Raw genomic sequence first — 132233 nt, forward strand, 5'->3', positions numbered from 1 at the left:
AAATCTTTTGGGGGCTGGAGAAATGGCTCAGTGGTCAAGAATAGGTACTGCCGGGCGGTGGTGGCGCACACCTTTAATCCCAACACTTGGGAGGCAGAGCCAGGTAGATCTCTGTGAGTTCGAGACCAGCCTAGTCTACAGAGTGAGATCCAGGACAGTTACCAAAACTACAAAGAGAAACCCTGTCTCCAAAAAAAAAAACAAAACAAAACGAACAACAACAAAAAAGAATAGGTACTGTCCTACCAAAGGACCTGAGTTCAGTTCCCGGCAACCACATGAGTGGCTCACAAGTACCTATAACTCTAGCTCCAGAGGATCTGACACCCTTTTCTTGACTCCCCAGGCACGTTCATTTAAACATGGACACACCACACACACACACACACACACACACATATATATAATATATATATATATATATATATATATATATATATATATATATATATATATAATAAGTATTTTTAAAAATGAAATATGGCTGAACATGGTGATATATGTCTTTAATCCCAGCACTCAGGAGGCAGAGGCAGGTGGATCTCTGAGTTCAAGGCCAGCCTGGTCTACAGATCAAGTACCATAACAGTCAGGGCTACACAGAGAAAACCTGTCTCAAAAACAAAAACAAAATAACAAAGGAAGGAAGGATGGAAGGAAGAAAAAGGAAAGAAGTGTGGTGTGTGGTATGAAGGTGCATGCCTGTAACATCTGGACTAGGTGTTTTTAGGTTCTTAGGCCTTTTTTTTGAGACAGGGTTTCTTTATGTAACAGCTCTGGCTGTCCTAGAGCTTGCTTTATAGACCAGGCTGGCCTTGAACTCACAAAGATACACCTGTCTCTGCCTCCTGAATGCTGGTATTAAAGGTGTGTGCCACCACCGCCCAGATCCAACCTCCTCTTAACTGTTTTTCAAAGAGATCTGGTGCCCTCTTCTGGCTTCCAAGGGCACCGCATGAAAGTAGTACATATACATAGACTCTGTGTCTGTGTCTGTGTCTGTGTCTGTGTCTGTGTCTGTGTCTGTGTCTGTGTCTGTCTCTCTCTCTCTCTCTCTCTCTCTCTCTCTCTCTCTCTCTCACACACACACACACACACACACACACACACACACTTAAAAAAAGAAACAAAAAAAATCAAGTTGTCCTGGCATAGTGGTGTGAGACAAGAGGATCCCAAGCTGGAGGCCAGTCTATATAGTTGACACAATGTCTTAAAGACAGAAAATCCTACCCTCCAACCCCTCACTCGAAGCTCTTACTCCAGAGGTAACAGTTAGGGACCTGGATACTTTCTAGTGTTTGTCTTTTGAGAAAGGATATTGTGTACCCCAGGCTGGCCTCAGAGTCCTGGCTGGTCTTGAACAGGTTATCATGCTGCCCTTACTGCTGGGATTAATGGCAAGGCCACCACACTCAGCTTCTTGCCATTCTTGAGCTCAGAAACCTCAAATCCTTGCTGGATATTCCATTCCTACCATCTTCCTTCCAAGGAGAACACTGAGGTGGATTGTCCTTTGGGAGTAAGACACAATAGAGAAGTTATCAATGCCATGGACCAATAGCAGGGGCTCTAAGGAGAGCTCAGGTGCACTATACAGAGTGGGGGAGTCCCTTCTCATAGGTCTCAGAGGTGTACCTAGTTGAGGTGTACCCATTGTATAGGTCAGGGTACATGTCGCCACTGGTAGCCCTGGCAACCCAGTCTGTGAACTTCCTTGGGGAGGTGAGAATGGTACCAGTCAGACTCTTGGAATCAGGGCACCTGGTGAGTCAGTTTATAGACTCACAGACAGGCTCTCCAGCAGGGATCCCAGAACCAACCATGAGGATAGAGACAGAGAGTGCTGTAGATAGGCACAGCCGGAGCACTGTATGGTCTGGGATTTTAATGATTCAGTCTCCCAAATCAGGCATAGTGATGTGAGCCTGTAATCCCAGCACTCGGGAAGCTGAGGCAGGAGGATCATGAGTTTAAGGTCAGCTTGGACTGCATACTAAGACGTTGTCTAACACATGAAACAAACGGGCTGGTGAGATGGCTCGGTGGATAAAAGTGCATGCCACTTAGCAGGATGACTTAAATTCAATCCTCGGAACCACAAAAAGCTGGATGCAGTAGCTAGGGTATGTAATCCCAGCACTCCAGCAGAAAGATGGGAGGCGGAGACAGGGGAATCACTGACAAGCTCCCAGCCAGCAGCCTACAAAACACAGCACCACAGCAGAAACATGAGAGACTCTGTCTCAGCAAGAATGAGAGAATGGACTCCAGAAAAGTTGTGTTCCAACCTCTAAACAAGCACCACAATATGCCCACACTTTCAATCCTGAACACATGTGCACAAATAAAATAATTTACAAATACACAAGGAGGTAAATTCTACCTTCTACATTGCATATAAGAACCCTAGTAGAGGGGCTGGAGAAATAGCTCAGAGGTTAAGAGCACTGGCTGCTCTTCCAGAGGTCCTGAGTTCAATCCCAGCAACCACATGGTGCTGTGGATATCACTCTATATAAATAAACACTGATGGCCAGTGACCAGGCAGGAAGTATAGGCGGGACAAAGAGAGAGGAGAATTGGGGAAACAGGAAGAAGGAGGAGAGACACTGCAGCCACCGCCAGGAGAAGAGCATGTAGAGACGCCGGTAAGCCACCAGCCACGTGGCAAGCTATAGATTTATAAAAATGGGTTAATTTAAGATAAAAGAACAGTTAGCAAGAAGCCTGCCACGGCCATACAGTTTATAAGTGATATAAGCGTCTGAGTGATTATTTTATAAGTGGATTGTGGGACTGCGGGGCTTGGGGAACCTGGAGAGAAGCCCTCCAGCAACAAATGGCGCCCAACGGCTCGAGTTTCCACCTTAAACCTGAGAATATTTAATAACCAATTCTAAACAGAGCCAAAACCAGGTTCCTGCTTCTTGTCTCATACGGGCAACTAGATGCGGCAAAACGCAAGTTTGGACACTGACGGGTTCCTGGCGGGTGCGTTTGACCCGCAGTATGGCGGAAATGAGGCGTCTGCCAGTGGCACATTAAGCTGTGTGGTAGATTTAGTCTTTACTAGTATTTAAAAAAAAAGAGGTTTCTGGGCTACACGCTGCTTTGATAAAAGCTTAGACCCACTATTTCTGAGACTTGATGACTCCCAGAGCTGGCAGAAAACGTACCACTGCCATGTTGGGAAGCTGAAGTGGGCGGAGCCAGCAGCCACAGCGCTGTTTCAGGCTTACAATGGTACAGTTTAAAGCAATAGGCTCAAGGTTCAAGGTAATATAAAACACAAGCCACATAAAGATGGCTACCACACAGAGAATCTGGATTATGTTCTCTTTGATATTCATAACTAAAGAAAAACATTTAATTACAAAAGCTGTTGAGTTATGCCAAAATGTATATTTTAAAGGTACCTTGACTTCAAAATTTGGATATAAGGATATGTTACTTTGGAAAAGAGGTTCTGCTTTTGTTTCCACAGAAAGCCAGAGGCTGTGGACTTGTTCCAGATTAAGATACATCAGGTTTCACCAGCCAAGACCCCCTGAAAGGACTCCGATGACACCATGGCCCAGATGATCCAACATCCAGATCGGTTTCAAGGCAACTGGTTCACACAATACAGCCTCACGGACTACCCCATAGGTCTAAAATTTTCTTTGCGTCCCCATAAGATACAGCGCCCCCCTCCAGCAGGAAGTAGTAAGAGATGCTACGCCCAAATTCCCAAATATACCAAGCTGGCTTTAGAGGTGGAATTGGCTCACTCCCCTCTAAACCCAGACATATTGCTTTAAAAAAAAAATGGTTAAGGGATTCTTATGTCCCAAATCACAAGAGCCCTCTGGTGTGGGACAGAGAAAAACCAATATTTTTATTTAAAACAGGTTGATTATAAATGTGATCTCTTTCTAAAAAAGAAAAGGGGATATGATATATAGGAGGATATGGAGATGATAAGATAAAAGGGTAGATTAATGAACCTACTTTTAAAGAATAACTTGTTTAAAATGTTTTACATTGGTATAGATTTTAGTTTATGTTTAAAATGTTTTACATTGGTATAAATTTTGGTTCATTGATACAAACTTGAAGTTAATTTTGTTATACTCTCTCTATATATGTATATATTTCTATTCTTGTTTGAGGTGTTGTGTTTATATAACTCATTTAAAATTGTAATGGATAATTAAAAAATAGATTAATAATTAGTCATCTATGATAATCATATCTGTAGCCATGTTAGTTAAGTCTTCTAGGTATACATAGATATATTTCAGATAGATAGGTAATCTTCAAACACTTCATAGACCTGGAGAATATGGCATTTAAATAACTTAGAATTCTGTTGATGTGAGACACAATTGCTCCTGGCTGCACCAATTTGATCCCGAGAGAATGTTGGGCTTCTAAGACATTTCCATTTGGAAGTTTGTCTTTTTGGCACAAAATGGCCTACTGGGCAAAGAACTGCCCTTGCCTTGATGGCTGACAGTACAAATGCAATGCTGTCCTTTCTGGACAAGCGGGACACAAGAAAAGCGACCACTGTACTCTGCCAAGACAGGGTAAGATGGTCTCTTAAAATTCCTGCTTCTAAAAATGGTCTGTCAGATACTCTAGGCCTGTAGCCAATTTGAATGCACCAACAATGCTGAAAAACATTAGGTGACTGTCCAGGCTGCCAGCTGTCTTGGTCTACTTTTACAAGATTCCCGAAAGTTGCTTGCATCCATCTACCATTTCTCAGGTACCATTATGTTCCTTCTCAGGTCTTTGATGTGGTTGAAGACTAGATAGTCGTAATTTCCTCAGTTATGATAAAAGATAAGTTAGATATAAAACCTTAAACTCACAAATATAAGATAGATAGGACATCTTCTTTAATATTGTAACTATAATTCTTGCTCGGTAATTGTTTTGTTATATGTAATTTTACCATGTTAAAGTTAAATCCTTCCTTTTTAAAAAAAGAAGAAAGGGAAGTGCTGTGGATATCACTCTATATAAATAAACACTGATGGCCAGTGACCAGGCAGGAAGTATAGGTGGGACAAAGAGAGAGGAGAATTGGGGAAACAGGAAGAAGGAGGAGAGACACTGCAGCCACCGCCAGGAGAAGAGCATGTAGAGACGCCGGTAAGCCACCAGCCACGTGGCAAGCTATAGATTTATAAAAATGGGTTAATTTAAGATAAAAGAACAGTTAGCAAGAAGCCTGCCATGGCCATACAGTTTATAAGTGATATAAGCGTCTGAGTGATTATTTTATAAGTGGATTGTGGGACTGCGGGGCTTGGGGAACCTGGAGAGAAGCCCTCCAGCAACAACATGGTGGCTCACAACCATCTATAATGAGATCTGGTGCCCTCTTCTGGCATGCAGGCATACCTACAGGCAGAATACTGTATACATTAAAAAGAAAAGAAAAAAAAGAACCCTAGGAGAAACAAACATAAAAATACAAAAAACAACAACAACAACAACAACAACCAAGAACCTCAGGAGAGAGCAACAAGATGGCTCACAGGTAAAGGCACTTGCTGTCAAGCCTGACATCCTGAGTTCAATTCCTGGAACCCACATAAAAGGAGAGAACTAACTCCTGAAAATTGTCAATAAATAAATAAATGTAAAACAAAACATAAAGCAAAACAAACTCCAAACCCCAAGAATGCCAGTTGATATGTAACAGATAAGAAGTTTAAGGACTTTATTAGCCGGGCGGTGGTGGTGCACACCTTTAATCCCAGCACTCGGGAGGCAGAGGCAGGCAGATCTCTGTGAGTTTGAGGGCAGCCTGGTCTACAGAGTGAGATCCAGGACAGCTAGGGCTATATACTGAGATTTGATCTCAAAATTTTTTTAAGCACGAGGTGATTTCCTAGGCTGGGGAGATGGCTCAGTAGACAGCAAACTTGTCACACAAGCATAAGACCATAGTTGGGATAACAAGAATTGACAGAAAGCCAGATGTGACAGCACAAATGGTAATCCAAAAGCATCTACAGAAAAATAAGAGGCAGAGATGGGGGCGGGAGCAGGGTGACAGGAGACTCCCCAGAAGCTTGCAGGCCAGCTAGCCTGGCTTATGTAGTGGTGAGCAAGAGACCCTGGCACAGAGCACAGAGAAGGAACTGACACCCAAGATTGTCCTCTGACCACCACACCCATGCTGTGGCACAAAGCTGTGCTCACACACCAGCACACACAGACAGACACACACACATGCACATTTGAAAACAATCTTTTTTAAAGATTTATTCATTTCTATTTTACATGGTCTGGTGTTTTGTCAGCACGTATGTCTGTGTGAGAGTTTCCGATCCCCCTGGAACTGGATTTACAGACAGTTGTGAGCTGTCATGTGGGTGCCGGGAACTGAACCCAGTCCCTCTGGACCAGTACTCTTAACCGCTGAGCCATCTCTCTCCAGCCCCAGAGGGAAAAAATTCCCCACAGAACTCAGTAAAAAATGCTCAGATGTTTCCAACAAGCTGACTCCGGTTGCTCTTCTATGATTATGCCTTACTTCGTCTTTGTGGTGCTGAGGTTGAACAGAGTGCCCTCCTGCTAAGCCACACTGCCACTGAGCTACTTGTTCTTAGCCTTGCACAGTCACCATTGCAGAAAAGACTGGGCAAGTGAAGCAAGACCCCTGATAGTAACAGACTTTATAAGCGGCTGATAAATATTCAAAGTTAGACTTGGCCAGCTGATGGTGGCGCATGTCTTTAACCCCAGCACTTGGGAGGCAGAGGCAAGCAGATCTCTGTGAGTTCAAGGCCAGCCAGGGCTACACAGAGAAACCCTGTCTTGAAAAAAGAAAGAAAGAAAGAAAGAAAAAAAGAAAGAAAGAAAGGAAGGAAGGAAGGAAGGAAGGAAGGAAGGAAGGAAGGTTGGGTGAGTGCAGGGTCACTATTAGACCTGCACAGAATGCAAATTCCCCGAGATTCAATTTAGGATGTCAAGGGGAATTTGGTGAGGGAACTGGTGTCGATTTTCCTCTAACTCTTTCATTTCTTTCTCTCTCTCTCCTCTCTTTCCTCCTCCCTAATCTGGCTACTGTGACTCTATGTCCAGTTTAATTTTATTTGATGTCCCAAATGTTCCTTGCACTTGCAAGATGCCCGAAGGCTGAGGTAACCACTATGTGCCTAGACAATCTCTAGGGGACAATGTCACCTGCTTTTCCACATCAGGAACTTCACGTTCTGCTTTGGTCCAGGCAGTTCCCAGTGGTATCACTTCATTACATTTTCACTGAATCTCCAACGGGTTGCTAACACTGTATTATTATCTGATAGGAAAACAAACAACTGCCTGATGAATGGATAAATTAGTGAGGACATGAATGCCTCCCCCTTTACAAAGGTTAACGATTACTGTTTGGTATTGATCTCCTACTTCATTGAACCCTTTATTGGTATATTTTGATAATCTAAAACCTACATCCACTTCCTAGTTTGCTGATAGATCTTCTGTTTTAATTTTTGGTTTTTGAGAGAGGGTCTCATGCTGTCCAGGCTGGCTTAGGAACTCTTTATGTAGCTGAGAATGACTTTGAACTTCTGATATTCTTGTCTCCGCCTCAAAAATGCTGGGGTTACTGGCCTGTCCACCACGCCTACTTCTATCAGACCCAGGGCTTCACGAATGCCAGGCAAACACACTAAACTGTGCCACACTCCCAGCCCCTGCTGATGGGTTTTTATAACTTATTTAATCCCGAGGATGATTTGACTTATTCAGTTCAATGGATACTTATTAGATACTTGTCAGACTATAAGAGAAACACTCAGGATAACTCACTCTCATAACTTCATGAACCTTAAATTTCATAGGGGAAAAGTATGAAAATGGTAAATCAGCAAATAAAAAGTAGAATTACTATAAAAGAAACAGAATCATGATGGGGAAACATAGAGCAAATCTCAATTTTCAAAAATTATTTTATTAGAGCTTTTGTGTGTGTGTGTGTGTATGTGTGTGTATGTGTGTGTGTGTGTGTGTGTGTGTGTTCATGCATGTGCAGGTGTACATGTGCCTTGGCGTATGTGCAGAGGTCAGAAGGCAACTTTTGGGAGTCAGTTCCCTTCTTCTGCCAGAGGCTCCTGGGATCTAACACAGGTGTTCAGGCTTGCACAGGCTTGCACTTTTACCCATCTCTGTTGGGGAATGTTATTTTAAGGTGTGTTACTTTTGCTTATTTTGCATTTGTTTAACTCTGTGAAGCCGTGTACTGTGCCTGTCTAAAACACCTGATGGACTAATAAAGAACCGAAAGGCCAATAGCAAGGCAGGAGAAAGGATAGGCAGAGCTGGCAGGCAGAGAGAATAAATAGAGGAGAAAACTGGAGGGAGGAGATTGAGAAGGGGAAGACATCAGGGCCAGGCACCCAGCTACACAACCAGCAAGTCATGGAGTAAGAGTAAGACTTGTGGACTGGAGAGATGGCTCAGAGGTTAAGAGCACTGCTTGCTCTTCCAGAGGTCCTGAGTTCAATTCCCAGCAACCACATGGTGGCTCACAACCATCTGTAATGAGATCTGGTGCCCTCTTCTGGCCTGTGGGGATATGTACAGACAGAACAATGTATACATAATAAATAAATAAATCTTAAAAAAAAAAAAAAGAGTAAGACTTACAGAAGAGACGAGACGGGAAAAGCCTAGAGGCAAAAGGTAAACTAATGATAATTTAAGATAAGGAAAGCTGGCTAGAAACTAAGCCAAGCTAAGGCCAGACATTCATAAGTAATAATAAGCCTCTGTAAGTGAATTTATTTGGGAGCTGGGTGGTGGGTCCCCCAAAAGACCAAAAACCCCTAACAACACATCTCAGTTGCTGGAGTTTCATGCTGAGGGAACCTTTAGAAGAGATTGAGATGACATTTAATCCCAGTAGAGGCAGGCAGGCAGACTCTGTGAGTTCGAGGCCAGCCTGGTCTATCCAGGGCTACATAGTAAAATCCTGTCTAAAGACATAAATAAATAATACCAGGTAAGCCGACAGCTAAAAGAAAGGTAAGAGAGCAGTTTAGGAAGAGGACAAAATATGTAACAAGGCAGAAAAGACTGGGATGTCTGACATTTAGGTTGGTTGGTTTTTCTTTGTTCCAAATACGGTAACAGAGAAACAGAGAACATCCTCGCACAGAGCTTGTGGAATTGTTTTCCCGGGCTGAGTCCTCACCACTGATTCTTTGCAGCTCCTTCTCTAGGGTCTGGAGATGTTTCTTCTTCCTGCTCTAGATAGCTTGTTTTTCAGAAGCACTCACTTTTTTTGCTACTCCACCTCACCCCCCAAAGGACCTGCAAGATAGCTCAGCAGACGAAGACATTTGCCACAGAGCCGGATGACCTCAGCTTGCTCTCTGGAACCCACAGACTGAAAGGAGAGAACCAACTCCTGCAATGTCTTCTCTGGCCTTCACATGTGTGCATTCACACACATATACACACAAAAGAAGTGTGTGTGTTTTTTTAATTTAATGTAATAAATCAGGCTGAGGTGGGCAGTGTGAGCACACGCCTTTAATCCCAGTATTCAGGAGACAGAGGCAGGTGGATGGTTTGAGGCCAGCCTGGACTACAGGGTGAGTTTCAGGACAGCCAGGGTTACCCATAAAGAAAAAAAAAAACACAAAAAGGTTTTTATATAAGAGATCTAAATAGATGGCTCAAAGGATAAGAATGTTTGCTCCCCAAGCACGGACCTTAGTTCAGATCAAATCCCTCCAGTCCCATAAAAAGATATGAGGTGCTGAACAAAGTACTCCATTCCCAAATTCCCTTTGTGTCTTAACTCTTTCTCCTCCCCACTCTCTCTGTTTTTCAAGACAGGCTTTCTCTGTGTAGCCCTGGCTGTCCTGGAACTCACTCTGTAGAGCTGGCCTCCAACTCAGAGATCTGCCTCTGCCTCTGCCTCTGCCTCCTCTGCCCCCTCTGCCTCCTGCCTCTGCCTCTCTGCCTCTCTGCCTCTCTGCCTCTCTGCCTCTCTGCCTCTCTGCCTCTGCCTCTGCCTCTCTGCCTCTGCCTCTGCCTCTGCCTCTCTGCCTCTGCCTCTGCCTCTGCCTCTGCCTCTGCCTCTGCCTCTGCCTCTCTGCCTCTGCCTCTGCCTCTGCCTCTCTGCCTCTGCCTCTGCCTCCTCGGCCCCCTCTGCCTCCTGCCTCTGCCTCCTGCCTCCTGCCTCTGCCTCTGCCTCTCTGCCTCTGCCTCTCTGCCTCTGCCTCTCTGCCTCTGCCTCTCTGCCTCTGCCTCTCTGTCTCTGCCTCTACCTCTCTGCCTCTGCCTCTCTGCCTCTGCTTCTGCCTCTCTGTCTCTGCCTCTGCCTCTCTGCCTCTGCCTCTCTGCCTCTGCCTCTGCCTCCTCGGCCCCCTCTGCCTCCTGCCTCTGCCTCCTGCCTCCTGCCTCTGCCTCTGCCTCTCTGCCTCTGCCTCTGCCTCTCTGCCTCTGCCTCTACCTCTCTGCCTCTGCCTCTCTGCCTCTGCTTCTGCCTCTCTGTCTCTGCCTCTGCCTCTCTGCCTCTGCCTCTGCCTCTGTGTGTTGCGGTTAAGCATGCGCCATCATGACCCAGCTGACTGGTTCTCGTGTGTACACACAACCTATACACTGGTTCACTGAGCACTGGCTGAGTATCTGTTTTGTACCAGCCCTTGTACTGGGTGCTAGAGTCAGAGATGTTCAAGAAGTTCCCTGTATCCTCATGGAACTCAGTCTCATGTAATACCCACAGAGCAAAATCATCTGGGGGTATTTGCAATAATGAGATTCCTGGCTTCACGCTTGGTGTACTGAATCTTCAGGGATGGAATCTAAGTTCCATTTCTTTGTTGTTGTTTTGTCTGTTTGTCCTCTGTCTGTGCTAAAACTAGAGATAACCAGACAACCAGAGTCAGACAAATGGAATTTCAACGCTAAGAAAATGTGTTAAGTGCTGGAGAGATGGCTCAGCGGTTAAGAGCACTGACTGCTCTTCCAGAGGTCCTGAGTTCAATTCCCAGCAACCACAAGGTGGCTCACAACCATCTCCAGTGGGATCTGATGCCCTCTTCTGGTATAAAGGTGTACATGCAGATCGAGCACTCATAAACATAAAACAAATGTTTAAAAAACTTAAAAAAAAGAAAAAGAAAAAGCGTTAATAATATATGTACAATATATTATAAAAATAACTCCCCTTTTACAGCGGAAAGTAGTCGTATAGAGGTAGTCATAACTGGACAAACTGTAGCCCTCCTGGCATGTAAAGCATTCAAAAAGTAATACTGTGCAAAGGCTTGTGGAGGGCCGAGTATTCCAAAGGACACTAAGTTGTTTGTGGATGTTTTGTTGCCTGAGGCCGCGTGGAGGATCGGGAAAGACGGAAAGTTGAGATTATGAAGTAGTCGTTCGCCCAGATTTAATGGCAACTAAACGCTCACGCAGTTAACTACACACGGCTTTGTGGGTGCCACAGTGCGCAGGTGCACCCAGGCCTTGGTTTTACGCATGCGCATTATTTAACTCTGAAGCCAGAGGCGGAAGATGGAGAGCGGAGTGTTTCTTCTCCCCTCAGAACGTTCAGTGCTAGAACTCAGAGACTGTGGCTGTGTCCATTTTTGGAGCGCAAGCGTGTGTCTCACTCCAAACTTCTTTTCCTTCTGGGCCGCTCTAAGAAGTTGGCTGCCAGTACCTAATATGGCGAAGGCCCCGCCTCCGCGCGCTGGCTCCCGGCGCTCGGCTCGGGGGGGGGGGGGGGGGCACGAAAGGGCGGGAGTTTGGGGGGCGGGGCCTGGCTGCCCGACTGAGGCCGCCCCGGGCCTGGCCTGCCGGGTGCTGTGTAGCTTCTGCGGTTGCTGAGGAGCACTTCAGGAATCCCGGGACCCGGCGCTGGTGAGGTGGGTCTAGGGCAGGCGGGAGGTGCCGAGTGTAACGGTCCGAGGCCCAGAGCCCGCGCGCCCGCGGGGATCTCGCCATTTCCCAGGAGGAGCTCCGGGCCCGGAGAGGGGCTGGCACTCGTCCTAGGGGGTCCCGGCCTGCCCGCCTGCGCTCCCTGCTGCAGCCACCGCTCCGGAGAACTTCACACCAGGGTGGCCCACAGCCGGAGCCAGGGCTGGCCCGCTAAGACGCTGCGCTCCCTGCAGATCTCACTTCGTGCCCCCTCACCCGCGCCCCGAGCTTTGCAGCTCCCTGTGCCCCCGCGGATCTATCCCTTAAAAGTCCGGTCCCAGACCGCTGCTCCATCCTCAGATTTCTCATTCTTCAGGACCCAACTCAAAGATCACTCTTTCACTTGTTCAAGATCTTTCTTAGAGACCTGCTCCAGGCTCAGCTAATCTCGATTCTTGGTTTTTGAGATCTTTGCCCAAGTCAGTGTTCTTCCCCTCGTTCATGTTCTGGGCTTGTACATTTGAAGTCATGTCTTTTTTTTCAACTCTATGTCCCATGATGATAGCAGTAAATAATAAAGTTACTGAATAGTTTCAAGATGACATCTCTACTAAATGCATTACCTGCAGAGGCCCCTTGATGCACGCAGCGATCTATGATGTGGGTTCCATATGTCCACCTTTTATGCCTGAAGAAATAAGCGCTCATAAATCAAGTTCTACGATGACTAGAATCTGCCCCATGTATATGATTGATGACTTAACCAGCTTGTCTTTGCATTACTGTTTATCTTAGCCTGTAAGATATGGTGGCCAGGGGTACAATTCAAATTTTGCTAAAAGGGCTTTTTTTAATTTTTATTTTATTTTTTGTAATGGGAATTGAACCCAGGGTCTTATTCATACTAGTCAGTGTTCTACCGCTGAACTAATCCCAAGCCCTCTTTTTACTTTTTTATTTGGGGACAAGGTCTTACCAATTAATTTACCAAGGCTAGATTTGAACTTGGTGTCCACTTGTCTTGGCCTCCCAAGAAACTGAGATTTCAGGTCTTGTGTGTCCAGGCCAGACCTTGAGAAGGCTTATAAAGGAGAATTGATGTTACCAAATTCATAGTAAGCATAACAAAAATCAAGGCCAGATCTGGGTTGTCCTATGGGTACACCTGCTCCTCGTGTTCTTCCAGGGACAGTCGACCTGGTTTTGCTCCTTTTACCTCAGAAAGCTTCAGGCCTGGATGCCATTATGTCATACCCCATTAGGAAATGCTCCGCAGGGCTGTGGTTTCACAGTTTCTGACTTTGACAGCTAATGAAATGAGCATAGAATTTGGCATCAGATTCGAATTTGGTTTCTACTTTGCCACGAACTAGTTGTGTGTGTGATGGGGGAGTTGTGCCATGGAGTACACATGGAGGCCAGAAGACCACTTGGTGGAGTTGGTGCTTCCTTCCACCTTCCTGTGGGACACACTCGAAGCATCCGGCCGCTTCTTACCTGCTAAGCCATGCTCCCTTTCCCCTTCCACTTAAAAAAAATTGTTTTTAATTATGGGAGGGGGGCAGGCACACATGCATGCAGGGGTCAGAGGCTTAGAGCCGGAGCTGGAGTTAGAAGCAGCTGTTAGCAGCCTAGAGTGGGTGATGAGAACTGATTTGGATTCTCCGCAAGAGCAATGTGGGCTCCTAACAGGAGAGCTACCTCTTTCACACGGCTGTATTTCGTGTTGTTTTGCTTAGTTTTGTTGTTGTTGCTTTTAGACAAGGTCTCTCTGGGTAGCCCTGGCTGTCTTGGAACTCACTCTGTAGACCAGGATCCACCTGCTTCTGCCTCCCAAGTGCTGGGATTAAAGACACGGGCCACGATGTCCAGCTTACACTAACATTTTTTGAATACTAGTTTTCCTTTGTTCTTGCTTTTTTTTTTTTCCTGCCTTAGGATTTTGTTATTTTTATTTTACATGTACGAGTGCTTTGCCTACATGTATGTATGTGCACCATCTGTGTGCCAGGTGCCAGCAGAGTCAGAAGAGACCCTACAACCTGCTGGAACTGGACTTACAGATGGTTGTGAATCACTCTCATGAAAACAAAACCCGGCTCTTCAGCAAGAACAAGTGTTCCTAACCATGGGGCCCCGAGTCTTAGTTTTCTTGATTTCATTGTAAATTGAGGACAGTAATTTTTTGTTGTTGTTTTGGTTTTTCGAGACAGGGTTTCTCTGTGTAGCTTGGGAGCCTGTCCTGGAACTCACTCTGTAGCCCAGGCTGGCCTCGAACTCACAGAGATCCGCCTACCTCTGTTTCCTGAGTGCTGGAATTAAAGGCGTGCGCCACCACTGCTCAGCTGTTTTTGTTTGTTTGTTTGTTTGTTTGTTTGTTTGTTTGTTTGAAGACAAGGTTTCTCTGTGTCACAGCTCTGGCTGTCCTGGAACTCATTTTGTAGACCAGGCTGGTCTTGAACTCACAGAGATTCTCCTGCCTCTCCCCCTGAGTGCTGGGATAAAAGGCATGAGCCACCATGCCAGCTGAGACAGTAATCCCAATACCCCAATACCCCAAAGGTTTGTGTGTGTGTGTGTGTGTGTGTGTGTGTGTGTGTGTGTGTGTGTGTGTTTGATAATGAAGGTTGCAGCTGATTATTGTAAGGGTGAAGCACTGTGCACACTTTTGCCTTATGAATGGTTATGGAACTGCCAACATTTTATAAAGCTATTGGTGTGCATAGGGATCATGTTACTTAATGGTATATATCAGCCAGTCAGATTTAAATGGGCTCTTCATATATACCAGGTCTATTTTAGGAGCTTGAATACAACATTTAATAAAGTGATGTTAGCTGGGGTGGTGGTGCACATTTGTGATCTAAATACTTGGAAGGCAGAAACTGGATTCACAAGTTCTAGACCAGCCTAAGCCACCGAAGCAAGACACCATCTCAGACAAACATAAAACAGTATTTTTGTACTGGTGGGATTTACAGTTTGGTAAGTCGTTACACATAATAATTAGAGGCAGATAGAAATGCCAGTGCATATGTCTAGAGTGATGGTACTTTACATGGTACAACTTACTAAAAACGTGACATTTGATCAGAAACCTGGTTAGAGCAAATCATGTGGCCCACAAATGAGTGTGGTTCTTGCTGTGTTCCAGCACACATGGGGATGGCTGGCTATGTGGCTAGGGGAGCGGCAAAGGGGAGATGAAATAGGATTCATTCATTTGCCTAAGATGGGTCAATTAAGACTCTGTGGGCGATTACAAAGATTTGCTTTAGCTGTAGTTGGCTGTTATCTAGGATGTGGGGGTTTGTGTTTTGAGACAGAGTCTCTGTATGTAGCCCAGGCTGCCTTTGAACTTACTACGTTGTCCATGGAAGACTCTAACTTGTAGCAATCCTCCTGCTTCAGCCTCACAAGTGCCGGAATTTTAGGCATGTCCCACCATGCCTGGCTATTTATGTTTTATTTGTTTGTTTGTTTGTTGTGTGTGTGTGTGTGTGTGTGCGCGCGCGCGCACACTGCAGTTCACGGGTGGAGGTTAGGGGACAGCTTTGATGAGGCAATTCTTTCCTTCCACTCTGGGTTCTGAGGACTGAACTCAGGCCATCAGGATGGCAGCAAGTACTTTTACTCCCTGAGCTACCTCAACAGCCCTGTTCTTGTTTTAAAAGGACTAACTGTTCTGTTAAGAAAAAAGAAAACAGAATTCAGGAAGTACCACTGGCACCTAGGAAGCTTCGGCCATACTCCAGCTACGTTACTGTACAAGGAACGCTCCCAAGTTTACTTTTAAACAGCAGTTGTTTATTGTCTCACACCCTGGTGGATCAGACATTTGGAGCAGATTAGCTGGTGTTTCTGGCTTAAGAGGCTCAGGCAAGGCCAACAGTGATCTGAAGGTTTCCACCGGGCGCTGGAAGATCTGCTTCCAAGAGGCCTCACTCACAGGCTGTTGGCAGAGTCCCAATGCTTTCTCCTGGGCCTCCGCACAGGTACTTGTGTGTCCTCGGGACAGAGCAGGTATTTCTCCAGAGACGTTGTGCAGAGAGAGTAAGCAAGCAACAAGCCCAAGAACCTTCTGTGACCTTGTCTCAGAAGACATTTCTACTTCAACATTTTTAAAAGATTTATTTTATTATGCGTATGGATGTTTTGCCTGCATGTATGTATGTGTGTATGTATGTATGTATGTATGTATGTATGTGCACTACATGTATATTCTCAGAGGTCAGAGCCCCTGGAACTGGAGTTACAGATGGTTGTGAGCCACCATCTGGGGGCTGAGAACTGAATGCTGGTCCTCTGCAAGAGCATCAAGTGCTCTTAACTGCCGAGCCAACTGTCTGGAGCTAGTCATTTCTACTTTATTCCATACGACACTCAAAGAGAAAGTTTGGTTTCCCTTTTTTACTTTTAGACAGGATTTCATGCAACCAGGCTAACCTTGAATTCACTGAGTAACTGAAAATGACTTTTTTTTTTTTTTGAAGATGTATTTATTATGTATGCAGTGTTGCATGTATTTGCCTGCACTCCAGAAGAGGGCACCAGATCTCATTATGGATGATTGTGAGCCACCATGTGGTTGCTGGGAATTGAACTCATGACCTCTGGAAGAGCAGCCATTGCTCTTAACCTCTGAGCCATCTCTCCAGCCCTGAAAATGACTTTTAAACACCGGATCCTTCTGCCTTGATCTCCTAAGTGCCCAAGCTGTAGGCCTGTGACCATGACCAACTTAGGCTCTCTTTAATTTTTGGTGGTGGTAGTGGTGGTAATGATCGTAGTTTGGTGAGATTTTTTGTTTTCTTTTTTTTGTTCATGTTTTATGTGTGTGGTGTATGTGCAAATGTGTATCTGTGTTCACTTGTGGGGGCAAAGATTAATGTTGGGTGCCTCCCTTGATCTCTTTCCACCTGATACGTTGAGTCAGGGTCTTGCACTTGAACTCAGAACTCTCCAATTTGGCTGGTGGAGCTATTTGTGTGTGTTACTTAGGAAATAAGTGTAGAGAGATTCAAAGCTGAACCCTGGGGCCCTCAGTCTTTACATGTTGCAGAGGCAGAAGACCTTGGGTCACTGCCTTGTTGGTTAGTAGGTAGCCTGGTTGTTTAGAAGAGCCAGAAAAGCATATTTACATGTGTATTATTCTTTCAATCGTGAATGTTGGTATCTGTTTTTGAATTCTTGAAATGTTTATGGAACGGCAGCACACACCTATAATCACAACACTTGGGAGGTAGAGGCAGGAGACTTGGGAGTTTGAAGTCATCCTTAGCTACATACAAGTTCCAGGCCTGCCTGGGCTATGTGAAACTTTACCTAAAGAAAGAAGAAAAAAAAAAAGAAAGAACCTGCAGGCCACTAATTTATTACCTCAGGACTAAGGTTGTGAGGTCTGCCAGGAGCAGGGCCCACACAGGTCTCTTTAGTATGTATTACTGACAGTTTACTAACGACCAAAATGAATTAGACAGCTCTTGCCTTTGAGGCACTCAGCATTGGTAGCAAAGACAGACAAATGCTGATGATAAAATTTAACGTAGATAGCCGGATGGTAGTGGTGCAAGCCCTTAAGCCTAGCTCTTGGGAGGCAGAGACAGGTGGATCTCAATGTTCAAGGCCAGCCTGGTCTACAAAGGACAGCCAGGGCTACTCAGAGAAACCCCAGAGGGTGGGGGGAAGAAAGGTAATGTAGATGTTAGAACACATATCTTTGAATATAGGTGAATGTATATGTGAGCGAAAGACTGCGAGTGTGCGCAGGCGCACATATGCACACGTATAGCTGTAACGATTTGAAGTCTTGAAGGCTTCAGCTGGGTGGGCAGGATAGCAGGTAGACTGAATCATGATATGGATCGTATTTTGGTGCATGGAAAAGGTTTGAGGTTCTAGAAACTTCTGCTTGTGCACATGCCAGACTGTATTTAATGGTTGTGTCATTGCCTCTGCCAAGCTGACCGCACCTTCGTGATTCCTTCCACAGGTTGCTGAGTCATGTCCCAGGCAGAGGGGTGCATGGCACAGCAGAGGTTCTTAGTTTAGTGCAGACTCCCAAAGGCACGCCAAGAAGCAGGAGCCCTGTGGCGATGCTCATCATAGCTCCTTTTTGAGGTTAGGGTCCATTCTGGTCTTTTCAAAGCTCTGAAGAGGGGACTGGAGAGATGGTCATTGGTTAAGAGCACTTACTGTTCTTGCAGAGGACACAGGTTCAGTTCCCAGCACCCACATGGTAGCTCACAACCATCTGTAATTCCAGTTCCTGAGTATTTGATGTTCTTTTGGGACTTTTCAGGCACCAGGCACACACATGATGCATATGCGTGCATTCTAGCAAAAACACACACATAAAAATAAACATTAAAAAAGAAAGTTCTGAGGAGTCCTGTAATAAAGGAACCGATTTACTTCATTCAGCCAGATTCACGCCACTTAATAAATGTTTGCTGAGTAAATTTGAGAAACCTAGCCTTTTGAATGGTGTTGTATGTTTTGGTCCCTAGCTCAAGAGGAGGTCTAAGACACAGAGATCAATGGGTAGACACGCTGCTGCAAGCAACCTCTAGCCACATAGGAACTGTGGATTTGTTCTCTGATGCTCCCATGGAGACAGGAAGCCCTGGGTTGAACATGAAGCCCCAGTCTTTGCAGCTAGTGCTGGAGGAACAGGTGTTGGCATTGCAGCAGCAGATGGCGGAGAACCAGGCTGCCTCTTGGCGGAAGCTGAAGAACTCCCAAGAGGCCCAGAAGAGGCAAGCAACCCTTGTGAGGAAGCTGCAGGCGAAGGTGAGGCGGATGCCCCTCTGGGGAAGGGAAAAAGAAACCCCACCCCTGGTTGAGTGCTAGAGCAGGATAAGGGCTGGGGGAGGGAGAGACCATGGAGGGGAATGGACCAAACATCCTGGTGAGGCTGGCCCACATAGTCCACTTTCAACCATAGCCTCTCCTCCGATGGTCACAACTGCTCCTCGAAGTATGGATTATGTTCCCTCCACATATGACATTCACAATAGTTAAATTAGTTGTCTAGGTTTGTTCTCTTAGTCTAGAACAGTGGTTCTCAACCTTCCTAATGCTGCAACCCTTTAATACAGTTCCTCATGCTGTGGTGATCCCCGACCATAAAGTTATTTTCGTTGCTACTTCACAACTGTAATTTTGCTACTGTTATGAATCATAATGTAAATATTTGTGTTTTCTGATGGTCTTAGGCAACCTCTGTGAAAGAGTTATTCAACCCTCCCAAGGGGTCTCAACATACAGGATGAGAACTAAGCCCAAACCCAATACACAGGGGATATAGAAAAATGTGTGAGTGCGTGTGCGTGCGTGTGTGTGTGTGTGTGTGTGTGTGTGTGTCTGTGTGTGTCTGTGTGTGTGTGTGTCTGTGTGTGTCTGTGTGTGTGTGTGTGTCTGTGTGTGTGTCTGTGTGTGTGTGTATTCGGATGCATGTAAACTGTGAGTATGAATAGGGAGACCAAAGGTCAATGTTGAGTATCCTCTTCTACCACTCTCCACCCTATTTTTTAAGTTTTATCTTGTGTATTGTGTGTACATGTCTGTGTAAGTGTGTACCATGTGTGTTGGTGCCCTCAGAGGGCAGCTGGAGTTACAGACAGTTGTGAGCCTTGCTGGGTGCTGAGTCCTAGGAACCAAATTTGGGTCCTCCTTTTAAGCACCGATCTCTGTCTTCAGTCTCCACCACATTGATTTTTTGTTTGTTTGTTTTGTGTGTGTGTGTGTTTTGAGATAGGGTCTCCTTTTGTTTGCCACCGTATGTATGCCTCAGGTGAAGTAGCAGTGAGCTTTGGGGATGCTCCTGTCTGCCTCCTGTCTGTCTGTCTGTAGGAGTGCTGGACTGCAGGCACACACTACCTGTCTGCCGTCCTTGAGTTCTGGGGTCTGGATTTGGGTCCCAATGCTTGCACATTCCTATGGAGCCGCTCTTAGGATGCTGTAGCCTTACTTCCCCATCAGCACCGCTTCCCATGTTCACAGCAGATTTCCCCAGATCCCTGGAGCCTTTGGTTGTGTTGTTTAGGCAAGCGGAGCTATGCTCAGGGCCTGCTCTCTTTGCTTTAGGTTTTACAGTACCGGAGCTGGTGCCAAGAGCTGGAGAAGCGCTTAGAAGCCACCGGAGTACGTGAGGTTGAGTTCTGGACTTCCCTGAGCCCTTCAAATATACTTGCTTGGCTTTATATGTCGTCAAGGAAGGCTGGGCTTATACAGGCTGTTCAGTAGGAGCTCCTCTGTCTTCAGCTCCAAAGAGCTACCAGTAAGGTCTTCTAGAGATCCTTGACCTGAGGGATTGCACCCCATGGTTTTCCGTTTATAAATGCAGTTTCTGGGCACTTGGAGTAGTAGAATGGGCATGTGGAATTGGAGGGGAAATTCATTTCTCGTCCAGCAGGTGTCAGTGTTTATACGTCAGGAAGATGTGCAGCTCTGCATGCCCCCGAGCGTGGCTGCAGTAGAGAGCTGTATTTGTTGCCTGGGTAGGGCGGGCTTTGAAAGACCCTTTTGTCTTTCTTTGTTCCAGCTCCCTTAGGCACCTCCTCCTTCCCTCAGAGAAGTTCTCAGAGGGAAGAAGCAGAAAGTGTTGAGCACCTTCTGTGCAGACCAGGGTACCACTAGGCATTGGTACTCTACGTCTCTTACTTTGCATACTCTCTGAGGAGACGGCTGAGGAGACGGCAGCCACCTTCGTTTTGTGGTCTAGAGATGATGGGTGACTTCCTCAAGTCCCAGATTAGTGTGATAGAAGCCAGGGCCCTACTGAAAGATGTGGCCTGCATTGCCCAGGTTCGGTGCCGTTTCCCCTAAACTAAATGCCATCTTTTGGGAGAGGTGATTGGTTCACTTTTGGAGAAAGGGTTTCCTTTCACGACAGTGACCGAGAAAAGAAGCAAATTGCTCCCAAGAGAAAGAATAAAAAAGAAAGTGGGCTGCTGTCAAAGGAGGCATCAGGGAATTGTCCTGGGTGCTGTTTTTGTGCAGTGTTCTAAGGCCTGTCTCTGTCTCCTAAGGGACTGGTCCCTCAGCGGTGGGAAAGTGTAGAAGAGCCAAACCTGGAACAGCTGCTGATCCGGCTGGAGGAGGAGCAGCAGAGGTGATGGACCCCAGCTTTCTGACCTGAGTGGTCGGGAAGAGGGCGGATGGGAAACTTCTGTTCCAAGAGTGAACATGTGGGGAGAGTGCTGGGCATGTGGGTAACGGAAGGCAGGCAGAAAGCAAAAAGAGGGAGGGAAGGAGAGGACCAAGCCGACTCCAGTCCTCCGATTCCTGCTCACTGTCTTACTCCCAGGAGGTCCGAGGGTGGGAGGGAGCAGACCTTTATTTTGCACTTGCTCTTACCGATTCCCAGTACAGGTGTGAGAGCCTAGTGGAGGTGAACACGGAGCTTCGTTTGCACATGGAGAAAGCTGATGTGGTGAATAAAGCCCTTCAGGAAGATGTGGAAAAATTGACAGTGGACTGGAGTCGGGCCCGGGACGAGTTAATGAGGAAGGAGAGCCAGTGGCGGATGGAGCAGGAGGTATGAAGAACAGGAGTGGAGTGTGCACTCTGGGTGCTGTTCTGGGCAGTGCTGGAAAGGGTTAACTTTTGGACCAGGGTGGAAACTGATCTGTCATTGTTCCTGCCTCTGATTAGCCCCGCCCAGGCTGACAGCTGTGCCCTGTTTCAGCTTTTTCTTGGTGTTGCCTAGTCTAGCCTTTGCTGGCAGGTGGTGTACCGCTCAACTCCTGCCCAAGTGACTAGCCTTGGTTTCAAATGGATCTGAAAATGTGCTGTTTGCCTTTGTCTGGAGGTCCGCATAGCTAGATGCCAAGAAGGTAGCTGTTGGATTAAATGGAGGAGAAAACATAGTTATGGGCCCTGGAAGATTTCCAGTCACAGCTATAGACAGCAGATGTTTCCTGAACCTCTGCATGGTGCTGGGTCTGAGTGATGGGCATGTATAGATCACCCAATTGTCCCGTCTACGGTAATAACTCTCATTTGCCAAGCAGCCACTGCATGTGGTTTTCAGATCTGGCCAAGTGGAAGGCGACTTTTATGCCAGGGCCCTTTGGCCTCTTGAACCTCACTGCCAGCTTCATTAAACCCTTCAGTATAACCTGAATGTAGACACCCATTTGTAAGCTCTCTGCTGGGAAGTCTTTCCTCCTTCACCCTCACCCAGCAGCCATGGGGAACGAGGACTCTTGTGTTGCTGCAAGGCCCCCTGCCCTCCCTCAGGTGTGACTTGGCTTTCTGAATACAGTTCTTCAAGGGCTATTTGAAAGGCGAACACGGCCGTCTTCTCAGTCTGTGGCGTGAGGTGGTGACCTTCCGACGTCACTTCCTGAAAATGAAGTCTGCTACTGACAGGTCAGTATGGGCATGAGAAGAGAGGTTCACTCCTGCTGGTCTGGAGAAGAGGAACTGCAGAGAGTGGCTGGGAGGGAGATTTCCTGGATACAGTTCTTCTCAGGCCTGCCTCCTAGGCTTCCTGGCCTTATGGCCAAGCTCTCGTCCTTGGTTCCTCAGAGTCTCCATCTTCCTTCCTGAACGCAGAGACCTGACAGAGCTGAAGGCCGAGCACGCCAGGCTCTCGGGGTCCCTGCTGACATGTTGTCTGCGCCTGACCGTGAGAGCACAGTCTCGTGAGTCCACTGCATCTGGGAGAGCGGAGGAGAGTGAGCCGGCCCAGCTGCTGCTGCTGGTGGCTAAGACGCAGGCGCTGGAGAAGGAAGCCCACGAAAAGAGCCAGGAATTAATACAGCTGAGGAGTCAGGGGGATCTGGAGAAGGCCGAGCTCCAGGACCGGTGAGGTGACCCTCGGTCCCAGGAAGAACTTACTGAGAGAAAGCTGACTCCCCTAGAAAGTTGTGGGTGGGCAGAAAAGATGTCAAAAACACCCCCACCTTCCCTAAGAGGGGAAGGAAACGTGACCTCTGAGTCCAGTTAGGAACCCAAGGTCTCAGGTGGGGTCTGTCACTGCCCCTCTGGCTCCTTGCAACTCAGACTCTTTCCCGATAGTTTGTGTAGCTAGCTGGTCTCTGTCAGCAGCAGTCTCCTCCCAGCCATACTCTTCCCCACTTTTGTCTTTGTGTGCTGGCCTTAGCCTGGAATGCCTCCCTCCTTCCCTCTGCCTTCCCCTTTAAGGTGGAGTTCACATGTCCCCTCTTCTATGACTTATCTCACTTCAGTAGCTTATAGTCCTGAGTTATTGACCTGCACGTTACAGCACTAATCTTGCTGTATCTCTTTAATTACTCTGTTTCTCTGTATCCCTCCCTCCTGGTGGTGGTGGTGGGGGAGGCTTATTTGTTTTTGCTGTGCTGGGGATTGAATTCAGGACCTTACATATGCTAGTCAAACATTCTGCCATTGAGCTATACCCCACCTTGGCTGTTTTCACTTCTGGATTATAATAAGATGGGATTTTTAAAATAATAAGAAGGGAAGACATGGGCAGAGTACCACTGACTATCAAGGCGAAGTCTGTGTGTCATGCTAGGGTTCTGTCCCTCCCTATTGGTGGTATACATAAGTTTTCCTTTTGCGTTTGGAAACATGAAGAACAAAGATCATATCTTAGTAAGTTTGTGTTTATTGTTTTGTGCTGTATCTCTCATATAACAGATAATTATTTGTTGAATGATACAATATTTAAATAAAAGACAATACAGTGATCTAGGTCCCCAGAGGTGATTCATAATAACATTATTAAGGCTTAACATTTTCTTTTAGCCGGGTGTGATAGTCATCACTTTTTTTTTTTCCCCAAGACAGTGTTTCTCTGTGTAGTCCTGGCTGTCCTGGAACTCACTCTGTAGACCAGGCTGGCCTTGAACTTAGAGATCTGCCTGCTTCTGCCTCCCCACTGCTTGGGATTAAAGGCCAACACTGCCTGACTTGTGGTTGTCACTTTTAATCCCAGCTCTTTGGAGTTAGAAGCAGGCTTGAACTCTGTGAGTTCAAGGTCATCCTGGTCTACACAGCAAGTTCTAGACCAGGCAAGACTATGTAGTAAGAGCTGGCCTCAAAAATGAATAAATAAGTGAGTGAATGAATAAATAAATAAATAAATAAATAAATAAATAAATAAATAAATAAAGACTCCTAGGTAACATTAATTTAAGAAATACTTGTTAGTCAGGTGTCATGGCTCATGCCTATGATCCTAGTACTCAGGAGGCTGAGGCAGAGGATTTCTAGTTCAAGGTCATCCTGGACTACATAGAGAATTTAAGGCAAGACTGGCCACATACTCAGATGCTGCCCCTAAATAACGAAAGAGGAAAGAAAGCCATGCTTGTAATACTACTCACGAAGCTCCGGGATGTGCTGTTAAATGATAGAGCTGTTGGGCATTTTGCTGGACATCGTTAGCTGTATTGTCTCCCAAGTCATCTGTCCTTTTTCCCTATCAGAGTCAAAACTTTGGGCTGGAGGGACCTTGGCACTGTCCCTGTGGTGGCAATTCTGATGTTCTTATTGGCTTCAGGGTGCTTGACTTCACAATCAAGCGAGGCCTGGAAGGGCCTGGGCCAGGGCTTTCCTCCAGCTCTCGGGCCCACAAACCCGCGTTCCGGTCTTGAGATGTGGTAAATCCTGCATGTGTCTGAGTGGCTTTGGCTTTCCCCTCCAGATCAAGACGATAGACTCACATGTTATTCAGGGAGTGCGAAGGACTGGGCATACCCAAGGGATTCTGGGAGCTGCAGTGGGGTGTCCATGTGGGGGCTGAGGTGTGCTGTTGTGTGGCTCTGTCCATGTCCTCGGGCTATCCAGGAGACAGTGCTGTGCTTTTTTCCTTAGAGTGACAGAGCTCTCTGCTTTGCTGACCCAGTCTCAGAAGCAAAATGAAGACTATGAAAAGATGGTAAAGGCCCTAAGGGAAACAGTGGAGATCCTGGTATGTGACCCTCTGTGTTGCAGAGGAACCCGGAGTGGGTTAACAGGTTCCTTGTGCGTGGACAAGTAGTGAATGGAACCAGTTAAATGGTCCTTGATGAAATCCTCCAAAGCTGAATCTGAAAATTAGTTAACTCGTTCATTTACCTGGTCAATAAAATAATAATAATAACTGTCCACTACCCTGACTGAACTCCTGGGGACATTACAATGACATATATGAGATGTGGCCTTGTCTGAGAGGGAGAGACTTGTCATAGTGACTTTGAGGCCAGTGGGGCGGGATTGAGCAAGGTGTTGGGAAGGTTCTGGGGAGACAGCTGAGGAGTACAACAGTGCTTAGTCTGGAGAAGAAAGGATGTGAGGAGGACAGGCTGGCTGCCCTCACATCTCCGAAAGTAGAGTTGATGGGGAAAAGCGAGTTGGCTGGTTTAATGTCTTCCAGGGTAGAGCCGTTCGCAGTGGTTGAAGTTCTAGATGAGGTAGTGGGTTTTGACTCAAGCTGGAGCTATCACTTGAACAGTGTGTGTCTTATGCAAGAGTCCAGCTGTGCTCACTGACTTAAACATCTGTCAGGGATGTCACAGAAGTGACTCTCCAAGATGGGATGGCAGAATCCCTGGCTTGATTCTGTTTCTTTTCATCTCCACACATTTTCGGTCATTGACTTGTGGTAACTGCTGAACCCCTATCCACAAGTGTACCCTACTCTCATCTAGGTTGGAGTCCACTAGAAAGCAGACTTGTGCCCCTCTAATTCCCTTTTGTCAGGAATTTGCCAATGCAGACATCCACAGGGCTCAAGTGACTTAAAATGAGCGATGTTGGATTGCAAAGAGTTCTGGTTTTCCAAGGCTGCCGTAGTTTTCACTGCTGATAGAACGGGGCAGTCATTTCGGCTTTTAATCATCTATTCTGAGCCTTTTGTTGCCATGTTACATTGTTCCAGACTCCTTGGGACGGGATGGTTGACAGAGTAGAATATGTCTTTGATTGATTTGGGGACAGGAACGCTGAATTCTCTTTGGAGAGTTTGGTGCTTAGGCCCTGTTCTGTCCCTTACCAGGAGACAAACCACGCAGAGTTAATGGAACAGGAGGCATCTCTGAGCAGGACTGCCCAAGAGGAGAAGTTGTCCTTGCAGCATGTGCTCAAGGACATAACCCAGGCACTGGTGAGCTCCCGTCCTGTAACGACAGGGCCCCTCCTCTCCGGGTCCTCTCAGGGCCTTGATTTCTAGGCTGAGGTTGGCCTGAGGGTCATGTAAGGATAGGTTCTCTCGGCGCACGTGAAGATCGGCACCCCAGAGTGTAGGTAAGCCTCACGTCCTGGCACTGGGGCGGGCAGCCGCCCTGTCATGTTGCTTGCTGAGGTTCTTAGGCCATAGGCTGAATTCCGTCTTTGTCACTGCAGTGGCATTTTCTTCCCCTTTCCCCTCACTTAACTGCCCCAGAGAGAGTTCTAGCCTCATTGCTGACTATACTTGGGTGACCAAACATGAGGAGTTGAGGGGACCAGGCTTGTCTTGCTCTCAGGTTGCCTTCCCTGTCCCTGCCCTAGGGGTAGGACCTGTGAAGGATTCCTTCAGGTTCTTCACCCTGAGTGCAAGTCTCTCGGTGACACGGGGTTGCATTTCAGGCCTCAGTGGAAGAAGAGGACTCTGGGACCCAAAGCTCAGACCGCGAGAGCTCATTGCATTTGGACTGTAGTGGCTTCTCCCCGTTTGATCCCCAGGACCCAGACAAGGCTCTTACCCTGGTGCGTTCAGTGCTGACTCGGAGACAGCAGGCTGTGCAGGTGAGACGCCCCGGAGCTGCTCCTCAGCCCCAGGGATGGGCACCCCCAGGCACGTCTCTAGGCTGGAGTATCCCTTCAGCTAGCCAGTCAGGATGTGTTCAGTTGCACATGAATTTCTCTGTTTGCCCAGCGGTGCTTGCGGCTTACAGGCGTGTATATCCTCCACACCAATTGCATGTATGTGTCTTTGAGTGTCGCTAAGTAGAGTCCTGGCAGAGTGTAAATGTTCCCCAACTCCAAGCGGCCCTGACTGTCCCTTCTGCCACTACGTCTGAAGATGGCTTCAAGACTCTAGAGCTATAGACCCCAATAACCCCTGATTCTTGGACATCTCCCTTGGCCACATTTCGGCTCTCAGCTTGCCTTGAAGCCGTTGCTTTGGCTTTGGCTTCTTGCTCTGCACATCATTCTGTGGCTCTCCTTCCACAGGACCTCAGGCAGCAGCTCTCGGGCTGCCAGGAGGCCATGAGCTCCTTGCAGCAGCGGCATGATCAGTGGGAGGAGGAGGGCAGAGCCCTGAGGGAACGGCTGCACACGCTCACGGGGGAGCGGGACGCTCTGGCCGGGCAGACGGCCGACCTTCAGGGAGCGGTGGACTCTCTCAGCAAGTGAGTGGACAGGCTGCTTGCCCTCACCTTCCATGTCTGGTTTTGGTTTTGGTTTTTTAAAGGAAAGCAAAGCCTTCAACCATTTGTTTTGCTCTGTATCTTGTTTTACTTATGGGTCTGTAGTGCTGGGGATCAAACCCAGAACCTTAGGCTTGTTAGGAAAGCACTCTTAGGACTGAGCTACAGTCTCAGTTCTCCAGTGTCTGGTTTTAGTCCTCAGTTAGCCACTTACCCATCACTGTCCTGTAGTTGATTGACTCTTCCTGTTGTCCGGGATCCATGGATGCTCAAGGCTGCTTTGGTTTTATTCTATTTCCTGTGGGAAAATCCTTTGGGTTGGGGTCTTTTTTTTTTTTTTTTTTTTTTTTGGTTTTTTCGAGACAGGGTTTCTCTGTGTAGCTTTGCGCCTTTCCTGGAACTCACTTGGTAGCCCAGGCTGGCCTCGAACTCACAGAGATCCGCCTGGCTCTGCCTCCTGAGTGCTGGGATTAAAGGCGTGCGCCACCACCGCCCGGCCGGGTTGGGGTCTTTAAGGTCATATAATAAATGGTTTTCTGCTTGGAAAACAGTTATTTATACACACACACACACACACACACACACACACACACACACACACGTGTATATATACACACATATATGAGATGTTGAAAAGAAGCCAGCTTCTCTGGCCTTCTGCTCCACACGGTCTTGTTCCACCAGGGTCTCTGGTCCCCAGGTCAGTTCACCTCGGATCTGTGTTTCAGGGAGCGCGAGCTGCTGCAGCAGGCCCGGGGAGAGCTGCAGCAGCGGCTGGAAGTGCTGGAGCAGGAAGCGTGGCGACTGCGAAGAGTGAACGTGGAGCTGCAGCTGCAGGGGGACTCGGCTCAGGGGGCGAAGCAGGAGCAGCAGGAGGAGCTGCACATGGCCGTCCGTGAGAGGGAGCGGCTGTAAGTGCGACCAGGCCTCTCCTCCCCAGGGCCCAGCCTTCCTTCAGCTCCACACCACCCCCACCCCGTTCCTCTCTTCAGCAGTAGAATGCCTAAAGCCTGCAGTGGTTCACGTTAGCTTTCTGCTGCTTCCTTTGTAGAAGGATGAGTTCAGAAGACTCATCTAGACACTGTTGAGTCCCTATAGGGACATGGGGGGGACTGTGAGGGCTACAACAATGAGCAAGGTACTGACCATGATCTCCAGGAGCTTGAAATCCAATGAGACAAGCAAACAACTGGACACGAAGCCAGAAGAAATATGGCTTCACTAGAGCTCAAGCTTGGTGTTTTGGAAGCACATGAGCAACAGTTAACTATTGAGAACCAGGGGCAACTCTAAGGAGGAGGGGTAGACTTTGAGTGGGGCCTTGACCTAGTTTAACTTGTAGAAAGAAGGACCCAGGGGACAGAATAGCAAAGAAAAGGAAGTAGGAGTTTTGAGGCATGTTCAGAGTTAGCTGGCTGTGAGGAGATAAGGCCGCTGGGACGTGATAGGGAATGGACTGGTCAGGAAGGGAATCCAGGTCAGTGCCCCCAAGCTAACCTGTAAATTCCACCAGGTAATGCTGCCGAAAGGAACTGTAGAGCAGGACAAAGGCTGGTGCAGATCTTGGCTTTGCCACCAGAATGGATTAGTCTCTTGGCAAAACGGAGATGTTATTTGAAGAGTTATTGGAAAGATGGAGCAGTGCTTCATAAAATCCTAGCATAGGGCTGTCAGGATGGCTCAATGTGAGTTCAGTCCCCTGACTCCCATGGTTGTTCTCTGACTTCCATGTGTACTGTGGTTCCCTCCCCACACACAAATAAGTGCAATTCACTTTTTGTTTGTTTGAGACGGGGTCTCTCTCTGTAGTCCTGGCTGGCCAGGTGCTCACTTGTTAATGCCCGCAGAGCCCTGGCAGCATTATTCCCTTGGTATAGCCCCTCCTCTGTGCCTTATTCCTTGTGCCTAGTAAACAGTGGAAGCTTGAGGAAGCTTGAAGGTCTGCCAGAGGGTAGAGCCATGCCCATGTCCTGCACTGAGAGCACAGCAGACAGTCCACACAGATCCGTGTGTATTTAAAACGTAATCTGTCTGACTCGATAATATAGTTAGACAAGTCAAAAGCCAAAGCTGTTGAAAAAGATACCGGGGTAGACTGGCTCACACCTCTAATCTTAACACTTGGGAGACTGAGGCAAGAAGGTTGCTGTGAGTTCAAAGCCAGCTTGGGCTGCAAGCAAGACCCTGGCACAACAAACAAAACAAACAGGGGAAACCACCTACTTAAAAAGACGCACACAGGGAAGTGTCGCCCATCTTTGCTCGCTCCGTCCGTCCTTCCTTCCTTCTGTTGGTAACCATTTCAGTTATTCCGTGTTTACTTTTGCAGTCCACTTCATGCAGAGTCTCTGCTTTCTCCCATGTTTTTTGCATGAAAGGCAGTACACTAACATGCTGCTGATGCACCTTGCTTTTTCACTTGCTCTTAGAGAGCTTTCCTTATTAGTTTTTAGTAACTAATTCCACATTTTTAAAATAGAAAAAATAATTAGATTCCTGTCCCAAACACTTCCCCTAGCTCCCTCTCCTTCCCTTCTTAGTCAGGAGACGCTGGCGAGCCTGGAAGCCAAACAGTCAGAATCACGAAGTGAGCTGATCACTCTTCGGGAAGCCCTGGAGTCAAGTCGCCTAGAAGGGGAGTTACTGAGGCAAGAGCAAGTGGAAGTGACAGCAGCCTTGGCCAGGGTATGTGGCCTTCTCACTTGGAAGTTGTCTTCCCAGGAAAGGGGCTTGGTGGCTCATTCCTCACCCTTCAGACTTCAAATCTTCCTATCTTTCTCTTCAGTCGCTAGTCTGCTCTGGCTCCTCTCCCTCCCAACATGCCCTCCACATTGGGATTCAATGAGTTTTCTAAAGTATAAATCTGGTTGTTAGTCTCTTCAAGTCGCCCCATGGGGGCTGGAGGTGGCTCAGCAGTTGAAAGAGTGCACACTGCTCTTGCAGAGGACCTGAGTTCACTTTCCAGCACCCACATCAGGTGCTAACAACTGCCTGTAACACTAGGAGAATCTGACGTCCTCTTCTGAACTTCATGGGCGTGGCACTCATATTTGTACTTTTATTCATTCATAAGAAAAGAGACACAGACACATATATACACATGATTTAAAAATATACGTCTTTAAAAAGAAAATTCAATGCCTTCTCAACTCTGGTACCTCATTCCACACCCTTTGCCATCTGCTTCAAACTCTCCCCTTCCCAAGCTCACCCACACTCCAGCTATCCTCCCTCCTCTGATCTTGCCACAGGCATCGCTGTATTCTTGGGTCATCTTCTTCATGACTAATACACTATATACACTTTTCTTTCGTCTTGACTCCCAAGAACCATCTCCCTGTCACTGTTCCACTGTCCCAGGCATTTTCTCTCCCAAATTGAATTGATGCCTTCTTTGAGTTTTCATTTGTACTCAGTTTCTATACTGTCATTGACAATCATCGTTTGCACATCTTTCTGTGTTTCTATTCTGTGAGCACCTTCTCATGAATGAATGAATAAAACCTTGTTTAGAATGGAAAGGAAGAGATGAAATGATATTTTACAAAAAAAAAAAAAAAAAAAAAGCAGGTATTGGGAGTGTGTACGGTTTACTGTCCATGAAAACTCAAAGCAGGAAACTAACCCTTTTGTTTTTAGGCAGAACAATCCATTGCAGAGTTGTCAGCTTCTGAGAACAGCCTGAAGGCCGAGGTAGCCGATCTTAGAGCTGCAGCTGTCAAGCTTGGGGCCTTAAACGAGGCTTTGGCTTTAGATAAAGTTGGGCTGAACCAGCAGCTCCTCCAGGTGAGCGAAGAGTTGATTCTCAGGAGGGGCTGGGCCTTATCTGAGGATTAGCCATTAGCGGACAAAGCTGATGCCTGAGTAGGGGGAGAGTCCTCAGTGGACTGGGCAAAGGCAGGTCAGCTCCCAAGTGTAGCTGAAGTGAGCAAGAGGGACATTGACTGTGCAGAGAGCCAAGGGATGGACTTACGCACTGTAGACCCCCTTCTCTGGACCTCCAGCAGAACCTTTGAGCTGTGGATAAATTATCAGGACTAGGGAAGGGTCTATGTCCCTGGAAGCAAGGCTAAGTGTTTAATCCTTACTGGGTGAGGCAGATCTATTGAATGGCCCAAGTGCCCCCCAAAATCACCTCTGTTGGTTAAAAATCTAACCTGTCGTTTTAGTGGGGAAAACTGCTTGCTTCCCGTTCCCCTGAGACCCAGAAATGTCATTATTGGGTGTTTTGTTTGGTTTGTTTTTGAGACAGTGTTTCATGCTACCAAGGCTGTACTCCTCCATCACTTCCCAAGTGCTGGGATCACAGGCTTGCACCACCACCTGGTATTATTCTGAATCCTCTGAAAGCGAGATTTTTGCCTTTTTTTATCTCTATCCCAGCATCAGGCCCGTCTAGAATATAAACACCCGATCAAATGAATGGGTCTCCCCAGCTCTTCAAAGCACTCCCATGTTCAGCTGTAGGGTGGGCTCCGGGGACACCCTCAGAAGCACAGGGAGCCACCCTTTGCCTTTGATGCCCTGCGCTCCCTTCTTTCTGGCCAGTAGTTGGAGCAGGAGAACCAGTCTGTGTGCAGCCGAGTGGAGGCGGCCGAGCACTTGAGAAGTGCTCTGCAGGCGGACCTGGAAGAGGCAGAGAGGCGCAGGGAAGCCCTGTGGGAGAAGAAAACTCAGCTGCAGACTCAGCTGCAGAAGGCAGAGGAGACGGGGGCTGAGCTCCAGGCAGAACTGCAGAGTGTCCGAGAAGAAAAGGAAGAACTTAAAGAGAAACTAAGTGAGGTGAGAGACAGCTCCCCTCCTGTCACAGTGTGATCCACGCTCCTGTAAGCAGAGGACTAGAATGCCAAGGTCCTACTTCGGAGTGACTCAGTGTGAGGGAGGTGTCTTCCCATTGCTTTAAGGAATTTCTGTCAAAGTCTGTCACTGACTCCCCCCGCCCCACTCCTACAGGATTTCCTCTGTATTCTCTGCTAGTTCATGCTTAGTTCAAACATCTACAGTTCTTATGCTATTCTTATTTGTTTGATATCCTTAAAGGCCAGCCTATGTCGTTTACTTACTTATTTTGGTCTTTTGAAACAGAGTCTTAACTCTGTGGCCCTGGCTGGCCGGAATTCACTATATAGACTTTAAATTTGAGTGTCCCACCTGCCTCTGCCTCCTGAGTGCTGAGATTATTAGATACCATGTCCAGCTAAGGCCATGTCTATCTGTCTTTCTGTTTGTTTGTTTGTTTGTATTTGAGACGGTCTGTCTGTATTGTGGCTGTTTTGTGACTCACAGTTTGAGGGGACATGTCCCATCATAGTGGGAAAGCATGGCAGCAGATGTCTATGTGGTGGCCAGGTTTGTGGCAGTGGCTTGCCTGCATCTTAGCTACCAGGAGGCAGAGAAAGGGGAATTAAGTGTTCTGCAGGGCCTTCTCCTGTTGCCCTTTTAATTGATTCTGAGACTCCAGTCCATGGGATGGTGCCATCCATCTTCAGATGGTTTTCCTCCTCCACTAACATCCTCAGAGGCACACGCCGAGGTGTGTCTCCTAGGTGATTCTAAAGCACCAAGCTCACAATGAAGGGTCCATGCTTTCCCTAACAAACCTCTCATTGCCCTAATACTTGAACAGAATCCATTCTTAGAGTCCCTTCTCAGGCGTTAGTCACCTTCTTGGTGTATATGTGGGTCCTGCTATCTGAAGCACAGAGTCTCTCACCCATAGGAGAGCATCCTTTCTGACCTGGGGCCTCCTGATTGATCAAATAAATAAATAAATGCCAGTTATTCCTGAGTCAGCAGTGTTCAGTGCTGGTTCCAGAGTCTCCGAAGCCCCTTGGCCCCTGGCTTGCTGACAGCCGCCCTGGGATCCTGCCTCACTCTGTATCCCATCCGTTTCTTTTCCTCAGGCACATCACCAGCAAGCGGCAGCTACAGCTGAGCTGGAGCAGCTGCGTCAGGATGCAGAGCGACAGGAAGAGACGCTTGCTAGAGCAGTCCTGGAGAAGGAGGCCCTCATACGGGAGAGGGCAGCTCTCGGGGTGCGCCTGCAGGCTGTGGAGCGGGACCGACAGGACCTCACTGAACAAGTCCTGGGGCTCAGGTAGGCTCCACATTTAGCTCAGCCAAGCACAGAGAGCTTTGCAAGGCTAAGCTAAGCTCCCTGTTCTACATGCAAGAATTCTAAATGAGCTGCAGACATGCAGTTGCCCCATAACTTCTCTGTGTAGCCTGTACTTCCCCAGTCCCTCTTAGAAAGGGTAAGGGGCTTGATGGAGTAGAAAGAACTCTTGCTGATTCCTAAACCTCAGGTCAGCCAAGGAACAGCTGGAGAGCAATCTCTTTGAGGCCCAACAGCAAAATTCTGTGATAGAGGTCACCAAGGGGCAGCTGGAGATCCAGATTCAAACTGTCACTCAAGCCAAGGAAGTAATTCAAGGTGAGAGCCCGCAGGAGGGGGCATGCTGCATTTCACATGATGTTAACAGCCAAGAGGGCAATGGGAAGCTTTCCTCAGCCAGACTCGGGGCCTCTGAGTGGAAGTTGCTCATGGGGTGGGGGGCAGGGAGACTATTATTAGGTAAAAGGATGGGGCAGAGGCTCAGAGATGTGCTCGTCTGGCATCCAGGGGAAGTGAAGTGTCTGAAACTGGAACTGGATGCTGAGAGGAGCCGGGCAGAGCAGGAGAGGGATGCAGTAGCCAGGCAGCTAGCCCGCACCGAGCAAGACGGGCACGCAGCTCTGGAGCGACAGAAGGTGGCCCACGAGGAGGAGGTGAACAGGCTCCAAGAGAAATGGGTAGGTGGCGGGTGTGGTTGGGGACTAGGAGAGGCAGTGAGTCTCTTCAGTGAGTCTGCCACCTGCTGCCCCTGATCCAGTTTTTTCTGCTTAGAAGGGTGAAATTTGATCGCCAGGATATAAAATCCAGTTTAATAATCCTCAATCCCAGAATGCCTGTCTCTGTTTCAACTTCAGCCTCTGTTTTCTGAGGCAGGGTACCTCCTTGTGGCCTAGCAGGCCTCAGACTTGAACAGCGTCTAGCTATTAAATAAGGTAGCATATGAAAAAATACCAAGACTAGTTCTTGGTGTAGTGTGAACACTGTAAGCTCTTGATGTCTGTATGTGTGTGTGTGTGTGTGTGTGTGTGTGTGTGTGTGTGTGTGTTTGCTACTTGGTCTATATAAAGACATAAGCGTGGACCCTGGGAGCAGCCATGGCAGAGTACAATTGTAATCCCAGCATTCAGGAAGCAGGAGGCTTGTGAGTTCAAAGCTACTTGTGTTACAAAGAGATACCCTTTTTCAAAATACAAAGAGACTTCCAGAAGTGATGGTGCATGCCAGTAGGCCTGCATGGATGCCACACGGGCTCTTTGTACATCTGGTTTCCTTCCATCACAGTAGGACGGACTTTCTGTATTGCTAATGCCGATCTGTCTTCTAGTGACTTTCTGTTTGTCCATCTGAGCAGAGGACCGTTGTCAGCAGGAGGCAGGGTTGGCTGACTCAGTTCAACCATGATGTGGCTTTAAAAATAACAGTTGTAACTTATATGGGGGTTAGAAAGCACATTTGCATGTTTTTTTGTTTGTTTGGTTCGTTTGTTTTGTTTTTGAAACAGGGTCTCTCTTTGTAGACCAAGCTGTCTTGGAGCTCACTGTATAGACCAGACTGGCCTCAAACTCCTAAGGATCTACCTGCTTCTGCCTCCCAGCTGCTGGGATTAAAGGCATGCACCACCATGCCCAGGTTATACATCTTTTTAATTTTTTTATTTTATGTATTTAGTTAGGTTTTTTTTTTAATGGGTTTCTCTGTGTAACAACCCTTGGCTATCTCCTAGAACTCACTTTGTAGACCAGGCTGGCCTCAAACTCACAGAGGTCCACCTGATGCTGCCTTCCGAGTGCTGAGATTAAAGGTGTGGGCCACCACTGTCTGGCCTATATATCATTAAAAAAAAAAAATCTCACTTGACTCTTAAGTTTTAGTGAGACAGATAAGGCAGGGATTGTTAAGCCTCCCATCAGAAATGATCACCAGGCCGAGAGCAGTGCCCAAGTCACAGTGAGGCAGCGGGGAGATTCAAACTCCAGACCAGCTCTCCTGCCTCTTCTGCTCATCCACTGGTTCTAACAGCGTGGTTTCCTTCACATGGTCAGGAGAAAGAGCGCTCCTTGCTTCAGCAGGAGCTGGATAAGACCCTGGAGACCCTAGAAAGGGAGAGAACGGAGCTGGAAGCCAGGCTGAGAGAGCAAGAGACAGAAACTAAAGCCATCCGCGCACAGAGGGATGAGGAGCGAGCCGAGGCCGACAGCACCCTGTACCGCGTAAGCAGCTTGGAGTACCAGAACCTCGCCATCTTTGAGTGCCCAGTCTTACCGCTTCCCCATTCCACTGCAGGGCTCGAGCGGGGCTTCCTGAAGAGAGGGTAGCTACCACGTTGCTGCTCGGGAGTGGGCTAATATGCAGTTAGCGGCGAGGAGGCAGTATGTCATACTTCCTGAGGGAGGGCTAGCACTTACCACATCCTGTCAGCTTGCAAACCAGTGGCAATCTTTGCACTTCCTGGTTCTAAGTTAATGGTCTTAGACTTTCCTTTGCTCTCAGCCTTCATCCTTGAGGAAGAACTTGGAGCAGGTGTGATATGCTTATGGCCTCCCCGGTGAACATGATACTCCAGAGCCATGAAGCCCTTCCTGCCTTTCCACAGATGCAACTAGAAACAGAGAAGGAGAGAGTGTCCCTCCTCGAGACGCTGTTGCAGACCCAGAAGGAGTTGGCAGATGCCAGTCAGCAGCTGGAAAGGCTAAGGCAGGACATGAAGATTCAGAAGTTACAGGAGCAGGTATGGAGGGTGTTCCTGGGTCTGATCCTTCTGCCTTCTCCTAAATGCAGGGATTGCAGGTGTGGACCACAACACCCAGTTTTATGTATTGTTAAGGATTGAACCTCAGGGATCCCAATCACCTGCTCCCAAATAACTGATACAGAGGCTTAATATAAATTATAAATGCTTGTCCAATAGCTCAGGCTGGCTATTACCTAACTCTTACATTTAAAGTAACCCATATTTCTTATCCATGCTTTGCCACCTGGCTCATGGCTTGTTATCTCATTTTCTACATGTCCTGCTTCCTCAGTGGCTGGCTGGTGACTCCCTGACTCTGCCCTTCTTGTTCCCAGCCTCCTCTGTGTCTGGCTGTCCTGCCTATACTTCCTGTCTAGCTACTAGCCAGTCAGCTTTTTATTAACAATGAAAACAATACATATTTACAGTGTACAGAAGTATTATTCCACAGCACATGAATGCTAGGAGGCAGTTTTTAATTGTTTTATTTATTTATTCTGTGTGTGTGTGTGTGTGTGTGTACATGCATATGCACATGGCATGACATGCATATGGAATTCAACTTGTGGGAGTTGGTTCTTTCCTTCCACCATGTAGGATCCTGGAATTGACCTCAGGTTATTGCACTTGGCAGCAGCACCTTTACCCACCAAGGGTAGTTTTTGAAGGACACATGCGTAGGATTTCACTGTCATAGGGACCTGTAATGGACAGAGAGAGGCTTGGGAAATTCAAGGACAAAAAGAGGTGCATGGCTCTAGTGTGATAAACTCAGGGGAGAGGATGAAAGGAGACCTTTTTAGTCATCATAGGAGCTTGGGTTTTGTTTTGAGGCCAATGGAAAACTGGAGAATGGCATTTTAAGAGCAGGGGGAACACATAATTTTTTTAAATATTTATTTTTGTTATATGTATGAGTGTTTTGCCTGCATATATGTATATATGCCATGTGCATGCCTGGTACCTGCAGAGGCCAGAAGAGGATGTCAGATCACCTGGAACTGGAGTTACAGACAGTTACGAGCCACCATGTGGGTGCTGGGAATTGAACCTGGGTATTCTGTAAGAGCCAAGTTCTCTGAACCACTGACCATTTCTCCAGCCCCCGTGATACATCATTTTATATATTTCTATATACATATTTAAATATTTACTCTTTTATTATCATCTTTTTGTGGTTCTGGAGATCAAACCTGGAGATTTGTACATGTTAGGCAAATGTTCAACTACTAAATTACAATACCAGCCTAGAATATCTTTTTGAGGCTTTATTATATAGCTTCCACCTGCCTCTGCTTCCCTAGTGCTGGCATTAAATGCATATCTAGGATATCTTTTAATGTAATGCTTGACCAAGTGGGAGTATGTGTGTGTGTGTGTGTGTGTGTGTGTGTGCAATCAAGTGGAAGTAGAGGTATGTTCAGGAGGCTGTTAGCGGGTCTGAGTAAGAGTCAGTCACAAACTCTCGGCCTGTCCACAGGGTTGGCTGAGCCATGCAGTAGTGTGGAAGGAGGAGGAATAGGCTGTAAGAATAGAGCAGGGGAAATGATATGCATTGCCAGTTCCTGGTTCAGCTTTGTCAACTCAGTAGAAACAAAACACAGTATTTATACAGCACAGCGTTCAGGAGCGAGTACCCGTGGAAGCTTTTCTGCACTCACTGACCCTTTCTCTTCTGTAGGAGACGACTGGCATGCTGCAGAACCAGCTTCGGGGAGCACAGCAAGAGCTGAAGGAGGCAGCCCAGCAGCACAGGGAGGAGCTTGCTGCCTTCCAGAAGGACAGGGTAGATCTGCAGAAGCAGGTCCGTCCTTTTACCTGCCCCATAGCCCTTCCCAGCACAGCTGACCCCTCCTACTCCCTTCTGCAGGTGTCTGCATTTATGTAGCATTTATAAGGCTATGGAGACACACAGACTGAAGAGTTTGGGAGAAGGGAATGATTAAGAACAGGGTATGATAGCCAGGCAGTGGTGGTGGTGGCGGCGGCGGCGGCGGCGGCGGCGCACGCCTTTAATTCCAGGACTTGGGAGGCAGAGGCAGGCGGATCTCTGTGAGTTCGAGGCCAGCCTGGTCTACAGCCAGGACTGTTATATAGAAAAACCCTGTCTCAGAAAACCAAAAAAAGAAAAATGGAAAAAAAAAAAGGAACAGGGTCTGAAGCTGGGTGTTGGTGGTGCATGCCGTTGATCCCAGCACTCAGAAGGCAGAGGCAGGCAGATCTCTGAGTTTGAGGACAGAGCAAATGCCAGGAAAGCCAGACTATAAAGAGAAACTGTGTCTTTAAAAAAACAAAAAACAAAAAAAGAAAAAGAATGGTGTGTGTATGTGTGCGTGTAGTGTGCAGTTTGATAGTTCAGAACCATCTTCCTCAAATTGTCTGCTGACCTGCACAAGCATGTCATGGCGTGTGTTTGAGTGTGAACATATACAATAAGTGTAAAAAAGAAAACAAAACTAGTGTAGGGATGAGTGAGACCTCATAACTGTGGAGACAGACCACTGACTAGTATGGCTTCCAGGAGCCTGACGGCCTAGACTAGAAGCATGCTCCCACTTGGCTCGTGGGCTTTGTCGTCTCAGCCTCATGCTCTTAACCTTCCAGGTGGAGGACTTGAAGTCGCAGCTGGTAACCCAGGATGACTCCCACAGGCTGGTGAAACTAGAGATTCAGGAGAAGGTGAAAGAAGCTCAGGAATGTAGCCGGATCCAGAAGGAACTGGAGAAAGAGAAAGCCAGGTAAGCTAGACAGCCAGAGGGTGACTTGTCTTCAGCGTAGTCACAGTGCCTTGACTATTCTGTGCAAGGTTACCTCACCATGTCTCACTCAGGTACACATGTAGCCATCTGGAGTGGACTTGGCCTCTGCTTCAGATCTTATACTTGTTTCGTTTAGTAAGTATTTAGAGAAGACCATTTATGTACCATTGTCTTATGACAATATGGTCCCTGCCTCAATAGAATTATATTCTGTGGGGAATGTTTTAATCAATAAATTTTTAAACAGGTTATTACATATGGAGTGGAGGAAAGAGACAAGGTGCTGAGAGAGAGAGAGAGAAAACTGCTTTAGAAAGATGTAGGGAAAATCTTTCCCAGGAAGTTGTGTTTAAACTGAATGCTAAGCCAGATGTAGTGGCTCACACCTTTACTCCCAGCACTCAGGAGGCAGAGGCAGGTGGCTCTCTGAGGCTGGCCAGGTCTACAAAGTGAATTCCAGGACAGCCAGGGCTACACAGAGAAACCCTATCTTAAAAAAAAAAAAAAAAAAAGATTAAAAATAAATAAATAAACGGAATACTAGGGCTGGCGAGATGCTTCAGCTGGTAAGCATGCTTGCTCCCAAGCCTGCCGACCTGAGTTCAATCTTCAGGAGCCACATGATGGAAGGAGAGGACCCACCCACTCCTGAAGGTTGTCCTCTGACCTCCACATGCCCCTCTACACACACAGTAAATAAATAAACAAACAGAAGGCTGAAAGATGAAACGGGGCCACCCGTGCAAGCGACGAGAGTTCTGTTCAGTCAGAGGAGAAGCCCTGAGGCGAATGAAAGCATGCTGTGTTTGGCGAGGCCAGATGGTGGTAAAGCTCGCGTTTACTGAAGTCCATAGCAAGGAGCTTGTGGGTTACATTCAGCAGGAAACTAAGGAAATCCACATAATCAGATTGCTGGTGAGTTAGAAGGGATAGTAATGGCCTGGAACATGGATGGCACGAGCCCATTCACAATGGGGAGCAGCATCCACTCCGTGCCCTAGGGGTCTGAGAAGGGATGAATCTTTCTGATGGTGACAACTGAGTGCTAAAGACAAGTCAGGAGGCTGGTGTAGGTATCCAAACAAGAGCGACTGCGCCATGGTAAGGAGTAGGGAAAGGAGGAAGAGAGGAGCTTAAGAGAGTCATATAGTCAGAGATTGGATGTGGGTAGGATGAAGGGGACTGAAATGCTCATGGCTTCCATGCTGTGACACCATAGATGAAAGGTCACTCACAGAGCCAGGGGACAGTGGGTGGGGAATGGGGCCTCAGAGGGATGGCAAGTTTGGGTCTAGTGAATTTGAAATACGTGAATATCTATGTGTGGACTTTATCAGAGAAGAATACATTTGAGCTGAAATGAGTCCTCATATGTATGAAGCTCCTAGGAGTCCTTACTGGTATAGTTTTTACTGACTCTAGTCACCATTATGGTTTGTTTTAACAAGCAGTGCTATGATTAGAACAGTCGTTAGAGCATGCTCTCGCCCCCTGAGAGAATGACCCACCTCTCCACCCTCTGTTTCAGCCTGGCACTGTCGCTAGTGGAAAAGGAAGGAAGACTCCTTGTTCTGCAAGAAGCTGACTCTGTCCGACAGCAGGAGCTGAATTCCCTGCGCCAGGACATACAGGAGGCCCAGGAGGGGCAGAGAGAGCTCGGTCTGCAGGTACCCACTATGCCTGAGCCTGGCTTTCTGGTGAGGATGCTCTTAGATGGGCTGGGTGGATTGTTTCTGTCCTAAGACAGGACAGAAACAGGAGGGGAAAAGCAGGGCTGGGCAGGCCAGGTGGTCACCTGACCCAGAGATGAGCGATGTCCCCTGTGGGGAGCCTGACATCCCGAACAGAGTGTTCAGAGTGCCCCTGTGGGCCTGATTCATGCAGAAGCTCTTGCAAATGTGTTTTTTTCCTGGCTGGCAAAATACAGCAGGGGAACTTGGAGGGCATCAACAGATACCTGACCTGCAAGGACTTCCATCCTCAGCTCGCTCGCCGAGACCTGGTCCTGAGCCTGGAGGGAAGATGGAGTTGGGAAGGAGAGAGAAGGGCTTGGGCAGTCTGACTAGCTCCATGTCGAGGTTTCAGGGCAGAGTTCTAACGGCAGCAGGGGCTGGCCTATCTGTCTGCCTGGGAACGAGACCAGGACCTGTATCGTAGCCTGGGTCCTTGTGTCAGGTGTTGGTCACCCCCAGTAGTCAGAGCTACTCATTTCAGGGCCCTGCTGCCTGCTGCAGAGCTGAGCCTGCCCGACTTCTCCCCATCTGGGTCAGGAGCGGGAGGATTGAGGAGAGGGTACCACTTGCTCATGGAGTCTCCTTCCTCCTGGCAGGTGGAACTACTGAGGCAGGAGGTGAAGGAAAAGGAGGCTGACTTTGTAGCCCGGGAAGCGCAGCTGCTGGAGGAACTGGAGGCCTCACGGATCACAGAGCAGCAGCTGCGAGCTTCTTTGTGGACCCAGGAGGCCAAGGCAACCCAACTGCAGCTGCAGCTGCGCAGCACTGAGAGCCAGCTGGAGGCACTGGCTGCAGAACCGCAGCCAGAGACCCAGGCCCAGGCCCAGCTGGCTAGCCTCTGCTCTGTCCTGCAGCAGGCCCTGGGGTCTGCGTGGGAGAGCCGGCCTGAGCTGAGGGGCGGGGGCGACTCTGCTCCTTCCCTGTGGGGCCCTGAGCCAGGTGAGGAAGCCAGATGAGAGCTAAGTCTTGTGGGCCAAAGCCCGGGAAAAGGGAAGCGAATGTAGTTCCTCTTGTAAAATAGCATCAAGGTTAAGGCATGGATGCTGCAGCTGATCCCAGGTGACCTGAACAGATCGTGGTTCAGGCTAGCCACCTGACTTCTCTGAACATGGTTTTTCTTGACTATAAAATGGAAGTGTTAAAAGTCCCGTCTTAGACTTTTTCTGGGATTGTAGACATAGGCCAAATGGGCGGTGCCTGCCTATAACCCTAGCACTCAGGGCACTTGTAGAAATTAAGTTCCTCCAGCCTGAGCTACATAGTGAGTTGCTAGGCATGATAGTACCTGCTTGGGGTGGGGGTTGGGACAGGAGGATTAAGGGTGCAGAGTCATCCTCAAGTACATAGTAAATTCCAGGCCAGCTTGGGCTTCATATATCCTATCTTTTAAAAAACAAACAAACAAAAAAAAAGGTAAAAAAAATTTTACGGCCAGGCGGTGATTGCGCACGCCTTTAATCCCAGCACTCGGGAGGCAGAGGCAAGCGGATCTTTGTGAGTTCAAGGCCAGCCTAGTCTAGAGAGCAAGATCTAGGAAAGGTGCAAAGCTACACAGAGAAACCCTGTCTCGGAAAACCAAAAAAAAAAAAAAAAAAGAATTTACTGCTTGCACTTGAAAGCATAACAGCCAGCATTATCTAATGCAGCAGTTCTCAACCTGTGGTGAACCCTTTGAGGGTTGAATAACCTTTTCACTGGAGTCGAGTATCAGATATCCTGCACATCAGATATTTACATCACAATTCATAACAGCACTAAATTGCAGTTATGAACTAGCAACGAAATAATTGTATGGTTGGGGTTTCCACAAGATGAGGAACTGTATTAAAGGGCCACAGCCTTAGGAAGGTTGAGAACCACTGCTCTAATGGAAGATATACGAATGAACCACCGAGAAGGGATTCTTCGGAGAGAGGGAGCCAGCAGGAAGGCCAAGGCCCTGTCTGGGGAGAGATGACGGCTGCTTATTGTGGCAGCCAGGTGAGAAGAATTTTCCTCTTTTCTTCAGATCAGAATGGAGCTAGGAGACTCTTTAAGAAAGGGCCCCTCCTGACTGCGCTGTCAACTGAGGCTGTAGCATTGGCTCTCCAGAAGCTTCATCAAGACCTGTGGAAGGCTCAGCAGGCCCAGGTATGTTCTCTGCCCTCCTCCTTCCTCCTCCTTCCTCCCGAGCCGCTCAAACAGACGTGTAACATGGAGGAAGAAGGGTCAAAGGATCCTCATCCTGATCCCTGCCCCTGTCATTTCTCCTGTGAGCTTACTGCCCTGCAAACATGGCTGACGCATTTGGAGTTCCTGAGCCTTGTGTTCACTCGAAAAGCAGGGCAGATGATGCTTCTCCTTCCCCTGCCACCCTGCCGTCACACACCACTCTACACCCCCACTGCTGTGAGCAGGAGTCTTGAGGGAGCCCTGGGAACTGTAAGCCCTTCAGCACAACACATGGGTTTTGTTGAATATCATTTCTCATCCAAGAATTTAGTCTTAGCGCCAAATCCTCTGAGGGAAGTCAGGTAAGCTGGGGAGCATTGAAATTTGAAGTCACTGTTTACAAGAACATCCTAGGCCTGAGACTGAGCTAACTCCACCTCACTGTGAACCTGCTAGGCAGTGCTGAGAGCTGCCAGTGTGCCGGCCACTCAGAGGTGGTGATACAAAGACATAAGACCCAGCCTGCCGTCAGAGCCCTCCAGGGTGCCCCAGCCACTCTGAGCTGGTGATACAAAGACATGAGACCCAGCCTGCTGTCAGAAGCCCTCCAGGGTGGAGCTGACAGAAGGGCCACCTCCGACACAGCTAGAGCACGGTTGGGCCTGGAAGGAACGCCATGGGGAATAGGTGGCTCTTCTGAACTCTGAAGGAGGCTCTTGGGAGAGAAGGAGTGTGGCCTGGAATAGGACACTGAGCCGTTATTCCAAAAGAAATAATCCAGGTGCAGTGGCACATGCCTGTGGTCCCAGCACTCAGGAGGCTGAGGCAGGAGGATTGAGAATTTGAGACTAGCCTGAGTTGTATATTGAGTCCTTGTCCTCCACCCCACAAAGAAATAAAAATAAAAGATTTATTTTATATATAAAAGATTTGGGCAGATACCAGGTATGGGGCCTCAAATGTCTGTAATCCCAGCACTTGGGAGGTGGAGGCAGGAGGATGAGTAGGAGTTCAAGACTAGCCTACATTTTGTAGCCACTAAGATCAGCCTGGGCTGCATGAGACTGTCTGAAATAACAACAAAAACATAGGCCAGAGGGTGCCCCTCAGGTTCCCCTCCCTGCAGGGAACTAAATACATAAGAGTTTAGAGCAGTGGTTCTCAACTGTGGGTTGCAACCCTTTGGTTGTCAAATGACCTTTTCACAGGGGTTGCATATCATATTTACATCTCATAACAATAGCAAAATTACAGTTATGAAGTAGCAACAAAAATAATTGTCTGGTCGGGGTCACCGCAGCATGAGGAACTGTATTCAAGGATCGCAGTGTTAGGAGGGTTGAGAGCTGGTTTAGAGAGTAGGGTCTTGATGGCAGGGCCTGCGGAGTGTGGGCAGAGTGTGGGCTCCAGAGAGCACGAGCTCAACCCCGCCCTTCCTTTCCTAGGATGACCTAAGGGACCAGATCCAGAGGCTGACACAGCAGCTGACTGATTCCGAGGCCCAGAAGAGCCAGGTCCGCTCCGAGATGCAGGACTTGGAGAAACAGCTCTCCCAGAGCCAGGATGGTGAGATGCTAGGGGAGCAGGCTGAGAGGAGGCAAGAGCAGGTGGGGACAGGAACGGGGAGACTAGCTAAGGCACCTGTGAGGGCGGATGAGCCTCTTCAACCCTTGTTCACTTTGCTTGGCTTTTGTGGGCCATCCTGGAAGAAGGAGTTAGGAGGAACCAGTTTGGAAACTGATAGAAGTTGTTGTCTGGGCTGCTGTTAGTCTCTGCAGGGAGTTGTTTTTGTTTGTTTTTGCTTTTTAATTGTTAAAATTGCATTTACTCTGTGTGTGTGTGTGTGTGTGTGTGTGTGTGTGTGAGAGAGAGAGAGAGAGAGAGAGAGAGAGAGAGAGAGAGAGAGAGAGAGAGAGAGAGAGACATGTGTATGCCGTGGCACACATAGAGGTCAGAGGGCAATTTGTGGAAATCAGTTCTCATCCTCTATCAATAGGTTCCCCACGGATCCAACTTAGGCAGTCAGGTGTGATAGTGAGAGCCATCTCACCAGCCCATGCAGATTTTTTTTTTTCAAGCATGAAATCCTGGTGACCCTGGGCCAGAACTATCAGAACAGAAAATTGTGTTTCTTTCATCATTTATCCGTGTTACTTATTTTTATCATTTCCCACTATACCCTCAAAATTAGCCTTTGAGGACAAAAGGATTACAAACTTCCTGTGAGAAGGCCAGGAAGGGGAATCGGGAAGAACATACTGTCTGTTCCTCTGCCAAGGGCTTGGAGGGGTGGGCACCACTTGCAGAGGAAAGGCGCCTCGAGACTGTGCCCTTTTGAAGTTCTATTGCAGAAGGAAGGAGGTGAGCCTTTTTCCCTGAGGACCATGCGAACAGCTGCCTCTGGGGTGTCTTCAGACTTGAGGGCCTCCAGGAACCTCCTACAAACTCATAGAATTTGGGGCTAGAAGGGGCCCTGCTGTCTTGTCTGGAGAACTCATCTGAGGAGCCCTGGGAGGTCAGGACGAGGAGTGCAGGATGGTTAGCAGCTGTCCCGGGGCTCGCAGCACACAGGTGTGAGGCTGGAAGCAGCTGCTGGCAGGCAGGGATGGCACAGGACACCGGGTGTCATTTTCTCCTCCTTGGCCTTGTTCCCCTTGGGTTCTGATCCCCGTCCTCCATCTGCCTCTACACCCCTGTGTTCTCCCACCTGCGACCATGCACCTGACTCCGACATCTCTGCTCTTTTCAAAGAGAAATCCCAGTGGGAAGGGAAACAGAACGCCCTGGAGTCTGAGCTGAGGGACTTGCACGAGACTGTGGCATCCTTACAGAGTCGCCTGCGGCAGGCCGAGCTGCAGAAAATGGAAGCTCAGGTAAAGGGCCGGTCTGGGGAAGAGTGCCTCAGGAGTTGTGTTTAGAGTTCAAGGTTCTGCCTCTCAGACCCACTGTGGCCTGTGCTCATATGCCTGGCTTCCTTCAGCAAGTCTCAGAGTCCCATGACTCTTCCCGCCTTCCCATTAGTAAGGTCATGGTGAACCTTCACCTAATTACTTTTCTGAATTAAGATTCCTTGATCTGCAAGATCGGGGTCTAGAATGCCTGCCTCTTTGCTCCAGGCTGTCTTCCCTGGACACAGAGGAGCTCTAGAAGGTTGTAGGGACACTCTTGTATAGAATCAGCTTAAGTGGAATATATCACTCTTCGGTCCTTCTTAAGGCCTGGTCACTGATGGTGCCACAAAAGAAGAGGCCAGTGTTAGAGTGACAGCATCAAGAAAATAATCTTGGCCAGGTGGTGGTGGTGCACGCCTTTATCCCAGCACAGAGGCAGGCACAAAGGCAGGCAGCTCTCTGAGTTCAAGGCCAGCCTGGTCTACAAAGTAAGTTCCAGGACAGCCAGGGCTATACTAAGAAACCCTATCTCAAAAGACCAAAATAAAAAGGAAATAATCTTGTCTTAAAGCATTTTGCCTCTTGCTTCCAGAATGAGCAAGAGTTGCTGCAGGCATCCAAGGAGAAGCTGACAGCCCAGGTTGAACATCTGCAAACATGTGTTGCAGAAGCCCAGGCTCAGGCAAGTGCGGCCGGTGTCCTGGAAGAAGATCTGCGAACGGCACGCTCAGCACTGAAACTGAAGAACGAGGAGGTGGAGAGTGAGCGGGAGAGAGCCCAGGCTTTGCAAGAGCAGGGCGAGCTAAAGGTGGCCCAGGGGAAAGCTTTGCAGGAGAATCTAGCCCTGCTGGCCCAGACCCTGTCTAACAGAGAGCGGGAGGTGGAGACGCTGCAGGCTGAGATCCGGGACCTGGAGAAGCAGCGGGAAATGCAGAAGGCGGCTCTGGAGCTGCTCTCCCTGGACCTGAAGCAGCGGAGCCAAGAGGTAGACCTGCAACAAGAACAGATTCAGGAGCTGGAGAAGTGCAGGTCGGTCTTAGAGCACCTGCCCATGGCCGTCCAGGAGCGGGAGCAGAAGCTGAGTGTGCAGCGGGACCAGATCAGAGAACTGGAGAAAGATCGAGAGACCCAGAGGAGTGTCCTGGAACATCAGCTCCTGGAACTGGAGAAGAAGGCTCAAGTGATTGAATCCCAGAGGGGGCAGATTCAGGATCTGAAGAAGCAGCTGGTGACACTCGAGTGCCTGGCCCTGGAACTGGAGGAAAGCCATCACAAAGTGGAGGGCCAGCAGCAGCTGATTGCGGAGCTGGAGGGCCAGAGGGAGATGCAGAGGGTAGCTCTGACCCACCTCACACTGGACCTGGAAGAGAGGAGCCAGGAGCTGCAGGCACAGAGCGACAAGCTCCAGGAGCTGGAGAGCCACGGCAGCCATCTGGCGAGAGAGCTGCAGGAGAGGGACCAGGAGGTGAAGGCCCAGCGCCAGCAGCTGAAGGAACTGCAGAAGCAGAAGGAGCAGCTGGCTCAGGACCTGGAGAGGAAGGACCAGGAGCTGATGCTGCAGAAGGAGAGGATTCAGGTTCTGGAAGATCAGAGGACGCTGCAGACCAAGATCTTAGAGGAGGACCTGGAACAGATCAAGCATTCCTTGAGGGAACGCGGCCAGGAGCTGGCCTCTCAGCGGCAGCTGATGCACGAGCGGCCAGACGACGGGAAGAGCCCTAGTAAAGCCCAGCGTGGGAGCCTGGAGCACTTGAAGCTGATCCTGCGGGATAAGGAGAAGGAGGTAGAATGCCAGCAGGAGCGCATCCAGGAACTTCAGGAGCACACGGGCCAGCTGGAACAGCAGCTCCAAGGCCTGCACAGGAAGGTGGGTGAGACTAGCCTGCTCCTGAGCCATCGAGAGCAGGAGCTAGCCACCCTGCAGCGGCACCTCCAGGAAGCCGAGGAACAAGGAGAGCTGAAAGAGCAGGCGCTTCAGGGTCAGCTGGAGGAGGCCCAGAGAGCTCTGGCCCAGAGGGACCAAGAACTGGAGGCCCTTCAGCAAGAACAGCAGCAGACCCGGGGCCAGGAGGAAAGCATGAAGCAAACGACAAGTGCTCTGCAGGCCGCTCTGGAGCAGGCCCACGTGACGCTGCAGGAGCGTCAGGGGGAGCTGGAGGAGCACAAGGAACAGGTGCAGAGGCTCCAGGAAGAGCTGGCAGCGGAGGGGCGGCAGGTACGGGCCCTGGAGGAGGTGCTGGGAGACCTAAGGGCCGAGTCTCGGGAGCACGAGAAGGCCGTGCTGGCCCTTCACCAGCGGTGTGCTGAACAGGCCCAGGAGCACGAGGCCGAAGCCAGGGCCCTGCAGGACAGCCGGGTGCAGGCCCAGGCCAAACTTACAGAACAAGAACAAGAGCTGGCCGCCCTGCGGGCAGAGAATCAGTATTCCCGCCATCAGGAGGACGCTGCGTGGGCCCAGGCCGAGGCTCTGCAGCAGGCCCTGAGCAAGGCCCAGGCTGCCCTGCAGGACAAAGAGCAGAGTCTCCTTGAGCAAGCTGAACTGAGCTGCACGCTGGAGGCCAGCACTACCACCTTGCAGGCTACCCTGGACACCTGCCAGGCACGTGCCCAGCAGCTGGAGGAGGCCCTGAGGCTGCGAGAAGGTGAGATCCAGGCCCAGGCTCTCCAACACCAGGAGGTTATGCAGCAGCTCCAGCAGGCCCTTTCCCAGAAGGAGGAAGAGCTGAGGCAGCAGGAAGAGCAGGGGCAGCTGCTGGAAAAGGCGCTGGCCCAGCGGAGTCAAGACAGTGGGATCCAAGAGAAGCAAAGTCTGGAGCGAGAGAGAGGAGAGGAGGCGGGGGGCCTTGTGGAGAGCCTAAGGGAGCTACAGCTGGCTCTAGCCCGAAAGGAAGAAGAGATTTTGATGCTGAGGGAGGCCCAGCAAAGGCAGAGTCTGGAGGCCTCTTCCCCAAACCACAGAGGCTTCCCAGTGGAGAAGCCAACTCCACCACTGCCCCCGGTGCAGCAGGAGCTGGAGCGGCTGCAGAACGCCCTGAGGCAGACGGAGGCCAGGGAGATCGAATGGAGGGAGAAGGCTCAGGACTTGGCACTGTCCCTGGCCCAGAGCAAGGCCAGCCTCAGCAGTCTGCAGGAGATAGCCATGATCCTGCAAGCCTCTGTCCTAGAGAGGGAGTCGGAACAGCAAAGGCTACAGGTGAGTCACTGCGTGGAGAGGAAGGCCATGGGACAGGGTTCATCAGCTGAGCTAAGTAAGGGCTGCCTGCCTGTGGTACCTCAGAGAGAGAGCGTGGAGGTGGTGAGCCCCTCCGTACCTCAGAGAGAGAGCGTGGAGGTGGTGAGCCCCTCCGTACCTCAGAGCCAGCAGAACAAATGAGCAACCATAGTCATTGGAGTCCATGTCTGATAAAGGAAGTCAGTGTGCTCTGAGCACGCTGCTGGGACACCCAAGCTCCCCAAGGCTGGGTGCCGAATGGCTTCTTGGTAAAACCCGCTGTTTAAGGTGAAGTTGGAAGGGGCGGGTAGGGAACTAGCCAGGCACAGCGCAGGTGCGGCTTTCTTGGGGAAAGGCAGAAGAGACGCGAGGGAGGAACACAGGGAGGACCCATGAGGTTCCAGTCACCGGAAGTAGAGGGTGTTGGTGAGAGACGAGAGGGCAGCGGGAGCTGTGGCATCCGGGGCTCCTGAGGACTGGGTCACTAGTGGGGCGTGGGGGAGGAGTTAGGAACAGTTCAGAGTAGCTGCTCAGGACGGAGCAGACTCGGGCCATGGAGATGGAGCGGACAGGAGACGGACAGAAGTCCCGGGAGAGGCGGGGACTCGGGTAGCAAGTGTGAGCAGAGCAGAGAAAGGACAACGGCAGCATCTTCTGCCCACGAAGATGGAGAAAAGCAGGGTTGAGGAAGGTGAACTCGGCTTGGAAGTCGAGCAGGCACCCGGGGGACACACGAGGGGATGGGACGTCCCAGCAGGCAGCTCAGTGAAGCGCGAGACAGTGTGGAGCTCAGGGCTGTGGTAGGAAGAAAGTGGTTGATTAAAGACAGTGGTTCTCAGCCGGGAGGTGGTGGCGCACACCTTTAATCTCAGCACTCGGGAGGCAGAGGCAGGCGGATCTCTGTGAGTTCGAGGCCAGCCTGGGCTACCAAGTGAGTTCCAGGAAAGGCGCAAAGCTACACAGAGAAACCCTGTCTTGAAAAACCGGGAAAAAAAAAAAAAAAGTGGTTCTCAGCCTGTGGGTCGAGACCCCCTGAGGTCAACCAGCCCTTTTGCAGGGGTTGCCTAAGACCATCAGGAATATCAGATATCACAATTCATAACAGTAACATAATTACAGTTTTGAAGCTGCAACAAAAATAAATTTAAGGTTGGGGGTCACCACAACATGAAGAACTGCATTAAAAGATTGAGGACCACCGGTACTAGGACTTCAGGGTGTAACATTTAACTGGAGGTCAAGCTCTGTGCCTCAGTTGTCTCCATGCCCAGCGTGGAGCCCGAGACCCGTCTGTAGTGGTGTGTGCTCCACCCATGACCTTGGGCTACAGGGCCCAAAAGAGGCAGTGCTTCTTGCGTTGTACAGACCTCTTAAAGGAGAGGGAGAGGGTCAGAGCCCCTTCTCCCTGCTTCCTGCTTCCTGCTTCCGGGTGTGATTGAACTGCGGGGTGGATGGGCTCCCGGTCAGATCAGAGGATGATGTCAGCTGTCTACTCCATTCTGTATTCGGGAGTGTATTTCCTCGAGTTATATCCTAATGAATCCCTGCTACCTACCCGTTAAATAGACTCACGTGGATTGATCTTTACACTCGTCCGTCCGCAAGGCTAGCAGGAGAGTGAGCTGGGGGAGAGCTGCTTCCCTGCTCCCATAGACAGACAGCTCTGTCTCCGACAAACTTAATCCGCCTTTCTAAGGAAACTGACTCTGTCACTCAGACACACGACTCCTGGGGCCTCCTCGCCTTCTGGGAAGTCACAAGGCTCTGCCCTGGTGCAAGGGTAGTGTGTGAAGAGGGAATTACGCTGACCAGTGGGACTGGGCTTCTGGATTTCAGATAGGTTCTGTAATTTACTGGCTGTTTGACTGGCCGAGATTTCACTTTTCAAGCCTGTGTTTCTTTCTTTCTTTTTTTTTTCCTTTTCTTTCTTTTTTGTTTAGTTTTGGTGTGTTGGTTGGTTGGTTGGTTGGTTGGTTGGTTTCTGAGACAAAGTTTCTCTGTATAACAGCCCTGACTATCCTGGAACTCACTCTGTAGCCCAGGCTGGCCTCAAACTCACAGAGATCCGCCTGGCTCTGCCTCCTGAGTGCTGGGGTTAAAGGCGTGCGCCACCACCGCCTGGCATCAAGCCTGCCTTTCTAATGGATGCGCAGGGAACGGTGGCTTCAGTGAGGCTGTGTGTAGCAGGTGACTTTGGACATGTTTTAATTTGAGGGGTATGTGTGTGCTATGGCACATGTGTAGAGGTCAGAGGCCAGCTTGCAAGAGTTGGTTCTCTCTTTTCACAGAGTGGGTTCCCAGGATTGAACCCCAGTCATCAGGCTTAGAAGAAGACAGGCATCTTCACCCACTAAGTTATCTTACTGCCTTGGAACTCATCCTATTTCCCGGACTGTCCTGCAGCATAGCAAAAGGGAGGCATGAATCTGGGCACGAGGACACTTCCTAGCCATGCTCTCAGGTTAGAGTGCTCTGTCGATAACGTAACAAGACAGAGGCACTCTGCCTACTCCCCACCCAGGTGCTACAGAAGCATCTTGTAGAGGCAGCTCTCTGTGGTGGTCCTGCTTTTGTCGTTGTTGTTGTTGTTGGGTTGTTTCGTTTTGTTTTTCGAGACAGGGTCTCTCTATGTAGCCCTGGCTGTCCTGGAACTCACTCTGTAGACCAGGCTGACCTTGAACTCACAGAGATCCACCTGCCTCTGCTTTCTGAGTGCTGGGACTAAAGGCGTGAGCCACCGTCACCTGGCTGTTGTTGTTAATGTGTATGTGCATGTCTGTATGAGTGCGTGCCGTGTGTGTGTGTATGTGTGTGTGTGTGTGTGTGTGTGTGTGTGTGTGTGTGTATGTGTATGTGTGTGTCTGTATGAGTGTGTGCCGTGTGTGTGTGTGTGTGTGTGTGTTTCTGTATGAGTGTATGCCGTGTGTGTGTGTGTGTGTGTGTCTGTATGAGTGTGTGCCATGTGTGTGTGTGTGTGTCTGTATGAGTGTGTGCCGTGTGTGTGTGTCTGTATGAGTGCATGCCGTGTGTGTGTGTGCGTGTGCGTGTGTGCGTGCGCGCGCGCCTGTGGAGGCCAGAAGAGGGTGTTGGATTCCCTGGAGCTGGAGCTAGAGGCAGTTGTGAGCCATGCCATGTGGGTGCTGGGAACCAAATTTGGGTCCTCTGGGAAAACAGCAAGGTCTCTTTACCACTTACATTTTATATACTTTAAACATTTTTACATTCCAGGTTCCATTGTTCTCATTTTTTTTCACTGCCCTCAAAGAAGGAACTGATATTGTGTCCATTTTAAAATTAAAAAAGGGCAGTCAGATTTCAGCTAATCCAAAGTCAGACAGACACCTAGTTGGAGTAGTTAGCTCTGACCATCTAAGTAGGGCTCAGGGTTAGACCATTTGGCTCTCCCTTTCCCTGTGCCCTGACACACACACACACACATACATACACACCCCACACCCCTTACACCAAACACCAACACCACACACATACTCACACACACTCCCAGATCCATCTCCCTTCTTGAACACAGTTTGTTTATGAAGAGGGTGGAGGATGGGACAACTTTGGACATGAGCTTAACGTAGTGTGATTTTTGTCCCTTGCTCTGTATCCTAGGAGGAGTTGGTGCTCAGCAGACAGGCTCTAGAGGAGCAGCAGTCACATGACCCACACTCAGCCAGCAGAGCAGACCAAGGGCCCAAAGCTGGACAAGACAGGCAGCCTGGAGAGGTGAGCTGGGCGGGGCCTAGGTGGAGCCTTGTCAACACTGTTCCCCTCCTTTGGGAATGGGTCTCTGAACCCAAACTGACAGATTGGTCCCTTTGCCCTCCAGCTCTCCTCCCTGTCTGTTGGGCTGCCCAGATGAGCATCACGGGTCTCCCCTGCAGGTAGCTGTGGCCGAGCCTAGTCCTGGGGTGGAGGAGAAGGAGCAGTGGACACAAAGGCTTGAACGTCTGCAGGAAGCCGTGGCGCAGCTGGAATTTGACCGCAGCAAGCTGCAGCACCACAACGCGCAGCTGCGGACTGCCTTAGAGCAGGTCAGGAACGTGTGCTTCCCCTCCCGGGCCCAGGGCTTCCTGTGCCTGTTTCTGAAACAATTTTAGTAAATCGGTAGCCATGCGTGGTCTGTGGGTGCCTGCTCGTCATGCTAGGGAGCAGAGTCGTTGTGATGGGGTGGGAATAGCTCACAACAACCCACAGAGCTAGCCTCTGCTCCCACGGCTGAGAGTTGGCCTGCCTCCTCTGTACCAGGAGCTCTTCTTTGTACCTGACCATCTGCCCTCCCCAGCCCAGGAGTCTGACTTCCCACGGCTTCTAGCTCTCCACACTCACCCCTGCACATGTGCTGGCTCCAGATCAACACGTGGTTTCTCACTTGCATATTGGCAGGTGGAGCGGGAACGGAGGAGGCTGAAGAGGGATTCCATGCGCGCATCCCGAGCAGGATCTCTGGAGACGAGAGAAGCTATGGCTTCGTCCCCCATGCAGCAGGTTTGCCTGTTTCTCTCACCTGCCTTTCTTCTGCCTCTGTGGAAACTCAGCCCCCTGTAGTACATATCCCAGGCCACTCTTAGATGTAGAGACAGCCGCTCCATTTCTCTGGAGAGCCTCTCCTGGCTTGATTCCACCCTTAGTCTGTCCTTGCCTTAGGAGCAGGTCCAACATCATCGGGTAAGTGCAGTCAGGGATAGGGTTCCGATCCACCCACTCCCAGACCAGTGCCTCGGGTCCCCTGGGTCACCCAGAGTCCCTGGCGTCCAGGGGCTCTATCATGCTTACTAGCTCTTGACACGCCCAGAAGTTTGACCACAGCTTTGCATTTAAGTGCCCCTTAGTTCTGAGTTTACAAAGTTAGAGTTCTGATTGTCCTGGCACAGAATCCTGTTCTCAGGGAAGGGGTTTGCCCTTCAAAACCATCACCACCTTAGGTTAGTTATGCCTGTCCCATGGTTGGAGGAACTGCTTCCGGTCCTGAACATCTCCAGCTTCACCCCACTTCCTTGAATGTTTCCCAAGGGCAAACACTTAACCTTTCTTCCCCTTTAGCCCAAGACTCCCACAAAACAGATCCATGGAGAACCCTTATGTTAAATACAGTTCCTCATAGAAGGTGCTGCCCATGGTGCTGCCGTGGGCCTGTTGGCCTCCTCTTGGCCTGGAGCCAAGCCCCATCTCGCTTCAGTTTGAGTTCGAGTACTCCTAGCCCTTAAGATGTGGGACGAGGAGTTCAGCGCTGCCTGCTCCACAGGTGGACCCCTGCAGCCTCGCTGGCCTTGGAGCAGAGGCAGAGGTGGGATGCTGTGGAGCTCCAGAGCAGGACAGCCCATTCTAACAGGGCCCATGTTTGTTTTCCTTAGGATGGGAGAGGAGGTCAGAAAGGCTCCTCGGATAGCATGCATGTGCTTGAGCTTCAGAGAGAGGTATGTTCTGGAAGGATCCATTTCCCATCCCTCCTTTCCCTCCCTGTACTCAGGCAACAAGCTTTAGTGTCTGTGCACTTCCAGCAGGAGAAGGAAAGTAGCTTTGGCACCCAGAGAATTTTGATCTCCATAGGAGACACGTGGTGCTCCAGTCCCAACTCCACCTGCAGTGTGGTACCAAGTCCAGGCCAACCTCCAGATCCACACTTAGAAAGGGAGCGGAGACGCAGAGTGGTCTAGGGCAGAGGGTGGCAAGAAGCACTGACTGGCCTGGCCCTCGGCTGGAGGCAGGCAGGACTGTGGACAGCACTAGGCAGAGGGACTCAGACATGCCAGGCCAGCACCACACTCAGGAAACTACTCGGATGCCTCCTGCCCCGGGTCTCACCTAAAGGTCCCCCACTCCTCTCTTTCTCCTCCTCCCCCCACCCCCACCCCACCTGAGAGGACTGAAAAGTACAGATGTGATTTCTGAGCCTCTCAGAATCAGTAGTTACTGTCAGCAGGCTGACTCCAGCTGGACTGGGCTCTGCTTTGTGGTCTGTGAAAGTTCTACGAAGCCCCCTGACTCAATCTGAGGCAAGAGAGGCCTTGGGACCTGCTCTTTCCTGGGGTGCCCCTTAGAGCTGCCCTCAAGGCCTCTTCTCACCCTAGTCCTGAACAGTCCTGAGACTCCGGGCACTTCATCTTCTCTGCCCATCTGAGGAATGGGAAGTTTGGTTGGTCATTCCCAGCCTTGGCTGCACCTTAGAACGACCCGGGGAGGAGATCTGAAAAACCACTGACCCCTGGGCCTCGCACCATTCCAGTTAAGTCGGAATGCTTCCTGCCGAAAGGTCTGATGGGACGTTTACCTGATCAAAATGTTCTGTCTTGGCTGGATTATGGTTATGCCTAGGCATATCCATTATCAAAATTAAAACTGGGCATTTGATCAAATGTAAATTTTCCTGCAGTAAGTTAATGAGGGGCTAGAGAGATGCTCAGCCGCTAAGAGCACTTGTGTTCCTGCAGAGGACCCAGGTTCGGGTCCCAGCACCGACATGGTGGCTCACAACCATCTACAACTCCAGTTTCAGGGGATCTGACGCCCTTTTCTGACCTCTGTGGGCACCAGACACACATGGTGCACAGACACACATACAGACCAAACAGTCATACCTCTGTGGGCACCAGACACACATGGTGCACATACACACATACAGACCAAACAGTCATACCTCTGTGGGCACCAGACACACATGGTGCACATACACACATACAGACCAAACAGTCATACCTCTGTGGGCACCAGACACACATGGTGCACACACACACATACAGGCCAAACAGTCATACCCATTTTTTAAGTAACTCTTAAAAATTAAAAAAATGAAGTCGTTGAGTTTTATTGATGCTCGTAGCTCTCGTGAGTCACCTGTTGTCCTAGTCTCATTGATAAAATACTTGAGAAGGGCAGTGTACAGGAAAAGGGGTTACTGTAGCTCACAATTCCAGGTAACAAACAGTCTGTCAGAGCAGGGAAGTCAAGGCTGCCGGAATTTAAAGCAGCTAGTCACGTCATAGTCCGCAGCTGAGAGTGAACGCATGCCTGCTTAGCTCACTCCACCCAGGACCCCAAGCCAAGGAACGGTACCATCGACTTGAGCTGGGTCTTCCCACATTGTTTATGTAGACATGCCCGCAGGCCAACCTGGTGTACATAGTCCCGTCCCCCCCCCCGTCCCCCCCCCGAGAGTCTTCTCAGGTGCTGGATTGTGTTGACAGTTAGGCCAACCATCCTAACTGTGGAGCCAGCGTTGAGAATCGCTGGATTTGGAGTCCACGGGACCCTCTCCCAACCCTAGAGCCTGATTCTGAGATTCGTATTTGTAGCAGTTGATTCCAGTGTGGAACACAAGCCACGAGAACCCAGAGCAGAAGGGCCAGATCAGCTTCTGAGCCTCCAACTGCCATCCTCCTTGGTTTTCCTGTCCTCCAGGTAGCCCTGCTGCGATCCCAGCTGGCGCTGGAGCGAAAGCAGAGAGAGGACTACATCGCGCAGTCGGCGCAGACCAGCCGGGAGCTCGCGGGCCTGCGGCACAGTCTCTCCCACTCCCTCCTCACAGTGGCCCAGGCCCCCGAGGCCACTGTTCTGGAGGCCGAGACCCGAAAGCTGGATGAGTCCCTGAGTCAGAGTCTGACATCCCCAGGGCCAGCCCTGCTACATCCCAGTCTGGACACTGCTCACACGACCCCCAGGTAGCAGCTGTAGCCTGGGCAGAACACAGCCAGCCAGGTGGCGCACATCAGATGACTGCAGAGGGGATCACCGCTCCCCCAACGCTACAAGTTTGCCAAAGGCAAGATTAGCTCTGTTACCCGACTAGGAGGACCAGGTCAGCTGATAGTCCCAGGAAAAGAAGGGGAGCCCTCCAGGCCGGAGAGGGTCGCAGCTCACACGGGAATGAGGCAAATCGCATTTGCTTGCTGACCTCCTGTTACCCAGGAAGTGCCTTGTCCTGCCTGCGGGGCATCGTTGTCTTTCTGCCTGTCGAAGCAACCACTGTCCACACTGAGCCTGAAGGCCTGGCTGGCCGCAGCGGCATCTGGTACTCTGTCTTGGGCAGGAGCATCCAGTGCAGGGAGTGTCAGCTGCCTTCTTGGCTTCACCGTCCCCCACCTTCCCCTTTACAATAAACCCCAGGTCTTTGTATTAGCCCTCGGCTGCTGTCTCCACTTCCGTAGATGGGCCGCAGGAGGACATCGAGGGGGTTGGGAAGATTCACTGATTCCCGTATGGCAGCATGAACGTACCGCATGGCATGCTGTCTTAACGGGAAGGTCACGTGAGAAAATCCTGGTCCAGCCTGAAGTGTGAAGTGAAGAACCATGTAACAAGTCTGGTGAGGTGCTTGGCAAGCCTGACAACCTGAGTTCTGTGCCCCGTCCCACAGATTGGGGGATAAGTTGTCCTCTGACCTCCACACATCCATGACATACATATGCACATGCATGTAAACAGAACAAGGACCAAGTAATACATTAACGATTTAGAGGCAGCTCTGTGTATGAACACAAGTACTGTAGAGGTTCCAAGGGAGCAAGGGAGTCACCCACGGACCCTTGAGGCATGGAGGAGTTAGTTGAGAATCCTGCTGAACAGTCTGTCTGTGGCAAAGGGTGGGACCAAGGCTGGAGGCTGGATTACAGCAGGCCTCGAGCTCTGACCCAGACAGTAAGCAGCCACCAAGTTTCTTTACCTAAATCAAGCTCTTTGACTTTTGGCTAAAGTCACAGTCGTGATTCCAGAAGTCCATGTGGCTTTGCTCCCCATCACACACCATTGTCTGCCTGAACACCCTCACGTGTCCCTCCCTGGGCACATCAGCTGGAAGTGATGACAGCCAACCATGTGTCAGGCCAGTCAGCATAGCCTGGCCAAACCTGCCCCTTACAGAAAGGGCCGGGGGGGGGGGTATGGACTAGAACGCACAGGCCCAAGACCATTGTTGGTGACTCCCTCAAAGCCTGAGAGGAGCAGTGCCCCCTCCTCTTTTCTCTGAGCGTTGGGGATAGAACACAACACGTGAGGTTACTGGGTGGTGTGTGTTCTCCCAGCAAGCCACGTCACCGGCCCTCAAGGCAGTTTTCTTGTTCTCCGTGCTCTGTGCTTGAGCTGAGCGTGCAGTGCACGTGAGCTGAGCATGCTGTGCACGTGAGCTGAGTGTGCAGTGCACGTGAGCTGAGCATGCTGTGCATGTGAGCTGAGCTTGAAGTGAGCTGAGCGTGCAGTGCACATGAGCTGAGCGTGCAGTGCAGTGAGCTGAGCGTGCTGTGCACGTGAGCTGAGCGTGCTGTGCACGTGAGCTGAGCGTGCAGTGCAGTGAGCGTGCTGTACACGTGAGCTGAGCGTGCTGTGCACGTGAGCTGAGCGTGCAGTGCAGTGAGCGTGCTGTACACGTGAGCTGAGCGTGCAGTGCAGTGAGCTGAGCGTGCAGTGCAGTGAGCTGAGCGTGCAGTGCAGTGAGCTGAGCGTGCAGTGCACGTGAGCTGAGCGTGTTGTGCAGTGCTCTCACACTTTCTGTTTTTGACAGTTAAGTCCTTCATATATGGTGCCTGTCCGCACACACACACATTTTTGTATGTGTTGTATCCCAGTTTCACCTTTTAGTATGTGCATACTTTTCTAGTTCCTGGTACTGAAGAGTCCCCTCTGAAAACAATGACACTAACTTGAGTTTGATCGTGTTACTCAGGAAATACGGTGAACCAATGCATTTTATTGGGGTTACTTATGGGAATATGGGCAAGGGCTAGTTACAGGAGTAGAAATGACCCAAAGACAGCGGCATCACCGAAAGCCCACCCCATGGGTGACACTCACAAATGCTGGACACTTGTTGCTCACTGCATAATTGCAGGCAGCTCCACAGGTTGGAGAGTCTTCCAGACAGTTCCATTGATCTCTGCCTCCTTCCAGACAGCTGGCTTTGTCTGGGAGTGACTCTCACTGATACATACTTAGAGAGTGAAGGGTCTAGTGAATCTGCTCCATTTCTGGGACTTTCGGAAGCTTTTGACTTGTTTACATGGGGAGCTTCCTGTAGGATGGAATTTTTGCCTCCCCTTAGAGCAGCTCCTGTGTCTTAAGGTGCTTTCCTCCAAAATGGAAGGGTTTTGTCTTATAGGAAAATGCTACACAACACTGGGCGAGGCAGTGCACACCTGTAATGCCAGTCCTCAGGAGACTGAGACCAGAACATCATGAGTTCAAGGTCAGCCTGGGCTACATTGTAAAATTCTGCCCAAGAACAGACAGATCTCTGAGTTAGAGGCCAGCCTGGTCTACAGAGCAAGTTCAAGGATAGCCAGGGCTATACATAGTGAAAGATAGCTGGATGGATAGATAGATGGATAGATGGATAGATGGATAGACAGACAGACAGACAGACAGACAGACAGACAGACAGACAGACAAACAGGTGATGACAGGCAGGCAGGCATTGTCCCTAGGATCTGGCCTTTCCTCTCCAGATACTGTGCTTACAGAGAAGAGAGCCAGACCAAGATTTTATTCAGTACCAGACTGATCTTATACCATTTTCTTTAGATCTTCATCTATGAATGTCTTCACAGTTATGTGGCTGTTGTGTCCTAAAATTCTCCAGCATTCATGCCTCAGCAGTTGTCACTTGTGAATGGTAGCTTTGACTGTCCATCTTAGCTGACAAGCAACTTCCGTTTCTGCTTCTCTAGTCCATGCAGACAGGTCCGTCTGGGGGCCTTTGGTCTGGTTATCGCAATAGGACTGTTTTGCTGTTCTGATCCAAATCCAGAGAGTGTGGCCTGGCATATGAGAGGGCCATGCATGTCAGCAGGCTGCATCCTGTCCTTTAGTCCTGGTTCCCTTTCATCTAGTGACAGGCTGTTTCTGGAGCCTGGAGAGAACAGAGCTTCCCCTCTCTAGGGAAGACAGACTGAACACAGCGTGATAAACACTCTCCCAGACTTACCCTGGGCCCCAAAAAGCATCAACTAGCTGGTCCCTGATCTGCATGGGAAGGGGATTCCAGACAGGGAAGGGAAGGGCTGTGAAAAGGCAGAGGGCAGCTACAGTTCTGGGAAACTGCGCATGGCCTGGAGAAGTAGCTCAGTGGTTAAGGACGTTTGTTGCCCTTGCAGAGGACCTGTGTTTGGTTCTCAGCACCCACACGGTGGCTCAGAGCCATCCATAACTCCATTTCCAAGGAATCCAACTCCTTCTGACCTCTGAGGGCACCAGGCATGAACATGGTGTGCATACACACATGCAGTCAGCATACTCTTACATATAAAATAACTTTTTAAGAAGTTAAAGTGCAGAAGAGGAAACAGGAAGGCAGGCTGGAGTGAGTGTATACACACACAGAACTTCGGCCTCCATGCTGAAGATACCAGGTTCCTGCTGCCCGTGCAGACCAGACCGTGAATTCCAGTATTGGCAGTTGTCCAGCTAGTTGCCCATGTTAGGTTGTCCCTGGGCAAGCCTGTGTCCCTCCCCACAGCACATCAGAGCCACATCCTCCTTACCGCATCTTAACTATCTCGTGCCTCTAGGGAAATCAGACTGTCTTCCAAAATCTACAGTTGAGAAAGAATTGGAGATGGTGAAATTCTAGAAAGCTCCAGAGACCTAAGACAATCCTCAGATGCAATCCCCAGCAAGGCAGCAGAGACTCCCCAGCATTCCCCCCATCTTCTCAAGGAGAACTCCCTGTACCTCCACACTGAGGTCTTGCACATCTCCATTACCTTGTCATTCGGGGTACTAGATCAGCAAGCTCCAGGAACCACTGCTGCCTCCAGGAGCCCTGGTGACTGGCATTCCTGGGACAGATGAAGGGTCCTGTGGTTTGGCTCCTCATATCTGCCTCAGCCCTGTGGATGGTGTCCTGACTCATCCTGGGAACAATGGCAGAGACTAACAGAACCTGGGGCAAGCCTGACCCGGGCCCTACCACCTTCTTAGTGCCTACCCGAAAGCCACGTACAATTGGTTGGTGTTGCTGAGGCCAGAGTTCCGCAGCATGACACAGGGCACACAAGGGACATCAAAGTGGTACAGGAGGGGCCTGGAAATCACTTCTAGTAGCTTCTTCCACACTTTTCCAAGCTCGCTTACTGAGCTCATGCCCTGGTGACAGCAGAAAGAGAAGTTGGGGTTCTGGCACCAGCCCTCAGTTCTGGGGGTCCAGGATTGAAGAGGGGAGACGCACACAGCAGCCAGGAGAAGAGGTTTGGGCCAGAGGATGGGGGAGGAGCTGGGCCCCGGGGGAAATCGAAGGGCTCAGGGCCCCGCTGACCACTGACCAGCCACCAGAGCGCCTTTGTCCTCCTCAAGTACCCCATGCTCTTCTCATAACACGCTTCAAACCAGTTCCATCCTCCAGCTGTGCAGTGGCAGGTGGAGCAGTTGGGGGTCCGTGAAGGGCAGCCATGCTCCCCAAATTTGAAGCACAGCCAGTTAGAGTGCTGTGGTACCATGTATGTCCATTCCTGCTGGGGTGCTGACTCATGTGTCCAATCCAGGTAGGGAGCCATCAGCCACAAGACGAGCCCCCAAAAGACCCAGCAGTTCTCCATGTCTGGCCCAGACAGTGGCTCATGTGGCAGGCAGCAGACTGGCTTCTCTACCTGAAAGGACATGGGGCTGAGGCCATGGACAGCACTAGCATCCCTTCATGCTGGTCTCCACAGTTCCCCGGCCTTCCTTCCAGCTTCAATTTCCCCTCCTGTCCACTTTCTCACCCCCAGGGAGAGTTCTGACTGGGCCTAGAAGAAGCTAGAACGGACAGAGAGAGCATAAGTGCCCCCTGCAGAAGGAAAGACGGGCTGCCGGGGCCACCCCAGTTACCCCAGGGCATCACAAAGTCCACATTGTGACCACCATCCTTTAGCCTGCCTGGGGAGAGTCTCCAGCCTCTTTCTCTAATGCTGGGAAGTAAGAGCCCAGGGGCACACACTGTCCTCAGCTCTCTTTCCACTCCGACGTCTGAGACCTCTCACCGGAACAAGCCTGAGGTAAACTTGTGGTGTCCCCTAGAAGCCAAGCCTTGCAAGGCTGTTCTGTCAGTAAACGACTCACCTTCCCCCACTGCTATGGTTTTGGTGTGATCCTCCAAAATTCTTACTCTCTCCTTTAATTTTTTTTAAAAATCAACTCACAAAGTATTAGATATCATTATGGCATTTTATTTCATTTTTTCTAGATTTATATTATGACACCCCTGTAGCCCCTACTAATACACACATACACACATAATTTATACACATACTATGGTATCAAAAACTCTTCCCTAACAAAGGAAGCAACAGCAGAAATGTTTTAACTTGTTTTACACTCATTTATTGAGTGTGTATGTGCTTGGGGGAGGGGGATACATTCCATGGTGCATGTGTGTGGTGATCACAGGACAGCCTGCAGGAACCGTTCTCTCCCTGAACTGTGTGAGTTCTAGGAATTGCCAGACTTAGTGACAAACATAACTACCCACTGAGTCACCTCCCTAGTCCCACAGAACATTTTCATCTGCCCAGAATAGCTAGTACTATTAATGCAAAAGAAAAGCAAGAAACCCCAACAACTCTCCTTTCGAAATCAATATGCTAAACTTGGCTCCCATTATAATGTAGTTATATTTCACACTAGTAAACAAGACCCAGCTTTGATACATATGTGTAAATACATATAAAAAACAAACCAGTGTACTTCATCTTTTAGACAAGAATGCTAAATTCGGCTCTCCTCATTAAAATCCAATTGCAGCCTGGCATGTTGGTCTAGCCTTTAATCCCAGCACTTGAGAGGCAGCAACAGGCAGATCTCTGTGAGTTTGAGAGCAGTCTGGTCTACACATGGAGTTCCAGGCCAGCCAGGACTACACTGTCTCAAAAAATTGTAATAGCTGGCTCAGTGTGTAAAAGCACTTCCCACACAAGCCTGAGCAGGGTCCTGAGCTCAGTCCTTCAGCTTAAAGAAAGGAAAATTGTCTTAAACCACAGTCTGCAGCTTGCTCACATCCATCTCCAGGGAGTTTCTGGCAGCCAGTCACTGTCATTCTGGTTCTGTGGCTTGTGGATCAGCTGCCAGGCCCCAGTAGGGAGCTCCTCCCACAAAGGTTTATGTGTATGTGCACCATGTGCATGCAGTACCCACAAAGGCCAGGAGGTGGTGATGGATTTCCTGGAACTGGAGGTACTGATGGTTGAGGGCCACCATGTGGGTTCAGGAAACTTATCCCCAGATCCTCTGAAAAAGCAGCCATGCTCTTAACTACCAGGTCAACTCTCAAGCCTCTGCACCCATCTTTTTTTAATGCAGGTTCTTAGGATCAAACTCAAGTCAGACAGTTTTTGTATTCCATTTTTCCTGGAGTGAGACCTGAAAATTTACATACTGATCCCTATATATAGTCATTTAGTTTGGCTCTGTTTTGCCTCTGGCAACCTCATGGACTCATGCATATGTCTTTGCTACCTGGTACATCTTTTGTTTTGAGATGGGTTCTCACAGCCCAGGCTGACCTTGAACTGCCTTGAAATCCTGATCCAACCTCCTTCCTCTGCCTTCTAAGTGCTGGGATTACAAGCATTACCATGACTGGCCTTTGTTTCAGTTTTTTTGTATGTTTTGTTTTAAAAACTAGGTCTCCTTACATAGCCCAGGTTGACCTCAGACTCACAGTTCTCCTGACTCAACCACTGCAAATGGCCTGGTAAACTTTAACATACAAAACAAACCCCTATACCTAATAGTTCGGCGATCAGCTTTGGTCAAAGGTGCTCAGGGGTACTACAGACTCGTAACTGTCAAAGTGCCAAGAATAAATGACCGTTGAATACCCAGCCATAAGTGGGACAGCCATATTACACCCTCCAAGGCTCAGGGAACATTTCGGAAGATGGGGTGGAGAGAATGTAAGATCTACAGGAAGAAGGGAGAGCAGCGTGGAATTCTGAATTCCGGGCATGACATGTAGTTGCACTCTTGATCTCATGACAGCTCAGATTATCTACACAAAATCTCTGAAAGATTGGGCCAGTCAACACCTGAGGATTTATATGCAGATAATGGTTGGTGGGGGAAGCAGAGAGATTTTTGTAAGCGGTGGATCACATGATCACACAAAGACATGAAAGAAGGAAAATGAAGGGGATTATGGGAAAGGAAGAAGGCTAAATGAGGGTACTGTGTGTGTGTATAAGAGAAAAAGAGAAAGAGAGAGAGAGAGAAATACATTCTATATATGTATGAAGATATAATGCAACCCATTTTTGTGGATAATCAATAAAAATATTTAAGAGCTAGTGTGGCAGTACATGCCTTTAACCCTAGCTCCTGGGAGGAAAAGGCAAGCAGATCTCTATGTAGCTAGGGCTACATAGTGAGAACCTGTCTAAGATAAAAATAATACAAAATAAACTTTGCTTGGTAGTGGTGGTGCACACCTTTAATCCCAGTACTCTAGAGGCAGAGGCAGGTGGATCTTCGAGTTCGAGGCCAGCCTGGGCTATAAAGTGAGTTCCGGGGCAGCCAAGGCTACACAGAAAAACCCTGTCTCAAGAAAGAAAAAAAAAAAAAAAAAAAAACTTTGAAAAAATCTTTAGGTGGAAGGCAAACCACTCAACAGCATAAAATGGAATTCCTAAAGTGAGATTTATGACCTGAAGGAGGAATTCTAAATCAAAACCTCTAAGCTTGGGGCTGGAGAAAGAGCTCAGTGTGGTTGCTGCCCTCTCAGAGGACCCTGGTTCAGTTCCCAGCACACACATTGGGTGGCTCACAACTGCCCATAAGTCTACTTGTAGGAGATCCAACGCCCTCTGCTATCACTTGGTGCACATAAACACATGCAGATACATATACACATAAAAATAAATAAATCTTCAAAACAAAAGCCTCCCATGAGATCCCATGAGGCTGAGGCAGGTGCCGTCCAGGAGTTCTGGGCCAGCCTGGACAGCACAAAGAGACCCTGTCTCAAACTAAAACTCAGGAGCATTTCGTTTTAGTCATCACAGCTGGATTAAGCCAGAGCTGCTTTTCTACAGCCAATGGGTTACAAGAGGAAGAGAAGAAGGGCATGCTTAATCTCCACACTACAGCCTAGGCCTCGAGGGGTGGAGCATGAGCTGCCCACGTCCTGTACAGTGATTTGGGTCAATCCAGAAAGCGCTGCGAGTAACACTAGGAAGCTGTTAAGAACCCAGGGTACTTTGAGGTCCAGTAGAACTGGGTTCCATTATTGATCAGTTTGCGCTTGAGAAAAATGGAAGCTAACTCCCACTTTTTTATTTTATTTTTTATTTTATATGCATTGTTTTGCCATGGGTGTTGGGTTCTCTGGAACTGGAGTCACAGACAGCTCTGAGCTGCCATGTGGTTGCTGGGAGTAGAACCCCGGTCCTCTGGGAGAGCAGTCAGTGAGCCATCTCTCCAGGACCCCTAACTCCCACTTTAAAAAAAAAATAATTAAAATTATATTTACTTATTTGTGTGGCCACGGGAGTGCCACAGCATTCGTGTGGAGGTCAGGGGACTTTTTGCAGTGATCAGTTCTCTCTTTCCACCATGTGGGCCCTGGGGATCGAACTCAGGTGATCAGGATTGGTAGCAAGCGCCTTCACCTGCTGAGCCAACTCGCCAGTTGGTTAATACCCACTTCTCAGGGCGGATTGGAAACACCTTGGAGCCACTTTTGGACTTTCTGATGCGGTCAGCGGGAACCAATTATCTGCACTTGGAACCAAGTCTAACTGATGCTGCAGCAGCTACAGCGGGGACACGTCGGAAGCGCTGTCCTATAAGGTCCGAAGGTCCGGGGAGACGCGCTTACTACAGGTGCAGCCACTCAAGCGCCGTCCTCTCTGTTCCGGGCCCCGCCCACCTTGGGGCGCCGCCCAATCCTCGCCGGGGAGCGTGACAACGCCCACAGGTCAGACAGCCTGTAACAAGGCAGGTAAGGGGTGGAGCCCGCATACGCACTGCTGCGCCTGCGCAAAACAGCGAGGGGCGTGGCCCAGACGCCAGGACGGAAGCGGGAGGCTGGAGGGGCGGGCCGGCTGGTGTACCCTTTCCGGCCGGTCCCCATGGAGGCGCTGGGGAAGCTGAAGCAGTTCGATGCCTATCCCAAGACTCTAGAGGACTTCCGGGTCAAGACCTGCGGGGGCGCCACGGGTAGGTCCCGGAGCGGGCGGGGCTGTTGGGAGGGAGCTGCCCCCGCGTTTGTCTCGGGCTCCGGGACTCTCCCTGGCCTGCTAGAGGCTGAGTGGTGGGACGCAGGCCATTCCAAATCTCGCTCTCGCCCTGCAGTGACCATAGTCAGTGGCCTTCTCATGCTCCTGCTGTTCCTGTCCGAGTTGCAGTATTATCTCACCACCGAGGTAAGGGGCGTGGCCTGGGACGTGGGCGGGGCTTAGCGTTCTAAGGCTAGGACCCTTAAAGCGGGGTTGGGGGTCAGGGCCAAATCTGACTGAGGTAGTGTCGCCCCAGGTGCATCCTGAGCTCTACGTGGACAAGTCTCGGGGAGATAAACTGAAGATCAACATCGATGTTCTTTTCCCACACATGCCCTGTGCCTGTGAGTACCTGATTGTGGGTGGAAGTTGGCGTCCTGGGTGTGCTGGATGGGCTTCCAGATTTACACCTCTGGCCTTAGATCCCCGAATGGATGCCAGGTTATCTTCATTCCCCTAGTCCAGTTCTTCCATGAGATACACCTTTCCTACCAAAGCCCAGATCTCCAGGTCCCTGGAGTCATAGCACCTCTCTCTTTCCAGATCTGAGCATCGATGCCATGGATGTGGCAGGGGAGCAGCAGCTGGATGTGGAGCACAACCTGTTCAAGAAACGGCTAGACAAGGATGGCATCCCCGTGAGCTCAGAGGCTGAACGTCATGGTAACCGAGGGAGGGGGCAGGTCTCCGGTCCTAGAGCTGGACATACTCACATTGCCTTCCGGAAGTGGACTGTTGCGGGCCGAGCGACGTTAGTCAGAAGTCAGCAGGCTTGCCTAGGGTTCTCCAGTCATGAGAGTCAAGAGTCGGTTGAATGCATGCGTCTCGCGTGGGCACATTGAGTGGAATCCCTTAGGGGCTGGAGAGATGGCTCCCCGGTTAAGAGCAGAGCACTTTACTGTTAATCATACTCTCAGGCCTGCGCAGGGGTCTTCCCTAGATAAAAGCTTGTCGTGCCTTTGCTTTCCCAACACACTGGCTAAAGTCCTTTCCCTCTTTGCCGTACCAGTGGCCTGAGGTTAGGAGTTTAAGTTCTCAAGTAGAGTGGCCTGGGTTCAGGTCCAGTGCTGTCTTGCCGTCTCTGATCACCAACTATAAAGTAGTGGTAAACAGTAGTACGCCCGCCTTACGTGAGATAAAGGACCAGATGGGGACAGACGGTTTCCACCTTACGACGTTCTGACTTTGTGAGGGTGTGAGATACCATACAACCTTTCTGCTCTCCTCTCTCAGTAGAGGATTCCGTGAGTTATTCGAGATAACCAGTACTCTATTAGGAACTAGTCTCTGTGCCAGGTGGTTTTGCCCAGCTGTGAGCTGTGCATGGATTCTGAGCATGTCTAAGGCGGGCTAGTTAAGCTGTGGTGTTGAGTATCTTAGATGTATTAAATGCACTTTTTTCAGGATATGTTAGCTTATCACCTGTAACCCCGTCATAAGGTGGGGGTCACTGGTAATGTGTATGAAAGACCTGGTGTATTGCTCACTTTCACTTCCTGTTTCTAAGCAGCCATCTCTGTTACCCTCGGGCCCATTTCCTTCTCATTTCCCTCTTTTTTTTTGAGACAGAGTCTCACTATGTAACTCTGACTGGCTTAGAACCGCTATGTAGACCAGGCTGGCCTCAAACTCACAGAGATCCACCTGCCTCTGCCTCCCAAGTTCTGGGATTAAAGGTGTGCGCCACCACTCCAAGCTCAGACCCATTTTCATAGAGTCTTCTAGGAGTGACGTAGACTAGGTCGAGTTACCTGTAGCCGCTGATATTTAGTATTTCCTGTTTTCTTAGTGATACTTGGTGTGTGTGACGTGCCTCATACCTGGCCCATCGTTGTGTTGTATGAACACTGGCTTTTGTTTTTCCCCACGGCAGCGGTCAAAAGACTCGGGTGAGAGCTGGGGCTGCAGATGTCACTGCCTGCCTCACGTTGTGCTTTGCCTCTGCCTTCTCCTCAGAACTTGGGAAAGTCGAGGTGACGGTGTTTGACCCAGACTCTCTGGACCCCAACCGCTGTGAGAGCTGCTATGGAGCCGAGTCAGAAGATATCAAGTGAGCCGAGCCCCGGGGCGTGGTGTGGGCTCTCATCAGCCACCGGGACTAGCCATTGCAGCCTTGTTCAGACTGGGGAGATGGGACTGTGAGTTTAGAGGGGTGGGATGGATGCCCTCCCTGACCCTGGTTCATGGCCTGAGGAGCAGTTCGAGGGTGACCTCTGGAGTCCAGCTGCCAGTTCCCCAGTCTCGTCTTCAGTCCGAGCCACATCACTTCTCTATTAATAAAGGAGGGTAGTAACACCTTCCTTGCAAAAGTCACATAAAGATTGAGTGTTATGGTATACGTAAAGCCCTGAAGGACAAGGCCAAAGCTACGTTATGAAGCCTCTAGCATGTGCTAACTGCTGTGAGGTTTCCCCAGCCCTGATTCCTAAGAGACTGGCTCAACAGGTTTAGGAAGATGTACTTTTTAAAAAAGAGTAGAAATTGGGGGAAGTAAGGCTGGTGTTACAGTTCCAAACAGGCACAAGGCCCTGGAATCCACAGGGCCACAGACACACACAACAACAACAACAGTAATAGTACACGTGGCCTAAAGTTTGCATTTGAACTGTCTTTATGTTCATTGGCATTGAGGACATTCACAACACAGTGTGACCATCACAGCCCCCAGCAGCATAGGGGTGTGCTCTAAATACTCTGCTCACAGGAGGAAATGGTGCAGACACTTGGGGATCAGGGAGGGGCTGGCCGAGCCTCTGCGGCAGACAGCGGTCCAGGCTTGGCTCCCGGGGTGCCACCCTGCCATGCTCTCACCCCTGCACCCTCCACGACAGGTGCTGTAACAGTTGTGAAGATGTGCGGGAAGCGTACCGCCGTCGAGGCTGGGCCTTCAAGAACCCCGACACTATTGAGCAGTGTCGACGTGAGGGCTTCAGCCAGAAGATGCAGGAGCAGAAGAACGAGGGCTGCCAGGTGTACGGCTTCTTGGAAGTCAACAAGGTACCAGGAGGGAAGGAGGCAAGATGGCTGGGCTGAGCCAGGCTGGGCGAACGCCACCGTTGAAATGGAGAATGAGAGGAAATATCCCCTGCAGGTGGCTGGAAACTTCCACTTTGCCCCTGGGAAGAGCTTCCAACAGTCCCATGTGCATGGTAAGTGACCCAGAATCAGCCAGGGGCATTTAGCTCTTGGGGTCCCTCTCGGCTGGTTGGTGTGCCCCTCGCTAGGCCAGTGTTGCTTTAGCTTTGAGCCAGAGTAGGAGAGCAGTTTAGCACAGTGGGAAGACTGGGGCAGGGGTCTGGCTCAGTTGGTAGAGTGCGTGCCTATTGTTCATGAGCTGGGCTGGTCTCCAGCCTGTGTGGTGCAGGAGTTAGGACTGCGGCACAGAGCCTGGGTTAAATGCTGCTTGGTTTCAGTGGTACCCCCCCCCCCATCAGATGATTGTGTGTGAGGCTTGGGCAAGCAAAGCTGGGTTGGAACTCAGATTCTGTACTTGTGAGCTGTGTTTATGTGTGCATTCATTAGATGTCTAGTAATCGCCTACTGGGTACCGTGTGCTAGTCTAGCTACATAGATACAGCAGTCCCTGCACTCAGAATATTCAAACAGCCCTCCGGGCTTGGTCCCCATACCTATAATCACAGCACTGGGGAGCTAGAGATAGGAGGATCAGTTCAAGGTCATCCTCCTTACATAGCACATTTGAGGCTAGCCTTAGCTACATGAGACCCTGCCTCAACACCCTCTCTCCACCAAAAGAAAAAGAAAAAAGAAGCAGACAGGCATATAAAACACATGATATATCCTCTACTATTAAGTAATGTGGCCAGGCAGTGCCTGCTCTACAGAACAAGTTACAGGACAGCCAGGGCTACACAGAGAAACCCTGTCTTGAAAAACAACAACAAACAAACAAACAAACAAACAAAAAGTAATGTAGACCAAGCCAAGCATGGTGGTACTCACGTTTAACCCCAGCACTTGGGAGGCAGAGGCAAGCAGATCTCTGTGAGTTCGAGGCCAGCCAGGGCTACACAGAGAAACCCTGTCTGAAAAACCAAAAAAAAAAAAAAAAAAAAGTAAGAAGGTCAAGCATGCCTTCCCAACACTCAGCAGGCAGAGGATCTCTTTGAGTTCCAGGCCAGCCTGGAACTACAGTTGTAGTGCAAAGTCTACATAGTGAGACCTTGTCTCCAAAAAAATGAAGCAAACACATGGTGAACAGACAGCACCTGATGGTGTGTGCAGAAGGCTGGAGGAAGAAAAGACAGAATAGGAGAGGTCAATGGGGAAGTCTACAGTGAGCAGTCCTGGCAGAGATGGTGGACCTTGGCTCAGAGTGATGCTGATAGAGGTGGAGACGCAGTCTGGATGTGTTACAGAAGAGCTGAGAAGCAGCTGATTGATGTGACGGAGAAGTACAAAGAAGTCCAAGATAACGTCCGAGTTTATGCCCAAGTAGTGGGAAGATTGGAACTACCATTTAGGAGAGATGAGGAGGACTCGGGCAGTTGTGGATGTTTGAAGGCGTGAGTACAGAGCAGATGTTCAGCTTCTGACACAGTCAGACCAATAGGATTCTCATTTCCTAGGCCCTCATGATACCAAGTAAGCATTTGCCTGGAGTTCAAGGACAGAGACTAGTCAGGAGACACAGGCGTTGAGCCCTCCCACATATTTAAAGCTATGGGACTCCGTGAACTCTCCCTGCAGGTGACGTTTGTTGGGGAAGGGAACTCAAAGGGCTGAGTACCAACCACCAGGCCTCTTGCGTTAGAGGCCAGAAGTATGGGGCTGTGGAGGAAACTGTAAGGATGGCTGGTGAGGTGGGAGCTTGAGCAAGGAGCGTGGCATCCTAAGAGCCAAGGGATGGGTGCTTCTGGACACCAAACAAAGGCTGAAGGTGGGATGTTAGTATAGTGGTCATTGGTGGCCCTGACAGAACGTGGCTATAACTAGAAATGCGGTGTTAAGTGCTAAGATTGCGTTAGAGCAGCAGGTGTTGAAATGGAAACTGCAGATAGCCGTCATCACTGCCACTGTCACAGGCTAGAGCAGTGGGTCTCAGCTTCCCAATGCTGCCACCCTTCAGTACACTTCCTCATGTTGTGGGACCCCAACCACGAAATTACTTTTTGTTACTTCATAACTGTCATTTTGCTACTGTTATGAATCATACTGTAAATATCTGTGTTTTCCAGTGGTCTTAGCTGACCCTGTGAAAGGGATCCCAAACCACAGGTTGAGAATGGCTGTCTAGGGATGGGAACAGACCTGATGGCTAGGGAGCAGAGGAAACATGTCCAGGAACTGGAGCACAGGCCGACAGGGGCTCCTGTGCAGGGAAAGTCACCCTGTGAAGAGGACAGAAGTGACGTTAGAGATGAGAGTCACAGTCTGGTGCAGCAGCGGCTGGAGAAGACAGGCTAGGCCGTGGGCGTGGAAAGGCCGCTTCCAACAGTCGGGAAAGCAGATCCAGGCACAGCAGGAACCAGCGCTTGAGTGTCTTCTAGCTGCTTCTCTGGCATAGGAAGAAGCAAGGTCACTGGCTGAGGCTGAGGAGAGGGGCAACAGCAGGGCATTTTTGTTTCTGGGACAGTGGGTATAAGTGAGAACACCTGTGGGATGTTCTGGGGTTTAGTGTCGCTCTGCTGCCCAGACAAGGAGTCCAAAGAGTGCAAAGAGGCCATCACAGCTTCCACAGGCCTTTGGCGTAGTGGCGAAGGATGGTTGGCTTTGGGGTACTGGAGGGACGGGGGGGCGGGGACCAGGAAGAAGTTAGCAGGCTGGCAGTTGGAGCATGGGGTACTTGTGGTTGAAAGTAGAGAAGGATGTGGGAGTGGCCAACAGCTGGTGGTCTGGGAGGGGGAGGGCGAAGCAGGGAGGGGCTGTCCAGGCCCTGGGGGGACAGGATGTACAAGGCTCATGCACATGACTGGAACTCACCAGAAGCTGCGACTCGGGTGCCATAAAGGGTGGACAGGTAGTTGCTAAAACTGTCTTGGGGGTGCCTGGTAGAATTTCATGATTAACATTAGGGTGCCTTGAACCGTGTGGGGGCTGAGGTCTTTGAGAGTGGATCAGGGGACAGTGATCCGAAAAGGGCAGTAAGGCCTTTTCTCTTTTGGCCTCAGAGGGGATAGGTATGGGAGACCAAATAGTAATTGAGATGACATCATGGAGCTGGTGCTGGAAGACAAAGCCTTCCAGGCTGTGGGTGAAGCAGAGGGAAGGGCCTAGGCAGAGGCTGAAGATGGATGTCACTGCTACCTGGTAGGTTGTGGGTGGGGTGGGAGTTAGCATCACCCTGGGAGGTAGCTACCAGGTAAGAGGAGTCCAGAGGATGAGCAGGACCTAGTGGTCCCGAGCTGCTCTGAGTGACTGAGGTGAGCAGGCATGGGGCCTGTAGTCACTTCTCATGTAGTCTGTACCTGCAGTGAGGGAAAGGCGTGAGGACAGGTAGGTGGCCTGGAGGACCCTGCAGAGCTCTGGGACCCCCACCCCTTTACTCTGGAGGAGGCTGAGTCACGTGGATTTCCGAGACCATAGGGAGACATCAGTGTTTCACTGTAAAGCTGTGGGCTGCGGGCCTCACGGACACTCCAGAGGTGGGGCTGGTATGACAGCAGAGTCTCTGTGCCTCTGCTTAGGTCTGCCTTCTGGGGCAAGAACCCCAGGGCAGCTGACTCGGAGTCCGAGGATGTTCATACACAAAGCTACAATGGCCTGTGGCAGAGGTCTGCCGTTGAGTCCTTGGAGTAGCTTTAACATCCTTGTTGACTGCACGGTGAACGATACGGGTGGTGTAGTGTCTTGTAAAGTTGACCAGGGATCAGCCCGCCCCCCTTAGATCCTCAGGACAGCCCTTCGCAGAGAGCACGGGCCAAGTGCTTTGCCCAGGTCACACAGCTGGGAGAGGATTTTAAGGCTCTAGGTCTTTTTTGTTGTTGTTCCTAGGCTGGATATTTTTGTGCTTAAGCCCTCTTTTTATGCCTCTTTGGCCCTGGAAGAGGCCTTTTAGCTGGGGCTAGACCCTCGTGCCGAAGCAGGAATATCAATCCTCCCTCCTACCCTGGGTCTGCTCCGTAGATGTCACTGTGAAGCTCTGAATCTGTTCTCTTCCTCCTCTCTCCTCCCCTTCCCCATGCTGCAGTTCATGCTGTGGAGAGTAAGTGGCCCTGCCCCCAGGGAGGCCCTCCCCCCACTTCCAGGGCAGCCTGCCCTCCTGGAATGGGGGGAGATTTGGATGGGTCTGGGATGGAGCCTTCTCTGACCTGGCTGCTGGGTGACTTGCCCCTGGGATGTGCCTTTGACGTGGGGTTCCTTACGGTGGGCATTAGGGATTAGAAGATGGGAAGAAATTGCTGACTCAGGGAACTCATGAAATTCCCTTTGGAGAATTTTGAGGGTAGAAGCAAGGGAGTCCCCGTTCACGTTGGGGTCCAGTGATTTGTCATTGACTCTGGTTAGAGAGAGACCTGTCCATGGGTTTTGTTTCCTAAGGTAAAAGCCCGGCCTGGAGTCAGTGCCTAGAGCTCCCTCTGTCTGTCCAGGGAGAGAGATCTGTGTTCTTGTCCACCCCAGCGGGAGGCTGTGAACTCTCACCCAGGTCCAGGGTAGGCCCTGGCCAGCTGTGGGTGACTGAGGGGTCAGGGAGAGCTAGATGTGTCGTACCCCACGGGGGGGGGGGGGGGGAGTGGGGGACGGCCTGAGAAAAGACTCGGAAGGAGCCAGGAACCTGGTCCTGCCTGCCTGGTGACTCTGTCTTCTTCTTTCCTAGTTCATGACTTGCAGAGCTTCGGCCTTGACAATGTACGTACCAGGCGGGAACCACGGGGTGAATGGCGTGGAGCCTGGGCTCTGCTCATGTCTGAAATGGGGAGAAATCACTCTCCATGTTCTGCTGGTGCTCAGACCAAGGGCAGATGGTGGACATCCTCAGCAGAAGGAAGCTCAGAGCAAAGCCAGGATGTAGTGTGACATTTCTAGGAGGCCACCAGGGCGGATATGGATGGCAAGGCTGTCTGAGTGGCAGGGCCAGGACTTGAGACTGGAGCCACACTCAGGAGTCTGCCCTTTCGGGAGAGAGGGCAGTGTTGGCTCCCCTTAACCAGGGGTGTGACATAGATTTACATGTCTAACTGTCCCTCAGAAAGCTGGCGGCTGGGGGCTTCCGGCTTAGGCCTTCATCCCTTGAGACATCCGGGCAAGACAAGTGTCTCCTGTGCACTCCGTGGCTGTGTGAAGCTGTACCTTAAACCCTGGGGCCCAGGAACCTGTGGACTGGGAGGGGATCCCTGAGTGAAAACAGATGCCTGGTACAGGCACTTCTTCCAGTAAAGCCAGAGCCTCTCCAGTACAGGCCCTGCCTCCACCCCGCCCTCTCCCAACCTGTGCTGACAGGCTCCGGCACCCACTCTGTGACTCTAGACAGTTTTGTGGGGCTTGCATGCTGTCAGGTCTCAGACACTGGTGTTCTTGCAGATCAACATGACTCACTACATCAAGCACCTGTCCTTCGGAGAGGACTATCCAGGCATTGTGAACCCCCTGGACCACACCAATGTCACTGCACCCCAAGGTATCATCCTGGGAGGTAGCGCCCTCTGCCGCCAGAACCCTGCCTGGCACCCATGGCCTGTGCTCTCTCCTCCTCACAGCCTCCATGATGTTCCAGTACTTTGTGAAGGTGGTACCCACAGTGTACATGAAAGTGGATGGGGAGGTGAGTTGAGTACGGGACCGGTTCCAGCTGGTTGACAGGCCCCGGAAGTCCTTGTGTCATCCCTCCCTCCTGGGGAATGGGATGCTGCTCTCAGTCCCATCTGATGGATGCAGAGCTGAGGCCCAGGGCTAGTGATGCCCTCGCTGGAGACACAGGCCAGACACTAAGTACGTACTGCCTCCAGACAGTCCTTGGGTGCTTACTGACCCCCGTGTCTGTGCTGGCCTGGGGGTTGGCCAGGCCTCCCTGGGCCTGCTCTGTTGTGTCTGTGGAGCGGTGTAAAGGGCTGAGGGGCAAGGAGGTGAGTCCCAGTGTGCTGCCTGCAAGTCTCTTCTCATCCCTGGACCGCCAGGGAAAGCGTCCGTGAGATGTCACTAGGCCAGGTGAACACTGTAGGCCTCGCCATGCTAGTTACCGTCATGGAGCTTCCTTCTGTCCCTTCATGTAGTCACGGCCTGCCAAGGCTCAGAACAGCCCTGAGGCGGGTTATAAGCCTTGCTCTGCCTCTGCCCTTTGTACCGCAGGTGCTGAGGACAAACCAGTTCTCTGTGACCAGGCATGAGAAGGTCGCCAATGGGCTGCTGGGTGACCAGGGCCTGCCGGGAGTCTTTGTGCTCTATGAACTCTCCCCCATGATGGTGAAGCTGACAGAAAAACACAGGTGAGGGGAGCGGGTGGAGCCGCCATGGCTCTGGGCCGGTGAGAGCGGGTGCCTAGCAAGCCGCCTGTTGCCCTGCAGGTCCTTCACCCACTTCCTGACGGGCGTGTGCGCCATCATTGGGGGCATGTTTACAGGTGAGTCCCAGGGTGCCTGTGTGGGGCGTGGGTGCCCAGGCTTCCCAGTGCTGTGGACTGGGCAAGGGTTCCTCTGCTGAGTGACGGCCTCAGCAATGCCCCGCTTTGGTTGGGGAAGAGGGCTCCCCCAAGGGCCCAGGGAAACATCAGACAAGGCAGGGCTCCATGTGAGCCAGTGCTAGCCCAGTCTCTCTCCTCAGTGGCTGGACTCATCGACTCACTCATCTACCACTCTGCTCGGGCCATCCAGAAGAAAATTGATCTCGGGAAGACAACGTAGTCATCCTCCCTGTCCTTCCTTTCCTCTGTCCCCTGTGATTATTCCCCAGCCTCTTTGACTACCCCACATCCCTCCTCTCCAGAGTCAGCCCCGGGTGGTAAATATTGATAGGAATGGTGCTCTCAGTGTGATTCTTGGGATCTGGCTGAAACCTAGGAACAGCCCCTCCTCCTGGCCACATACTGACATGGGCCATCGTGACTGACAGGCCGGGGCCAGCCCTTTGGGAGTCCCACATGTGCATCCCCTGTTCAATATGGCTTCACAGCTGCGTCCTTAGTCCCTCCTCTTCTGTGACCAGACAGCCACCGTGGCTTGTGGAGTAGATGACTGCATTGCCACTATCCCCGGCTCTGAGTCCAGGCCGGAATATGTCACTTCTGCAGTGATGGACAGCTAAAGCAGAGGCTGCTTCCCGCGCCTGGACTCAGTCTTGGGGCTCCACTCTCTGCCAAGCCCCGCGGTGTCTCGGCATTGAGAAAATGATCCAGACCTCTACGAGCCCTGTGGAAGCAGAACTGAGAAGCGAGGGAGAAGGTGGCGCTGCCATTCTGCAGCACAGCTAACACCACGCCCTGACTCGGGACCAACCAGGGCTGCTTAGGAGACCTCGTCTCTGTGCAGTCAGTCGTGGCCCAGAGGCTCGCACGCCACAGCCCCTGCCTGAGCCAGGACAGCGGTCAGTCCATCAGATCACCTGTTGCCCCCGGAGACTGTGGCAGGGAAACAAAGCACAGAATGAGAGCAAGGAGAGGGTGCCCGAGGGCCAGGTGATTGATCACCTCAGAGGAATCGGGGTGGTGACCCTTTGGTCACCTGGGGTCCTTCTGGTAACCCACCCACCCATCCTCGAGAGGAAGGTCACCATCCGAGTGTGCCAGCCACCAGCACCCATGGTAAACCAGGCCGCTCTGGAGGGAGGGAGGCCTGGAGCTGCACAGTGATCCTCCAGTTCTGGGGGACCTGCCCGTAATATCCTCCGGAGACAGCCACAGCCAGTGCTGTCAATAAGCCCTGTAACAAGCTCCCTGAAGCTGGCCAACCAAACCAATAATGGCCCTTTTCGCTTAAGCCAGTTTGGGTTGAGGTTTCTTTTTTCGACACTAAAAGCTTTAGCAGGCACCCTTGCTCTCGGGGGTGGTAAAAAATTAGAACAAAATGCTCAGGTGTCATGGAAGGTAGAGCCATGAGCAGATTGAGAGGGACCAGCCTCTGGCAGGGATAGGAAGCCAGTTGCTGGGGGTTGGGGGGCAGTTCACTCAGTCGTTAGGGCTTGTTCTTTCCTGGGGTCCCATGCGGGCAGTCTCCCATCCCTGTGCATTCTAGCAGAGCCCCAGCTCTTGATGCTACCTGAGAGCTTTGGTCCTTGATCACCTGCAAAAAACGGTCCTGTGCTACACGTAACCACCGGCAGCCCCTGGGCCTGTGATAAGGTTTATTGAACCCAAGTACTGAACCTTTACAGCCCACCTTGGAAGGAAGGCCTTCCAGAGCAGGGTTGAAAGGTTGGCACCCCGAGGTGTGTCCCTGTCCCTTGGATTAGTGTCTGTGGATGGGGCTGAAGATGACCTCGCTGATCTGTCCAGGGATGGTGTAGAAGACGAGGAGGAGGAAGACTGTGATGAGCGCCAGCAGAAGCAGCAGGACCAGGATGCGCCAGTGCCGGCGCCAGATGAAGAAGACGAAGGTCTTCAGGGGGTTCACGAACCAGTTGAAGGAGGTTCGGGGCCGGCTGTGGGGGAAGGGTGGAGTCACAGGACCAGGAAACCCCTGCCAGGGGCCCCGCCTCCCCAAGTTGGGGCTACTTACTTGGGCTTCTCCAGAGGCTCTGGCTCTTTTCTCCCCTTCCCAACCGGCCGGTTCTCTGCCTCCTCCACAGTCAGCAGTTCAAACTCCACCTCAACCTTCCCCTAGAAGGAGATGGCGAGGCCATCAGTGGACACAGTCCAGCCCTGAGCGAGGCACTGGTTATTAGACTACACACCGTGAGGATGTGGACGTTGCCACCAGTGTCTGTGAACTCCAGGTCCTCTGGCCGTCCCTTCTTCCTCCTCCTCTTCCGATTCTTGCCAGCCTGAGCCTCTCGGGCCTCCCGCTCCACATCTTCCACTTCCCTCGTCTTCACTACGGGCCACCAGCCCCGCAGGCGACGGCAGCAGAACAGGTTGCACCTCGGCCCCGCCCCAAGGGCCAGTTGAACAGAACAGTGCCCAGGGTCCCGGGCCCCCCTCACCATCTCCGGGAGCTGCAACTCCAGGGATCCTGTGAGAGCAAAACTCACGAGGTTAGGAGGAGGGGTCGAAGAGACAGCACCCCGGGGCTGCAAAGTACCAAAAGGGAAGACAGTGGTCAGACCACAGCCACAGACTTCCTAACCACAGTCAGGCTACCAGAGGGCAGGCCCCGGCCGAGGTCCAGGACCATACTGCCAAGGCAAGAATCCAAGGCCACCATGGAGATTCAGAGCGACTTCAGAAGGGTCCAGGGGGAGGGCCGAGGCAGAGCCTTGGGTAGAAAAGTGACTACATCACGTTCCCTGAACACCGAGACTAGGTAGAAAACAGTGGTTCAAGCCTGGGTCTGAAGTCACAGGGCTAAAGCTGGGTTAGAGTGGGAGCCCAGGGGCAGAGAAAAGGCAGAGGCAAGGAAAATAGGAACAAAGCAAATGTAGACTTGAGGCTAGTAAAAGCCAAGTACCAAGAAAGTCGTTGGCGGAGACTCGGTCGTAGTCCCACACCTGAAGGACCAGCACGGCTGGCTGCCGGAACTCAGCCTCCTCCAGGGCGAAGGGTCCAGGCCGGCGCCGGACGCTCACCTCGCGCTCCGTAGGCAGGTAGTCAAAACGAAACACGAAGCGCCAATTGAAGTTGCCCTCTCCGCTCAGGGAGTTGAAGTGGACATCTGTCTCCTGTGTGTCATGCTCCAGCCCCTTTACCCAGCTGGGTGAGGAAGGACACAGCCCAGGGCAAGATGGGCATCAGGGCGGGGCCACACCCAGAACTCAGCTCTCGGTGCACAGAGGGCCTGGACACAGGGTCCCCATTTGCAGTGTCCCTTAGGACAGCCATTTGGGCAGCCCGGCCTGCAGGCCTACCTTTTCACATAGATGTCACTTGACATCTCTCCTGTGAGTGGATTCACGTCATCCAGAACCACATCTTCCGTGTTCCAGATGACAACTCTGAGCTCATAGCTGGGGACGGAAGTGGTTTCCGACTGTTGAGAAGGGTCCCGGGAGTGTGCTGGTCTAACACTACTGTCCCTGTTAGAGTCCCCAGCGACTCAAACTGAGGTGGTGGCACACAGGACTGTAACCCCAGCTGCTCCAGAGTGACAGCAGGAACATCCAGAGCTCAAGTTCATCCCCAAGGCTACCTGAAACCCGGTCCCCAAAGCACAACAGCCAAGAAATCGTTGACCATTGTTCAGTTGGTAGAGTGCTTGCCTAGCATGCACGAGGTCCCGGGTTCAAGCTCTAGCACACATACATGGCAGGGTGCAGTGGTACATGCCTGTGATCCCAGCAATGGAGGGGCAGAGGCAGGAGGTCAGGAGAGTTCAAAGGCCGGCCACCCACAGCTGCATACCTAACTCAGGGCTAGCTGGGGCTACACGAGGCCTCGTCTCAAAGACAAAAGGAGGGGGCTGTGCGGACAGAAAGGAACTGGGACAGGTGTCACTGACCACTTCCCACTACAACGATGGCAACACCAGGTGTGTTGTGACCCAAGCCGGTACACAGGTTCTGCTTCCTGTGCATTTGGGGTAAGAAGCTTGAAACTGCGTGGCTTAACATCCAATGACTGCAGAGTCAGGCGTGCAACCCAGAGTTCTGGGGTACAGGAAAGTGTGAGCAGGAAAGGCAACCAGAGATGGAAGGAACAGAACATTCTGGTTCTTCCCCGGCATGGCTGTCGTGGGGTTGCCTGGATATCTCTTCTCTTCATTTATTGATTCTCGCTGGTTTGGTTTTGTTCAGATAGGGTCTCATGTAGCCCAGGCTAGCCTTGACCTGTCTATGAAACAGAGGCTGGCCTTTGAACTCCTGATCCTCCTGCCTCTGCCTCGTGAGTACAAGGAATATAGGCATACACACCACCACACCTGTTCTCCCTCTGACTGCCCAACCACACTGTCCATCTATATGGTTCTGCTGGGACAGGTTTGGGAGGACCACCCAGAACTGGCCAATCCGTGGTACTCCAGCTCTGCCCATAGTGACAGGTTCAGAGAATAGCATCTCACCCCCTACACCCCCAGTCAGTAGGAAGTGGCTCTGAGCTTTTGCTTTAATAGGATTAGGTGTTTATTTGCTTTAATAGGATTTAGGTGGTAAGAGATGAGCCCAGCCCTCTTAGAAGCTACCTTGTTCTAGACTTCAGAAGGCTCTCCGAATGGCTGGGGAGACGACTCAGTGATTAAGAGCACTTGTTGCTCTTCCAAAGGACTCAGGTTCAGCTCCCAGCATCCACAATGTGGCTCCAATTTCAGGGGATCTGACACCCTCTTCTGACCTCTGCAGGCTCCAAGCATGCATGGGATACACAGACATACATGCAGGCAAAAGACACACACGCACGCACGCGCACACACACACACACCCCTCAGAGGAACACCAAGAAGAACAGAGGCAGAGGTGGAATGTGGCACTGCTGACTGGCACCAGGCATCTGGATCGGTGTCTGAGTGGGGACATCTCACAGGACTGCACTCCTCGGGTTTGCTGACAGACATCTGGACTCTACGGACACCCAACGCTCACGGCTTACGGGGGCAAAGGGTAACAGAACTCACCTGCCCAAGTCGGAAGTCTTGGCCTGACTCTGTTGGGGGCTCAGATTTTCAGAGAGCAGAGGGCCAAATTCTCTCACCTGATTGGCTGCCTAGGCTTGATGTCAACTGGGGGTGGGGCGGGCACGTCACTGGGGAAGATGTCAATCCACATATGAAGGGATCCCTAAGAGCACAAAACCAGGCTGTAGGCTCTTGCTAGAGAAGCCCTTCCCCCACAGCCTTGAATCTGGTGGCTGCCCTGTCCCCAGGGGGGAGAAGAGCCAGGGGCAGCGGCAGGAGTTACTGGGTAGATTTGGGGGTATTCGGATGAAGGTAGAGTTTGAAGTGAGGGTCCCACAGTCAAGAGTGAGAAAACTGAGCTCATGAGTAGGAGGTGGTCTTGAGGCCCAGACCTTAGTGAACGAGGATGGAGGTCAGGTTAGGAACCCTGGGCCTGACCCTTGTTGGCTCAGGGTTGGGGACCCTGTAGGACCAGAATCAGAACCAGTACAGCCCATGGCAGAGGTTCTCCCTGACCCCAGGAGCCAGGGTCAGCGGCAGTTCAGTGTGTGGGCAGAGGGCCTGGGGAAAGGGTCCAGAGTCGGGGCAGTCTCGGTGAGTCTTGGCAGTCTGAGCTCCTTCACCTGCAGCAGCCCTGGGCTGCGGGGATGGTACAGGGGCCGTGTTTCCACATGCTCAGGTACCAGCTGGATGCCAAGTCCTGGCATCTCCTGCCAACGCCGCAGCACAAGCAATGCTTGGGCCTCTTCGGAAGCCTCGTGTGTCACCGTGGGGTCCCTGCCATCTGAAACAAGAGGGGTGTGGACTTCACCACAGCCCCCAGCTCTCCTGCCTCCCTCTTCAGCAGCCCTCAGCTGAGGCTGCACCAGATAAAGCCCGTGGCCTAGGCCGGGCGTGGCTGCTCACACCTTTAATCCCAGCAGGGGCAGGAGGATCTCCAGGAGTTTGAGGCAAGCCTGGTCTACATCATGAGTTCCAGGACAAACAGGGCTACGTAGAGACCTCCTTAACAGCTTTGTTCCCCCAGCCCACCCCCCAAAGAGCCTGTGGCCTGGGAGAGCAAGCCCACCATTCACAGAAAGCGGGGGTGGGGGAGGGGAGCTGCTGCCGGAGCTCGAGACTGTGAGGAACCAGCCATCACCACCTTTGCTCAGTCCCTGTTTAGAGACCAGACCACCGGCCATCGCAAGTGCGAGCTCAGTTCTGTAGGCACAGATTGTAGAGAGCGCTCTTCATCCTGTGCTCTGAGAGGGCTACAGAAGACCATTTTCCCCCAGCATCCAGGAACCGTGCCCTAACTCAGCCAAATCACAAACATCCCTGTGCCTGCTGCTCAGTGGGCTCCCCGGGCACACTGGCCTGGCCCCTGCTGTGCCCTGTGTCTTGGTCTGCCTCCCTCATCCTCCCTATGGCCTGCCCAGCGGAGAGGGTCTGGTACCTGAAGGCGGGGCCTCAGACGGTGTCAGAAAAACTTTGTTGCCCACCTTGACAGCCCCAGCTCGGTATTCTGGGGCAGGGAGGCCACAGCGCTGGCACAGCCCCCCCAGGATCTGGGAAGGCCGGAAGGCATCGCGCCAGGCATTATACCCATTCCTGCAAGCAGAAGAGGACAATGCATCGGCTCGAGCAGTGTGTGGGTAGTTGGCACAGAGACACCGAGGAGGTGAGGCTCAATGAGGTCAAATGACCGATGTCCACCAAAACCCCAATAATGCTCAAGTCTTGGCTGCTGAGCTAAGATGTCTTGTGAGGGGTGGGAGAAGTTCCCCTTCTGTAAGACTATAGTTTGGACACAAAAATAGGGCTGTGACAGCTTGGGGTGGGGTGGGCGGTGTGCAACTGTTTGGCATGTGAAGGGCTTGTTGCCTAAACATGAGGAGCCGAGTTCAAATCCCCAAAGCCCACATAGAAGTTGACATGTAGCACAAGTGTCTGTAATCCCAGCGCTCCTATGGGGGATGGAGGTGGAGAGAGGAGATCCTGCCAGCTTATGAGCCAGGCAGCCTGGCACATGGCAGTGAGGAGACCCTGCCTCACACAAGATGGAAGGAGAAGAGCAACATCCAAGTGGGTCCTCAGACCTTCACATGGATGCTGTGGAACATGTATGCCCAGATTCTCACACATGAAGGCACTCCCACAAACACATTCGAAACATACGATTAAAAACATTTTAAATGGAAATGTGAGCTTGAATGTGTTTGTTTCCGGAACGGGCCCTGCGAGACTCACACATCATACTGGGAGGCCAGGCCACAGTTGGCTCTGTGGTGGCTGTAAAATCTGTTCTCCAGGTCTATGTGGGTCTCCCCAATGAGGTCATCGGAACCCACGAGGTCGTGATCGAATATGGCCACAGTCAGCTCTGGCTGGGCTGGGAGGGAGACGCTCAGCTCCAGGACCCTGGCCAGGAAGGAAAAATGGCTAAAGACAGCTCCGTGCCCTCTAAGGGGACCTGGGGTGGCAGTCCGACCCCCCCACCATCACCAAGCCAGCTGCCTGAGCAAGAGCCTGTGGAGCCCAGGGCCCCCCGATTCCCAAGCCCAGGGCCGAGCCTCACTCTCCAAAGACAGGGTGGAGTTGCTTGGGGATGTAGCGTTCCTTCGTGTCCCGATGTTCCCTGCCAGCGCTCACCACCACGTAGGGGTCTGCCTTACCATTGGGGTCCGCAGGAGCCAGGTTGGTAGCCTAGGGGGGTGGAATCCAAATCCAGTGGAGTCAGGAGACATGTCATCCCTGAAGCCCAGGCCCCTGTTAGACCTGGAGGTTAAACCCAGGGCTTCCTCCATGCTAATCAAGCACTCCGTTGACTGAGCCCCTAACAACCCCTGGCCCTTCTTTGTTACATTGTAAGAAAGACATCAGTCCCGGCCATCTGCAGAATGAGCCGTGTTTAGAACTCACAGGGGAAGCAGAGAAGCAGGGGGCACTAGGACCCTGTCTTCCCCAGCCAGCTGCCAGTGCCTATCTGGTGTTAACCATTCAGCCAAGGGTTGACAAGTTAAAAAAATCTACCATGACTCAGCCCATCAGGTAGGATGAGGTTTGGGGAAGGGATGATATTAGACACTGGGAAGAATTAGGAAGTACCACCCTAAAGAATTCGGCCAATGAGAATCGGAGGCTGGGGTGGGGGATAGAGAAATGCCATTAGGGATATAAAACTCATTATTTTGTGCCAAACTGGCATGCCAGTCATTTTTGCCTTTTGTCCAGGTTGGGAACTGGCTTCTGAACTGAGAAATAAATTCGTCTTGCTTTTGCTACACTGAGTCTCCAGGACTTTTATTATGAAGTGAGGGTCAGTGTGTCTCACCTCCATAAAGAATACACTACACATGTTCCTTTGCACTTTCCTATATTCACCTTATGCCACTGTCTGAAAACTAAGGTCACGGAGATCTTCGTCATTCATTTTTCACAGCCATATAATACTCTGTTGTTCACCCATTGTGTGCCTCGGCACTTGTTTTGATAGTAACTTTTTGTGTTTAGAAATATGTGGGGTTTTTCCATCCTTTTTTTCAGGACTGGAGGTCGAACCCAGGGCCCCGTGTGCTAGGCAAATGCTCTACCACACAGCTACATCCTCAGCCGCCTCCTTTTAAGTATTCCTATATGCAGTGTGGTGTGGTGTGTACATGTACCTTCACGAATGTGTGCACAATTACTATCTTATCTTTGAGATTTGGCCTCTCACTGAACCAGCCACACTAACTGGCCAGCAAATCTCAGTGGCCATCCTGACCCCGCTTTCTTTCTCTGTGCTAGGATTATGGGTGCACACCGCCAAGCCAGTGCTGGGGACCCGAAAGTCCTCACGCTGGCACAGCAAACACTTTACCTACCGAGCCGTCTCCAGCCCTGTTCACTCTTGAGACAGAGTCTCATGTAGCCCAGGCTGCCCTTAAACTTGCTTTGTGGCTGAGAATGACTTTGAACTCATGACCTTCTTGTCTTCACCTCCTGAGTGTTGGGATTACAGGCATGTGCACACCTGCTTTGTGTGATTCTGGGGGTTAAATACAGGGGCTTTGTGTATGCTGGGAAAGTGTTCTACCAACTGAGCTTCGTCTCCAGTCCAGGCTGGTCTTAAACTCACAGTCCTTCTATTTTAGCCTTCTAAGTGGCTGTGATCACAGGTCTGTGCTACCAGGCCCAGTTCCAGGTGCTTTTGTGTGTGTGCTCATGAGGGTATGCATGTGTGTGCATGTATGTGGAAGGCAAAGGCCGACTCCAACCTCAGATGTTGTTCCTCGGTGTCCATCTTTTTTTTTTTTTTTTTTTTTTTTTTTTTTTTTTTTTTTTTTTTGCGGCAGCATCTCTCACTGGACTGGAACCTGCCAAGTAGGCTGGCCTGGCTGACCAGTGAGCCCCATCGACCCGTGTCCACCTCTCCAGTCCTGGGATTACAGACATGGACGGCCACACCCAGCTTGTTTGGCCTTTGTTTGCTTCCTTGTTTCTGGCTGGTTGGCTTCTTTGGCTTGGAAAGGGTTTTTGTTTTAATTTAATTCTCTGTGTGTGGGTGTTTTGCCTGCATGCATGTCTATGCACCACATGCATGTTTCAGGCAGGGGCCAGGAGAAAGCATCAGATCCCTTGGAACCGTAGTTACAGATGCTTATGAGCTGTCACATGGGTACTGGGAATCCAGTCTGTGTCCTTTGGAAGAGCAGCCAGTGCTCATAACTGCTGAGCCACCTCTCAGGCCTTGGTTTGGTACTTTGATCATTCTGCCTCCATTTCCCAAATTTTGGGATTACTGTGCACTACACCCAGTTATGGTTTGGAATTTGTTTGTTTGTTTGCTCAGGGGTGTTTTGTTGTTTTTGTTCTTGTTTTTTGTCTCACTATGTAGCCCAGGCTGACCTGAAATTCACTATGTAGTGCAGGCTGGCCTCAAATTCACAGTAATGTTCCTGTCTCAGCTTCCTGAGAGCTGGAATTCTAGATATGACCCTAAATTGCTGTTTCCTCTGCCTAGTCCTGGGGATAGACCTCCAGGCCCGGAGCAGCACTTTGGCTCAAGTGCTCTGAGCCAAACCTCAGCTCTCAGAACTGAGTTTTCTGGATTAAACAGATAATATAAATCTAGGCTTAGATCGATGTAGGGTCACACGAAAGACACATCCTCAGGAAGACTTCTTTCCCTTCCCAGGGGGCAAGCTGCTCTCGGCCTACCTTTCAAGGAGGCCCTGATTCATGCAGGGTCTTGTTTCCAGCCCCTTGCTCAGACTCTAAGAAGCCAAGGCCAAGGTTGAGATGTGGACAAACTGAGCTGAGTTCCACAGCTCGTGGTTGGCTTGGAATCACTGCCGCTGCCTCCCCACTCAGGGAAAAGGAGAATTCCCCTTTCTTCGGAGTTTTGTGTTCATTAATAAAAAAGACTTTGTCTAACATGCCTAGATGTATTACAAAGGAATTTATCTCAGAGCACCCTGTCTACCTTATTGCCAGAAGACACGGTGGAGATGAGTCCCACTACCTAGTATTACCATAGGAGGATCAGATGCAGACTCAGAACGTCTCTTCCAGTAATGTCTTAGAATCCCTAAGACAGGTCACAGCATCTGCTCCAGTGACAGGGACAGAGGGACAGAGAAACCTGCTCGTCCCGTCCCTGTTTCTCCTCAAGACTCCTTTAAGAAAATTCCAAGAGGCAGGCAGGCGCGGTGGTGGGCTGTGGCCAAAACACAGTTGCAATAAAGACCAGAGCTTGGAACAGGGACGCCTTTAATCCCAACACCCGGGGACGGAGCTATCTCCGTGGGACGGAACCAGAACGGATCTGAACACTCTGTCTGAGGCCAACCCGGGGCATAACTGCTGATCCTTCGAAATCCAACAACTTGGAGGTGTTGGTGAGACTACCCTGCTCAGCTGAAACCCATCTGGGAGAGGATTCAGATGCCTACAGTTTGAAGTCTGAAGAAACAAGATCAGCTGAGGAGTTAACAAATAGCAACACTTGACCTGAGAACACAGACGAAGGTGCCGCCCAGCCACCGAACCAGATCACCAGAATCGTAAGTATATGCTTCACCAACTGAGAACAGGTATGCTACCATCTCCTGACCAACAGACAGATCAGGGATCTAGCCCCTAGGCCCTACCCATCGAGTCCCAGAGACCAGACAACTACCTTTCCCTGCTCCCCACCAAAAAAAAAAAAAAGAAAAAAAATAACCCCTAAAAGCCTAACAACCACTGAAACCATAAGCACACCCTGTACCAACTGGGAACAACTGCTCCCAGAGACAGAACCCACTAACACTGATTTGACTAAGCTGCTCCCGAAGAAACAGAGCTCAAGAGCACCAATTTAACCAAGAACTCCTAGTGAACCAAGACTAAAAATTAGAACAAGAGAGGCACTCTCAGACACAGACACTGTCTGCAACAAGCAGAGGAAGAGATGAGTAGACGCCAGTGCAAAAATACAGGCAACAGCATAAAGACCTATATGACAACATCAAGACCTGAACATACCAAGACAGAAGAAACAGAAGAAATCAATCCTAAAAATGACTTTAAGGAGATGATAGAGGCCCTTAAAGAAGAAATAAAAAAATCCCTTAGAGAAATGGAAGAAAAAATGAATAAAAAATCGGAAGAAATCAAAGAAAGCCAAGAAAAAGTAATTAAACAGATGAAAGAAACATTCAAAGATCTGAAAAATGAATTTGAGACAATAAAGAAAACACAAGCTGAGGGAATGCTGGAAATAGAAATCCTGACTAAACGAACAGGAACTACAGAAACAAACATAACCAACCGATTGCAAGAGATGAAACAGAGAATCTCTGACACTGAAGACACAATAGAGAAAATAGATTCGTCAGTCAAAGAAAACACTAAAGATAAAAAAGTCATAACACAAAACATCCAAGAAATTTGGGACACCATGAAAAGACCAAACCTAAGAATAATAGGGATAGAAGAAGGAGAAGAATACCAACTCAAAGGCACAGAAAATATATTCAACAAAATCATAGAAGAAAACTTTCCTAACCTAAAGAAAGAAATACCTATGAAGATAAGAGAAGCTTACAGAACACCAAATAGGCTGGATCCAAAAGAAAAGTCCCCTCGCCACATAATAATCAAAACACTAAACACACAGAACAAAAAAAAAATATTAAGAGCCGCAAAGGAAAAAGAACAAGTAACATATAAAGGCAAACCCATCAGAATAACACCAGACTTCTCAATAGAGACCATGAAAGCTAGAAGGTCCTGGACAAATCTTATGCAGACACTAAGAGACCACGGATGCCAACCCAGACTATTATACCCAGCAAAACTCTCAATCACCATAGGTGGAGTAAACAAAATATTCCAGGATAAAACCAGATTTAATCAATACCTGTCCACAAACCCAGTCCTACAGAAAGCACTAGAAGGGAAAACCCAACCCAAAGAAGCTAAACACATCCATGAAAACTCAGGCAATAGATAATCCCACACCAACATACACCAAAGGAGGACAACACAACACAACCACAAAAAATAACTGGAATTAACAATCACTGGTCATTAATATCCATCAATATCAATGGTCTCAACTTACCTATAAAAAGACACAGGCTAACAGAATGGATAAGAAAACAGGATCCATCCATCTGCTGCATACAAGAAATACACCTTAACTTCAAAGACAGACACTACCTCCAAGTAAAGGGCTGGGAAAAGGCTTTCCAATCAAATGGACCTAAGAAACAAACTGGTGTAGCTATCCTAATATCTAATAAAACAGGCTTCATACTACAATCAATCGAAAGAGATCAGGATGGATATTACATATTTATCACAGGAAAAATCCACCAAGATGAAGTCTCGATTTTGGACATTTATGCCCCAAATACAAAAGCACCCACATTCATAAAAGAAACACTACTAAAGCTTAAAATGCACATCAAACCCCACACATTAGTAGTGGGGGATTTCAACACACCACTCTCACCAAAAGACAGATCTACCAGACTGAAACTTAACAAAGAAATAAAGGACCTAACAGATGTTATGACTCAAATGGACTTAATAGATATCTACAGAACATCTCATCCTAACACAAAAGAATATACCTTCTTCTCAGCACCCCATGGAACCTTCTCAAAAATTGACCACATGCTTGGTCACAAAGCAAATCTCAACAGATACAAAAACATTGGAATAACCTCCTGTATCTTATCGGACCACCATGCCTTAAAGTTAGACTTCAACAACAACAAAAATTATAGAAAGCCTACAATCTCATGGAAACTGAATAATGCCCACCTGAAACATCAATGGGTCAAGGAAGAAATAAAGAAAGAAATTAAAGATTTCCTAGAATTCAATGAAAATGAAAGTACAACATACCCAAACTTATGGGACACTATGAAAGCAGTGCTAAGAGGAAAATTCATAGCTCTAAATGCACACATAAAGAAGATGGAGCAATCCCATACCAATGAATTAACAGCACAACTGAAAGCTCTAGAACAAAAAGAAACAAACCCACCCAGGAGAAATAGACACCAGGAGATAATAATAATAATTGAGGGCTGAAATCAATGAAATAGAAAACAAGAGAACAATATAAAAAAAATCAATGAAACAAAAAGTTGGTTCTTTGAAAAAAATTAACAAAATAGACAAACCCCTAGCCAAATTAACAAAAAGGCAAAGAGAGAGTACCCAAATTAACAAAATCAGAAATGAAAAGGGAGACATAACAACAGACAATGAGGAAATCCAGAGAATCATCAGATCATACTTCAAAAACCTGTACTTCACAAAAATGGAAAATCTGGAAGAAATGGACAATTTTCTGGATAAATACCACATACCAAAATTAAACCAAGACCAGATAAACCATTTAAATAGACCAATAACCCCTAAAGAAATAGAAACAGTCACGAAAAGTCTCCCAACCAAAAAAAAAGCCCAGGACCAGATGGTTTCAGTGCAGAATTCTACCAGACTTTCAAAGAAGAACTAATACCAATACTCTTCAAATTGTTCCACACAATAGAAACAGAAGGAACACTACCAAACTCTTTTCATGAGGCTACAATTACCCTGATACCCAAACCACACAAAGATGCAACAAAGAAAGAGAATTACAGACCAATCTCCCTCGTGAACATTGAGGCAAAAATACTCAACAAAATATTGGCAAACCGAATCCAAGAATACATCAAAAAAAATTATCCATCACGACCAAGTAGTATTCATCCCAGGGATGCAAGGATGGTTCAACATACAAAAATCTGTCAATGTAATACACCATATAAACAAACTGAAAGAAAAAAACCACATGATCATCTCCTTAGATGCTGAAAAAGCCTTTGACAAAATCCAACACCCCTTCAGATAAAGGTCTTAGAGAGATCAGGAATACAAGGAACATTCCTAAACATAATAAAGGCAATTTATAGCAAGCCAACAGCAAACATCAAATTAAACGGAGAGAAACTCAAAGCGATACCACTAAAATCAGGAACAAGACAAGGCTGTCCACTCTCCCCATATTTATTCAATATAGTACTAGAAATTCTAGCTAGAGCAATAAGACAATAAAAGGAGATCAAAGGGATACAAATTGGCAAGGAAGAAGTCAAACTTTCACTATTTGCAGATGATATGATAGTATACATAAGTGACCCCAAAAACTCTACCAGGGAACTCCTACAGCTGATAAACTCCTTCAATAAAGTGGCAGAATACAAGATCAACTCAAAAAAATCAGTAGCCCTCCTATACACAAATGATAAAAGGGCTGAGAAAGAAGTCAGAGAAACATCACCCTTTTACAATAGCCACAAATAATATAAAATACCTTGGGATAACACTAACTAAACAAGTGAAGGACCTTTTTGATAAGAACTTTAAATCTCTAAAGAAAGAAATTGAAGAAGATATCAGAAAATGAAAGGATCTCTCATACTCATGGATAGGTAGGATTAACATAGTAAAAATGGCAATCTTACCAAAAGCAATCTACAGATTCAACTCAATCCCCATCAAAATCCCAACACAATTCTTCACAGACTTGGAAAGAAAAATACTCCATATGGAAAAACAAAAGACCCAGGATAGCTAAAAGAATCCTATATGATAAAGCAACCTTTGGAGGCATCACCATCCCTGACCTCAAGCTCTACTATAGAGCTATAGTAATAAAAACAGCTTGGTACTGGTATAAAAACCGACATACGGACCAATGGAATGGAATTGAAGACCCTGACATTAATCCATGCACATATGAACATTTTTGACAAAGAAGCCAAAACTATACAATGGAAAAAAGAAAGTATCTTCAACAAATGGTGCTGGCATAACTGGATATCAATATGTAAAAGATTACAAATAGATCCATATCTGTCACCATGCACAAAACTCAAGTCCAAGTGGATCAAAGACCTCAACATCAATCCAGTTACACTAAATTTAATAGACAAGATAGTAGGAAGTACTCTTGAACGCATTGGTACTGGAGGCCACTTCCTAAATATAACACCAACAGCACAGACCCTGAGCACAACAATTAATAAATGGGACCTCTTGAAACTTTTGCAGGGCGAAAGACATGGTCAATAAGACAAAAAGACAGCCAACAGAATGGGAAAAGATCTTCACCAACCCCACAACTGACAGAGGATTGATCTCCACAGTATATAAAGAACTCAAGAAACTAGACATCAAAATACTAAACAATCCAATTAAAAAATGGGCTAAAGAGCTAAACAGAGAATTCACAAAACAAGAATCACAAATGGCTGAAAGACATTTAAAGAAATGCTTAATCATCAGAGAAATGCAAATCAAAACACGACTCTGCGATAACACCTTACACCTGTCAGAATGGCCATGATCAAAAACACTAATGACAGTCAATGTTGGAGAGGATGTGGAGCAAAGGGAACACTCCTCCACTGTTGGTGGGAATGCAAGCTTGTACAACCACTGTGGAAATCAGTATGGCAGTTTCTCAGAAAATTAGGAATCGAACTACCTCAAGATCCAGCCATACCACTCTTGGGCATATACCCAAGGAATGCTCAATCATACAACAAGGACACATGCTCAGCTATGTTCATAGCAGAACTATTTGTAATAGCCAGAACCTGGAAATAACCTAGATACCCGTCAACTGAAGAATGGATGAAAAAAATGTGGTACATATACACAATGGAGTACTACTCAGCAAAGAAAAACAATGAAAGCATGAAATTTGCAGGCAAATAGATGGAACTAGGAAAAAAATCATCCTGAGTGAGGTAACCCAAACCCAGAAGGACAAACATGGTATGTACTTACTCATAAGTGGATTCTAGATATAAAATAAAGAAAAATCAAACTGCAACCCACAGAACCATGGAGGCTACATAGCATGGGGGACCCTAGGATGACTGTGGCTTATAATAAATTTTGGTTTTACTCAATTACTGAGCAAGCCTCAATGAAACATTTCACTATTATCAAGCTGATAATAGAAAAATATATTAATTAATTAATTTTAAAAAATAAAATAAAATAAAAAAGAAAGAAAATTCCAGGGCCCTGCGAGTCTCTGCATGACAGCCGTAGGATTGGAAGGAACTGGGGGTATTTGACCAAAAGCATTCTGGGATTGGGGACCCCATGCTACAGCTTTCAGCTCTCCCGACCCCCAGACCAAGAACATGAATAAATCCTGCCACAAGCAAGCTTTGTGAGGGAGAGATCTAATCACACCCAAGATTTCTACCTAAACCTGAAGGAGCAGGCAGGCCTCTGTGACCCGTGAGGGGCCTTCGAAAGCCCATCTTCTGTATACGCCATGCTGCTGCCTCTGCTACCATGGGGCTGAGCCAGGGACTGAGGACACTCACCTTCACTACATACACTCTAACCAGAAGCTTGATGGGCCGGTTCTGGGGGATCCCCCTGGAGATCTGAGGCCCCGAGAAGGAGGCAGCCTCCGACTCAGGGTAAATGAGGAGGGAACCCTGAAATGTAGGAGACAGAAGGGCATAAAAAAGGGGTTGTTGCTGTTGTTGTTGTTGTTTAATTACATTAGATTTATTTTATGTGTGAGTATTTGGCCTGCATGTATGTCTTTGCCTGCATGTATGCCTGTGAGATCTTAGTTCCTGAGAAGGTCAGAAGAGGGTGTCAGATTCCCTGAAACTGGAGTTGTAGATGGTTGTGAACCACACTGTGGTACTGGGAATGGAACCCTGGTCCTCTGCAAGAGCAGCCAGTGTTCTTAACCACTGAGCCGCCTTTCCAGCCCATAAGGAAGCTTTACCAGTCCTTTCTCAGGCTCCCATTCTTGCCCCAGCATACCTTGAACTTGCCCACAAAGCGTTCAGATCCTTCCTCGCCATCTCCACCCTGGCTACCTTGCCCTCTGTACAGGGGGAACACATTCAGCCAGTCTTCAAAGTGGTTAAACTCATCCTCTAAGGAGCTGTTGTAGATCTGAAAGGTGAGGGGTCTCAGTGACAACTCTGTACCCCAAACTAAGGGGCAACCTTCTCCCCAGTACCCCATCTACCTTCAAGGTGGCGATTGCTTTTTTCCGAGGTACAGAAATTTTGCTTTCAGCCCCCCCTTGCTCCTGGGCCTCCCTGTCTACAGAAATGAGGTGGGTCCCATCTGGAAACAGCAGAAATGGTCCAGGTAAGAAATGTGGGGATGGGCATGAGAGGAGAGATGGAGAAAAAAGTCACGACTCTCACCTGGGTCCCCAGTGTCCTCCATCTCATCCTCATCGAAGTTGGACTGAAATCAAAAGGCAGGTCAGAGATCCCCCGACACTCCCCTCTTTGGCCCACCCCCTTCTCCAGCTCACAGCCACTTCTTTTTAAAGTGGCCTTTATTGTCCAGTCCTGTGCTGGTGAAGTCAGTCACCAGCACCCACATCTGGCCACTGAGCCCTTGAAATGAGGTCAGTCTGCGCTGTAAGGTGCTGTGAGTTGGAACACACACCAGACTTACTATGAGAATGTAAAATAGCTTATTAATTTTTATGATAATTACTGGTTGGAACAATAGTTTGTATATATTAATAGAACTATTAAAATTATTCTCACTTGTCACCTTTACTTTTTCAATGTGGCTATTAACAAAAATTAAAATAAAAAAATTTTGAGACAGAGTCTCATGTTGGTATAAGCTGGCTTTGAACTCCTGACTCTTCTGTTACCACTTCCCAGGTGCTCACTGGACAGGTGTGTGACGCCATACCCAAGTTTAGGAGCTAAAATTTTGCACTCATTTTTTGGTTTTTTGAGACAGGGTCTCACTGTGTGTCCCTGCCTGGTCTGGAATTTGTTATGCAGACCCAGGCTGGCCTCGAACTCACAGTGCAGGTATTAAGGATGTGCACCATCATGCTGGGCTCATGTTCTGTTTTATTCTAGACAACAGAGCACTGGGAGGCAGAGGTACTAATGTCCAACTACTAAAAGTGTGGTGAAGAAGAGACGAGATGGCTACAATAAAGAGCTCTGAACACACAGGGATCTGTCGGATGAGACACGCCCCACCCCCTTGCCTTGGGTCTCCCAGTTCCTGCCCCAGGCCGCACTCCGCCCACCTGCCCCTGGAGCTCCTGCAGCGAGGCGTAGTACTTGGACCACCAGTCCATCTCTTCTGGGTCTGGGATGTCCTCCGTCAGCTCAGGGCCTTGAACCACATTCCCTAAGGTGAGCTTCCTCAGAGGAGCCTGAGGCAGAGAGGACCGGGTTGCTCTCAGCCAGTACCACCACAAACCCTGACATCCCTCTCTAGCCCCAGGAACACCCCATCACCGTCGGGAGCCGGCTGGATAGTCCTGCTTCAGCCACGAAGGGGTCCCGAGACTGCTCTCCTGGGAATAAGGACATGATCCCGTGAGTTTAGGCCAGTGGAACTCAGACTCCAGGCCCACTGGGTGGTCCCCTGGAGCCATCTCTACCAGGATCCAGAGGGGCTTCTATCTGGTGGCCCCTACAGAGAAGACTCCTAACCTCCAGGCCCCGGTGGCACCAGGACGCCTGTATCCTCCTCTGTTTCCTCCTCCTCAGGGGGATCCTCATGACCTTGGAGTGCGAATCGCAGCATGTGGGGGACGATATGGGAACCCACGAGGACAGTTCGGCCAAAGGCCCGGCGTTCAATCACCAGGATGCTGAGCGGGGGCTGCAGGTACGGCTGTTCCGGCAAGTCCTAGAGACAGGACAACAGGAAGTGACTCCCAACCCCGGGGAGGAGGAAAGGAGCACAAGTGGGTAGGGAACAGGATCTGGGCTCAGACCTGCCACACTGTCAGTCACAATGACCTCCTGACTCTGCGCCCCAGCTAAAGAAGGGACTAAGTATGTTGACACAACTGATACAAAGGAACTTTGGCACCTACGGAGTGTGGCCCGAAACACGGGTCGGTGTTGTTCTTAGAGGATGAATGCTCAACCTGCATATACATACATATATGTGTATGTGTGTGTATGTATATGTACACATATATATGTGTGTGTGTATATATATGTGTGTGTATGTATATATATGTGTGTGTATGTATATATGTGTGTGTGTATATATGTGTATATATATATATATATATATATATATATATATATATATATGAAAATACGTATGGACTTTGACCAAGTGACTCCCTAACTGTCCCCTGGCACCCAAGAGGGACAAAGACAATGATCGTACCACTAGATCATTGGCTCATTCATTATATACAAAGAGGAGGAATAGAGAGATACACCAGAGAAAAGTATCTACCTTTCCCTGGAATTAAATTATTATTAGTTTTTAAAAGGTCTTAATACAATGCTACGTAGCCCTGGCTGGCCTGGAACTTGCCATGTTGACCAGGCTAGCTTCAGAGTTGCTATGATTCTCCTTCTGTTGTCTAAGTTCAGGGATTACAGAAGTATGCCACCATGTCCTAAAAATGAGTAATAATCATGGCTGGGCATGGTGGCACATGCCATGATCCCCAGTACTCAGGAGGCATAGGCTGGTAGATATCTGGATCTTTGTGAGTTTGAGGCCAGCCTGGCCTACATAGTAAGTTCCGGAACAGCCAGAGCTACATAGTGAGATCCTGTCTCAAAAAACAAACAAAAGGCCGGGCGGTGGTGGCGCACGCCTTTAATCCCAGCACTTGGGAGGCAGAGCCAGGTGGATCTCTGTGAGTTCGAGGCCAGCCTGGGCTACCAAGTGAGTTCCAGGAGAGGCGCAAAGCTACACAGAGAAACCCTGTCTCAAAAAAACCAAACAAAAAAAAATGAGTAAAAAAATCTGAAGTAAATTATGAAAAATCGGTATTCACACACATGACTCTTTCTCAATTGGATACAACCTAGAATCGCCTAGGAAGAGAGTCTCAGTGAGAGAATATCTATATAATAAATGGACTCAGAAACAAAAAAAATTACTAAAGGCAAAGAGGACATTCTACAGTGGTAAATTGGAAGCTCAAACAACTGTAAATAAATACGATGCACTTAACAAAATTCAAAATAAAGTAAAAAGTGACAGATGAGGCCAGGGTGGGGTAGCCGTACGGCGTGTGTCGAGTACATGCAATTCACAGGGTCCAATACACAAAGCTGGAAAAGAAAAGTGACAGACCTGAGAAACATGGATAAGAGTGTGGAATATTCCTTTACATGTGTGAATATATGTCACTGTGATTGGTTTAATAAAGAAGCTGAGTGTCCTATAGCTAGGCAGGATAGGTTTGTGGGAGAAACAGACTAAGAGGATGCTGGGAAGAAGAAGGGAGGCATCCCAGCAGAGATTCCATGAGACGCAGAGCAAGCAGGATGGGAAATGCATACATGAGGCAAAAGAACCTCAGGGCAGCACACAGACTAACAGAAATAGGTTAATCTAAGTTTTAAGAGCTAGCTAAAAAAGAAGCCTAAGCTATCGGCCAAGCATTTATAATTAACATTAAGTCTCTGTGTGGTTATTTGGAAAGCAGCTGGTGGGACAGAAAACTCTGCCTACATAATGGCTTGATATTTCAATATGTAATGTTGATAATGGGTAGAGTAACTAGACAGAAAACAATGGAGAAGGTCTGTTCAAGAGGTGTGAGAAACACTAAGAAGCAACTTGACCCAACTGATATATCTACAGACCACTAAGCTCAACAAGAAAGCACATTCATTTTGCACAATGGGAAAAGTGTGTGCTGCCCCATTTGAACCTTGGAATAAGGAATGAAGGAAACTCCTTAGTATAGTCTGAATGTATATGTTCCCATAAACACATCACTTGGAACATAAGGTGACAGTATTAAAACAGGATCTTGATGCCTTTAATACAAGATAAATAGGATTTATCTTGATGCACACACCTAAATCCCAGCATTTGGGAATCATGGGATACATGTCAAGTTTGAGGTTAGCTTGAGTTACATAGTAGGTCATTGCCTCTAAAAAACAGAAATACGATTGGCTGTTTGGTTTTGTGTTTAATTTTTGCAGCTCCTTGTATTTCCTAAATATTAAGCCCCATCTTAAGTATATAGCTTTCAGAGGTTTTTTTAAAAGAAAGAAAGAAAGAAAGAAAGAGAGAGAGAGAGAGAGAGAGAGAGAGAGAGAGAGAGAGAGAGAGAAAGGAAGAAAGAAAGAAAGAAAGAAAGAAAGAAAGAAAGAAAGAAAGAAAGAAAGAAAGAAAGAAAGAAAGAAAGAAAGAAAGAAAGAAAGAAAGAAAGAAAAAGAAAAACAAATGGACAACAACAACATGAATGGGTGTTTTGCCTGTATGTCTGTGTACCATGTGCATGCAGTGCCCAAAGAGGCCAGAAGAGGGCACTAGATTCCCTAGAACTGGAGTCATACACAGTTGTGAGCCACCAGGGTGCAGGGAATTGAACCTAGGTCCTCCGAAAGAGTAGCCAATGCTCTTAACTGCTTAACCATCTCTGCTGCCTCACAACAAATTTTTTTTTTTAAATGTTCAACATCCTTAGGAAATGCAAATTAAAACTGCTTCAAAATTTCCATCTCACCCCAGTGAGAATGGCGATCATTAAGAAAACATCTAAGGTTGCCAGGCGGTGATGGTGCATGCCTTTAATCCCAGCACTCGGGAGGCAGAGGCAGGCGGATCTCTGTGAGTTCAAGGCCAGTCTGGTCTACACAGTGAGTTCCAGGACAGGCTCCAAAGCTACACAGAGAAACCTTGTCTCAAAAAACAAAACAAAATCAGAAGAAAAAAAGAAAAGAAAACATGTAAGGGGCCAGAGAAGTGTTTCAGCAAGTGAACGTGTTTGCTGCCAAGGCTGATGACATAAATTCACTCTCCACTGTCACCACGGTGGAAGGAAGAAGTGACTCCCACAGGTTGTCCTCTGACCTCCACATGTGGTCACCATGTGCATCCATACTGCACACGTGAGACCAGACACAAGTTTAAAATGTAATAAATATTTTTTTAAAAAAAGAAGAAACAAGAAATTCTGGCAAGGATGTGGGGAAAGAGGAGCCGTTACTTAATGCGGGTGCCTGGGAAGCCAGTGTGGACATTTATCAAAAAAGCTAAAAAAGTGCTGGCAAGATGGCTCAGTGGGTAGGGCCCTCACTGTGCAGGCCTGAGCACGGAGACCCATGGGAGGGGAGAACTGACTCCACACAGTCATCTTCTGACCTCCACCTGAGGGCAGGGGAGAGGGGACAAGAGAGGACAGAAGGGAAGGATACTGCATTGGACCTGAGCCCGGTGGCTCACAACCGTAACCCCAGTATTCAAGAGGCGACAGCGGGATCTAAAGTCCCAGGCCAGCCTGGGCTGCACAGGGAGACCCTGGCTCAAACAGTAAGTAAGGAAAAAGAGGACAGAAGAACTGAATCTCACTGTGGCAGCAGACACAATTAATCCCAGCACTCGGGAGGCAGAAGCAGAGGGATCTTCATGAGTTCAAGGCCTGCCTGTCTACATAGTGAGTTCCAGGCCAGCCAGGGTTACCATGTCTCAAAATAAAATAAGCAAAGCCAAAAGGACAAATGACTTGATGAGACCCTAAACCGTACTGGCAGAATTTGACCCCCAAACCCATTCAAGCATAACTGAAACTACACAAGGCTGAGGAAGGCACTCAGTTGTGTGGCACTCATCTCCATGTGCGATGCACTGGCTTCATGCTCCAGCACCTGCCCCTCAAAGACCATTGAACTAACTCATTTTTTAATATACTGTACATCTCACATTTTAAATTGTGTGCATGCATGTGTGTGTGCATGCATGTGTGTGTGCATGCATGTGTGTGTGTGTGTTTGGGGGGTATGTACATGAGGTCAGGTGCCTGCCGAGGCCAGAGGTTTGACAGACCTGGAGCTGGACCTGATGTGGCTGCTGGAACTCATGTCCTCTGGAGAGCTGTGCTGGCTCTCCACGGTTGAGGCATCTTGGAAGCCCCTGGACTGTATTTCCCTCTCATCCCCTGTGTTCCAGAGACTGGACAGTTTTTCTCATGTTTATTATTCAGGATTCTGGCAAATACCTTCCATTCAATAGAGCCAAGAGAACGCCACCAGTCTAAAGGTTAATCCAGAGGTCAGGGAACTATAGCCATGGTTCATGCCCCTCCCACTGCCAGTTTTTATAAGTAAAGTTTTATCAGAACACAGTCATGTTTATTTCTACACTGTCTATTGCTGTTTTTATCTACAGTAGCAAAGGTGAATAGTTGCAGATAAGAGCCCACAATATTTGGTCTTGGACGGAGAATGCTGCTCCTGAATCAGCTTGCCCCAGCCAGCTGGAATTCACTACCTACTGCCTCCTTCCCTCATGTCCTGACCCAGCTCCTCACCACTGTCACATGCTGGACAAGCTCTGTGAAGTTAGAGCTCTCTCGGTAGCTGGCCAGAACTTCAGACTCCACGCGTCTCCCAGCCACTTCTAGAACCACCTGAGGTCTCTCCACCTCAAACAGGTGTACACGACCCAGGCCTCGCAGACCCCAGAACAGCACCTAAGTTTGGGAAGAGGGAGATTCAAGGGGTTGAAGTTGATATGGAGGCACCAGTTGGGGGAAGGGAAGAGGCCTTGTATGCTGTCGTTACCTCAATACGGAACTCCCTGAGCACAGGGCGCACATTAGGAGGCAGGGACAGGTGTCCAGAGACGGGAACAACCAGGGATGCCAGATCCTGGGGCTCTACATCACTAGGCACTGAGGGCTACGAGAAAAAATAAATTAAAATTCATGCCAAAACAGAGAAAGCCTAGGCTGGAGATGGGCTATGGTTTTTGTGTTGGTTTGAACGAAAATGGCCCCCAAAGGGAGTTGTAGTAGGTATGGCCTTGTTGGAGGAAGTGTGTCACTGTTGGGATGGACTTTGAGGTTTCCTATGCTCAAGCTACACCCAGTGAAACAGTTCACTTCCTGGTGCCTGTGAGTCAAGATGTAAGGACTCTCAGCTCCAGCATCATATCTGCCTGCATGTGGCCATGTCCCACCATGATGTTAATGGACTAAACCTCTAAAACTGTAAGGCACCCCATTAAATGTTTTCCTTTATAAGAGTTTCCATGGTCATGGTGTCTCTTCACAGCAATAGAAACCCTAACTAAGACAGTCTCTGTGAAGTACAAATTCAGGGGAGCCAGCCAAGGCTGGATGTATGAGAAGGATTTCCCAGAAAGCAGATGTGTGTATGGAAAGCCATGTGGGAGCCCGAGGCATGCACAACGGGAAAACCCAGGATGAACAGCAGTCTGGGTTCTCTAGGGGTAGAATCCTGGCAAGAAGAACCTTAGATATGGCCATCTGTAATCCTGGGGTCAGGGTGACCCACGAGGTCATCCCAAGACAGCCCTGCAGCCAGTATTCCCTTGGACAAGAGACTCGACAGTGGTCCCCGAGACTGTAGGGCCTGATGAATAAGAATGGATACAGCCTGCTCTCCAGGCCAGATGTTCTAACCTCCAGGTGGCCACTGTAGTCCAGCTCAATGAGTTCAAAGGTAGCGATGACTTCTCCAGCGGCCTGCAATCCCTTCCTCAGGGGGAAGAACTGCAGCTCTGGGCGCTGATATGGGTCCTCTATCAACTTTACCCTTGGGGCTGCAAGTGCCCTGCCCAGGAACACAGCAGGGCCCTGTGGGAGGCAAAGCAGTAGAAATAAGGGTGATAAAGGGTGGTGGCCACGTCTTTAGCCCCAGCCCCTAGAAAACAGAGATGGTAGCCTCTGAGTTCCAGGCCAGCCAGGACTACGTAGTGAGACACTGTCTCAAAAATAAATGTGTGTGTGTGGGTGCTCTGAAGCCAAAGGGGAGGCATCCAGACAGTGGGGGCCAGGAGGCTGGAAATGGGGTGAAGAAGGGGCCATACTCACAAACTTATTGTGGTCAAAGACATTGATGACCACTAAGGGAGGCTCCTCCTGCAAATGTTCCCGCCTGCCATCCACAATCAGCTGGTCAAACACTAAGAGCTCATCCCACAGCGGGCTCAGTGTCTGCTCCAAGACCTTGGGAACCATGTAGAAAAGGGGGCAAAGGCAGATCAGGAGGGGCCCCCCACACATGCCAGCGGGCAGTCACAGATACTTTAGCTGTTTGTCATTAAAGGCATGGGTGTTCAGCTCTGGTGTCGCCCTGCGGTCATCTGCCATCTTATCCTCAACCCGAGAGGGCAATGGTTTTCTGTTCTCCACCAGTGTCTGAGGCAGGCCAGGTCCTATCTAGTGCCCTGTGCGGAAAACCCAAAGTGGGGCCAGCGGTGGTGGCACACACCTTTAATCCCAGCACTCGGGAGGCAGAGCCAAGTGGCTCTCTGTGAGTTCGAGGCCAGCCTGGTCTATAGAGCAAGATCCAGGACAGGCACCAAAGCTACACCCTGTCTCGGAAAACCAAAAAATTAAAAAAAAAAAAAAAAATGGGAAGAGAAACTTGGGGCCTTGGGAAAGAGTGCCCTTGTCCCCTCTCCCCTTGGCCCGTGCTCCAGCCTGTCCCTCACCCGTGTGGTCTGGCACTGGGTAGAGATGAGGACATGGGCGAAGGGGTCCGAGAGGCCACTGTCATCTGCTGCCAACACACCCCGGGCCTGGTACAGATGAGCTCGGAGCTGGAAGTAGCTGAAGTCTGGGATGAGGGGAGGAAGGAGCCATGCTTGCTCAGGGGACCCCTGGAGTTCCCCAACTTACAAGTCCCCACCTAGGGCAAACAGCAAGGTGGGTGTCCCCGGGCCCTATACTCACCGTCCCGGTATAGGCTGAGGGGCAGCCCAGCTGAGGGTTCAGGCAGAAGATCTGGGGGCAGCTCAGAGGTGCAGGCCTTGGCTTGCTTGGCCAGCCCCAGCCACAGGAAGAGCTCCAGTTTGGCACAGACCTCCCCAGGGGCTGCCCCAGGAGCCTGTGTGGGAAGGAAGCATGGTGGGGCCCCCAAAGTAGGCCCCAAATCTCTCTGCCAAGGGGTACCCAAGCTCCCCAGTACAGGAGGCATGCCCCATTTCTGCTTCTGCAGCTTTCTTCATGCCCTCCATCTCATCCTACACCTCACACTGCTCGGCTTCCTATACCCACAGCTCTAACCCCAAATTTCTAATCTGCCCTCTCTCATTGGTCCCCAATATCCTCAACACATTTATATTCTCTGTCCTTTACCCCAAGGGTCACAGCTTCTCATCATTAAAAACCTGTTTTAGTATCATTTCCAGACACGCTGGAAAATTTCTGTCTGTAATCCAGCTCTGCCTGCAGGAACGCTCACTCTCCCTCCTCGTTACCCTGTCTGTGTGTCAGCCTCATTAGTCAAAGGGACAGCAGAGGCCCAGGGCGAACAAGTTTGCTGATCGGCTGACCTAGACAAAGCCACAACCTCCTTTTGGCTTTCTGGACAGTTGGAAACAGTCAGGGAGTTCCTGGTTGGGAGCCACAGGCCACCACCTCTGATGCCCCGTCCCGTCTTATGAACCCCACTTTCTCCAGCACCTCCACCCCAGGCCCGCCTCACTGTGAGAAGAAGACTCTGGATCTTCCCACAGTCCCGGCCTCGTTCCTCCTCAACCACGGAGAACAGCACGTCCTGGGCAGGGATGCGGGCATAGGCCACGCGGCGCTGGCCACTGAACATCCAGACCAGCACATCAGGAAGGGGCGGCTGTGGCTGCAGGCAGAGGGCAGGGTTGCCTGGGGCATTTGGAGCCGACGCTACCCCACCCTGAAGCTTAGGCTGTATGCAAATGCCCTGACTTTTCTGAACCCCTGGGCCTGTGGCCACCTGCTCCCTGACCTCTCCTCCTGGATGCACCATAGGGCACCTCAGACTCAAAGACCACCTAGACCACCTAGAGTCTCCACACAGCATTCTGCCCTCCTCATTTCTAAGTCTGCAGTTCAGTGGTGGTAAGGGCATTCACAGTTGTGCTGACAGCATGCATCCCCAGAACTCTTCTCCTCCTAAAAAACAGAAACTCAGTACCCACTCAACACGAGCTCCCCATTTCCAGCTGAGGGTCCTGTTCCCAATAACCACAAAGAAAGCAAAATAATATCGCACTTAAAAATAAAGGTAGCACCGGGCGGTGGTGGCACACGCCTTTAATCCCAGCACTCGGGAGGCAGAGCCAGGCGGATCTCTGTGAGTTCGAGGGCAGCCTGGGTTACCAAGTGAGCTCCAGGAAAGGCACAAAGCTACGCAGAGAAACCCTGTCTCGAAAAAAAAAAAAAAAAAAAAAAAAAAAAAAAAAAAAAAAAACAAAGGTAGCAACAGAGAGAGCTGGCTCAGTGCTCGAGAGCGCTGACTGCTCTTCCAGAGGACCTGGGTTTGGTTCCCAGCACCCACATGGGGGCTCATATGCATCTGTAGCTCCAGTTCCAAGGGATCCGATGCCCTCTTCTGACCACAGACACCAGGCAAGACCAAAAATATACATGCAGCGAAGAATTTATATACATAAAATAAGTAAACCTTTAAAAAAACAACAAAACCAGATATTTATGTCATGAAATGTCATTTGACAAAGGGAGGCTTTCTTTACAAATTTTAAAGACAGGACAGGAGTGTGACTCAGTGGTAAAATGTGCTTATCATGGGGCAAGGAAGGAAAGAAGGAAGAAAAAGAGAGAGGGGGAGGGAAGGAGAGAGAGAGGGAGGGAAGGAGAGAGAGGGAGAGAAGGAGAGAGCCAGAGAGGGAGGGAAGGAGAGAGCCAGAGAGGGAAGGAAAAGAGTGGAGGAGGGAAAGGGGGAGGATGGAAGGAAGATTAATTTTGTTCTAAGATTCAATTCAATGACATTTCTCTCCTGCTCCTCCTTCCAGGGCTGCTTCCCACCTGCCCAGGCCTCCCACTCCTGGGCATCTGCACATGCTGGGCATCCTCCCACTCCTGAACATCTGCACAGGATGGCATCCTCTCCCTCCTAGGTATCTGCACATGCTGGGCATCCTCCCACTCCTGGGCATCTGCACAGGATGGGCATCCTCCCACTCCTGGGCATCTGCACATGCTGGGCATCCCCCACTCCTGGGCATCTGCATAGGATGGGCATCCTCCCACTCCTGGGCATCTGCACATGCTGAGCATCCACCCTCTCTCACACACCAAACTCCAACTACCAAATGTGCTTAGAATTGCTGCTGCTGCAGCTTAACCAGCTGTGCCACTATGGCTGGACCGTCCGCCTCCATTACATGCCTGTTAATAGGACAGACCCCTCCCGAGGTTGTTGGAAGAATCACACTAGATAACTCAAGCAGATGCTTAGCACAGAAAGTGTGCCCAAGCACAAGCTCTCCTCATACATCCCAGCCTGCCATGGTACTAAACAAAGGAGGTCATGCCCAAGGCAATTCAGTCAGCTGTCCTTCCAAACAGATCTTGAGTGATCTCTGAATCCCTACTGATCCCTTCCCTTCCTCACTCTTTTCAAGACAGGGTTTCTCTGTTTAGTCCTTGCTGTCCTGGAACTCACTCTGTAGACCAGGCTGGCCTTGAACTCAGAGATCCGCCTGCCTCTGCCTCCCGAGTGCTGGGATTAAAGGCATGCGTCACCACCACTCAGCCCCTTCCTCACTCTTGACTTCCACATGAACATGCAGCACAATGGCACCATCCAAAGGACAGCTGTTGCATATGCCCAAAGGTCTTCAGAAGGGTCCAGAACTTAAGGGGAAGTATGTAGAGTAGGAAAGTGTGGAGGGCAAGACCTCACCTCCTGAGCCAGGAAATGCAGTTTTGCCAGGAGCTTCTTGGCCTGTGCCACCTTCCTTTGCGTGGTGTCCCTGCTCAGGCCCCGTAAAAGCTGGAGTCCTTGCTTTGCCATTAGCCTCTGGAAGGGCAGGAGAAGAACGTGAGTAGAAGAACTCAGCCAGGTGCCCCTGCTTCCTTCCCGTCCCCAGCCTGTACCAGGCTGTGTGATAGTAGTTTCCCTCGGCATCGATCCAGGGCATTGGGTCGAGTCATCGTCCTGAGCTCAGCACCGAGGCAAAACTGTCTGCAGAGAGAAGCCAGGGCGAGATCAGGACCCCAGAACCACTTCCCTCAGGAAGGCCTCCCTCCTCAGAGAGCCTCATGCCCAAATGCACCAAGCACAGCCTGGTCTCTGAGCTCTGTGGCCACCGCTAATTAACATTGCCTGCCCAAGCTACTTCAACCATGGCCCATGGGCCGACAGCCTGACTAGCCTTTGCATGCTAGTTAGAAATGTCCTGCACACCCCCGCCCCCCGCCCAAGGCCTACAGCATCAGGTCCTACTTGTTTACCTTCTGGGAGAGTCCTAGACCCACACTAAGCCAGAGAAGAATGCCTGCTTTAGTATCCACCAGCCTAACTAAAAGATAGCTGGACTTGCAGGTGAGGTGTATATGATACCTTTAATCCTAGCACTCGGGAGGCAGAGATAAGTGGGACTCTGTGAGTCTGAGGCCAGCCTGCTCTACACAGAGAGTTCCAGAACAGCCAGGGCTACATAGTGCTGGGGAGGGGGGAGGGTGCTGGCTGCCAAGCCTAACAATATGAGATACCAGCTTCTGCAAATTGTCCTCCAACTTCCCTATTCCCTTCATGATATGAATGCACAAGTATGCACACACACGTGCACACACAATTAAAAATAAAATATTTTAAAAATGTAATTAAGGATGTTTTTTAAAAAACATAGAGGCCACAATTTCAATTTCTCTGTTACATTTTACCTTAATCTATCAGCAAATTATGTACATTCTTTCTTAAAAATCCAGAACCAGTGCAAGGCGGTGGTAGTACACACCTTTAATCCAGCACTCAAGAGGTAGAGGCAGGCCGATCTCTGTGAGTTTGATGCCAGCCTGATCTACAGAGCTAGTTCCAGGACAGCCAGGGCTAAACTGTAGGGTAAAAAGGGCCAGTGAAAGGAAACCCTGGCCCTGAGACCAGAGCCAAAGAAACACATCTTGCCCCTAACCAACTCAGGAATTGAAATCCAACCAATCCCTGAGCACAAAACCAACCCTGAGTATGAAAACCAGGCAACCCCCCCCTCCCCCCGAGCATGAAAACCAACCAATCTCTGAGTTTGTCCTAAACTCAGGACTTGAAATCCTACCAATCCCCACCCTGAGAACCTCTACTTTGGAAAGCTCTGCCCTTAAGAAACCCTTTGTAAGTCCTGTTCCTGTTCAGTTTGGGGCTGCCCTTTATCCACCCTGGCAGAGGCGGCCACTCTCCTGAATTCTTCCCTCCCAATAATTCTCTTGAGTGAGGTTTGTGGTAACAACTCTCTTTGGCCAGAACAGAGCAGAGCAGAGCTGTAACGGCTCATGCAGCTGGAGCAGAGCAGAACTGTTAATATTTCCATGGTGAAACTCCCTTTCAGAGCAGAGCTGTAACAACTTTGACAGGAGCGGAGCAGAACTCTAACACTTTGGCTGAGGAAACTTTCCCTGGCTGGAGCAGAATTGTTACACTCTGGGGAAGCTGAGCAGAGCTCTGACAACCCAGGGGAGCAGAGTTGTTACACTTGCATTAGGAAAGCCTTTCCCAGAGCAAGGACTGTTAACACATTGCTGGGGACCCCGTGCCTATCGGAACAGAGCTATAGGTAATCCTTGGCTTCCGACTGCCGGATACCTTTCCCTTCTAAGCTGTAACACTTGCAGGTATTCCTTGGCTTCCAACTACCAGGATACAATTCCATTCCCAGCTGTAACACATCACAGAGAGACCTTGTCTCAAAAAAAAAAAAAAAAAAAAATCCAGAATCAGGATGGGTATATGACTCAGCAACAGAGCATAGGCTTAACATGCATGAGACTAAGTTTAATGCTCAGCACCACATGCATGTAATATACATGTGTACACTAGAATCCCACATCTAACCACTTCTCCCATCTTCCTCCAGGATCACTCAGGCTAAGTGACTACTGTCCAGTTACAGGTCTTAAATTGGTTGTGCACTTGGGACTGAGTTAACTGTTATCAGAAAACTTTTCCCAGAATTATGCTGTGTTCAAATATAGCTAAAGTAAATGATCTGGTATCAGCACTAGTACCTAAAAATCGGGCTGAACCGAGTTTCATTCTTGTGTTTTTGTGGATTGTTTCCCTGCCTGTTGTAAAGCCTGCAGGGACCCTCCATAATATTATACCACACCCATTATTCACCAGAGCTGCACAGTGAGACCCTAGCTCAAAGGGAGGGGGGGCGTAAAAGGAGTGAGCCAACTACTCAGGTAGAAAGCTGGGAATGTTGTAGAAGTCAACAGCAATGTGTTTTGGGAAGGAGTGAGCTCTACTGGATCCCCTAAAAGATATGGATGAGAAGTGAGCATCCACAACCCATGACTTTGCTGTTTCTGGCCTGGGGTCTTGGCTGAGTCCTGGCAAGTTTTCAGATCCTTCTCTGCACTCTAGAGGAGCTTGTCCAGCCTCATCAACGTAAGGACAAATTTGTGTTCCCAGCAAACACCCATCCCCAGAATTCAGTCCATGTGGCTGCCTGCCTACGTGATGACCGACCACTTTCATGGCCAGTTAACATCTCCAGAAATAAGGTTCCAGTTCCCCTCCTTCCCTCACACCTACTTCTTTTCCACAGCTTAGGTGACAGCACCATCTACACAGCCAGGCACACTGCGATGGTTAATGTTGATTGTCAGCTTGCAATCTCTACAATCTCTCTCAATATACAGGCTCTACAATTGCCAAGGAAACAAGCCCCCGACCCCCCCGAGCATATTTGAGCATGTTTGTGAAAGGTTTTCTACATTGGGTACATTTTTTGTTTTGTTTTTGTTTTTGTTTTTTTCAAGACAGGGTTTCTTTGTGGAAATATATTGTGTACCTCAATAAAGTTTACCTGGGGATCAGAGGACAAAGCCAGCCACTATATTAAACAGAGGTCAGGCAGTGGTAGCACACGTGTCTTTAACCCTAGCATTCAGGAGGCAGAGATCCATCGGGATCTCTGTGAGTTCAAGACCACACTGGGAACAGAGCCAGGCATGGTGGCACATGCCTTTAATCCCAGCACTAGGAAGGAAGGAAGATGGCAGGGCACAGGAAGTCTCTCTCTTGAGGCTGAGGATTTTGTAGAGGTAAGAATGTGGCTGGCTTGTTCTGTTTCTCTGATTTTTCAGCTTTCACCCCAATATCTGGCTCGGGTTGTTTTTTTTTTTGTTTTTTTTTTTTTTTTAAATTAATAAGACCTTTTAAGATTCCTGTTACATTTCTCTGTGTAACAGCTCTGGCGGTCCTGGAACTTGCCTTGTAGACCAGGCTGGCCTCGAACTCACAGAGATCCACCTGCCTCTGCCTCCCATATTCTGGGATTACAGGTGTATGCCACCACTGCCCAGCTTAGATTAGGTCAATTTATCTGGGATGACCCACCAGAACTGTGGGTAGCACTGTCTCATGGGCTGAGGTTCCAGGTTGAATAAAATGGAGAAGGTGAGTTGAGTCCCTAGCATTTGTCACTCTGCTCCCTGACTAGATGCGGTGTGGTCAGCTGTGACCTGCTGCCTCCTGACTAGATGTGGTGTGGTCAGCCGTGACCTGCTGCTCCCTGACTAGATGTGGTGTGGTCAGCTGTGACCTGCTGCCTCCTGACTAGATGCGGTGTGGTCAGCCGTGACCTGCTGCCTGACTAGATGTGGTGTGGTCAGCCGTGACCTGCTGCCTCCTGACTAGATGTGGTGTGGTCAGCCGTGACCTGCTCCCTGACTAGATGCGGTGTGGTCAGCTGTGACCTGCTGCCTCCTGACTAGATGTGGTGTGGTCAGCCGTGACCTGCTGCTCCCTGACTAGATGTGGTGTGGTCAGCTGTGACCTGCTGCCTCCTGACTAGATGCAGTGTGGTCAGCCGTGACCTGCTCCCTGACTAGATGCGGTGTGGTCAGCTGTGACCTGCTCCCTGACTAGATGTGGTGTGGTCAGCCGTGACCTGCTGCTCCCTGACTAGATGCGGTGTGGTCAGCCGTGACCTGCTGCTCCCTGACTAGATGCGGTGTGGTCAGCCATGACCTGCTGCTCCCTGACTAGATGTGGTGTGGTCAGCCGTGACCTGCTGCTCCCTGACTAGATGCGGTGTGGTCAGCCGTGACCTGCTGCTCCCTGACTAGATGCGGTGTGGTCAGCTGTGACCTGCTGCTCCCTGACTAGATGCGGTGTGGTCAGCTGTGACCTGCTGCTCCCTGACTAGATGCGGTGTGGTCAGCCATGACCTGCTGCTCCCTGACTAGATGTGGTGTGGTCAGCCGTGACCTGCTGCCTCCTGACTAGATGTGGTGTGGTCAGCCGTGACCTGCTGCTCCCTGACTAGATGCGGTGTGGTCAGCCGTGACCTGCTGCTCCCTGATTAGATGTGGTGTGGTCAGCCGTGACCTGCTCCCTGACTAGATGCGGTGTGGTCAGCCTCGACCTGCTGCTCCCTGACTAGATGCGGTGTGGTCAGCCTCGACCTGCTGCTCCCTGACTAGATGTGGTGTGGTCAGCCGTGACCTGCTGCTCCCTGACTAGATGTGGTGTGGTCAGCCGTGACCTGCTCCCTGACTAGATGCGGTGTGGTCAGCCGTGACCTGCTGCTCCCTGACTAGATGCGGTGTGGTCAGCCGTGACCTGCTGCTCCCTGACTAGATGTGGTGTGGTCAGCCTCGACCTGCTGCTCCCTGACTAGATGCGGTGTGGTCAGCCTCGACCTGCTGCTCCCTGACTAGATGCGGTGTGGTCAGCCGTGACCTGCTGCTCCCTGACTAGATGCGGTGTGGTCAGCCGTGACCTGCTGCTCCCTGACTAGATGCGGTGTGGTCAGCCGCGATCTGCTCTTGCTGTGATGCTTTCTCTGCTGTAACGGACTGTGACCCCTAAAGTCAGTTTGGAGAGCTATCTTTCACAGCAATGAGAAAAGTAACAGATCCTGGGTCTAAAATCTTGGAGATCATCTGTGACTGCACCCATGTTTTTCCTCTTCCACATCTAGCCATGCTGTGGTGACATCTCCAGCTGCCAATCCCCTGGCCTTTTTTTTTTTTTTTTTTGTAAGTCAATGATCTCATGTATGTCACGCTGGTCTCAAGCTGAGGCTGACCTTGAACTTCTGATCCTCCTGCCTCTACCTCCCAAGTGCTGGGGTTATAAACATGCACCACCACATCTGGTTTTATGCAGTGCTAGAGGTTGAACCCAGGGCTCTGTGCACGCTAGGCAAGCACTCCACCACGTGAACTGCATCCACAGCCCTCGCATCCATTGGCCTCATCTCCATTGCGCGAGTCAGTTCATCTCCCATGACGCAAACTGTGACAAAGCATTCTCTAGTAATCCTGTCTTCTCCCACACCGTCTCTCTCCACTCATCCTTTCTAAAGTCATAGATTAGGACGTCAAGCCTTCAGTGGCTCTGCCCTGTCACTCAGAGAAGAAGAAACCACCGTCACTGCAATGATACAGCAAGTACTTGCTGAACAGAGAGAAAACTCTTGAGAAAAGCATCAAAAAGGGACTCAAGTGCCTGGCGTGGGTTACCAAACCCATGGCCGGAGGGTGAAAGATGAAACCAACCAGAACTTGTGAGAAAGGACTAGTTAAGGACGCAGGGGAGACAGGTGATAGCAGAACCAGTTATGCAGGAGGCGAAGGGAGAGGAAATCAGTACCACAGAGGTGCTAATGGGAGAAGCCACGCTTCCTCCCTGAATCTGGAAGAAGGGCCAACAAATGGATGCAGAAGCTGGCCAGGGATAGGCTGGCTGGAGGAGGGCGGAGTTTTCCTTTCTCGGAAATAGGGGAGGAGCCTGATAAGCCTCTAGGAGCCTAACACCCCATTATCTCTCTTGAGCTCCGTTGATATGGACCCTTCTCGTTCTCTTCCTTCTGTAGGTGCTGGACACACGCAGCTGGAAACCACCCTCGGTCTAGACAGCCACCATGAGTCTCACCCATCCTGAAACTGGCCGGGGACAGCAGGATCGGCGGGGGCTGACTCTCAGCTCACCTGCTCCCAGCCACCAGCTCTTCCAGAGCCTGCCTGAGCCGCGTGCAGGCACCCAGCCTCGACCTGCGCTGCATCTTCTCAACTTCTTGCAGGCCCTGGTCCTGTGTGGGCTCCAGGAGAAGTCAGTCTTGAGGGTCCCTGGCCCATACCCACCCATTCATACCACTGGCTCTGCTTCTCTAGCCCGCTTCCGTCCCCACTCCATCCATTGCTCTACTCACCCCTTTCCAAGCTCCCACAGCTTTGTCCCCTCAGTTTGCCGAGAAACTTCGAGCCTTGTCCACCCATTTCCTGGCCCTGCCCCAACGGGTATGAGCTCTACCCGGTTAGTGTCTACTGTGGAGTGCCTTCAAATGCTGAGTCTCTCACACCTGATGACTGGGTCCCTCCCTTCGGGGGCCACCCAGCTCTCACCAGCCTCTTGGCTACTTTGCTCACGCTGTTGCTGCTATGCAGGCGCCAAGTATAATCCTCCCAGCGGCTCCATACACGTAGGCAGGGCTTTCGGTGCCGCAGAGGCAAGCAGAGGTATGCCCTGGACCAGACAGAGAGAAGGGAGGGGTTCGGGGGCATCCTGAGTGCCTGATGGCCTCTCTGCACCCTCCTTCAGGTCACCCGGATCACTTACCCATTGCCATCCACAGGCTCGGGCCACTGAGAAGGTGTCCCCAGCAACTCTTCCTCCTCCTGTCCTGACCCTCTGTCCCCAGATCCCAGGAGAGGCTGAGCTTCCAACGTGCTGCCCTCAGCTCCCTCGTCAGCCCTTGACCCTTGGCCTAATTGCTCCTCTCGGCGGCCTGCATGACCTGCCCCCCAGAGCACCGAGGATCAGAACATCACGCTGAGGGTCAGACGCATCTCTCTGCAGCCTCTTCCTTAGTAGGCAGAACCCACCACTCCCCCTGAAGGTGAACACCCCTCCTGGGGCCTAAAGTCTAAAACAAGAGGGCTCACTCTCAAACCCATGACCTCCAGTGCTCATCTAGGCCACACACCAATGGAAATCTCCAAGCTGATGGGCTGCTTGGCCAGTGAAGGATCAATCATGGTGGCCTCAAAGACCACTGCGAAAAGCAGGAAATCTTCACAGGCTGCCAGGGCGTTCTAGGAACGAGAATAAGATCAGCTAGGGACAGCTCCCACCCTCCCAAGGAGCAGTCTGCTCCATGCTTGGTCACACGCCCACAGAAAGGTATCAACTAAGGTCCAGGGGGCTCTGTGAGTGTCTTACCTCCCCTTTTGGCCCCCGGTATCCCCCTCATACATTGGTCCAGGGGATGGATTCTCTCTGGCCCACCCCCTCTATACACACCATGTCTATGTACATCAGCACGTGTGTACATAGACTGACTTCTTCATCCAAGTCCCCAAATTGAAAACAGCATCATGATGTCCAATGCTTGGACAGGGATTTACAGGCCCTCGAGCTGGGGGTCACCAGCAGCTGCCCCCACCTCTGGCAATGGCAGCAACTCGTCCAGCTCCACCTCCATTGCGCTAGGAATTTCGGGTGTATCTCCACGGGCACTGGCATCTGCAGGCTGCAGAACCGGGGTCTGACCCCGCTTGGTTTTCTTCTTCTTCTTTCCAGTGAGTCGGGACAATCTGGACCCCTGTGTGGTCTGGAGGGATGTAGGTTCAACTCTGCCTTCCAACACCTCCATGGACACAGCTACCAGAAGTCGGCCCCGGAACCAAATGCCTTCCCCCACGCCTTCGTTGAGACTTTGAAGACCATCCCGCAGCCTGCCACTGGGGAGCGAGCCATAGAGGGGCACCCAGGCTGGACCGAAAGTGGGGTTAAACCCCGCTGTGGGGGACAAGAACAGGGTTTGGAGGGGAGCACAGGGTAAATGGAGGCTGCTCTGGCCTGTACACCTTTGTATCCTCCAGGTCAGGGAGGGGAAGAGAAGCTTGAGTTCTGGAAGGGCCTGTTGGCCTATGACAAACAGTAGCAGACAGAGGACCTCTCCAGGCTTTAGAGGGGAGCTGAGGTTGGGGGGGGGGAGTACTGGTGTGGTAATCGGGAGGGAAGGGAGTGGATACTGAGGCTGCCCACTTTAGAGGGGTCATTTCGCAGCAATGCTTGACTGGAGGGGCCACAGTGCTTAAGAGTTTGTAAAACTTAGGGTTAGGCCACCTGTGTCTAAGGATGGTCTTTGTTCGAAGGGGCTGATGTGAGCCAGGGCGGACAGGGCCCCACAGGAGCCAGTCACGCTCACCCGCACGGCCAGAGTTCGAAATCTGCCTGAGGTCCAGCACGTGCGTGGCCAGGGCCACGTCCATGAAAGGCGCATCGTCACGCAGCTGCAGGCGAAGGCCACGCGTGAGCGGCGGGAAGAGTTCCACAAAGCTCAACTGCTCGTTCCACTCAGGTGCCGTCTCCTCTCCACGTACCGAAGTCTCACCCTGAAGGCCAAGTTGGGCCAAAGGGGGTCAGTGCGGGTCCCAAGAGATGGTTCTGCCGGTGATAGGGCTTGACATCAAGCCGGATGACCTAAGCTGGATCCCCAGGTCCTATACTGTTGCCCTCCCTGCATGATGTCCTCTGCCCTCCATGGCACTCAGCACACACACACACACACACACACACACACACACACACACACACACACACACACTCACTCACACACACTAATATTCAGGCTGGAGAGATGGCTCAGTGGTTAAAGTTAAGAGCAGGGAATGAGCCAGGTAGAGGTAGAACACGCCTTTAATCCCAGCACTAGGGAAGCAGAGGCAGGCGCATCTTTGTGAGTTCGAGGCCAGCCTGGTCTACAGAGTGAGATTCAGGACAGGCAGGGTGACACAAAGAAACTCTGTCTGGAAAAACCCAAAAACAAACAAACAAAACTGAAGAACAGGGAGTGAATGTGGTTCCCAGCCCACACATCCGGCAGCTCACAACCACCTGTGACTCCAGCTACAGGGGATCTGACACCCTCTTCAGGGCCTCCGTGAGCACCAGTACTCATGGGCACATAATACCCACAGATATTCGTGTATACACATAATTAAGAATAAAAACAGCCGAGCGTTATGGAACATGCCTGTAATCCTACCAAGCGGGTCTCTGATTTCCAGGCCACATAAGACTACATAGCAAAACCTTGTCTCAAGATAAGTTATCTTTAATAAGTAAATACTTTTTAAAAGGCTCGAGCTGTGGCCTAGGGGGACAGGAGTGGCTTACCTGCTGCCCCAGGAAGCTCACCCGCACATAGGGGTCCAGGAGGACGTGTTGGTCATGCAGGGCTCGGGTCAGACTGCCCAGCAGCCCGGAGCGCACTGTGGGAAGACCCTCTGCACGGTACACGCGGACACGGAGGCGGGCCCACGGCCTCTCCGCTTGCACCCCACGTGGCAGGAGTAGATTCCTAGGGAGAGCCCACGCGGAGGAGTAAAGCTGCAGCCTGAGCCCCTCTGCTTCTCTGACCCCTGGAGGCCAGGCCTCACCCAATTCTCCACGCCCACCTCGCCCCAGCTCACTTCTCGATGTCTGAACTGGTCCCTGGGCATGGGGGCGGCAATGGAAGGGGAAGGTCCCCACGTGCCCTCACAGACAGGGTGATCTTGACGAAGCCCTTGGTCCCAGCGCGGGTGTCACGGGGATCATGCAGAGGAGCCCACTTTTGGTGGAATTGCCCATCTGAGAACGGAGGGATAGGACAAGGCGTGAGAGGACACCTAAGGACAATGGCTGGGCTTCGGGTCAAAGCATCCTGTCTGGCATAGAGAGAAGAGCCTGAGTTCAAGGAAGGTCAGCCTTCACAAGAGATGGCTGTGTCAGAAGTTAGTCCACTGGAGACAACACAGGGGAGTGGCCCGAGCTCAGTTTCTGGCGTCTTTGTTCACGTAAGTGAGTTTTAAGGAGAGGAGGGTTCCATACCTGGCTGGTCCAAGGCCATGCCCAGGTCCATCCTGAAGGTGCCTATCCTGGTGGCCATAAATGGGAGAGTCTGCGAGTGGAAAGCCTGGGGAGAGAGGAGTCAGCCCTGGTGCTTTGGTACCTTTCTCCCTGCCCCCTTTCTGAGTCTCACTCTATAGCCCCGGCAGGACCTTGAACTCATGGCGCTCTTCCTGCTCCAGCCACCCAAATCCTCAGCTGGGCATCGCCCCCCCCGCCCTTTGTTTTCAAGCAAAGCAGATTTACATTATGTTAATATTCCTGTTCAAGGTGCTTTGGAGAACTGTTACATAATATGAAATTACCTTAGCTTAAAGTTTTGAATGGGTAGTGCTCTCACATTGATCAAGTCTCCCTTATACTGGCATTGCAAAGACACAGTGTGCTTATTTGGGCTCAAAGTTTTATACATGTCAACAGCCCTCAAACTGTGTAGGAAAGTAAATAATCATTTTCTGAAAAGGTTAGAGTATCATAAAAGCTACTGGTTGAGCAGAAATGCATGAAACCCATTTACAGAACACAACAGCAACAAAGGATGATAATGTCCTACAAGTAGTAAAGAAAAACAAGCTTACAAATATTAAACTGTCTTTCTTGCCTTTAAAAAGTTTACCACATCAAGTGAGAGTATCATCAATCAATAAAGAAAAAATTGCATAAACTGAGCTGGTGCCCCGCACTCAGCAGCCTCCGGAGCGTTCCTCGCTGTTTTTCCGCCATTTCAGTTAAGAGTTGTCTTGTAACAAAAACAAAACAAAAGCAGCATGACTTTGTAGGGAAAATATGAAAAAAATACTACTAACTTCATAAAATATCTGAAAGTAATTTTTGTTTTCATAAATAAATAAAATGGTGTTTTTAAAGTTTTAATTATTCTTGCTTTCAGCCTCCTTTTTTTTTTTTTAGCAAGGTTGAGCTCCATAAATCTATACTTCTGCTCCTGTTCACCCAGCTTCTTTAACACTGCATCTGCTGTCTCGTTCCCAGGCTGCTTCCTGAAAGAATCTACGTCTTCCACAAACACCACTTCAGGAATCCCTAGGTGGAGGCGCCGCCTGTTTCCAGCATCAGCTTCTAAGCCACATCCATCCTTAGCCACTGCCATCTTAAGAAAAGCTTTTTTGGGGGGATTTCAAAACAGGGTTTCTCTGTGTATCTTTGGCTGTCCTGGAGCTCACTCTGTAGCCCAGGCTGACCTTGACCTCACAGAGATCCACCTGCCTCTGCCTCCCGAGTGCTGGGCTTCAAGGCGAGCGCCACCACATCACCCCTTTCTTGACATAATCCTCTTTGCCACCACTCACAGTGATCTCCAGTAGCAAGTCTCGAAGGTGAAGCCGGGTCTTGTGAAATTCAAACAAGAAGTACTGGGTTGAACGAGATGAGGAAGGGAGAGAAGGGAGAGAAGGTCGGGTGTGAAAGGCTCATTCAGCTTGCCGCAAACTCTTGCCAAGAGAATGTGGTCCCTTTCCTAAAAGGCGCCTACACACTCTTCACTCGCCGAACTGGCATCTCTGCCTCCATGCCCCAGCCTCTCCAGGGATAAGGTCTCTCTGAATCACCCACCCTCTCCTGGGTGGGGCTCACCTCGTTGTAGAAGGGACAGTTGGTTCCATGCTGTGTTGTGGTCACGTGCCGCTGATCCCCCACCCGCACGGCCACATAGGGGTTAATATTGACTCCCGCCAGTTTCTGGGCCTCAAGGACAGTGACCCCGACCTAAGTAAGGAATGCAAAAAAGGGAGGGAAGAGGGCTTACCTGCCTGGATAACGGGGGGACCTGTGAGATTCCACGAGGGTTGGAATGTGGCACAAGAGTCATACCTGGAAGTCCTGGGCTCTGCACACCTGCAAGGGATCCCCTCGGGGCAGGCCCAGGGTGCGGCTGTAGAGGGGCAGAGGGTCAACGTTCCTTCCCCTTCCTCTCCACCCACACACACAGTTGCCGGATACTGGGCTGAGGACTCTGCACCATGGCCTTCTGGAGGCCAAGTCCTTTCAGGCTGCATTGCCCTACCTTCATCTCGGGCCTACATCCAGAATTTGACTCACTCTTAGAGCTCTGAACCCATTTGCTTGCTCAGCAAAAGCTGACTGAGACCTGCTAAGTGCCAACCCTGTTCTGAGAGCTGCGACACTGACATTGCCGACAGATAGCACCTGTCCTAACCAAATGTCTTTATAAACTAACGTGAGCCACAGTAACTGACCGTGAACATGGCGATGTCGGTGCCTGTGAGTGAATGACCCTTGATGCCCGGGTATCCCCCTTCCCCCACACCCTGGTGTGGATGGGTGTGGGCTCGTGTGTGAGGAAGACAGTGGCAGGGTGTGAGAACAGCTGCATGTGTCTACATTACCTTTTGAGGGGGCTGAACACCACCCCAGAAATCTCCGAGTCCGTCTCGTCCTCCGGCTCCAGTTCCAGTTCATTCTCTTCATCATCCTGTGTTCCCAAGCTCTGAGCAAGCCTGCGGCCCAGAACCACTGCTCGACGCTCCAGCCGGGCCTCCCCAGGCCTGATGGGAAAGACCCTCAAAGGTCATGCCCAGGACCTGTCGCCTGTTGCTGGGCATCCTGTGTTTTTTGCTTGTTTTAGGATTAACCTTTGACCTTCAGATTGACCCCACTTATTCTGGGACTAATTCATTTTTGTTTTTTTTGTTTTTTTTGAGACAGGGTTTCTTGGTATAACAGCCCTGGCTATCCTAGAACTCCCTTTGCAGACCAGGCTGGCCTCAAACTCATAGAGATCTGCCTGCTTCTGCCTTCCAAGTTCTGGGATTAAAGGCATATGCTACCACATCTGGCTTCGGACTCTTAATCCTGAGATCATTCTAATTTCAGAACCTAGTCCTGCTGTAAGGATTGACTTCTGACCTTATAATTCATTCTTCCAAATCTTAGACCCTGGAACTAATGCCATGTTACTGGTTCTTAACCCCAAAACTGACCCCTGCGGCTTGCAATCACTCCCACATACTTACTCCATCTCCTGGAAGCCCACATTGGGAATGATCAGCTCTGAGCTGAGAGAGAAAATAGAGAGGGTTAGAGCTGACTCCCAGACAGTAACTGGTGAGGACATATTCAGGGTCACAGTACCCAGCAGACCCAGAGAGGAGGTGCATGTTCCTTGTCTTTCTTCAGGGTGAGTTTCATCGGGGGACACCAGACCTTGCTTAAGTTACTAGAGGATTACCTGTCTCGAATGGGTGTCCCAAAGTCCTCCTCTGCCCAGGTTCCAGCAGCTCCCTCAGGGGGCTGATACTTTAAGTCAAGCTCCACCTGGATCTGAAACCAGATACGGTACCCATAGGTCTCCTCAAACTAACATGGGGCAGAGGGAGTGTGAGGACAATGCCTTACACCCCATCTGCAAACAGAGACCCTTTGGGCTATGTCTACAGTAACGAGTTCCTCTCTGATTGTCAATAATGCTAACATTCACAGTCTTCTGCATTGGATGGCTGCTAGAAGAGGTAGGGTCAGCTTTCTTTAATGATATTGCCCCTGGTAGGTCAACTACACTCCAAGTCAGACCCCACTCCCAAGAGTAGTTTGGCAACACAAACTGAAGCATTGTCGGGGTGAAAAAGGAAAACTCAACAGTTTGGGTAGGAAGGGAGGTGAGGATGAGGAGACTTATAGGAAGAGTTGGGAATGAATATGATCAAAATACATTGTATTCAGTTCTCATAGAATTAGTAAAGAATATTACTTTTAAGCTATTCACAGCCTTCTTGAGGACCAAGGGCGATGGCCTGGGGAGAAGGTTAAAGGAGGCTTACTAGCAAGCCTGACAACATGAGTTTGATGCCCAGAACCTCCAGAGTGGAGGAAGAGAACCGACTCCTAGGAGTCTTCTAACTTCTACATGTCTGCTCACTCACACATAAAAAATAAACGTTTGCCTGGACAGTGGTGGCACAAGCCTTTAATCCCAGCACTTGGGAGGCACAGGCAGCTGGATCTCTGAGTTCAGAGGTCAGCTTGGTCTACAGAGCAAGTTCCAGGACAGACAGGGATACAGAGAAACCCTATCTCAAAAAACCCAACTGACTGACTAAATGTTTAAGGGGCTGGAGAGATGGCTCATATGGTAAGACATTGGCTGCTCTTCCAGAGGATGTGGGTTCAATTCCCAGCAAACACATGGTGACCCATAAGCGTCTATAATGAGATCTGATTCCTTCTTTTGGCATGCAGGTGTACATGCAGACAGGGCACTCATACATAAAGTACATGAATAATAAATCTTTAAAAAATAATATTTAGGGGTTGGGGATTTAGCTCAGTGGTAGAGCGCTTGCCTAGCAAGTGCAAGGCCCTGGGTTTGGTCCTCAGCTCAGAAAAAAAAAAAATATTTAAAATAATTCTTTGAGACTTGGTTTTTTAGTGTGACCTAGATGTCACTATGTAAACTAAGCTGCCCTGGAACTCAGAGAGATCCACTTGCCTTTGCCTCTGCGGGGATTAAAGACATGCACTATCATGCTCTGCTATATAAAAAAAAAGGGAAAGAAAGGAAAAGCACTTGAGGATGGGGATCCAGCTCAGTCAGGAGGGTGCTTGCCTAGCTTTCAGAAAGGCTTGGATTGGGGCCTCAAAGGTACTGAAAACAAACGAATCTAAGCCTGGAAAATATGAAACAAACACTAACAAAAAAACAGCAACAAAACCCAGCTTCGACGTGCTCGCTACTTCTTGAGCCTGTTCCTTCTCTGTCCTTGGCCTTCTCAGCTCTGCATGGCCTGGTTCCCGACAGCTTTGCCAGCTCCATCTCACTCTAGGTTTCTGTTCTGCTCAGCATCGCAACTATGCCCCGTCAGCACACTGGGATTCTAGGCATTCAGGCTCCTCTGAACAGTCTCCTTCAGTTAGCACTTAGCACCTTCAGTTCTGAGCTCAAGCATCATCTCCCCAGGGGAACTCTTCCAACCTTTCCATCTAGGTCACAGACTAGCTATACATTCTCGTAGATTCTTACTAGTGCTTCTGTAACACTCAACAGCAGCAAATTTGCTTCTACCTCCGTGGATGCTTGCTCAGTGTTGGACCCCCCGTGGGAGCCAGTGAGCTTCAAGAAAGCCAATCTTTGTCTGGTTTTGCTTACCACTGAATCTCCATTGCTCAACATCATCCTTGCACTTAACCAATGATTGGATGAAACAAAATAAAACAAAAGGTCTGACTCTCCATTACGGAAATGAGGAGACAGCTTAGAGATGCTGAACTCTTCTAGATACTCCAGGGGGAAGAGTATTGGAGATCTGAAGCCAGGTCCACCTCTTCTGAGGATAGACAACCTTCCGTGAAATACCAGGAAAAACCTCCCAGGTTCATCATTATCTCCCATCAGAAAAGTGAGCCTACCCCAGATCCCAGGAGAGACAGTACACTCACCACACCCCCGGGACTCAGAAATAGCCTGCTTCTGGCCCAGGTAGGACTCAGGCAGGGGCTGCTAGAAAAGGAGCCCAAGCTGGGGTGGTGGCTGTTACCACTGCTGTCTGGCAGTGGTCCCCCCCTGTCCCCCACCCCCACCCCGGCTCAGTTAAATTGAACCCTCTGTTTGGAGGAAGCCTCGGGCTTGCTGATGGCCAGCTGGTGGAACTTACTGGGGACACCCGAAGTTTCTCATCCACTAGGGCTTCTCTCAGCACCAAGTGCCCAGCACTCTGCAGCTGCTGCAGGGAGATCACCAGGGTCCCCAGGGGCCTAGAAGAATGGCATGGAGCAGAAGAGTGAGTCAGGTAGTTAACACCAAGTCATCCCCTGGCTTCCTCCCGTTCTGCTCACCTGGGGCTGAACACGCGGCTACAGTTGACCACCTGTACAGACAGACTTTCCCCGGCCAGTGGAGATCCATAGTGGGGCCAACGAAAGAGCTGGGGGCAGGAAGATGCTCATAACGGACGCCGGGCTGACCCTCACACGGTCTATTCCCAGCTGTCCAAATGTGAGGCTACCTCTAGGAGCGATCTCCCAAGCCTCGAGCAAACCCTTCCAACATGGAATTGACTTCAATCTAGGGTTGATCTGGGACTCACTGCCAATCAAGAACTAACCCCACTAGTTTTGAGACTGACATCTCAAACCAGGTCTGACTTCTCAAACCTGAAGACTCACACCATTTCTGGAGACTACACCTTCCAAGCCCAGGAATGAGCCTTTCTGCCCCAGCATGGACCCCAAAAGGAAAATACTGACTTCTTTCCGGCTAAGAACCTGCTGTACTGACCTCACCAATGTCTGCTTCTCGGCCACAATGAATTTTCCTTGTTTTCTGGGTAAAGCCTGCTCAAAAATGAAACTGGTTACTTTTCAGCCCCTACACACACACAAATCATTTACCTCAGCCGCCGCTGCTGGTGGCCCACGGTCTAGTTCCCCACTCATAGTTAAAGAAAAGTGGAAGATAAGGAAATGAGTAGAAGACACGGAGAAGGGAGACTGGTAATAGAGTTGGCCAAGATTTAAGTTAGAGGTTTGGGGAATGAAGAATCCAGAACTCCCCAGTTCTGAAAGTCCTCAGACCATCCATGCAAGTCTTACCACGAAAGCAGAGTCTCACTTGTCGGTCATGGGTGCCTGGCAGCCCTGTTAGGTGCCTCACATATACAGTCAGAGCCATGGTCACTGTGCCTCTGGCTCTCAATCTGCTTGCTTGCCCTTCTGCCCACCTGTGTTGTCCATGACTCATTGGACTCACCCAGCAAGTTCAGCAACCCCTTCCCTTTAGCAAACACACAGGGGGAGGCCTGGAGGTCAAGGGTAGGAAGGACTGAGGCCTGAGAGGTGGGGGAAGGAGGTCATGGGTAGGAAGGACTGAGGCCTGAGAGGTGGGGGTACAGTCCCTCTTGTTAGCACAGAACTCTGCCTGTACCATCTGCAGGATGCCAAGAAGCTTCAGCCTGTGTCTCGTCTTTATGGGGTGGGAGCTGGGATAGGGTAGGGATGGAGAAGGCGGGATCTCAGGCTGGTCCCTGCTAGCCTATGAGGCCTCAAGGGCATTGCCTTGGTTCTTTCTATGGCTGTGATAAAACACTATGACCAAAAGTAATCTAGGGAGCTGCCTTAGGGTTACTATTGCTGTGATGAAAAACTATGACCAAAAGCAAGTTGAGGAGAAAAGGGTGTATTTCACTCACGCTTGCTTGCCTATCAAAGAGCAGGAATGCAAGCATGCAGAGCTCTGCTTGCCAGCTTGCTAAGTCTGCCTTTAAAAAAAAAAAAAAAAATAGAATCAAGGACTACCAGCCCAGGGGTGTCCCCATCCACAAGCTGGGCCCTCCCCCATTAATCGGTAATTAAGAAAATGTCCACCAGGCTTGCCTAAAGCCCGATTTTACAGAGGCATTTTCTCAATTGAGGTTTTATATTCTCATATGACTCTAGCTTGTGTCAAATTGACATAAAACTAGTCAGAACAATTGACCCCGTCAAGTGAAGTGGATACACCAAAACAACACTATTTAACAACAATTATTTCATTTTTGTTCATCCCCAAGATCTCACATTAATAAGTAACACAATATAAAATATATTGGAAGCCAGGCGGTGGTAGCCCACACCTTTAATCCCAGCACTTGGGAGGCAGAGGCAGGTGAATCTCTGTGAGTTCGAGGCTGGCCTGGTCTACAAAGTGAGTTCCAGGACTGTTACACAGAGAAAACCTATCTCAAAAAATTAAAAAAAAATATGTATTGGAAACTTAAAAGTCTCACAAGTTTTGTTTGGTTTTGGGAGGGGATTTTTTGAGACAGGGTTTCTCTGTGTAGCTCTGGCTGTCCTGGAACTTGCTCTGTAGCCCAGGCTGGCCTCGAGCCAGGAGATCTGCCTGCCTCTGCCTCTCAAGTGCTGGGAATAAAAGCTGAGCTACCTCTGCCTAGCTAAAAGTCTCACAGCTCACAGTCTTTACCAATTCAAACACTTTAAAAATTCAGGCTCTTAAAATATCAGTCTCTAACATTTCAGTCTCTATAAAATTCCAAAATGTCTATAAAAGTTCAAAGTCTCTCAACTGTGGGATCCTGTAAAATAAAATAAAAAAAATTTAAAAATTACACACTTCCTCACTCCAAGAACAAAGAACCAGGGCACAGTCACAATCTGAAAAAGCAAAATTAGACTTCTGGAACTCACTCACAATCTTCTGGGCTCCTCCAAAGGGCTTGCCACAACACACAAAGCTTGTCTTGTAGGCTCAGGCCAGCTCCACCCCATTGCTGCTGCTGTCCTTGGGGTCATCCCATGGCACTGGCATCTCCAAAATGCTGGAATCTCTTGCTGCAACTGGGCTGCACTTTCACCAATAGCCTCTCTTAGGCTCTCTTCACGGGGCCAAGCATAATTTCTCTCCTTGACCCCTTCAATCCTGGGCCTTCAACTGCTACTGAGATTGCACCTTCACCAGTGACCTTTCCTGGCCTCTCACAGTGCCAAGACAGCTGCTCTCCATGACCCCTTCAAGCCTTCAAAATCACTACCACCTGAGAGACTCTTACAAATAACCAAGTTCAGCTGCCAACACGAGGTATAACCTAAGCTCTTCCTAGAACACTTCTTGTGTGTTAACCCTGAGAAAACACTTCCCAGAAGATTTCGCCTCAGTGATGCTGGGCTTTTCTTGGTAATTTCTAATTTCTTAGCTCTAGCAGACCAGCATTGATTGTCCCAGGAAAGCAATGTTTTCACATTAGAGGTTTTGGTATCCTGTTAATCACAGTCATTCTTCAGCCCCAGCTGAGCAGACACCATAAGTCTTAATTCAAAATATGCCACGGCCCCAGTAGAGTCTTGAAGTGACTCTCAAACTTCCCTCTGGAACTTCATAAGCCAGGACTCCATCATCTGTACTTCTCTCAAAATCCTTACCTTCCAAGCTCCTACAAACCTGCTCACTAGCTTTGAACACCCAATGGTTTCTCTAGCCCATTGTTCCAAAGTTAGTCCACAGCCCTCCAAAAAACACATGGTCAGGTCTGTCACCGAAATACCCCAGTTGCTGGTACCAATTTATGTCTTAGTTAAGGTTAGCTACTTCTGTTATGAAACACCTTGACCAAAAACAACTTGGGGAGGAAAGTGTTTATTTGGCTTTCATATCCCAAGTCACGCTATGCATTGAGGGAAACCAAGGCAGGAACTCAAACTGAGTGGGAACCTGGAGGCAGGAGCTGATGCAGAGGCCATGGAGGAGTGTTGCTTACTGGCTTGTTCAGCATGCTTTTTTAAAAAATAGAACCTAGGACCACCAGCCCAGAGGAGTCCTCACCCTTAACGGGCTGGTCACTCCTCCATCAGTCACCAATTAACACACCCTACTGGCCTGCCTACAGTCAGGTCTTATGTAGGAATTTTCTCAGTTGAGGTTTCTTCCTCTCATATGACCCTTCCAAATCAATCTTTTTTTTAAATAATTTATTTTTATTTTATGTGCATTGGTGTTTTGCCTGCATGTATGTCTGTGTGAGGGTGTCAGATCTTGGAGTTACAGGCAGTTATGAGCTGTCATGTGGGTGCTGAGAATTGAACCGGGGTCCTCTGGAAGAGCATCCAGTGCTCTTTAACCACTGAGCCGTCTCTTCAACCCCCCAAATCAATCTTTTTTTTTTTTTTTTTTTTTTTTTTTTTGAGCTGAGGATCAAACCCAGGGCCTTGTGCTTGCTAGGCAAGCACTCTACCACTGAGCTAAATCCCCAACCCCCAAATCAATCAAGAAAATGCGCCACAGGATTGCTTACAGACCAATCTGATTGGGATATTTTCTCAATTGAGGTCTCCTCTTCTGAGATGACCCTAGTCTGTGTCAGGTTGATATAATTTTTTTGTTTTGTTTTGTTTTTTGAGACAGGGTTTCTCTGTGTGGTCCTGGCTGTCCTGGAACTCACTCTGTAGACCAGGCTAGCCTCTAATTCAGATATCCGCTTGCTTCTGCCTCCCTCATGCTAGGATTAAAGGTATGTGCGACCACACCTGGCTTAGACCTTTCTTGTTCTGTTCTGAGTTCCCAGAGTTCACCTCCAGATGTAGCACACACAGTAGACCTTGAAAAACACTGGCTGGGGCCAAGCATGGAAGCACACAGTTGTAATTCCAATAGTTGGGAGGCTGAGGCAGGAGGATCTCTAGTTCAGGGTCAAGTTGAGCTACATAGTGAGAACTCGTCTCAAAACAATAACAACAACAAAAATAAACTGTCTGGATAAACAGATGGAGCAAAAGATGCACCCTCTCCCCGGCACCAGTGCTGCACACATTCACCACGTTTGTTGAGTTAGTGGTCGAATGCATCCCGAGCCTACATATAGGAGGTGTACTTTGTGCTTCTTAACCAGAAGCCAGGGCCCTCAGCTTAGTGTACTAGGACTGGAGTGTACATCTGTCTGTATATAAATGTCCTACTTAGCTGTTAAGATTTTTACTATTTCCATTGATGTGTCTGTGGGTGCATTTGTGTCCAGATCCCTGGGAGCTGGAGTTACAGGCAGTTGTGAACTATCCGACCTGAATACTGAGAACCAAACTCTGGCCCTCTTGATGAGCAGCACTCCCCAGCCCTAAGCCATCGCTCCAGCCCCCAGATTAGTTTTGAATTTTTAAATTACATTTGATTGTGCATGTGTTTGTTGTGGAGGGTTGTGCACATGTCACAGCACACATATGGCGGTCAGAAGACAACCTGCAGGAGTGAGTTCCCACGTGGGGCCTGGGAATCAAACTCAGGTTGCAAGTCAGATGTGGCAGCAGGCTTTTACTCACTGGTCCATCTCCCTGGCCAAATGATTCCTTTCCTTTTTTTTTTTTTTTTTTTGTTTGTTTGTTTGTTATTGTTTTGTTTCTTGAGACAGGGTTTCTCTGTGTAGCCCTGGCTGTCCTGGAACCGGATCTGTAGACCAGGCTGGCCTTGAACCCAGAGATCCACCGACTCTGCCTCCTGAGAGATGTGTACCACTGCCACCCAGACTCCCATTTATTCCTTTTATTTTACTTCCGATGTGCGGAACTTTTGCTGTGTTCTCACAAATGGAGAGATGAAGCCAAGGAGAGGTGAAACAGACGTGCTCTTTATCCCTAGGAAGTTTTGTTCATACCAATAAGAACACAACCCAAAAAGATCATGCCACAGTTACTTTCACAGTAGGAAACATTCAGGACTGGGGATCTCTGAGGAGGGAGGACAGAGGCACTTTGCTGAACAGGGGGTCTTTAAAATAGGATCTGAAGACAGAAATTGGAACCCAAGACCAGCATTCGGGCGGTGGAAAGGAATGGTGTGTCCTATGACTTGTAATTTGTTCAGCCTGGCTGAAGTACAAGGAATGTAGGTAAGATGGGACCATCAGAAGAACTGGGTCTTGTTATGTAGCTTGACTATATAACATGACTCCTCCTGTGTCAGCTTTTCCATTTCAATAAAGGCATTAGGAAGAACTGGGGGTGTGGCTCAGTTTGTAGAATACTTGCCTAGGATGCAGGAGGCCATAGGTTTAATCCCAGCACCCCATAAATTAGGCATAGTGAATGACTATAATCCCAGAATTTAGGAGATGGAGGCAAGAGGATGAGAAGTTCAAGGTCATCATTACATAGTGAGTTTGAGGCAAACCTGCTTCTAAAACCTAAAAACCACACAAAACAAAAAACCAAACAACAATGAAACTCCATACCTGACAAGAAAGGTTGCTTTTTAACTTAATGTTTTTGAGAATTTTATGTGTGGTATTTATATCATTTCTAACACCCCCCCCCTCCAACTCCTCCCATGCCCCATCACTCCCTCTCAAATTCATGACCTCTACTATATTTTTGTATGCACACCCCCCCACTACTAAGTCCATTTTGTGTTGCTCTTATGCACATGTGCTTAGGGCTGACCCCTTGGGATAACCAATCACTGTTTGCCTCTGGAGAAAATTGATTCTCCCTCTCTCAGCAGCCACTGTTTGCCAGTAGCTCTTCATCTAGAGGTGGAGCCTTATGAAATTTCCCCTGTTGTAAAACAGCGGGAGAGAGACCTTGGTGGGTTGGAGAGGGGCACAGGCAAAAGTCACTCACACCATGCAATAGTGTGAAAAGTTTTATTATCAAAGGGGGAAGGGAGAAGGAAGAGAGAGAGGGAGGGAGGGGAGGAGGGGAGAGAGGGGAGAGAGGAGGTGTACACAACCTCATGGCAAGGAAGAGGAAGGGAAGGGAGGGGGCGGGTCTGAATGCTAACATCCCCTATCCAGGTTGGCATGTCTGGTGTTATGCAGGCCTTGCTGAGGTGACCATATTGTTGAGGTTCGTGGAAGAAGCATCTCCGGTTCTTACAATCCTCCTGTCCTTCTTCCCATGTTTCCCAAGTTTTAGGTGTTGAGGGTTGCATTGTAGATGTGTGGGGGTCTCTGTGACCACCAGGACCCTCAGAGTGTCGATCCAAGTGAGGCAAGAAGGAAGTCTGGTTCAACACGACTCAGTAGCTAGTGTTGGTTCAAACTTCTAGAGTCTGACACAGGGCAGTTTATTTTAGGCATATTGAAAAACAGCACAATTTTGAGAAAATAATCCTGGTGGTAATTAACTCAAACCCACGCATACAATAAAGCTTCAGGCTTCACTACATCAAAACTCCTTGAAAAGTATATGTGACCATAAATATGGGTTCTAGGTGGGTGGTGGTGGTACACGCCTTTGATCCCAGCACTGGTGAGGCAGAGGCAGGTGGATCTCTGTGAGTTCAAGACCAGCCTGGACTACAGAGTTAGTTCCAGGAAAGGCTCCAAAGTTACACAGAGAACCTTGTCTCAAACAAACAAAACAAAACAAAATGGGTTCTATATTTGCTGTATGTTGCTGAGAGGAAGCCATATATACACAGCCAAGAAGAATGGACAGCTGAATTTAAAAACTGTCAACAATTTCCAGAAATTAAAATCCTGAATCATGACAGGACACTAGTGGAATTCAGGTGTTTCTGGTACGTGGACTGCTCTCACCCAATGTGAGGTTGAACTGTTGACCTTGTGTACATCCTACTTCACAAATGAGTCTGTCAGATACACTAAGCCTATAGGCTGAAGATGATGCCCCAACACTGCGGAGAAACCTCAGGTGACTGCCCAGGCAGCTGGCTGTTTCTGTCAACTCACAAAATTTTTTGGAAGTTGCTTGCATGCACTTCCTGTTTTTATTTTTGTTAGCTAATATTACTCCCTTCTTGGGTCTCTGAGGGAGTTGAAGATTAGTTAGTTATGGTTGAAGATTAGTTAGTTATAGTTGAAAATTAATTAGGATAGAAAGTGCATTAGATACATCTTGGATTTACCAAAATAGGATAGATGATGGAATTATTTTCTCTGATTTGTCAAATACCTGTTTAGGTATTTATTACTTGTATATATTGTATATAGTTATTGTACTTTTGTATATAGTTTTTCTTTTGTTAGTTATAACCTTTTGCTTTCTTTTTCTTTTTATTAAAATAGAAAAGGGGAAATGTGGTGGTAATCTAATTGTACTGAATTATTATTTTGATTGTATGTTAATAAATAAAGTTGTCCGGGGGTCAGAGCTATTAGAGCCATAGCAAGAGTATGGCGGTGGTGGCACACGCCTTTAATCCCATAGATCTCTGTGTGTTCAGGGTCAGAGCTATTAGAGCCATAGCAAGAGTGTGGCGGTGGTGGCACACGCCTTTAATCCCATAAGATCTCTGTGTGTTCAGGGATATAGTCAGCATTGGAGACATATGCCTTTAAGACCTAGGGGGCTGTACATTCAGACAGTGACGAGGCAGTCATGTGTTTGGGTTTACAACCAATGAGAAGGCAGAACAACATACTATAAAAAAACGAACCGACAGGAAGTAGGTCTCTTTTCGCGAAGCTGGGACAGCAGGAGGAAGGGTGAGATTTTAGCTCTGAGCTCTGACCTCTCGGCTTTCTCTTTTACATTGTTTCTGTGTTTCTTATTTAATAAGACGGTTGGTTACATCAACAGTATGTGACATCTTAAGGATCTGGTGTGGTCTCAGTCATACAGACAGTGCAAAGGTCATTGGAAAGTACCTGTGACCTTCCCATAAAGATAGGTTCTATTGACTGAGAAATAATGCTCAAATAAGGGTCTAGGGAGGATGACTGAGACAAACATAAGAGTCTAGGGGAGTCAGGTGTGACCTGGCCATACAGACAGCACTAAGGTCACCAGGCTATAAACCGTATCTCTTCTGGGTGGAAAGCAGGTTATACACCTCTTCCTTTGAAGAGACAACACTGTGTGTTCAACATTCCTGGTTCCTTTAGTGCTTATCTGTGAGCACAAGGACCTCTGTGTCCCCTACTCAGATACACCAATTGGAGCTGACAATACATTGTCACTTAGTCTCTGAATTTTAGCCAGTTGTGGATCTCTGTGGTAGCCTCTGTATTCAAGAAAATTTTATTAGGGTACATAATATATCACCACATTTCCCCTTTTTTATCTAAAATAATAAAAGAAAGTTATAACTAATATAAGAAAAACCATATACAATATGTGCAATAAGTACATACAATATATACAGTCAAGAATTACATTAATAATGTCCAGTCCATAAACATTTGACAGACTCAGAGAAAAATACTCCATTATTTATGCTATTTTAGTGAGTCCAAAATATTGTACCTAATTTACTTTCTATCCTAACTTGCATTACCAACCCCAAACTATCTTTTGATGTCTTTTAAACTTAAACACTTTACACCTCTTTAGTGAGTTTCTTTTCTTAATTTGTTAACAAGGAAAACTATAACTATCTAATCGTCAATTCCATCAGAGACCCAACAAGGAAATAAGATTACCAAAGACTTCTAAAAAATGCGAGAAATGACAGAAAATAGCTGGCTGTCTGTACAGACACCCAAGGTTCCTCTGCAATGTTGGAGCATCCATCTTTGGCCTACAGGCCTAGCATATCTGACACACTCATCTGTGAAGCAGGATATTCTGAAGGGCTGTCCTACCTTGTCTTGGCAAGGATCAGCAGTCCTTTCTTTTGCATCCTGCTTGTCCATTTGGACAGCATACTGTCAGCAGTTGAGGCAAAGGCACTTTCTTGACCAGTGGCTAACTTGCCACAAAGAAAGTAAACTCCATAAAGAGTTTCTTTGATGCCCATTATCTTTTCTGAAGTAGATTGGTGCTGCCAGGAGCAGACATGTCACGTCATTTAAAAAAAAAAATAATCTATGTTACTAAAAAAATCTTAAATGTCATGTTCTGTAGATCTCTGAAGTATTTGAAGATGGCCTGTCTATCTAAAATATATCTCTGTTTGACCTTGAAAACTTGAGTAACATGACTACAAGTTTGATTGTAATGACTAACTACTAACTTGCGTTTCTTTTTTCTTTTCTTTTCTTTTTTTTTTTTTTTTCTCGAGACAGGGTTTCTCTGTGTAGCTTTGTGCCTTTCCTGGGACTCACTTGGTAGTCCAGGCTGGCCTAGAACTCACAGAGATCCGCCTGGCTCTGCCTCCCGAGTGCTGGGATTAAAGGCGTGCGCCACCACCGCCCGGCAACGTTTCTTTATATATTAGTTTTTAATAGTAACTTTCAAGGACTAGAAAATTGCATTACATTATTAAATGAGTTGTATAGGTACAATACCTTGAACAAGGTTAGAAATATATGCACAGTATGTTCTAACAAAAATAATCTCAAATTTGTATCTATATATGTACAAAATTTGTATACAATACACAAAAATGCAATCCAATGTAAAATATTTAAAACTAGTAGCTGCTTTTTAAAAGTAGATTCAATAATCTACCTTTTTATCTTTTCATACCCATAATCTCCCTTTTTTCTTTTTCAGAGTACATGCAATAATCTACCTTTTTCTCTTACCATATCCATATTCTCTTTTTCTCAGAGTAAATTCAATAATCTACCCTTTTATCCTATCATTTATATATAATACATTTCTCTATCATATCCCCTTCTTCTTCTAGAAAGAGATTGACTATGACCAATAACAATTTTTAGCCAAACCCTAAACAAAGACAAACATCCATAATCCATTTTTGGGGGAATATGGATGCAGTTTTCTAGGCTACTTCCTGCTAATTGGGGGCACTGGACACAAAGAAAATGTAGGATTATGGTCAGGCACTGATTGGAGTAGTCTGCGGGGCTGTGTCACCTCAGCTAGCCATCTTGATATTGTCCTGGGCAGTTTGGAATCCAAAGCCAATTTTGGGTGGTATTTGTCAGCTTGGTGGTGTTATCATCATCCTGATGAATCATCATTGTGGGGTTCCATCATCTTTTTGGAAACTTCAAAGTCACTGTTAGGCATGGTCATGGTTCACTGCAGAAAACTGATAGAGACTCAAACAGGAAAACATGTACAGGAAGCTAATGAAGCCTTTATTCTAGAATTAGTACTCTACATGACCATTAATATCACAACAAAAGTTTAAAATATATATACATATATTAATCTTATAAATTTTGATATAAAATTCATACCTTAAGAAAAGTTTAGCTGGGCAGTGGTGACACACGCCTTTAATCCCAGCACTCGGGAGGCAGAGGCAGGTAGATCTCTGTGAGTTCAAGGCCAGCCTGGTCTACAGAGTAAGTTCCAGGAAAGGCTCCAAAGCTACACAGAGCCTGTCTCAGAGTAAAAAAAAGAAAGAGAAAGAAAGGTTTAAAAGAGTCAAAATAAAACCAAAGGATCATGAGATTAATAGCAATAGAACAGTACCTTAATCTTGGTTTTTGTTCTGTCCCATGTCAGGTGGTTCTTCTGATATGATACAGAGATTTTGTATTTTCTTTTAACAAGCATGCTTGGGTTTAGAGAAGAGAGCCACACTCCAACTCCAAAGATAGCTTTAATTTTTAATTGAACTGGGAATACATAGGGACCATTTGCATTATGTGTCTGTAGATAACAGCAGAAACAAACATTTAGGAAGGTTTATGAAATTTTATCCTGTTAGATATGTGATATACCAATAGGCCAATTTACTCTTTTTCTTAGGACATTTTTTTCTGAATGATTTGTCCTTTGTCTTAAGATATCTCATTTGTCTAGTGTTCTTCAGATTCCTTAGCCTTCGTTCTCCTGAAAGACAAAAGCAAAACCCTTCCCCAACTCTAAATTTGTGGAGGTTCCCTTCTGGGAAGTTATATCTGAGCAAATGAAAAGCATTTGTTAGTGGTATAAGTTAGTTTAAATTGAATGGTCATGCTAGTTAATGAACTATCACCTCTTTTAATTAAGAGGTCTCTCTTGTTCAAATCAAACCTTTATCAATTTTGATGGTATGCCATAGCTTTTTTTCTCCTGTGGAAACAAAAGCAAAACCTTGTCCCC

The 132233-nt window shown here is 49.3% G+C and overlaps 4 protein-coding genes across 11 annotated transcripts; 2 read left to right on the plus strand and 2 right to left on the minus strand.

The window, feature by feature from the left end:
- Positions 1-11777: 11777 nt before the first annotated feature.
- On the plus strand, positions 11778-56921 carry Cep250 (centrosomal protein 250). 7 transcript variants are annotated; one of them, XM_028888902.2, is made up of 33 exons: positions 11778-11888; positions 18390-18672; positions 19969-20034; positions 20913-20995; positions 21256-21421; positions 22151-22257; positions 22444-22695; positions 24694-24790; positions 25856-25963; positions 26428-26586; positions 27016-27194; positions 27941-28123; positions 29753-29897; positions 30852-30998; positions 31764-31994; positions 33116-33309; positions 33518-33645; positions 33835-34004; positions 35370-35537; positions 35921-36055; positions 37740-37862; positions 38663-38796; positions 40346-40484; positions 41147-41489; positions 42559-42680; positions 44147-44267; positions 45453-45574; positions 46185-48785; positions 52419-52532; positions 52691-52840; positions 53193-53294; positions 54161-54223; positions 56205-56921. In XM_028888902.2, the coding sequence occupies exons 2-33, from the start codon at positions 18490-18492 to the stop codon at positions 56466-56468; spliced, it is 7299 nt and encodes a 2432-aa protein (XP_028744735.1). In that variant the 5' UTR covers positions 11778-11888; positions 18390-18489; the 3' UTR covers positions 56469-56921. The 7 variants fall into 7 exon arrangements, with proteins under 7 accessions (XP_028744735.1, XP_028744736.1, XP_037061248.1 ...); XM_028888903.2 differs by having other exon boundaries at positions 19969-20025; XM_037205353.1 differs by having other exon boundaries at positions 11778-11883.
- Positions 56922-59255: 2334 nt separating this feature from the next.
- C4H20orf173 (chromosome 4 C20orf173 homolog) lies at positions 59256-61351 on the minus strand. The gene is made up of 5 exons (XM_037205357.1): positions 61055-61351; positions 60736-60878; positions 60497-60646; positions 60275-60325; positions 59256-59551 (listed from the first exon to the last, which is right to left on the minus strand). The coding sequence occupies exons 1-4, from the start codon at positions 61325-61327 to the stop codon at positions 60307-60309; spliced, it is 585 nt and encodes a 194-aa protein (XP_037061252.1). The 5' UTR covers positions 61328-61351; the 3' UTR covers positions 59256-59551; positions 60275-60306.
- A 4376-nt stretch (positions 61352-65727) lies between these two features.
- Ergic3 (ERGIC and golgi 3) lies at positions 65728-75896 on the plus strand. Of its 2 annotated transcripts, XM_028888936.1 has the most exons (14): positions 65728-65921; positions 66057-66127; positions 66237-66324; positions 66524-66643; positions 67937-68030; positions 68812-68977; positions 69072-69129; positions 73131-73145; positions 73758-73789; positions 74462-74558; positions 74638-74702; positions 75227-75363; positions 75442-75497; positions 75698-75896. In XM_028888936.1, exons 1-14 carry the CDS (start codon positions 65834-65836, stop codon positions 75775-75777), a joined length of 1167 nt encoding a protein of 388 aa, XP_028744769.1. In that variant the 5' UTR covers positions 65728-65833; the 3' UTR covers positions 75778-75896. The 2 variants fall into 2 exon arrangements, with proteins under 2 accessions (XP_028744769.1, XP_028744770.1); XM_028888937.1 differs by lacking the exon at positions 73131-73145.
- Positions 75897-77167: 1271 nt separating this feature from the next.
- LOC114706560 (fer-1-like protein 4) lies at positions 77168-121518 on the minus strand. Its single transcript, XM_028889006.2, has 45 exons — positions 121440-121518; positions 121126-121181; positions 120684-120772; positions 120503-120602; positions 118084-118175; positions 117869-117910; positions 117242-117400; positions 116706-116766; positions 116469-116600; positions 116186-116248; positions 114861-114945; positions 114461-114620; positions 114165-114348; positions 113194-113380; positions 112426-112781; positions 111967-112075; positions 111600-111777; positions 111386-111506; positions 110972-111072; positions 104909-104996; positions 104715-104831; positions 102516-102668; positions 101762-101915; positions 101521-101645; positions 100898-101032; positions 100487-100660; positions 99624-99740; positions 99371-99532; positions 94557-94755; positions 94359-94417; positions 94145-94273; positions 93285-93327; positions 93101-93201; positions 92890-93024; positions 92433-92549; positions 83132-83259; positions 82804-82974; positions 82010-82164; positions 81195-81355; positions 80649-80734; positions 78872-78970; positions 78475-78716; positions 77762-78039; positions 77587-77687; positions 77168-77509 (listed from the first exon to the last, which is right to left on the minus strand). The coding sequence occupies exons 1-45, from the start codon at positions 121516-121518 to the stop codon at positions 77317-77319; spliced, it is 5976 nt and encodes a 1991-aa protein (XP_028744839.1). The 3' UTR covers positions 77168-77316.
- Positions 121519-132233: the final 10715 nt, after the last annotated feature.

Source organism: Peromyscus leucopus, chromosome 4 (assembly GCF_004664715.2).
Source record: "Peromyscus leucopus breed LL Stock chromosome 4, UCI_PerLeu_2.1, whole genome shotgun sequence".
NCBI lineage: Eukaryota > Metazoa > Chordata > Mammalia > Rodentia > Cricetidae > Peromyscus > Peromyscus leucopus.

Excerpts from the sequence above, each read along its gene's own strand:
- Cep250 (XM_028888902.2), top strand. The coding sequence starts at position 18,490 with ATGGAGACAGGAAGCCCTGGGTTGAACATGAAGCCCCAGTCTTTGCAG. Across the intron at positions 21,422-22,150 it reads AGTGGCGGATGGAGCAGGAG|TTCTTCAAGGGCTATTTGAA; the intron begins GTATGAAGAACA and ends TTCTGAATACAG. Across the intron at positions 44,268-45,452 it reads GCTCTCCCAGAGCCAGGATG|AGAAATCCCAGTGGGAAGGG; the intron begins GTGAGATGCTAG and ends CTCTTTTCAAAG.
- Ergic3 (XM_028888936.1), top strand. The coding sequence starts at position 65,834 with ATGGAGGCGCTGGGGAAGCTGAAGCAGTTCGATGCCTATCCCAAGACT. Across the intron at positions 65,922-66,056 it reads GACCTGCGGGGGCGCCACGG|TGACCATAGTCAGTGGCCTT; the intron begins GTAGGTCCCGGA and ends CTCGCCCTGCAG. Across the intron at positions 74,559-74,637 it reads CAATGTCACTGCACCCCAAG|CCTCCATGATGTTCCAGTAC; the intron begins GTATCATCCTGG and ends TCCTCCTCACAG.
- LOC114706560 (XM_028889006.2), bottom strand. The coding sequence starts at position 121,518 with ATGGCTCTGACTGTATATGTGAGGCACCTAACAGGGCTGCCAGGCACC. Across the intron at positions 120,603-120,683 it reads AGCCGCGTGTTCAGCCCCAG|GCCCCTGGGGACCCTGGTGA; the intron begins GTGAGCAGAACG and ends CCATTCTTCTAG. Across the intron at positions 101,646-101,761 it reads CCTCAGCCTATACCGGGACG|ACTTCAGCTACTTCCAGCTC; the intron begins GTGAGTATAGGG and ends CCCTCATCCCAG.
- C4H20orf173 (XM_037205357.1), bottom strand. The coding sequence starts at position 61,327 with ATGGAGAACTGCTGGGTCTTTTGGGGGCTCGTCTTGTGGCTGATGGCT. Across the intron at positions 60,879-61,054 it reads CAAAGGCGCTCTGGTGGCTG|GGCATGAGCTCAGTAAGCGA; the intron begins GTCAGTGGTCAG and ends TGCTGTCACCAG. Across the intron at positions 60,647-60,735 it reads CTCAGCAACACCAACCAATT|GATGAGTCAGGACACCATCC; the intron begins GTACGTGGCTTT and ends CATTGTTCCCAG.